This window comes from Chelonia mydas, chromosome 14, assembly GCF_015237465.2.
Source record: "Chelonia mydas isolate rCheMyd1 chromosome 14, rCheMyd1.pri.v2, whole genome shotgun sequence".
Lineage (NCBI taxonomy): Eukaryota > Metazoa > Chordata > Testudines > Cheloniidae > Chelonia > Chelonia mydas.
The window spans coordinates 40,086,460-40,228,096 of NC_051254.2; the positions used below are offsets into that span (position 1 = coordinate 40,086,460).

Genomic DNA, 141,637 nt, shown 5'->3' on the forward strand with positions numbered 1-141,637 from the left:
CTCCCCTGCTCCTACACCCCTCCCCCAGGTCAGAATCCCCTCCTGCACCCCAAACTGCCTCCCAGATCCCGCATCCCTCCCCTGCTCCTACACCCCTCCCCCAGGTCCGAATCCCCTCCTGCACCCCAACCGCCCTCCCAGATCCCGCATCCCTCCCCTGCTCCTCCACCCCTCCCCCAGGTCAGAATCCCCTCCTGCACCCAAACCGCCCTCCCAGATCCCGCATCCCTCCCCTGCTCCTCCACCCCTCCCCCAGGTCAGAATCCCCTCCTGCACCCCAACCGCCCTCCCAGATCCCGCATCCTTCCCCTGCTCCTACACCCCTCCCCCAGGTCAGAATCCCCTCCTGCACCCCAACCGCCCTCCCAGATCCCGCATCCCTCCCCTGCTCCTACACCCCTCCCCCAGGTCAGAATCCCCTCCTGCACCCCTACCTCCCTCCCAGATCCCGCATCCCTCCCCTGCTCCTACACCCCTCCCCCAGGTCAGAATCCCCTCCTCCACCCCAACCTCCCTCCCAGATCCCGCATCCCTCCCCTGCTCCTCCACCCCTCCCCCAGGTCAGAATCCCCTCCTCCACCCCAACCTCCCTCCCAGATCCCGCATCCCTCCCCTGCTCCTACACCCCTCCCCCAGGTCCGAATCCCCTCCTGCACCCCTACCTCCCTCCCAGATCCCGCATCCCTCCCCTGCTCCTACACCCCTCCCCCAGGTCAGAATCCCCTCCTGCACCCCAGACTCCCTCCCAGATCCCGCATCCCTCCCCTGCTCCTACACCCCTCCCCCAGGTCAGAATCCCCTCCTCCACCCCAACCGCCCTCCCAGATCCCGCATCCCTCCCCTGCTCCTACACCCCTCCCCCAGGTCAGGATCCCCTCCTGCACCCCAACCGCCCTCCCAGATCCCGCATCCCTCCCCTGCTCCTACACCCCTCCCCCAGGTCCGAATCCCCTCCTGCACCCCAGCCGCCCACCCAGATCCCGCATCCCTCCCCTGCTCCTCCACCCCTCCCCCAGGTCCGAATCCCCTCCTGCACCCCAACCGCCCTCCCAGAAAGAGCCTAATATAACAGCTGCTCTAAGGTAAGAAATAGGCTATTTTGAATTAAGACTGAAATACACCCACCGAACTGCTTTATGTTAATTAACGCTACACTCAGCCTGCCCTTTAATCGCCTTGATGCCACACTTGTGATCATTTTGTTTTAAAGTGGGAAAAAGACTTGTTGACAGGGGCCCCTACAAAATCTAATAGCCCCGGGCCCCCAGGCAAGTTAATCCTGCGGGAGGCGGGGGGCCAGTCGGAGCCGGGGGGGGGGGGGGTCCTGGGGGAGCAGCCGGGCCAGAGACCCCGGGGCTGAGGCTCCCGCCGCCCGGGGACACGAGAGTTCGCCTGAGAAGCCGCCGCTGCTCCCGGGGGGGGCGGGTGTGAGAGGCGCCGGCTCAGGGGGGGCCCGAGGGAATCAGGCTGATCCCGGCACCTGCCCGGACCGAAGCTGGAGAAGGCGGAAGCGCCCCCAGGGCAGGCTGGGAGATGTAGTTCCTGTCTCTCCCGCGAGCGGAAGTGACGTCGCACCGGGGAGACCGAGCCGGGCTCGAGCGGGGCCGTTGGCGCCTCTCCCAAGGCGGGGAAGCGTTTGGTGCCGCTCAAGCTCTGGGCATGCGCAGGTGCAGGAGGGCGAGGCGGGAGTCGCGCATGCGCAGAGGAAAAGCTCACCTGCTGCGGGACCGGGCTGAGCGGGAGGGTCTGTGCCGGGGCGACCTTCATTAACCCCCCCGCGCCCGGCCCGCGCCCTGCTCCCGCTGGGGCCGCCCCGGCCCTGCCCGCCCCGCTGCCGAGCTGCCGCCTCCAGGTACCGGAGCGAGCCCCGGGGGCGGTGACGCTGCCCCAGTGTCCGCGGGGACCCGGCATCGGGCGGCGCCGGGACCTGCTCCCGGGGGGGCCGCGCCCGGGGGGGCTCGGAGCTGCTGTCCCAGCAGGAGCCCAGCGCCCCCGGGGCGGTGTCTGGACGGGGCAGCGGGTTAATGGGCGAGGCTGGGAGACCCCGACACCGCGGGGCCGGGCTGGGGGGGCCGCTCTGTGCCGGCAACAGGGCCCGGGCAGGCCCGGGAGGGGACGGGGGGCAGCGAGCGGCCCCCCCGGAGGCGGCCCGGCCCCGGGCTGCGGCCAGGAGCTCGTTCCTCCGCGGGGCCGCTTCACGCGCCGCACCTGGGAGACGCCTCGGGGCTGCCCAGCCCCAGGGGAGCCGCAGCCAGGCCCTGCCCCGCGCCGCCGGGACCCGGGGGGCTCCTGTGGGGGGGGGGGGCCGGGGGGGGCTTGAACGGTCCCTGTGCAGCCTCAGGAAATCCCCGGGGGAGAAGGGGAGGGCGGGAGGTGAGTGAATTGGATCCTTTCCCCGCTCGTGCCGCTCACACCCTGATACAAATTCTCTCCAGTTCTTCCCCTTTTCTCTCTCATTATCTCACACCTGGCTATAAAATCCGGGTTGATTTCCCCCCCCACACTTTCCCCTCAAATTCTTGGGGCCCCAGGGCATGGCCACTAGTTAAGTCAAGGAGAGGGAAGACCATGAGGGTGGAGGAAGTCTCTTTGCTCTAGGCCCAGGGGCTTCTTTTCAAACCCCCCTTAAGGGCACTTAGGCCTGACTGGCCTGGAAAAAAAAGCCCTTTTGCTCTTAAAACAATGTTGCAGCTGCAGATAGTGCTGTCTAGTGTAGGGTTTTGCTGACGCCAAGCTAAGATAACAAAAGGAGGCAGCTTCAAGGCTATAACCGCCCATCTACACCATTAATCACAAGGCCAGGCAGGATGTGCTGGTTGTTTAAGTTGCGAGGAATGCTTGTTAGAGGTTGCAGGAAATAAACATTGTTGTAACCCATATAAGGAAGGCAAAGTATATGTGCAAAGCTTTGATTGGCTGATGTGTAGTGTAATAGCCTTAAACAATATAAAAGTATGTGTGATGACCTGGTCTGGTGTGCAGGATTTGAGATTCTCTCCCTGTACCTGGATTTGGAGCTCCAAATAAACTTTTCTACTTCTCCACCCCGTTGTGATTATTGGGTGACGCATACCGGGCAACAAACCCCTGCTGTTGCTTGCCTCAGGCACTCTGTGCCAGCGACAAAATGATCAGCTCTCTCCCGATTTCCCCCTGTTCTCGCCATAATTCTCAAATGTCCATTTAAAATCTCCTCCGATGTGGGGGATTTTCTCACCCATTTTACCTGCAGCGATTTGTCCTTGTTTAGGTGAGAAATTGTTCCCTGAGTCGGTCCCCAAAACATGTCTGCCCCTGGAGTCGGGATGGGATGAGATGCCTGTTCTCTGCCAGGGTGGGGAAAGGGAGGAGGAAGTGTACACCATGGAGACTGCCCAGACCCCGGTTTCCCAATCCCACTTGCTGGCCCCAAACTGCCAACACAGTTGCCCCCAGCTATCCGTTGACCCTCACCTGCCCATCCCCCACTGCTGTCCCCTTCCCTCACCCAGAAAGCCTTCCAGCTCCTCCTCCTCCTTTGCCCTCTTAAATCACCTCCTCAAAGGGCTCCTTGCTGCCCGTGTGAATGGTGGCATAGGGGGAATCATCACTTTCTGTTTATGTATTGCACAGGCATATAAAATCCAGTCAAACAGGCCCCCTTTTCCAACTAGTTATTTCATAGCAATATAAAATGCCCTCTGATCTTGGTGTTTTTCTCTCATGTTATCAATTACCTAGTTTGTGACACGTATTCTTAGCAAATCTCAAAGATTGTTATGAAATAACCTAACCATTTGCCTCACTTTTTCTCTAGTTGTCTATTTCTAATTGAATATGCCCTGAGATTTTCCCTGTCTCCCTTAATTATAAAATACTAAGAAAATCTCAGATTTACACTTTTTCCCAGATTCTTCAACATGGAAATAAAATGTTTGCAAATGTTCCCCATTTTCTCTCTTCATTTTTCAAATATTGATGTGAAATACACTCAGATTTTACCTCCTATCAACAACTGATATAAAATCCCTCTGATTTTCCACTTTCCTCTCTCTAATTTGCAAAATGGGAGGAGGGGGGTCCTAGGCAAAGGGCATGGCAGAGGCTCTGGGGGCTGCTATTAAATTTGTGCCTTGAGTCCTTCTCCTAGATCTGGGGGGTGAGGGAGGTGGGAAGGGGATTAGCGCTGCCACACAATGACCTCTTCCACACTCATCCTTTCTGAAATCTGGTTTCATTGAGACCATTGTTAATCCAGAGTCACTGTATGGAAAGACAAGGAGTGACGCCAGATGAACAGTGGGGCAAATGAGATTAGCAAGTCTCCCTGTGAGGAGGTGCTCTCATTAGCTGCTCTCCCCAGAGAGCTAAAGGAGGGAAGGCTGCTCAAAGGCTCTGTCCCTCTCTCCTAAGGATATTGGGGTTCAGCTTTCTGGGTCAGACGCTGCAGCCTCCATTGTGAACCGGGAGACCAGGTTTAGCAGCTGCTGCTACCCTAGCGGGACTTCTGTGCTGGGAAGTGACCTTAATTAAAGCTTCTTCTCTGCCCGGCCCAGGTGCTGACTTTCTCCAGCTGGTACTAGCCCCTTGGGGCAGACCTGGGCTCTGTTAATACAAATTCTGAGCCACAAACTTCAGGTAACTGAAAGACCTCAGGGAAAGTGCTGGGGACTGGCAAGAAAGTGACTCTGCACAAACAGCCCCTCCTCGTTTCTCCTCCCATTAGCAATTGTCAGGAGAAAATCCAGTGGTGGGATTGCAAAGAACCCAGGAATGGGACTTTCCCAGCCAGAGAAGCAGGGAGAGAGGACAGGGAAAGGAGAGACTGAAAGGGGCAGTGGTAGAAATGAGTGGGAAGAGAGATTTCCAGCTCTAGTTCACCCAGACACATGTGTTGCAGCATCCCTGGGCAGAATCACACTCCAGTGAACAAGAAAAGGATCAGACAGAGAAAAAGTCAGTTCCTGACTCCATATTCCCCCTGCTCGGGTGTGGCTGCCATGGGGTCCATGTCTGAGGGAATCCCCCAGAGTGACTCCTTTGGTTCTGCTCTTTTCTAGCATCGGGTTCAGAGACTTTGTTACGGGGTGGGGGGAGGGAGAAGGGAGGTTAAAAATGTCTCTGTGGGCTTAGCCTGGCAGCAGGGGCCAGGTCTACACTGAAATAAAGAGATCAAGCATTTTTCCAGCATGGCAGAATCTAGGATATTTGTCTGCAGGGAAAGGGCCTTGGGGGAATTCTGATGTGAAATTAACTAAAGCCTGTTCTGAAACCCCCACAATTATGATTCTCACCCTCCCAGGCTGCAGAACGACGTCCATGTTTCACGCCAGCTCCTCCCATCCTCCCATGGGACAGGGAAGAGAAATGGCTGCAGTGGAGCCAGCTCAGGTAGGGATTATTGGGGAGTTTTGGGTGGGTTCCTTCTGGAGGGAGAGGGACAGCAAATACACCAGAGATGGGAAGGTTTGCGCAGTCTGGTTTGGAGGTTGGGCCGGGACAGGAAATTCACAAGGTGGAAAAAGGGAGGAGGACGGGGGTGACAAACCTGCTGGGAGTTACTGAAAAAGTGGCCTAGATTCTGGTCCCAGACCCATGAGGTTGGGAGGTGGAAATGCTCTAATTTGTTGAACAGAAAATAACCCACCTATATGGGGCTAGGAAACCTAACCAGACTCATAGTGCGGCAGCCTGACCCGACTAAGCAGCGGGTGCCGTGAGATATGAAGGGGGCACCCACCAGTCAGGCTTAGTGGAGATTCCCCTCCCTTCATATCCAGCTCCTCACATTGAGGAGCATGTTGGACTTCCTACCAGGGAGCTCTCCCTGGACCCTCCTGGGGGTTCCATCTCCTGTATCAGTCTGTGGCTAGTAGGTGTGTGATGGATCTGCTGGGAGAGAGGAGGGGCTCTCTCTTAGTCCCCTCACCCTGGTGGTTCCAGGATGCTCTGAGCGAGGTGGGGGTGGGACTCTCACCGTGATCCACCCAAAGCTTCCATTTGATTGGCTCCTCTCCCACACAAAGAGAGGGGCAGCAGGTACTGAGTGTTGGAATTCTGCTCTCTCAGGGGCCGGTGACCTTCGAGGAGGTGGCTGTGTATTTCACCAGGGAAGAGTGGGCTCTGCTGCACCCTCCTCAGAGAGCTCTCTACAGAGATGTCATGCAGGAGAACTATAAGAATGTGACCTTGCTGGGTAAGGATTCCCATCCCCTCAGTTCTTGGAAGGGGAAATGAAGAGGTACGGTTCACGCCACCCCCCAGTGGCATCTCTGCTCTGTCCTGTTTCAGCATCACCCCAATATGCCAGTAACACACACACACACACACACACACACGACCAGAGACCTTCCCCTGCTGAAGAACACTTTGGGAACAGAGCACAGGAGCAGTATCGCACAGTGTCAGATATCTCTTTTTGCTCAAGTAAAACTGGGGCTTAGGTCCAGCATAACCAACAGAAGCTTCCTACCCCCGGCCTTCTCTGAAACCCTGAGCCTACTCCACCCGAACCAGAATGTGCTTGGGGTGTAACAAGCAGGCTGCTGGAGTCAGAGCTGCTGGTCCAGAGTTACTTATCACACAGACACCCAGTGTGTCCTTGAATGCTGGCTGGGGGTATCCAGACAGGGGAGCTCCAACAGCAGAACACTGAATCTCACCCAGGATTACAGATGACACAAATCCTCACTGGTCTGGATTGCACTGCAGCGTGTGAAAATGGCTTATGTTGGTAGTGAAACTTCCTGAGACATGGAGAGTCTTGCTTCTCCATCCGCACGTGTAATAGCCACAACCCCTGTTCCCTGCAGGCTCTTTGGATTTTTGATTACCTCATTGTCACATGACCCCGATTCTTATCTTTCACATTCTGCTTTTCTAGACTAATTAGCATCTGTTGCTCCTGAATTATAGCTTCTAATTTCCCAGTGTTCTCCACACCCAGGGATTTTCCTACTCCCTCCCATTACACTGGGCTCACTAGATTCCCTAGTACATAAGAGCGGCCACGCTGGGTCAGACCAAAGGTCCACGTAGCCCAGTGTCCTGTCTTTCGAGAGTGGCCATGATTTTATAGACTTCTCTCATATCCCCCTTTCGTCTCTTTTCTAAGCTGAAAAGGCCCAGTATTTTTCATCTCTCCTCATACGGAAGCTCTTCCATACCCCTAATCATATTTTTGCCCTTTTTTGAACCTCTTCCAATTCCAGTATATATTTTCTGAGATGTGGCAACCACATTTGCATGCAATATTCAAGATGTGGGCGTACCATGGATTTATAGAGAAGCAATATGATATTTTCTGTCTTCTTATCTATCCCTGTCTTAGTGATTCCCAAAGTTCTGTTTGCTTTTTGACTGCCTCTGCACCTTGAGTGAACGTTTTCAGAGAACTCTCCACAAGGACTCCAAGATCCCGTTCTTGAGTCGAAACAGCTAATTTAGACCCTATCATTTTCTATGTATTGTTGGGATTATGTTTTCCAATGGGCTGCAATACGTGCTATCCTGACATCTAGTACTGCTGAGCTCCTGCATTCAGTAATATCCCTGCCCTTCCTGTTCCCTTTCTCCACTGAACCCCACCAGCCCATGCTTACTGTTCCCAGCTTCCCCAGGACTGACTCATTGTCTCTGGACTTCTCTGTCAGCAAGAAGCAATGCCAGGGAGACTTGCCCTCTGTCTAGAGTCTTCGATTTCTGGGACAAGGATTTACTTTCTCTGTGTTTTTAGGAGACCATTTGAAATTGAGTGTCTGTGACATTAACCACAGTACAATCTGGACTGTTGAACAGCTGTTTCCCCTCAGTTCCCCAACCTGCGGTGCCTTTTACACTGCTTTACTGTGAGAACAGCCACTCCTGGGCGGTTAACACACAGTCTCCAGCACGTAACTCGCTCCCAGCTTCACAGTATTGACTGCTGCTAGTCAGTGACTCTCAAATTCCAGTACACCACAGGAGAACCTCAGAAAATTCTCTGCTCCCCCAGACTTTCCCCCAGAAATGTGTATCTTGCATTGTCCGGCACGCTGCTGAACAATGCAAACTCATACGAAGTCTGTCATTTCATCAGTGGAAAATGACATGCACCAGCCTTGTTATTCCAAATGGAGTTTCCAACACACTTTAATACAAACACACTGGTTACATAAAACAATAAAACAAAATTGTTCACTACCGAAAAAAAAGATTTTAAGTGACTAGAGGTAATGAGGCATAAAAGTCAGAATTGTTTACAAAAGAAATGCAAGATAAAACACAAACTAACATTAACTTAACAAGCTAAAACGGATTCAAAGGAAATGTTTCTCGCACCATATGCCGAGACAGGCTGGTGGCTGTCCTTTCAGCCAGGACTCCCCTAACCTGCCTCTGCTGCCCAAGTTCAGTTCTTCAGGAGTTGTCATGAACAGAGGAAAAGGGGGGAGAGAGAGAGAGTCTCAAGCATTTTCCTCACCTCTTTTTATAGTTCAGTCCTTTGTACTAGAAACAACTTCGGTTCTCAGCTGAGTGATGGTGACAGGCTGATGTAGGGTATATTTGTATTTCCAGACTTGTGTAGTGTTTCTGGGTGACACCCCCCAGACATATTGGCGTCAGCACTGCCTAGCCTGTTCGATGGCCCATCCAGGGTCATCAGCTGTACAATGAGCCCATGGAAAGGACCAAGGGGATACACCTATTGAGTCAGCAAGACATGCAGGGGTGCGCCTGTGTACTGAGAACTCCAAGGCTTTTCCATGCCATGTGCTGTGAAACTTGTGTTTGGGGCACAGGAAGTCTAAGCCACATGGCAAAAGGCAGATAAAGTGTAGCTGCATCATCTCCATTTTGTCTTCAATCCCTCTTCCCACCTCTGGAGCAACTTCTCTACAAACTGAAGCCTTGAACAAAGGACTGAATGACCCATCCAAGCTGTGGATGTGTTCCAGATGGACTCTCAAGCCACTAACTCACCAGTACTGCTAAGAACCTGATATACAGATTTCGGAATGAACCTGACTGCTTTCCCATTTCATTTCTTTCTGTCTTTCTTTTGTTTAAATCTTTAGTTTAGATGCTAAAGGATTGGCTGCCAGCATGGTATTTTGGGTAAGATCCAAACCTATCGTGACCTGGTACTGGTGCTAACCCTTTGGGATCAGAAGAACATTTTGTTTGTGAGCAGAGTTTTGAAATAACCTCTCACTGGAGTGGACCTAGGTGCTGATTGGGACTCAGAGAACTGGAATGCAATAAAGAGGGCTGTGTGATTTCTTTTTTCAGCTTCTCGGTAACCAGTGTGGGTGATGAGAAGCAGTTTGTGACTGGTCGGTGAGTTTAACTTCAGTGTTAACCACCAGTTTGGGGAGCATATGGTATCCCTTTTTCAGCCTGCCCTGACCTTTGCATTTTCAGTGAGGGACTGCCCCAGGCACACCAGCTCACACTAAGCACTGAAGTTAAATTAATAGAATGTTTGTTTTTTTATGATAAAGTCTTGTGACATCAACTGAAGTCCTTTGTTTTCTTTGATCGGAGCAGGGTTTCCAGTTTCCAAACCTGATGTGATCTCCCAGCTGGAACAAGGGGAAGAGCCATGGGTCCCAGAGGGAAGAGAGATCCTGAGAGCTCCCTGCACAGGTGAGGAAACATTAAACCAATTCAGAATCTATAAGTGCCTGAAGGAACCATCTGGGATGCCCTACAAAGTCTTGGGAGGTCTCTCAATTCATTATTGTCTCTAGCAGGGGTCGTATCCTCAGGGTAAATATAGCTCATGGCTTCCTATAGATCCTAGCAGACACCAGGCAGAAGTTTCCTCCCTTCCCCCTGTGAATTTGGATGGGATGTGAGGGCTAAATTGATCCCCCTCCTCTCTCCTATTTGGTGGAAGAGTTTGGGGGAGTTCAGTACCTGATTTTTATTTGATCCCTCTCCAACACTTGTTTTCGTTTGGTGTTCCCCTTTCCATCCCTGTTTGCAGTTTCTGTCTCTATCACAGCAGGTGATGCAATGCTCTGTGAGAAGGAGGAGCAGAATTCTCAGCAGGAAAATGTTGAGCAAGTGGATAAACACAGAGAATTATCGCAAAGATGGAAAAGAAATGTGTCCACGAGTCATGAGCAGGGAAAATCCTGTGCGATTCATCACAGACCAGAAAGAGAGCAGGGAAACCAGCCATTGGAGAAAATGGGTAAATTTATTTCCTGTCGGGGAACTCAGCAGGGCCTCAAGAAAACCACAACCCAGCAGGAAATCCTCATCAGAAAGAGGAAAAATACATGCAGTGAGTGTGGAAAAAGCTTCACCAACAGATCATCCCTTTCTAATCATCAGAGAATCCACACAGGGGAGAGGCCCTACGAATGCTGTGAGTGTGGGAAAAGCTTCATTCAAAGATCAGGCCTTTTTCAGCATCATAGAGTCCACACAGGGGAGAGGCCCTATGAATGCTGTGAGTGTGGGAAAAGCTTCACTTGCAGATCAGCCCTTTGTAATCATCAAAGAATCCACACAGGGGAGAGGCCTTATGAATGCCATGTGTGTGGAAAGTGCTTTAACAGGAGCTCAGACCTTTCTATACATCAGAGAATCCACACAGGGGAGAGGCCCTACGAATGCAGTGAGTGTGGGAAAAGCTTCAGTAAAAGATCAGCCCTTTTTCAGCATCAGAGAATCCACACAGGGGAGAAGCCCTATGAATGCAGTGAGTGTGGGAAAAGCTTCATTCAAAGATCAGGCCTTTTTCAGCATCATAGAATCCACACAGGGGAGAGGCCCTATGAATGCTGTGAGTGTGGGAAAAGCTTCACTTGCAGCTCAGCCCTTTCTACTCATCAGAGAATCCACACAGGGGAGAGGCCCTATGAATGCCATATGTGTGGAAAATGCTTTAACAGGAGCTCAGACCTTTCTATACATCAGAGAATCCACACAGGGGAGAGGCCCTATGAATGCCATGAGTGTGGGAAAACCTTCCTTTGGAACTCAGCCCTTTCTAATCATCAGAGAATCCACACAGGGGAGAGGCCCTATGAATGCAGTGAGTGTGGGAAAAGCTTCATTCAAAGATCACACCTTTTTCACCATCAGAGAATCCACACAGGGGAGAGGCCCTATGAATGCAGTGAGTGTGGGAAAAGCTTCACTGAAAGATCAGCCCTTTTTGAGCACCAGAGAATTCACACAGGGGAGAGGCCCTACAAATGCAGTGAGTGTGGGAAAAGCTTCAGTCAAAGATTAGGCCTTTTTCAGCATCAAAGAATCCACACAGGGGAGAGGCCCTATGAATGCAGTGAGTGTGGGAAAACCTTCATTAGGAGCTCAGCCCTTTCTAATCATCAGAGAATCCACACAGGGGAGAGGCCCTATGAATGCAGTGAATGTGGGAAAAGCTTCATTCGAACAACAGACCTTTTTCACCATCAGAGAATCCACACCGGGGAGAGGCCCTATGAGTGCAGTGAGTGTGGGAAAAGCTTCATTAGGAGCTCAGCCCTTTCTAATCATCAGAGAATCCACACAGGGGAGAGGCCCTACGAATGCAGTGAATGTGGGAAAAGCTTCATTCGAACAACAGACCTTTTTCAGCATCAGAGAATCCACACCGGGGAGAGGCCCTACAAATGCAGTGAGTGTAGGAAAACCTTCACTAGGAGCTCATCCCTTTATAAACATCAGAGAATCCACACAGGGGAAAAGCCCTGTCATAAATATAAAGGGAAGGGTAAACACCTTTAAAATCCCTCCTGGCCAGAGGAAAAACCCTTTCACCTGTAAAGGATTAAGAAGCTAGGATAACCTCGCTGGCACCTGACCAAAATGACCAATGAGGAGACAAGATACTTTCAAAGCTGGAGGGGGGAGAAACAAAGGCTCTCTCTGTCTGTGTGATGCTTTTGCCGGGAACAGAAAGGAATGGAGTCTTTGAACTTAGTAAGTAATCTAGCTAGATAGACGTTAGATTCTGTTTTGTTGAAATGGCTGATAAAATAAGCTGTGCTGAATGGAATGTAGATTCCTGTTTTTGTGTCTTTTTGTAACTTAAGGTTTTGCCTAGAGGGATTCTCTGTGTTTTGAATCTGATTACCCTGTAAGGTATTTACCATTCTGATTTTACAAAGGTGATTCTTTTACTTTTTTTCTTCAATTAAAATTCTTCTTTTAAGATCCTGATTGCTTTTTCATTGTTCTTAAGATCCAAAGGTTTGGGTCTGTGTTCACCTATGCAAATTGGTGAGGATTTTTATCAAGCCTTCCCCAGGAAAGGGGGTGTAGGGTTTGGGGAGGATTTTGGGGGGAAAGATGTTTCCAAGCGGGCTCTTTCCCTGTTATATATTTGTTAAATGCTTGGTGGTGGCAGCAATAAAGTCCAAGGGCAAAAGGTAAACTAGTTTGTACCTTGGGGAAGTTTTAACCTAAGCTGGTAAAAATAAGCTTTGGGGGTTTTCATGCAGGTCCCCACATCTGTACCCTAGAGTTCAGAGTGGGGAAGGAACCTTCACAGGCACTAGCAATGCCGTGAGTGTGGGAAAAGCTTGACTCAAAGATCAGAACTTTCTAATCATCAGAGAATCCACACAGGGGAAAGGCCGTACAAATGCAGTGAGTGTGGGAAAACCTTCTCTAGCAGCTCAGCCCTTTCTAGTCATCAGAGAATTCACACAAAGGAGAGGCCCTACTAACGCAGTGAGTGTGGGAATACCTTCTCTTGGCACTCAGCCCATGTTAGCCATCAGAGAATCTGCAAGGGAGATGAACACCATAAAAACCTCTAGGGCTATCAATACTTTACTTTTCCTGATTCCTACACAGTAACTTTGAATGCTGTTTGAACTGTTTGCAGCACCGTTATCCATTAGCTTGTCCAGATGAGTGCCCCATTTTTGCCTTTTGCAGTTCGCCCTCTTGAGGTGGACCTATTTGTCCTTTCTATTTTCCCATGAGTAATCTGTAACACTGGAAGGAGACGGAGTGACACTGAGATTTCCTCCTTCCCCATCACTGCAGAACTGTTAGCTTTTGTCTCAACCATGTCGAGTTTATCTCTGTAACATTCTATCCATCTACCTGGCAAAGTGTCATGTGACGAAGCATTCTCCGTTGTCTGTGCTTGGAGATCATGCTTTGACTTCTTTAATCCTATATCAGAGTCGCTATGACTGGAGATGAAAGTGTCAAAGACCTGGGAGGGGAATTCAAATGGATCCCAAACACAGTGTAATCATTTGGAGTTTAAATTCTAGGTTCCATCTATTGGCAAATCCACTTCTGGCAAAGTGGCTGTGTCTCCCCTCCCTCCCCCCATTATTTAGATCCTAGTATACTGAAAATGTTGAAAATAACATAACTGACTCTTGAGACAGTGCTGAGTGAAGTATGTTTGAATGGATCAGAGTAGAATGTGATGGGAGAATCTCTTGTCCTGATTCTGAATAATCAGATGTCACCTCTCTGGAATTTCACTTTCACTGTCATGTATTCTCTCTCTGTGATGTGGGTTTCTATCTGTCCTGAGGGCTGTTTCCTCACCCAATTGGATATTAGTTCAGTTTGATATGATGGAGCTCAGATCTACTGGAGAATTTCAGACAAATGACCATTTGCTAAAGTGGTCATTCCTCACTTCAGCTTTGCTTTTTCCCCATCCCTCCATGATGACATGGAGAAAGTTCAAGTGCAGTTCTGTCAACATGAGAGAACTCTCCAATTAACTGGACATGCTAACAAAGAAACAGCAGTGATTTTAAAATCTCCACTCGGAAATAGCGAACAACAGCAGAACCTCATCTAACTGAAGGAAGTACATATGATCACAGTGTAGTTGAATTGTTGAAGTCAATATTGTCTCAGATGATCTGGGGAGAGAATTCCACCATAAGGGATTTTGAACGAGGCAAAATGCCCATGTATTTGGTTCCCAAATCATGTGTAACCCAGGCCCTACAAAAGATCTCTCCTAGTTAATCCTATGTGATGAGGAATCCTGCCCTTCGTGACACAGATGTTGAGGAAATAGAAGTGGGTTTTTTGTTGAATTTATCCTTTGTATGTGCTAAAATGTGTATAAAATCAGTGTTGACAATCTAATAGCAGCAGAAAAATAGCTATTTTTGAATAGAATCTCCAGCTCTGGTCACTAACAGAGATTCTGATCCAGCCCTGTATCCAGTCCCTTGCCTGAAACTGTGCCACCAAATTAAAGAAAAGCTGGGCATGTTTTGGGGAGCCATTCCTCACTAACACTGCTGATATTTTGAATGGTTTTGTAAAGGATTCTACTTCAGAGAAGTGTAAATTTACCCTAACCAAGGCCAAGGATTTGGAAAGAACTGGGGTGAAAAGAGTACACACTCAGTTCTTGGTTTCTACTCCAGTAAAGGAAGCTATGGTGACCAGGAAAATTGTTTGTACAACCCCGCTTACTAGTTTAGTGTCACTGATTACCATTCCAAAGGATACCAGGGTTAGATTGAGAACTATCATCCTTCACCATTTTGATCCAAAGAGAGAGTGCTTCATAGGACGTCCCTTCTCCGTGGATCCCACACTGGCTACCTGATTGGGTAACAAGGACTTTGAGGCGGTGGGAATGATGAAAACCAATGAGGCAATGAATGTGTCGGGCTCCAGTTTCAGACTTCAGGACACACACATGTTGAGTCCTGAGTCTGTGGTTTTGTGCCTGACGCTATGACTGCACCATAGAGCTGATGCTGGCGCAGCTGCAGCACTGCTATTACAGATGCTCTAAGCCAATGGGAGAGCTCTCTCCTCTTGACTTTATTAGTCCAGCCCCGCAAGCAGCGGCGACTGTCTTGGCAGGGGAAACTCTCCTGTTGATGTAGCGCTATCTGCACAGGGGGCTGGGGCTTTGTAACTACGTTGCTCAGTGGTGTGGACTTTTCACACCCCTGAGCAATATAGTTCGACTCATAGACTTTAAGGTCAGAAGGGACCATTATGATCGTCTAGTCTGACCTCCTGCACAACGCAGGCCACAGAATGTCACCCACCCATTCCTGTAATAAACCTCTTACCTATTTCTGAGCTGTTGAAGTCCTCAAATCGTGGTTTAAAGACTTCAAGGTACGGAGAATCCTCCAGCAAGTTATACTTATAAATGTCTTTAGTGTAGACCAGACAGTTTTCTCTTCTGTTTTATGCATTTATATCACTTCTCCTCTACCTCCTACTACTTTGAAAGATTAAAAAGTGAGAAAAGAGGTATTTTTCCTCATGATACAAACCTTCCCACAAAGGAGACCTCTTCCACCAACACACATGGCAGAAGATCCTGAGATATATTAACTCCCAGAAGTGGTTGGGACCTACATTGGGACAAACCACAACTTGAGCCAAGGTTCAGTTGTTGGCAATGAGTTTTCTTTTAATCCCAACATATGACAAGAATTTGTAATCTTTGAATATGTTATTGTTACCAATGAAAATGAAATTATAGGTGACGTTATTGGTTAAAGAGTAAGAGACTAATTGTGTGATAATCTGAATTATTTTGGAATACTGAAAGCGGTCTTGTTTTTTTAGTTGTACAGGAAGTGATAGCCAATCTTGAAAAGTTAATTTGATTTAATTTACCCCCTGTAGTGTAAAAAGTTCTGGTAGAAAAGCTTGCTCCAAAGGTTGGGCTGGGAGAATGTGTGTGAGAGAGAGTGTATAAGAGAATATTGGACTAGTATATTTTTTAATTTTTTGTATTTCAAATAGAACTTATTTTGCTTAGCCTCAAAATCAATTTCTATTAAAAGGAAAACTACTTGAGACAAGTTGTGTAACTTTTTGCCCACTTACACTGTAAGGGTCACTAACTTCCCCACTTCTCTAATTTGCAACAGAGAGGCATCACATCTGTCATAGGACATGTCCAGGAGGTCGGAAAACCGCCATTGTCAACCATCAATATGAAGGAAAAGGCTGAACTCCATTGCCTTTCATATCAAAAAGCCATCTAAAGCTGGTCTACGCTGAACAGCTATGTTGACATAGCCCCATCCCTCAGGGGTGTGAAAAATCCACTCCTCTGAGAGAAGTAGTTAATGTGACCTGAGCCCCAGTGTAGACAGTGTTAGGTTGTCAGAAGAATACTTCCAGTGTTTGAAGTGTAGACATAGCCTTAGACAGATTGATCCCCTATGGGAAGCAAGTCATGACATCAATTCCAATTTTGACCCATCTTCCTGTATGTCGGAAAGCCACTTGTATGGAGGGCTGAGCCAGCTGTCTGATCGCTTGGTTCCTCAACTGTAGCTACAGCTCTTAGTACCCATCAATCCAAAGACTGAGAAAAATGGAGAGTTCCAACCATTGTCATTTTAGTATCTTATTGTTCCTTTCTCTATTTTTTGTGCTCGTCTTTCTGTTCTATCAGAGTGGGACGGTATAGCTCAGTGCATGCATGACAAAAGCTGATTGGTGCCAATTGGCAAAGGAGTAGCTGTTATTTACAAGCAACACCTGTCTCAGACCTGACAAACTCACCACACCGAATACACTGATTTTATGATATTTATCCAGGAAGCACAGCAGTGAGATCTCTAACGAAAGCTTGTAAATCATTGTCAGGGGATCTTCTGCTGTGGGTCGCTCTCCATCTCTCCTGTTGAAGGTGCTCCAGTTTGGTTAAATCATTGGAACAGGGAATTTGAACCCTGATCTCCCAGGTGGGTGCCCTGACCACCAGGTTGCAGCATCACTCTCCCGGGTGCAATTAATGTTTAATGATTTATGCAAAGTGGAACAGCGCCAGCAGGGGCAATTGAGACTGCCCCACCCAGGGCACCCAGCTGGGATGTAGGAGACCTGGGTGCCCATCGCTGCTCCTATCAGATAGAGATGGGTTTTGAAGTAGGGTCTCCCTCTTGCTGACTCAGTGCTCAAACCACTGAGCTCAGGCAGAGAAAAAGGGTTCCACCTCTGGTGGAGTTAGGTGAGCAGGGCTGACCAGGCTTAGGAGCCCAACTGACAGCAACCAACAGGAGGCATCTAAGTCCCTTTGTGGCAGAAGGCTTGGGCCACCCCTCTCCGTAGCTTTTCTGACTGGCTGGCTTCGGCAGCTCTCCATTCAGCACACTGGCTTTTGTGGATCCAGCCCCTCATAAGAAGGGCACCCAGGGCTCCCGCAGAAAAGCCGTAAGGGTGACGGTCTCTGAGCTCTCTTCACCCACTCCTGCAACCCAGTTCCTCACTGAGACACTAACCGGCACAAAGCAATGGTCAGTAGCAGCTTGGTGCCCAGGGATGCGGTCTCAGAGCTGGGATGTCCAAAGCCCAGCACAGGGTGTGACCAGTGTGAAATGAACTATTTCAGGACACAGAGAAAACACACCCCTGTAGCAGTGAGCAAATCATGTCGTAGGTCCCAGAAGCCAAACAGGAGGTGGAGGGTGGGGGTGAGAATCGGATATGGGGCCTTTCCCGTCTTGGGAGTGTTGACTCCAGTTCACCCTCAGGGTTGGGGGACTGGCTGGCCCAGAGGGTCAGGGAATGGATATGGGGCCTTTCTATAGAGAGCGTGCCAGCTCTGATCCGACTCCAGGGAAGGGGGCTGGCTGGCTGAGGGGTTCAGGAATGGGATAAGGGGCTTTACCCTACTGGGGCACTGGCTCCAGTCTAGCACCAGGATTGCAGGATAGCTGGCTCATGAAGGTGGGGAACAAGAAAAGTAAAAGTTTAGAATATTACTGGTATCCAGTGTGTTAGTTCTTTTACCCTCATGACCTGGGAAGTAATAGGGAAAGGTGGGAGTTTTTAACATAGTTATATTACACATACATTGCTCTCCTGGTGGTTCTTGCCAGAAAATCTCCTCTAATCCAATGGCACTGTAGCGAGGTGGAGACTCACCAACACAGCGCCTCCTAGGGAATTAGCTCTCCAGTGTACAGAGCACCTCCTACTGGCCAGTGTCTAGCCTGCCGCTGGCACCTGTGTCCCTGCCGGACCCCGGTGCCCTTTACCATGGGGTGCTGCCCCTGCAGTAACCCCTTATTCTGAGTTTCCCCGCCCAGGGGAACCCCCAACCCTCTAAACCGACTTTGCCTCAGTGGCTGCTGCCAGTCATCATCTAGCCCCCACTCACTGGGGCAGACCGCAGTGTAATAATTCTTGTTCAGAACACCACAAGGCCAGAGGTAGGGCCCTTCGCAGCTCTCAGGAACTGCTCGGGTAAGAATTCGCTGCCCGCAGCAGCGAGACGTCCAACCTTGCTTCTAAAAAGGCCCTCGGAGAGGCTGATTCCTACAGCTCGCAGTCTCACAAACCCACGGTGCAGCAGCGACAGACCCAAGGCTGCGAAAAAAGGTATTTCCAGCAGCCTCCTCACATGTAAAACCGACCTGATCGCTTTCTGGAACAGCGAACAAGCCCACAAGCGGCGGATGCGGCCTGTCTGGCCCCGAGTCCGGCTTTTGATGCGGCCTCCCGCGACCTTCTCACAAACGATGGACAGAAACCTCGGTGGCCAGAAGGACACATAAGGCGGGCGTCGGGAGTGGGGCTCTCCAGGGACCGGTGGTGGAGAGGTTTCCACTCAAGATCTTAAGGACTGAGAGACACCGGCCTCGAGCGCGCCCTGGGAGAGCGTGTGAAAATGGTAGGTCTGGAAAACAGGGAGCGAGGCGGGAAGGCGGGAAGGGGCCAACAGCGGCGTCTCACGCCCTGCCCGTGTCGGTCCCGGCCGGCGCGGGCGGGCCCGGGGAGCGGGTTCACCGAGCCGACACCGGTCGGGACGTGCTGCCCTCGGGAGCCCAGCAACAAGCCGCGCGCGCAGGGAGGTGGGGGGTGGGAGGGAAGTCGGGCCCGGGGGCTGAGGCTCCCCCCGCCCAGCGAGCAGCCCCGCCCCCCAGCCCGGGGACACGAGAGTTCGCCTGAGAAGGCGCCGCTGCTGCCAAGGTGGGGGCGGGTCTGAGAGGCGCCGGCTCAGTGTGGGGCTGGGCGGGGGGGGGGGGAGGGGTCTCTGTGGCGGAAGGGGATGAGGCGCCGGCGGGAGGAGGGAATCAGGCTGATCCCGGCACCTGCCCTTACCTGGGCTGGAGAGGGCGGAGCCGGCCCCGGGGCAGGCTGGGAGAGGTAGTTCCTGACTCTCCCGCGAGCGGAAGTGACGTCGCACCGGGGAGGACGAGCCGGGCTCGTGCGGGGCCGTTGGCGCCTCTCCCAGGGCAGGGAAGCGTTTGGTGCCGCTCGAGCTCTGGGCATGCGCAGGTGGAGGGGGGTGGGGCGGGAGTTATGCATTCGCAGAGGCAGAAATCACCGGCTGCTGCGGGACCGGGCTGAGCGGGAGGGTCTGTGCCGGGGCGACCTTCATTAACCCCCCCGCGCCCGGCCCGCGCCCTGCTCCCGCTGGGGCCGCCCCGGCCTTGCCCGTCCCGCTGCCGAGCTGCCGCCTCCAGGTACCGGAGCGAGCCCCGGGGGCGGTGACGCTGCCCCAGTGTCCGCGGGGACCCGGCATCGGGCGGCGCCGGGACCTGCTCCCGGGGGGGCCGCGCCCGGGGGGGCTCGGAGCTGCTGTCCCAGCAGGAGCCCAGCGCCCCCGGGGCGGTGTCTGGACGGGGCAGCGGGTAAATGGGCGAGGCTGGGAGACCCCGACACCGCGGGGCCGGGCTGGGGGGGCCGCTCTCTGCCGGCAACAGGGCCCGGGCAGGCCCGGGAGGGGACGGGGCAGCGAGCGGCCCCCCCGGAGGCGGCCCGGCCCCGGGCTGCGGCCAGGAGCTCGTTCCTCCGCGGGGCCGCTTCACGCGCCGCACCTGGGAGACGCCTCGGGGCTGCCCAGCCCCAGGGGAGCCGCAGCCAGGCCCTGCCCCGCGCCGCCGGGACCCGGGGGGCTCCTGTGGGGGGGGAGGCCGGGGGGGGCTTGAACGGTCCCTGTGCAGCCTCAGGAAATCCCCGGGGGAGAAGGGGAGGGCGGGAGGTGAGGGAATTGGATCCTTTCCCCGCTCGTGCCGCTCACACCCTGATACAAATTCTCTCCAGTTCTTCCCCTTTTCTCTCTCATTATCTCACACGTGGCTATAAAATCCGGGGTGATTCCTCCCCCCCGCCCCACTTTCCCCTCAAATGATCGGCTCTCTCCTGATTTCCCCCTTTTCTCGCCTTAATTCTCAAATGTCCATTTAAAATCTCTGGTGTGGGGGATTTTCTCACCCATTTTACCTGCAGCGCTTTGTCCTTGTTTAGATGAGAAATTGTTCCCTGAGTCGGTCCCCAAAACGTGGCTGCCCCTGGAGTGGGGATGGGATGAGACGCTTGTTCTCTGCCAGGGTGGGGGAAGGGCGGAGCAAGTGCCCCGGTGGAGACCGCCCAGACCCCGGTTTCCCAATCCCACTTGCTGGCCCCAAACTGCCAACACAGTTGCCCCCAGCTGTCCATTGAACCTCACCTGCCCATCCCCCACTGCTGTCCCCTTCTCTCACCCAGGAAGCCTTCCAGCTCCTCCTCCGCCCTCTTAAATCGCCTCCTCAAAGGGCTCCCTGCTGCCCCTGTGAATGGTGGCAGACGGGGAACTATCACTTTCTGTCTATGTATTGCACAGTATATAAAATCCAGTCAAACAGTCCCCCTTTTCCAACTAGTTATTTCATAGCAATATAAAATCGCCTCCGATCTTGGTGTTTTTTCTCTCATGTTGTCAATTACTTAGTTTGTGACAGGTATTCTTTGCAGATCTCAAAGATTGTTATGAAATACCCTAAACATTTGCCCCACTTTTTCTCTAGTTGTCCATTTCTAATTGAATATGCCCTGAGATTTTCCCTGTCTCCCTTAATTATAAAATACTAAGAAAATCTCAGATTTACACCTTTTCTCAGATTCTTCAACATGGAAATAAAATGTTTGCAACTGTTGCCATTTCCTCTGTATTCATTTTTCAAATATTGATGTGAAATACACTCAGATTTTACCTCCTATCAACAACTGGTATAAAATCCCTCTGATTTTCAGCTTTCCTCTCTATAATTTGCAAAATGGGAGGAAGGGGGGTCCCAGGCAAATGGAATAGCAGAGGCTTTGGGGGCTGCTACTAAATTTGTGCCCCGAGTCCTTCTCCTAGATGTGGGGGGTGAGGGTGGTGGGAAAGGGGTTAGCACTGCCACACAATGACCTCTTCCACGGCATTCTGGACTCGTCCTTTCTGAAATCTGATTATATTGAGACCATTGTTAATCCAGAGTCACTGTATGGAAAGACAAGGAGTGACTCCAGATGAACAGTGGGGCAAATGAGATTAGCAATTCTCCCTGTGAGGAGGTGCTCTCATTAGCTGCTCTCCCCAGAGAGCTAAAGGAGGGAAGGCTGCTCAAAGGCTCTGTCCCTCTCTCCTAAGGATATTGGGGTTCAGCTTCCTGGGTCAGATGCTGCAGCCTCCATTGTGATCTGGGGGACCAGGTTTAGCAGCTGCTGCTACCCTAGCGGGGCTTCTGTGCTGGGAAGTGACCTTAATTAAAGCTTCTTTTCTGCCCCGCCCAGGTGCTGACTTTCTCCAGCTGGTATTAGCCCCTTGGGGCAGAACTGGGCTCTGTTAATACAAATTCTGAGCCACAAACCTCAGGTAACTGAAAGACCTCAGGGAAAGTGCTGGGGACTGGCAAGGAAGTGACTCTGCACAAACAACCCCTCCTCATTTCTCCTCCCATTTGCAATTGCCAGGAGAAAATCCAGTGGTGGGATTGCAGAGAACCCAGGAATGGGACTTTCCCAGCCAGAGAGGCAGAGAGAGAGGACAGGGGAAGGGGAGACTGAAAGGGGCAGTGGTAGAAATGAGTGGGAAGAGAAATTTCCAGCTCTACTCCACCCAGACACATGTGTTGCAGCATCCCTGGCCAGAATCACTTTCCAGTGAACAAGAAAAGGATCAGACAGAGGAAAAGCCAGTTCCTGACTCTATATTCCCCCTGCTCGGTTGTGGCTGCCGAGGGGTCCATGTCTGAGGGAATCCCCCAGAGTGACTCCTTTGGTTCTGCTCTTTTCTAGCATTGTGTTGAGAGACTTTGTTACGGGGTGGGGGGAGGAGGGAGGGAGGGAGGAGGAAGAAGGGAGGTTAAAAATGTCTCTGTGGGCTTAGCCTGGCGGGAGGGGCCAGGACTACGCTGAAATAAAGAGATCAAGCATTTTGCCAGCAAGGCAAAATCTAGGACATCTGTCTGCAAGGAAAGGGCCCTGGGGGAATTCTGATGTGAAATTAACTGAAGCCTGTTCTGAAACCCCCACAATTACGCTTCTCACCCTCCCAGGCTGCAGAACGACGTCCATGTTTCACTCCAGCTCCTCCCATCCTCCCATGGGACAGAGAAGAGTAATGGCTGCAGTGGAGCCAGCTCAGGTAGGGGTTATTGGGGAGTTTTGGATGGGTTCCTTCTGGAGGGAGAGGGACAGCAAATACCTCAGAGATGGGAAGGTTTGCGCAGTCTGGTTTGGAGGTTGGACCGGGGCAGGAAGTTCACAAGGTGGAGAAAGGGAGGAGGAAAGGGGGTGGCAAACCTGCTGGGAGTTATTGAATAAGTGGCCTAGATTCTGGTCCCAGACCCATGAGGTTGGGAGGTGGAAATGCTCTAATTTGTTGAACAGAAAATAACCCACTTACATGGGGCTAGGAAAACTAACCAGACTCATAGTGCGGTAGCCTGACCTGACTAACCAGCTTGTGCTGTGAGATATGAAGGGGGCACCCACCAGTCAGGCTTAGTGGAGATTCCCCTCCCTTCATATCCAGCTCCTCGCACTGAGGAGCGTGTTGGACTTCCTACCAGAGAGCTCTCCCTGGAGCCTGCTGGGGGCTCCATCTCCTGTATCAGTCTCTAGCTAGTAGGTATGTGATGGATCTGCTGGGAGAGAGGAGGGGCTCTGTCTTCGTCCCCTCACCCTGGTGGTTCCAGGATGCTCTGAGCGAGGTGGGGGTGGGAGTCTGACCGTGATCCACCCAGAGCTTCCATTTGATTGGCTCCTCTCCCACACAAATAGTGGGGCAGCAGGTACTGAGTGTTGGACTTTTGCTCTGTCAGGGGCCGGTGACCTTCGCGGAGGTGGCTGTGTATTTCACCAGGGAAGAGTGGGCTCTGCTGCACCCTGCTCAGAGAGCTCTCTACAGAGATGTCATGCAGGAGAACTATAAGAATGTGACCTCACTGGGTAAGGATTCCCATCCCCTCAGTTCTTGGAAGGGGAAATGAAGAGATACGGTTCACGCCACCCCCCAGTGGCATCTCTGCTCTGTCCTGTTTCAGCATCACCCCAATATGCCAGTAACACACACGACCAGAGACCTTCCCCTGCTGAAGAACACTTTGGGAACAGAGCACAGGAGCAGTATCGCACAGTGTCAGATATCTCTTTTTGCTCAAGTAAAACTGGGGCTTAGGTCCAGCATATCCAACAGAAGCTTCCTACCCCCGGCCTTCTCTGAAACCCTGAGCCTACTCCACCCGAACCAGAATGTGCTTGGGGTGTAACAAGCAGGCTCCTGGAGTCAGAGCTGCTGGTCCAGGGCTACTTATCACACAGACACTCAGTGCGTCCTTGAATGCTGGCTGGGGGTATCCAGAGAGGGGAGCTCCAACAGCAGAACATTGAATCTCACCCAGGATTACAGATAACACAAGTCCTCACTGGTCTGGATTGCACTGCAGCGTGTGAAAATGGCTTATGTTGGTAGTGAAACTTCCTGAGACATGGAGAGTCTTGCTTCTCCATCCGCACATGTAATAGCCACCACCTCTCTTCTCTGCAGGCTCCTTGGATTTTTGATTACCTTATTGTCACATGACCCCGATTCTTATTTTTCACATTCTGCTTTTCTAGACTAATTAGCATCTGTTGCTCCTGAATTATAGCTTCTAATTTCCCAGTGTTCTCCACACCCAGGGATTTTCCTACTCCCTCCCATTACACTGGGCTCACTAGATTCCCTAGTACATAAGAGCAGCCACGCTGGGTCAGATCAAAGGTCCATGTAGCCCAGTGTCCTGTCCTTTGAGAGTGGCCATGATTTTATAGACCTCTCTCATATCCCCCTTTCGTCTCTTTTCTAAGCTGAAAAGGCCCAGTCTTTTTCATCTCTCCTCATATGGAAGCTCTTCCATACCCCCATCATATTTTTTTCCCTTTTCTGAACCTCTTCCAGTTCCAGTATATCTTTTTTGAGATGTGGCAGCCACATTTGCATGCGGTATTCAAGATGTGGGCGTACCTTGGATTTATAGAGAAGCAATATGATATTTTCTGTCGTCTTCCCTATCCCTTTCTGTTTGCTCTTTGACTGCCTCTGCACCTTGAGTGAATGTTTTCAGAGAGCTATCCACAAGGACTCCAAGATCCCGCTCTTGAGTGGAAACAGCTAATTTATACCCTATTATTTTATATGTATAGTTGGGATTATGTTTTCCAATGGGCTGCAATACGTGCTATCCTGACATCTAGTACTGCTGAGCTCCTGCATTCAGTAATATCCCTGCCCTTCCTGTTTCCTTTCTCCACTGAACCCCACCAGCCCATGCTTACTGTTCCCGGCTTCCCCAGGACTGACTCATTGTCTCTGGACTTCTCTGTCAGCAAAAAGCAATGCCAGGGAGACTTGCCCTCTGTCTGGAATCTTCGATTTTTGGGACAAGGATTTACTTTCTCTGTGTTTTTAGGAGACTCAGTTCCCCAAGCTGCAGTGCCTTTTACATGGCTTTACTGTGAGAACAGCCACTCCTGGGCGGTTAACACACAGTCTCCAGCATGTAACTCTCTCCCAGCTTCACAGTATTGACTGCTGCTAATCAGTGACTCTCAAGTTACAGTACACCACAGGCGAACCTCAGAAAATTCTCTGGTCCCAGACTTTCCCCCAGAAATGTGCATCTTGCATTGTCCAGCACACTGCTGAACAATGTAAACTGATACGAAGTCTGTCATTTCATCAGTGGAAAATGACATACACCAGCCTCGTTATTCCAAATGGAGTTTCCAACACACTTTAATCCAAACACACTGGTTACATAAAACAATAAAACAAAATTGTTAACTACCTAAAAAAAAGGATTTTAAGTGACTACAGGTAATGAGGCCTAAAAGTCAGAATTGTTTACAAAAGAAATGCAAGATAAAACAGAAACTAACATCTAACTTAACAAGCTAAAACGGATTCAAAGCAAATGTTTCTCTCACCATATGCCAAGACAGGCTGGTGGCTGTCCTTTCAGCCAGGACTCCCCTAACCCGCCCCTGCGCCCTAGTTGAGTTCTTCAGGAGTTGTCATGAACAGAGGAAAAGGGGGGGAGAGAGAGAGAGTCTCAAGCATTTTCCTCACCTCTTTTTATAGTTCAGTCCTTTGTAATAGAAACAAATTACGTTCTCAGCTGAGTGATGGTGACAGGCTGTCTGTTGTCGATATGAGTTTCAAGTGGTCCCTTTGAAGGAATGTAAATGTCTTCTTTACACCTTCCCACTGCCGGAGAATGGCTGTTTGACCAGCTGTTTGCCTTGCTGCCTCTGAGGGAACTGGTCTGTGGGTGTTCCCCAAAATTATAACTTTTCAGTAATATCATACAGTAAAATCTCATAACTTTACTTACAGTGTTGCTCCGCATTTTAACAGGAGGATAATATTCAGTAGATTATGTGATTTCAAATGATATCTCACAAGCCATACTATGTCCCAAATTGATCATAATTTTCCGGAAGAGTGAACATAGGGGTACAGACTGACACAATGTCTGTTTGTGTGTGTTCCCAGCCGATATGTGGGTATTTGGCATCTTAAAGGACCTGGGGAGCTGGTCCTGGGAATTCACTGGTTTACTAAGTGTGACACTATGTGGAATTGTGAGACTCTTTATATTATTATTTTATTATTAATACCAATATGATAAAATTGCAATGAATCCTGCTAGATGTGCCATGTAAGCTGTCAGTGAAAATGTTATGATTTTCCAAGTATGATGATTTTGTTTCTGTTTGTATCACCTTTGTATTGTGAGATATAGAGATGTAGGGTATATTTGTATTTCCAGACTTATGTAGTGTTTCTGGGTGACACCCCCAGACATATTGGCGTCAGCACTGCCTAGCCTGTTCGATGGCCCATCCAGGGACATCAGCTGTACAATGAGACCATGGAAAGGACCAAGGGGATACACCTATTGAGTCAGCGAGACAAGCAGGGGTGCGCCTGTGTACTGAGAACTCCAAGGCTTTTCCATGCCATCTGCTGTGAAACTTGTGTTTGGGGCACAGGAAGTACAAACCACATGGCAAAAGGAATATACAGAGGGTAGCTGCATCATCTCCATTTTGTCTTCAATCCCTCTTCCCACCTCTGGAGCAAATTGTTTACAATCTGAAGCCTTGAACAAAGGACTGAATGACCCATCCAAGCTGTGGATGTGTTCCAGATGGACTTTCAAACCACTAACTCACCAGTACTGCTAAGAACCTGATATACAGATTTCGGAATGTACCTGACTGCTTTCCCATTTCACTTCTTTCTGTCTTTCGTTTAAACCTTTAGTTTAGATACTAAAGGATTGGCTGGCAGCATGGTATTTTGGGTAAGATGCAAACCTATCGTAACCTGTACTGATGCTAAGCCCTTGGGATCAGAAGAACATTTTGTTTTTGAGCATAGTTTTTAAATAACCTCTCAATGTAGTGGACCTAGGTGCTGACTGGGAGTCAGAGAACTGGAATGCAATAAAGGGGGCTGTGTGATTTCTTTTTTCAGCTTCTCGGTAACCAGTGTGGGTGATGAGAAGCAGTTTGTGACTGGTCGGTGAGTTTAACTTCAGTGTTAACCACCAGTTTGGGGAGGATATGCTATCCCTTTTTCAGCCTGCCCTGACCTTGGCATTTTCAGTGAGGGACTGCCCCAGGCACACCAGCTCACACTAAGCACTGAAGTTAAATTAATAGAATGTTTATTTATGACAAAGTCTTCTGACATCAACTGAAGTCCTTTGTTTTCTTTCATCGGAGCAGGGTTTCCAGTTTCCAAACCTGATGTGATCTCCCAGCTGGAACAAGGGGAAGAGCCATGGGTCCCAGAGGAAAGAGAGATCCTGAGAGCTCCCTGTATAGGTGAGGAAACATTAAACCAACTCAGAATCTATAAGGGCCTGAAAGAAACATCTGGGATGCCCTACAAAGTCTTGGGAGGTCTCTCAGTTCATTATTGTCTCTAGCAGGGGTCGTATCCTCAGGGTAAATACAGCTCATGGCTTCCTATAGATCCTAGCAGACACCAGGCAGAAGTTTCCTCCCTTCCCCTGTGAATTTGGATGGGATGTGAAGGCTGAATTGATCCCCCTCCTCTCTCCTATTTGGTGGAAGAGTCTGGGGATGTTCAGTACCTGATTTTTATTTGACCCCTCTCCAGCACTTGTTTTCGTTTGGTCTTCCCCTTTCCATCCCTGTTTGTGGTTTCTATCTCTATCATAGCAGGTGATGCAATTCTTTGTGAGGAGGAGGAGCAGAATTCTCAGCAGGAAAATGTTGAACAAGTGGATAAACACGGAGAATTATCGCAAAGATGGAAAAGGAATGTGTCCAGGAGTCATGAGCAGGGAAAATCCTTTGCGATTCATCACAGACCAGAAAGAGAGCAGGGAAACCAGCCATTGGAGAAAATGGGTAAATATATTTCCTGTCGGGGAACTCAGCAGGGCCTCAAGGGAACCACAACTCAACAGGAAATCCTCAGGAGAAAGAGGAAAAATACATGCAGTGAGTGTGGGAAAAGCTTCACTCAAAGATCAGGCCTTTCTACTCATCAGAGAATCCACACAGGGGAAAGGCCCTACAAATGCACTGAGTGTGGGAAAAGCTTCATTCAAAAATCAGCCCTTTTTCAGCATCAAAGAATCCACACAGGGGAGAGGCCCTATGAATGCAGTGAGTGTGGGAAAAGCTTCATTGAAAAATCAGGCCTTTTTCGGCATTATAGAATCCACACAGGGGAGAGGCCCTATGAATGCAGTGAGTGTGGGAAAAGCTTCATTCAAGGATCAGCCCTTTTTCAGCATCAGAGAATCCACACAGGGGAGAGGCCCTATGAATGCAGTGAGTGTGGGAAAAGCTTCATGGAAAGATCAGCCCTTTTTCAGCATCAGAGAATCCATACAGGGGAGAGGCCCTACGAATGCACTGAGTGTGGGAAAAGCTTCATTCGAAAAGCAGACCTTTTTCACCATCAGAGAATCCACACCGGGGAGCGGCCCTATGAATGCAGTGAGTGTGGAAAAAGCTTTATTCGAAGATCAAGCCTTTTTAAACATCAGAAAATCCACACAAGGGAGAGGCCCTACAAATGGAGTGAGTCTCGGAAAAGCTTCACGAACAGCTCAGCCCTTTCTACTCATCAGAGAATCCACAAAGGGGAGAGGCCCTACAAATGCAGTGAGTGTGGGAAAAGCTTCAATAGCAGCTCAGCGCTTTCTAATCATCAGAGAATCCACACAGGGGAGAGGCCCTATGAATGCAGTGAGTGTGGGAAAAGCTTCTTTCAAAGATCACACCTTTTTCACCATCAGAGAATCCACACAGGGGAGAGGCCGTATGAAAGCAGTGAGTCTGGGAAAAGCTTCACTAGCAGCTCAGCCCTTTCTAATCATCAGAGAATCCACACAGGGGAGAGGCCCTACAAATGCAGTGAGTGTGGGAAAAGCTTCACTAGCAGCTCAGCCCTTTCTAATCATCAGAGAATCCACACAGGGGAGAGGCCCTACGAATGCTGTGTGTGTGGAAAATGCTTCACTAGGAGCTCAGACCGTTCTAAACATCAGAGAATCCACACAGGGGAGAGGCCGTATGAATGCAGTGAGTGTGGGAAAAGCTTCACTCAAAGATCAGACCTTTGTAATCATCAGAGAAGCCACACAGGTGAGAGGCCCTACGAATGCAGTGAGTGTGGGAAAACCTTCACTAGGAGCTCATCCCTTTATAAACATCAGAGAATCCACACAGGGGAGAGGCTCTGTCATAAATATAAAGGGAAGGGTAAACACCTTTAAAATCCCTCCTGGCCAGAGGAAAAACCCTTTCACCTGTAAAGGGTTAAGAAGCTAGGATAACCTTGCTGGCACGTGACCAAGATGACCAGTGAGGAGACTGTCTGTGTGATGCTTTTGCCGGGAAGAGAAAAGGAATGAAGTCTTAGAACTTAGTAAGTAATCTAGCTAGATATGCGTTAGATTCTGTTTTGTTGAAATGCCTGATGAAAGAAGTTGTGCTGAATGGAATGTAGATTCCTATTTTTGTGTCTTTTTGTAACTTAAGGTTTTGCTTAGAGGGATTCTCTATGTTTTGAATCTGAATACCCTGTAAGGTATTTACCATCCTGATTTTACAGAGGTGATTCTTCTACTTTTTTTCTTTAGTTAAAATTCTTCTTTTAAGAACCTGCTTGCTTTTTCATTGTTCTTAAGATCCAAGGGTTTGGGTCTGTGTTCACCTATGCAAATTGGTGAGGATTTTTATCAAGCCTTCCCCAGGAAAGGGGGTGTAGGGTTTGGGGAGGATTTTTGGGGGAAAGACGTTTCCAAGCGGGCTCTTTCCCTGTTATATATTTATTAGACGCTGGGTGGTGGCAGCAATAAAGTCCAAGGGCAAAAGGTAAACTAGTTTGTACCTTGGGGAAGTTTTAACCTAAGCTGGTAAAAATAAGCTTCGGGAGTTTTCATGCAGGTCCCCACATCTGTACCCTAGCGTTCAGAGTGGGGAAGGGACCTTGACACGCCCTAGGAATGCCATGAGTGTGGGAAAAGCTTGACTCAAAGATCAGATCTTTCTAATCATCAGAGAATCCACACAGGGGAAAGGCCCTACAAATGCAGTGAGTGTGGGAAAACCTTTTCTAGCAGCTCAGCCCTTTCTAGTCATCAGAGAATTCACACAAAGGAGAGGCCCTACGAATGCAATGAGTGTGGGAAAACCTTCTCTTGGCACTCAGGCCATGTTAGCCATCAGAGAATCTGCAAGGGAGATCAACACCATAAAAACCTCTAGGGCTATCAGTACTTTTTTTCTTTAATACTTTTCCTGATTCCTACACAGTAACTTTGAATGCTGTTTCAACTGTTTGCTGCACCGTTATCCCTCAGCTTATCCAGATGAGTGCCCCATTTTTGCCTTTTGCAGTTCGCCCTCTTGAGGTGGACCTATTTGTCCTTTCTATTTTCCCATGAGTAATTTGAGTGTGCGCTTCCTATCAGGAAGCGGGAAGCATCAGATTTCTACCATTCCTCCTATTGCAAAGTTATTGTTAGTCACCAATGATACAGATTGTATCATTGCCAGTTGTTCTCATGTTGCTCTGGGTTTTGCTGAAGAGCAGTTATATTGGGAACTTTTCAAACGATATGTAAATGAAGAGAAGCAGGGGCCAGAAAAAAAAAAGTGTAATTTCAGCCTCTGTGACACTGGAAGGAGATGGGGTGACTCAGAGATTTCCTCCTTCCCCATCATTGCAGAACTCTTGGCTTTTGTCTGAGCCATGTCGAGTTTATCTCTGTAACATTCTATCCATCTACCTGGGAAAGTGTCATGTAATGAAGCATTCTCCGTTGTCTGTGCTTGGAGATCATGCTTTGACTTCTTTAATCCTATATCAGAGTCGCTATGACTGGAGATGAAAGTGTCAAAGACCTGGGAGGGGAATTCAAATGGATCCCAAACACAGTGTGATCATTTGGATTTTAAATCCTAGGTTCCATCTATTGGCAAATCCACTTCTGGCAAAGTGGCTGTGTCTCCCCTCCCTCCCTCCCCCACCCCCCATTATTTAGATCCTAGTATACTGAAAATAACATAACTGACTCTTGAGACAGTGCTGAGTGAAGTATGTTTGAATGGATCAGAGGAGAATATGCTGGGAGAATCTCTTGTCCTGATTCTGAATAATCACGTCACCTGCTCTGGAATTTCACTTGACACTTTCACTGTCATGTATTCTCTCTCTGTGATGTGGGTTTCTATCTGTCCTGAGGGCTGTTTGCTCACCCAGTTGGATATTAGTTCAGTTTGATATGATGAAGCTCAGATCTATTGGAGAATTTAAGACAAATGACCGTTTCCTAAAGTCGTCATTCCTCACTTCAGCTTTGCTTTTTCCCCGATCATGTGTAACCCAGGCCCTACAAAAGATCTCTCCTAGTTAATCCTATGTGATTAAGGGAATCCTATGTGATTAAGGGAATCCTGCCCTTCGTGACACAGATGGTGAGGAAACAGAAGTGTTTTTTTTGTTGAATTTATCCTTTGTATGTGCTAAAATGTGTATAAAATCAGTGTTGGCAATGTAACAGCAGCAGAAAAATAGCTATTTTTGAATAGAATCTCCAGCTCTGGTCACTAACAGAGATTCTGATCCAGCCCTGTATCCAGTCCCTTGCCTGAAACTATGCCACCAAATTAAAGAAAAGCTGGGCATGTCTTGGGGAGCCATTCCTCACTAACACTGCTGATATTTTGAGTGGTTTTGAAAAGGATTCTACTTCAGAGAAGTGTAAATTTACCCTGGCCAAGGATTTGGAAAGAACTGGGGTGAAAAGAGTACACACTCAGTTCTTGGTTTCTACTCCAGTAAAGGAAGCTATGGTGACCAGGAAAATTGTTTGTACAACCCCACTTACTAGTTTAGTGTCACTGATTACCATTCCAAAGGATACCAGAGTTAGATTGAGAACTATCATCCTTCACCATTTTGATCCAAAGAGGGAGTGCTTCATAGGACGTCCCTTCTCCGTGGATCCCACTCTGGCTACCTGATTGGGTAACACGGACTTTGAGGCGGTGGGAATGATGATAACTAATGAGGCAATGAAAGATTAAAAAGTGAGAAAAGAGGTATTTTTCCTCATGATGCAAACCTTCCCACAAAGGAGACCTCTTCCACCAACACACATGGCAGAAGATCCTGAGATATATGAACTCCCAGAAGTGGTTGGGACCTACGTTGGGAGAAACCACAACTTGAGCCAAGGTTCAGTTGTTGGGAATGAGTTTTCTTTTAATCCCAACATATGACAAGAATTGGTGACCTTTGAATATGTTATTGTTACCAATGAAAATGAAATGATAGGTGACATTATTGGTTAAAGAGTAAGAGACTAATTGTGTGATAATCTGAATTATTTTGGAATACCGAGAGTCGTCTTGTTTTTTGTTTTTTTCAGTTGTACAGGAAGTGATGGCTAGTCTTGAAAAGTTAATTTGATTTAATTTACCCCCTGTAGTGTAAGAAGTTCTGGTAGAAAACCTTGCTCCAAAGGTTGGGCTGGGAGAATGTGTGTGAGAGAGAGTGTATAAGAGAATATTGGACTAGTATATTTTTTAATTTTTTGTATTTCAAATAGAACTTATTTTGCTTAGCCTCAAAATCAATTTCTATTAAAAGGAAAACTACTTGAGACAAGTTGTGTAACTTTTTGCCCACTTACACTGTAAGGGTCACTGACTTCCCCACTTCTCTAATTTGCAACAGAGAGGCATCGCATCTGTCATAGGACGTGTCCAGGAGGTCGGAAAACCGCCATTGTCAACCATCAATATGAAGGAAAAGGCTGAACTCCATTGCCTTTCATATCAAAAAGCCATCTAAAGCTGGTCTACGCTGAACAGCTATGTTGACATAGCCCCATCTCTCAGGGGTGTGAAAAATCCACTCCTCTGAGAGAAGTAGTTAATGTGACCTGAGCCCCAGTGTAGACAGTGTTAGGTTGTCAGAAGAATACTTCCCGTGTTTGAAGTGTAGACATAGCCTTAGACAGATTGATCCCCTATGGGAAGCAAGTCATGACATCAATTCCAATTTTGACCCATCTTCCTGTATGTCAGAAAGCTACTTGTATGGAGGGCTGAGCCAGCTGTCTGATCACCTGGTCCCTCAACTGTAGCTACAGCTCTTACCATCAATCCAAAGACTGAGAGACATGGAGACTTCCAACCATTGTCATTTTAGTATCTTATTGTTCCTTTCTCTATTTTTTGTGCTGGCCTTTCTGTTCTATCAGAGTGGGATGGTATAGCTCAGTGCATGCGTGACAAAAGCTCATTGGTGCGAGTCACTGTCATTTACAAGCAACTCCTGTCTCAGACCTGACAAACTCACCACACCGAATACACTGATTTTATAACATTTATTCAAGAAGCATAGCAGTGAGATCTCTACCGAAAGCTTGTAAATCATTGTCAGGGGATCTTCTGCTGTGGGTCGCTCTCCATCTCTCCTGTTGAAGCTGCTCCAGTTTGGTTAAATCATTGGAACTGGGAATTTGAACCCTGATCTCCCAGGTGGGTGCCCTGACCACCAGCCTGCAGCATCGCTCTCCTGGGTGCAATTAATGTTTAATGATTTATGCAAAGTGGAACAGCGCCAGCAGGGGCAATTGAGACTGCCCCATCCAGGGCACCCAACTGGGATGCAGGAGACCTGGGTGCCCCTCGCTAAAGATGGGATTTGAAGTAGGGTCTCCCACTTGCTGACTCAGTGCTCAAAACACTGAGCTTGGGCATAGAACAAGGGTTCCACCTCTGGTGGAGTTAGGTGAGCAAGGCTGACCAGGCTTAGGCGCCCAACTGATGACAACCAACAGGAGGCACCTAAGTCCCTTTGTGGCAGAAGGCTTGGGCCACCCCTGTCCTGAGCTGTTCCAACTGGCTGGTTCCAGCAGCTCTCCATTCACCACACTGGCTTTTGTGGATCCAGCCATTCATAAGAAAGGCACCCAGGGCTCCCCCAGAAAAGCTGTAAGGGTGACGGTCTCTGACCTCTCTTCACCCACTTCTGCACCCCAGTTCCTCACTGAGACACTAACCGGCACAAAGCAATGGTCAGTAGCAGCCTTTGTGCCCAGGGATGTGGTCTCAGAGCTGGGATGGCCAAAGCCCAGCACAGGGTGTGACCAGTGTGAAATGAACTATTTCAGGACACAGAGAAAACTCGCCCCTGTAGCAGTGAGCAAATCATGTCGTAGGTTCCAGAAGCCAAACAAAAGGTTGGTGTCGGGGGGGGAAATATGGATATGGGGCCTTTCCCGTCTCGGGAGTGTTGACTCCAATTCACCCTCAGGGTTGGGGGACTGGCTGGCCCAGAGGGGCGGGGAATGGATATGGGGCCTTTCCATAGAGAGCGTGCCAGCTCTGATCTGTCCCGAGGGAAGGGGGCTGGCTGGCTGGCTGAGGGGTTCAGAAATGGGATAAGGGGCTTTACCCTACTGGGGCACTGGCTCCAATCTAGCACCAGGGTTGCGGGCTAGCTGGCTCATGAAGGTGGGGAACAAGGTGTGGGGCCTTTTCTCTCTGGGCCAGGAAGGAAAGCGGTGTGTAAATGAATTTATCTCTCCCCCCTGCATCCCAGCCAAGGAGCATCCTAGCGTGTCTTTGCTTTACACTGGGTGTCTGTGAAGCTCCTCAAAGTATTTAGGGCTGAATTCTGCTCTCCCCCCAGTTTACAGATTCCCTTGGCTTCTATGGAGTCACTCCTGACTCTCACCAGTGCGAGAGGAGATTCATACCTTTAGCGTAGAGCAGGGGTTCTCAAACTTTTCTTTTCGCGGACCACTTGATAATTGCTGAGGGTCTCCGCCGACCACTTAATGATCTTTCCGAAAGTCATTTGTACCATTAGCTAACTATTGTAAAGCTAACCCTCTTGCATACATATTATCTGCACACATCGCGCAGTCTTAAGATGCTAAACAGATCTGTGAGTCAACTAGAAATAGTCCTGCTCTCCTTGTAAATATTAATACTGTCCTTTCCAATATCTGAAAAGATTGTAAGAGGCATTCACTCAGGCTTATACAATTTCTCTGCCATGTCCACTCTAAATTTGATTTATATTTTACACAAATAGAAGCATAACAATAAGTAATAAAGCGACACAAACGGCAAAACAAACCCACAAACAAGTGACAACACTGAGAATACGAAGGGAAGCGAAACATCCAGTGGTTGGTTTGGGGGATTTTAAATGAGTGTTGAGGACCCACGCAGTGCAAGTGCAACAGAGCCCTGGAGAAACAGGCAAAGTTCAAGTTCTCCTGGTTTCACATTGTGTGCATGTGTCACCAACTGAAAAACCATTTTTACAAGCCCTGGGGCACATTAACACATGGCTTGGAGTTTGCAGACAAATCCCTGCTTCAAAGAGCTTACAAATAAGGTCTTTATCCTACAAAACACCTGGCAGGACGCTAACCAAATTGAGAGCTGATGGCGACTCAAGAGTCAATGGAACTACTCTGAGGCTTAAAGCAGGGGTGGGCAAACTTTTTGGGCCGAGGGCCACATCTGGGTGGGGAAACTGTATGCATGGCTGGGGCAGGGGGCTGGGGTGCGGGAGGAAGTGTGGGGTGTGGGAGAGGATTAGGGGTGCAGGAACAGGCTCAGGGCAAGGGATTGGGGCAGAGGAAGTGTGTGGGGTGTATGAGGGTGCTCAGGGCAGGGGGTTGGGGTGCAGGAGGGATGTGGGTGCAGCAGGGGGCTCATAGCAGGGGACTGGGGTGCAGGAGGGGTGCGGAATGCAGGAGGAGGTTCAGGGCAGGGTTGCAGGAGGTGTGCGGACTGCGGGAGGCCACTCACGGTAGGGAGTTGGGGTGCAGGAGGGGTGCATCAGGGGGCTCAGGGCAGGGGGTTGGGGTACAGAGTGCAGGGGGGGCTCAGGACAGGGGTGCAGGAGGGGTGCAGTCTGTGGGAGGGAACTCAGGGCAGGGGGTTAGGGTGCATGAGGGTGCAGGGTGCAGCAGGGGGCTCATGGCAGGGAGTTGGGGTGCAGGAGGGGTTTGGGCTTCAGCCTGGCGCCACTTACATAAAGCGGCTCCGGGGTCGCAGTGGCGCGCACCGGGGCCAGGACAGGCTCCCTGCCAGCCTACCCTGGCCCCACGCCGCACCGCACCGCTCTGGGAAGTGGCCGGAACCGCGTCCCTGAGCGGCCCCTTGTGGGGGATGGAGGGGAGGGCACAGGGCTCCACATGCTGCCTTTGCCATGACTCCAGATACCTTGCCTGAAGCTGCCATTGGCCACGGTTCCCTGTTCCCGACCAATGGGAGCTGTGGGGGGCGGGGCCTGGAGGCAAGAGCAACCCATGGAGCTCCCCGCCCCGCCTATCAGCTGTTCCCCTGCAGCTGCTGAAGCTCCCAGCAGGCTCCCACCTCCCACTGCAGGCAGGTGTGAGGCCTTTTAATTTTCAGGGCAGAGGAAGCTGGGCCGGGGGGACACGCAGCCTGGTCACGGCAGCTTCTGGGCTGGCTGCGGAGGGGTGGGGCAGATGGGGTGGGCAGCGTCTTCGCAGGGAACTGGGGGGAGATGGGCAGGCAGCTTCTGGGCTGGCCCCAGGGGGTTGCTGGGGGGAGTACGGGCCGGGGGGGTTTTCAAGGACCGAGCCAGCCATCCTCAGCCCACCCTGGTGTCTCCCCCAGGACCTGTGCTCCCCCTCCAGCCGGGAGAAACCAGCTGCAGACCCCTTTAGTGCTGGGCAGAGGGACAATCAAAAGGATGTGGCTCCTTTAAGAAAAGTTTGCCCTTGTGTCTGATGAGTGAACTTGGGCTGGGGCCAGCAGCTCGCCCCCTCCCCGGGCTCTGTCCAGCCAGTCGGGTGCGCCAGGTGTAGTGTCGTAAATTGCTCTGCATAGAAATGTGCTACTTACCGGGTACTGAGCCGTACATCTGCTGAAGCCACGGCCATTCACCCTGCGCTTCCTAGCCGTAAGATTCTGCGGACGGCTTTTGACAGGGGTTAAAAAGTCGCCAAGGGGGCGAATCGGAAGAGGGGGGTGGCCAGGGTCTGAGCAGGGGGCGGAAATTGACTGGTCAGCGGGGTCAAGCAGCTGGAGGCAGCATTAGGAGAGCCGCCGGCTCGGGGAGGGCCCGAGGGAATCAGGCTGATCCCGGCACCTGCCCGGACCAAAGCTGGAGAAGGCGGAAGCGCCCCCGGGGCACGCTGGGAGATGTAGTTCCTGACTCTCCCATTAGCGGAAGTGACGTTCTATCGGGGAGAACGAGCTGGGCTCGTACAAGGCCGTTGTCGCCTCTCCAAAGGCGGGGAAGCGTTTTGTGCCGCTCGAGCTCTGGGCATGCGCAGATAGAGGGGGGCGGGAGTCGCGCATGCGCAGAGGAAAAGCTCACCTGCTGCAGCGGGACCGGGCTGAGCGGGAGGGTCTGTGCCGGGGCGACCTTCATTAACCCCCCCGCGCCCGGCCCGCGCCCTGCTCCCGCTGGGGCCGCCCCGGCCCTGCCCGCCCCGCTGCCGAGCTGCCGCCTCCAGGTACCGGAGCGAGCCCCGGGGGCGGTGACGCTGCCCCAGTGTCCGCGGGGACCCGGCATCGGGCGGCGCCGGGACCTGCTCCCGGGGGGGCCGCGCCCGGGGGGGCTCGGAGCTGCTGGCCCAGCAGGAGCCCAGCGCCCCCGGGCGGTGTCTGGACGGGGCAGCGGGTTAACGGGCGAGGCTGGGAGACCCCGACACCGCGGGGCCGGGCTGGGGGGGCCGCTCTCTGCCGGCAACAGGGCCCGGGCAGGCCCGGGAGGGGACGGGGGCAGCGAGCGGCCCCCCCGGAGGCGGCCCGGCCCCGGGCTGCGGCCAGGAGCTCGTTCCTCCGCGGGGCCGCTTCACGCGCCGCGCCTGGGAGACGCCTCGGGGCTGCCCAGCCCCAGGGGAGCCGCAGCCAGGCCCTGCCCCGCGCCGCCGGGACCCGGGGGGCTCCTGTGGGGGGAGGGGACCCGGGGGGGGCTTGAACGGTCCCTGTGCAGCCTCAGGAAATCCCCGGGGGAGAAGGGGAGGGCGGGAGGTGAGTGAATTGGATCCTTTCCCCGCTCGTGCCGCTCACACCCTGATACAAATTCTCTCCAGTTCTTCCCCTTTTCTCAAATGTCAATTTAACATCTCCGGTGTGGGGCATTTTCCCACCCATTTTATCTGCAGCGATTTCTCCTCCTTTAGGTGAGAAATTGTTCCCTGAGTCGGTCCCCAAAACATGGCTGCCCCTGGAGTGGGGATGGGATGAGACGCCTGTTCTCTGCCAGGGTGGGGGAAGGGAGGAGCAAGTGCCCCCGTGGAGACTGCCCAGACCCCGGTTTCCCAATCCCACTTGCTGGCCCCAAACTGCCAACACAGTTGCCCCCAGTTATCAGTTGACCCTCATCTGCCCATCCCCCATTGCTGCCCCCTTCCCTCACCCAGGAAGCCTTCCAGCTCCTCCTCCTCCTCCGCCCTCTTAAATCGCCTCCTCAAAGGGCTCCCTGCTGCCCCTGTGAATGGAGGCAGACGGGGAACCATCACTTTCTGTTTACGTATTGCACAGTCTTATAAAATCCAGTCAAACAGTCCCCCTTTTCCAACTAGTTATTTCATAGCAATATAAAATTCCCTCTGATCTTGGTGTTTTTTTTTTTCATGTTATCAATTACTTAGTTTGTGACACGTATTCTTTGCAGATCTCAAAGATTGTTATGAAATACCCTAAACATTTGCCCCACTTTTTCTCTAGTTGTCTACTTCTAATTGAATATGCCCTGAGATTTTCCGTCTCCCTTAATTATAAAATACTAAGAAAATCTCAGATTTACACCTTTTCTCCGATTCTTCAACATGGAAATAAAATGTTTGCAACTGTTGCCCATTTCCTCTCGATTCATTTTTCAAATATTGATGTGAAATACACTCAGATTTTACCTCCTATCAACAACTGATATAAAATCCCTCTGATTTTCCACTTTCCTCTCTCTAATTTGCAAAATGGGAGGAGGGGGGGTCCCAGGCAAACGGCATGGCAGAGGCTCTGGGGACTGCTACTAAATTTGTGCCCCGAGTCCTTCTCCTAGATCTGGGGGGTGAGGGAGGTGGGAAGGGGGTTAGCACTGCCACACAATGACCTCTTCCACAGCACTCTGGACTCATCCTTTTTGAAATCTGGTTTCATTGAGACCATTGTTAATCCAGAGTCACTGTATGGAAAGACAAGGAGTGACTCCAGATGAACAGTGGGGCAAATGAGATTAGCAAGTCTCCCTGTGAGGAGGTGCTCTCATTAGCTGCTCTCCCCAGAGAGCTAAAGGAGGGAAGGCTGCTCAAAGGCTCTGTCCCTCTCTCCTAAGGATACTGGGGTTCAGCTTCCTGGGTCAGACACTGCAGCCTCCATTGTGATCCAGGAGACCAGGTTTAGCAGCTGCTCCTACCCTAGCGGGGCTTCTGTGCTGGGAAGTGACCTTAATTAAAGCTTCTTCTCTGCCCGGCCCAGGTGCTGACTTTCTCCAGCTGGTACTAGCCCCTTGGGGCAGACCTGGGCTCTGTTAATACAAATTCTGAGCCACAAACTTCAGGTAACTGAAAGACCTCTCGGAAAGTGCTGGGGACTGGCAAGAAAGTGACTCTGCACAAACAACCCCTCCTCATTTCTACTCCCATTAGCAATTCCCAGGAGAAAATGCAGCCGTGGGATTGCAAAGAATCCAGGAATGGGACTTTCCTAGCCAGAGAGGCAGGGAGAGAGGACAGGCGAAGAAGAGACTGAAAGGGACAGTGGTAGAAATGAGTGGGAAGAGAGATTTCCAGCTCTAGTCCACCCAGACACATGTGTTGCAGCATCCCTGGGCAGAATCACTTTCCAGTGAACAAGAAAAGGATCAGACAGAGGAAAACCCACTTCCTGACTCCATATTCCCCCTGCTCGGTTGTGGCTGCCGTGAGATCCATGTCCGAGGGAATTCCCCAGAGTGACTCCTTTGGTTTTGCTCTTTTCTAGCATTGTGTTGAGAGACTTTGTTACGGGGTGGGGGGAGGGAGAAGGGAGGTTAAAAATGTCTCTGTGGGCTTAGCCTGGCAGGAGGGGCCAGGTCTACACTGAAATAAAGAGCTCAAGCATTTTTCCAGCACGGCAGAATCTAGGATATCTGTCTGCAGGGAAAGGGCTCTGGGGGAATTCTGATGTGAAATTAACTAAAGCCTGTTCTGAAACCCCCACAACTACGCTTCTCACCCTCCCAGGCTGCAGAACGACGTCCATCCTCCACCTCAGCTCCTCCCATCCTCCCATGGGACAGGGAAGAGAAATGGCTGCAGTGGAGCCAGCTCAGGTAGGGATTATTGGGGAGTTTTGGGTGGGTTCCTTCTGGAGGGAGGGCGACACCAAATACACCAGAGATGGGAAGGTTTGCGCAGTCTGGTTTGGAGGTTGGACCGGGGCTGGAAATTCACAAGGTGGAGAAAGGGAGGAGGAAAGGGGGTGGCAAACCTGCTGGGAGTTATTGAATAAGTGGCCTAGATTCTGGGACCAGACCCATGAGGTTGGGAGGTGGAAATGCTCTAATTTGTTGAACAGAAAATAACCCACCTACATGGGGCTAGGAAACCTAACCAGACTCATAGTGCGGGAGCCTGACCCGACTAAGCAGCGGGTGCCGTGAGATATGAAGGGGGCACCCACCAGTCAGGCTTAGGGGAGATTCCCCTCCCTTCATATCCAGCTCCTCGCACTGAGGAGTGTGTTGGACTTCCTACCAAGGAGCTGTCCCTGGACCCTGCTAGGGGCTCCATCTCCTGTATCAGTCTGTGGCTAGTAGATGTGTGATGGATCTGGTGGGAGAGAGGAGAGGCTCTCTCTTCATTCCCTCACCCTGGTGGTTCCAGGATGCTCTGAGCGAGGTGGGGGTGGGACTCTGACCGTGATCCACCCAGAGCTTACATTTGATTGGCTCCTCTCCCACACAAATAGTGGGGCAGCAGGTACTGAGTGTTGGACTTTTGCTCTCTCAGGGGCTCGTGACCTTCGAGGAGGTGGCTGTGTATTTCACCAGGGAAGAGTGGGCTCTGCTGCACCCTGCTCAGAGAGCTCTCTACAGAGATGTCATGCAGGAGAACTATAAGAATGTGACCTCACTGGGTAAGGATTCCCGTCCCCTCAGTTCTTGGAAGGGGAAATGAAGAGAGACGGTTCACGCCACCCCCCAATGGCATCTCTGCTCTGTCCTGTTTCAGCATCACCCCAATATGCCAGTAACACACACGACCAGAGACCTTCCCCTGCTGAAGAACACTTTGGGAACAGAGCACAGGAGCAGTATCGCACAGTGTCAGATATCTCTTTTTGCTCAAGTAAAACTGGGGCTTAGGTCCAGCATAACCAATGGAAGCTTCCTACCCCCGGCCTTCTCTGAAACCCTGAGCCTACTCCACCCGGACCAGAATGTGCTTGGGGTGTAACAAGCAGGCTGCTGGAGTCAGAGCTGCTGGTCCAGGGCTACTTATCACACCCAGTGCATCCTTGAATGCTGGCTGGGGGTATCCAGACAGGGGAGCTCCAACAGCAGAACATTGAATCTCACCCAGGATTACAGATGACACAAATCCTCACTGGTCTGGATTGCACTGCAGCGTGTGAAAATGGCTTATGTTGGTAGTAAAACTTCCTGAGACATGGAGAGTCTTGCTTCTCCATCCGCACGTGTGATAGCCACCACCTCTCTTCTCTGCAGGCTCCTTGGATTTTTGATGCCTGATTGTCATATAACCCCGATTCTTATTTTTCACATTCTGCTTTTCCAGACTAATTAGCATCTGTTGCTCCTGAATTATAGCTTCTAATTTCCCAGTGTTCTCCACACCCAGGGATTTTCCTACTCCCTCCTGTTACACTGGGCTCACTAGATTCCCTAGTATATAAGAGCGGCCACGCTGGGTCAGACCAAAGGTCCATGTAGCCCAGTGTCCCGTCTTTCGAGAGTGGCCATGATTTTATAGACCTCTCTCATATCCCCCTTTCGTCTCTTTTCTAAACTGAAAAGGCCCAGTCTTTTTCATCTCTCCTCATACGAAAGCTCTTCCATACCCCTAATCATATTTTTGCCCTTTTCTGAACCTCTTCCAATTCCAGTCTAGCTTTTTTGAGATGTGGCAACCACATTTGCATGCAGTATTCAAGATGTGGGCGTACCATGGATTTATAGAGAAGCAATATAATATTTTCTGTCTTCTTATCTATCCCTTTCTTAATGATTCCCAACATTCTGTTTGCTTTTTGACTGTCTCCTTACCTTGAGGGAACGTTTTCAGAGAACTCTCCACAGGGACTCCAAGATCCCGCTCTTGAGTGGAAACAGCTAATTTAGACCCTATCATTTTCTATGTATTGTTGGGATTGTGTTTTCCAATGGGCTGCAGTACGTGCTATCCTGACATCTAGTACTGCTGAGCTCCTGCATTCAGTAATATCCCTGCCCTTTCCCCCAGAAATGTGCATCTTGCATTGTCCAGCACACTGCTGAACAATGCAAACTCATACGAAGTCTGTCATTTCGTCCGTGGAAAATGACATGCACCGGCCTCGTTATTCCAAATGGAGTTTCCAACACACTTTAATCCAAACACACTGGTTAGATAAAATAATAAAACCAAATTCTTAACTACCGAAAAAAAAAGATTTTAAGTGACTACAGGTAATGAGGCCTAAAAGTCAGAATTGTTTACAAAAGAAATGCAAGATAAAACACAAACTAACATCTAACTTAAGAAGCTAAAACGGATTCAAAGCAAATGTTTCTCTCACCATATGTTGAGACAGGCTGGTGGCTGTCCTTTCAGCCAGGACTCCCCTAACCTGCCCCTGCCGCCCAACTTCACTTCTTCAGGAGTTGTCATGAACAGAGGGAAAAGGGGGAGAGAGAGAGAGTCTCAAGTATTTTGCTCACCTCTTTTTATAGTTCAGTCCTTTGTACTAGAAACAACTTCAGTTCTCAGCTGAGTGTTGCTGACAGGCTGTCTGTTGTCGATATGAGCTTCAAGTGGTCCCTTTGAAGGAATGTAAAAGTCTTCTTCACACCTTCCCACTGCCGGAGAATGGCTATTTGACCAGCTGTTTGCCTTGCGGCCTCTGAGGGAACAGGTCTATGGGTGTTCCCCAAAATTATAACTTTTCAGTAATATCATACAGTAAAATCTCATAACTTTACTTACAGTGTTGCTCCACATTTTAACAGCAGGATAATATTCAGTAGATTATGTGATTTCAAATGATATCTCACAAGCCATACTATGTCCCATATTGATCATAATTTTCCAGAAGAGTGAACAAAGGGGTACAGACTGACACAATGTCTGTCTGTGTGTGTTCCCAGCCGATATGTGGGTATTTGGCATCTTAAAGGACCTGGGGAGCTGGTCCTGGGAATTCACTGGTTTACTAAGTGTGACACTATGTGGAATTGTGAGACTCTTTATATTATTATTTTTATTTTATTATTAATACCAATATGATAAAATTGCAATTAATCCTGCTAGATGTGCCATGTAAGCTGTCAGTGAAAATGTTATGATTTTCCAAGTATGATCATTTTGTTTCTGTTTGTATCACCTTTGTATTGTGAGATATAGAGATGTAGGGTATATTTGTATTTCCAGACTTGTGTAGTGTTTCTGGGTGACACCCCCAGAAATATTGGCGTCAGCACTGCCTAGCCTGATTGATGGCCCATCCAGGGTCATCAGCTGTACAATGAGCCCATGGAAAGGACCAAGGGATTACACCTATTGAGTCAGCAAGACATGCAGGGGTGCGCCTGTGTACTGAGAACTCCAAGGCTTTTCCCTGCCATCTGCTGTAAAACTTGTGTTTGGGGCACAGGAAGTCTAAGCCACATGGCAAAAGGCATATAAAGGGTAGCTGCATCATCTCCATTTTGTCTTCAATCCCTCTTCCTACCTCTGGAGCAACTTCTCTACAAACTGAAGCCTTGAACAAAGGACTGAATGACCCATCCAAGCTGTGGATGTGTTCCAGATGGACTTTCAAGCCACTAACTCACCAGTACTGCTAAGAACCTGATATATAGATTTCAGAATGAACCTGACTGCTTTCCCCTTTCACTTCTTTCTGTCTTTCTTTTGTTTAAACCTTTAGTTTAGATGCTAAAGGATTGGCTGGCAGCATGGTATTTTGGGTAAGATCCAAACGTATCGTGACCTGGTACTGGTGCTAACCCTTTGGGATCAGAAGAACATTTTGTTTGTGAGCAGAGTTTTTAAATAACCTCTGACTGCAGTGGACCTAGGTGCTGATTGGGAGTCAGAGAACTGGAATGCAATAAAGGGGGCTGTGTGATTTCTTTTTTCAGCTTCTCGGTAACCAGTGTGGGTGAGGAGAAGCAGTTTGTGACTGGTCGGTGACTTTAACTTCAGTGTTCACCACCAGTTTGGGAAGCATATGCTATCCCTTTTTCAGCCTGCCCTGACCTTGGTGTTTTCAGTGAGGGACTGCCCCAGGCACACCAGCTCACACTAAGCACTGAAGTTAAATTAACAGAATATTTATTTTTGACAAAGTCTTGTGACATCAACTGAAGTCCTTTGTTTTCTTTCATCGGAGCAGGGTTTCCAGTTTCCAAACCTGATGTGATCTCCCAGCTGGAACAAGGGGAAGAGCCATGGGTCCCAGAGGAAAGAGAGATCCTGAGAGCTCCCTGCGCAGGTGAGGAAACATTAAACCAACTCAGAATCTATAAGGGCCTGAAAAAAACCTCTGGGATGCCCTACAAAGTCTTGGGAGGTCTCTCAGTTCATTATTGTCTCTAGCAGGGGTCGTATCCTCAGGGTAAATATAGCTCATGGCTTCCTATAGATCCTAGCAGACGTCAGGCAGAAGTTCCTCCCTTCCCCCTGTGAATTTGGGTGGGATGTGAAGGCTGAATTGATCCCCCTCCTCTCTCCTATTTGGTGGAAGAGTTTGGGGGAGTTCAATACCTGATTTTTATTTGACCCCTCTCCAGCACTTGTTTTCGTTTGGTCTTCCCCTTTCCATCCCTGTTTGAGGTTTCTCTCTCTATCACAGCAGGTGATGCAATTCTTTGTGAGAAGGAGGAGCAGAATTCTCAGCAGGAAAATGTTGAACAAGTGGATAAACACAGAGAATTATCGCAAAGATGGAAAAGGAATGTGTCCAGGAGTCATGAGCAGGGAAAATCCTTTGCGATTCATCACAGACCAGAAAGAGAGCAGGGAAACCAGCCATTGGAGAAAATGGGTAAATATATTTCCTGTCGGGGAACTCAGCAGGGCCTCAAGGAAACGACGACCCAGCAGGAAATCCTCAGGAGAAGGAGGAAAAATACATGCAGTGAGTGTGGGAAAAGCTTCAGTAAAAGATCACACCTTTCTAACCATCAGAGAATCCACACAGGGGAGAGGCCTTATGAATGCCGTGAGTGTGGGAAAACCTTCATTAGGAGCTCAGCCCTTTGTAGTCATCAGAGAATCCACACAGGGGAGAGGCCCTACGAATGCAGTGAGTGTGGGAAAAGCTTCATTCAAAGATCAGCACTTTTTCAGCATCAGAGAATCCACACAGGGGAGAGACCCTATGAATGCAGTCAGTGTGGGAAAAGCTTCATTCAAAGATCACACCTTTTAAACCATCAGAGAATCCACACAGGGGAGAGGCCCTATGAATGTAGTGAGTGTGGGAAAAGCTTCATTCGAAAAGGAGACCTTTCTCACCATCAGAGAATCCACACAGGGGAGAGGCCCTATGAATGTAGTGAGTGTGGGAAAAGCTTCATTCAAACCTCACACCTTTTTCAACATCAGAGAATCCACAGAGGGGAGAGGCCCTATGAATGCAATGAGTGTGGGAAAAGCTTAACTAGCAGCTTAGCCCTTTCTGAGCATCAGAGAATCCACACAGGGGAAAGGCCCTACAAATGCAGTGAGTGTGGGAAAAGCTTCAGTAAAAGATCAGGCCTTTTTCAGCATCAGAAAATCCACACAGGGGAGAGACCTTATGAATGCCGTGAGTGTGGGAAAAGCTTCACTCAAAGATCAGTACTTTTTCACCATCAGAGAATCCACACAGGGGAGAGGCCCTATGAATGTAGTGAGTGTGGGAAAAGCTTCATTCAAAGATCACACCTTTTTCACCATCAGAGAATCCACACAGGGGAGAGGCCCTATGAATGCAGTGAGTGTGGGAAAAGCTTCACTCAAAGATCAGGCCTTTCTGACCATCAGAGAATCCACACAGGGGAAAGGCCCTACAAATGCAGTGAGTGTGGGAAAAGCTTCAGTAAAAGATCAGTCCTTTTTCACCATCAGAGAATCCACACAGGGGAGAGGCCCTATGAATGTAGTGAGTGTGGGAAAAGCTTCATTCAAAGATCACACCTTTTTCAGCATCAGAGAATCCACACAGGGGAGAGGCCCTACGAATGCAGTGAGTGTGGGAAAAGCTTCATTCAAAGATCAGGCCTTTCTGAGCATCAGAGAATCCACACAGGGGAGAGACCCCATGAATGCAGTGAGTGTGGGAAAAGCTTCAGTAAAAGATCAGGCCTTTCTCAGCATCAGGGAATCCACACAGGGGAGAGACCCTATGAATGCAGTGAGTGTGGGAAAAGCTTCATTCAAAGATCAGACCTTTCTAACCATCAGAGAATCCACACAGGGGAGAGGCCCTACAAATGCAGTGAGTGTGGGAAAACCTTCATTGGGAGCTCAGCCCTTTCTAGTCATCAGACAATCCACTCAGGGGAGAGGCCCTACGAATGCAGTGAGTGTGGGAAAATCTTCACTCAAAAATCAGGCCTTTCTGAGCATCAGAGAATCCACAAAGGGGAGAGGCCCTACAAATGCAGTGAGTGTGGGAAAAGCTTCAGTAGAAGATCAGTACTTTTTCAGCATCAGAGAATCCACACAGGGGAGAGACCCTATGAATGCAGTGAGTGTGGGAAAAGCTTCATTCAAAGATCACACCTTTTTTACCATCAGAGAATCCACACAGGGGAGAGGCCCTATGAATGTAGTGAGTGTGGGAAAAGCTACATTCAAAGATCAGCCCTTTTTCAGCATCAGAGAATCCACACAGGGGAAAGGCCCTACAAATGCAGTGAGTGTGGGAAAACCTTCTCTAGGAGCTCAGCCCTTTCTAGTCATCAGAAAATCCACACAAAGGAGAGGCTCTACGAATGTAGTGAGTGTGGGAATACCTTCTCTTTGCACTCAGCCCATGTTAGCCATCAGAGAATCTGCAAGGGAGATCAACACCATAAAAACCTCTAGGGCTATCAGTACTTTTTTTCATTAATACTTTTCCTGATTCCTATATAATAACTTGGAATGCTGTTTGAACTGTTTGCTGCACCGTTATCCCTCAGCTTATCCAGATGAGTGCCCCATTTTTCCTTTTGCAGTTTGCCCTCTTGAGGTGGACCTATTTGTCCTTTTTATTGTCCCATGAGTAATTAGAGTGTGCACTTCCTATCAGGAACCAGGGAGCATCACATTTATACCATTCCTCCTATTGCAAAGTTATTGTTAGTCACCAATGATACAGATTGTATCATTGCCAGTTGTTCTCATGTTGCTCTGGGTTTTCCTGAAGAGCAGTTATATTGGGAACTTTTCAAATGATATGTAAATGAAGAGAAGCAGGGGCCAGAAAAAAAAAGTGTAATTTCAGCCTCTCTGACACTGGAAGGAGATGGGGTGACTCAGAGATTTCCTCCTTCCCCATCATTGCAGAACTGTTAGCTTTTGTCTGAGCCATGTCGAGTTTATCTCTGTAACATTCTATCCATCTACCTGGCAAAGTGTCATGTAATGAAGCATTCTCGTTGTCTGTGCTTGGAGATCATGCTTTGACTTCTTTAATCCTATATCAGAGTCGCTATGACTGGAGATGAGTGTCAAAGACCTGGGAGGGGAATTCAAATGGATCCCAAACACAGTGTGATCATTTGGAGTTAAATCCCAGGTTCCATCTATTGGCAAATCCACGTTGGGCAAAGTGGCTGTGTCCGTCCTCCCCCCCACCCCCTTATTATTTAGATCCTAGTATACTGAAAATGTTGAAAATAACATAACTGACTCTTGAGACAGCGCTGAGTGAAGTATGTTTGAATGGATCAGAGGAGAATGTGCTGGGAGAACCTCTTTCCTGATTCCGAATAATCACGTCACCTGCTCTGGAATTTCACTTGACACTTTCACTGTCATGTATTCTCTCTCTGTGATGTGGTTTCTGTCTGTCCTGAGGGCTGTTTGCTCACCCAATCGGATATTAGTTCAGTTTGATATGATGGAGCTCAGATCTAATGGAGAACTTAAGACAAATGACCGTTTCCTAAAGTCGTCATTCCTCACTTCAGCTTTGCTTTTTCCCAAATCATGTGTAACCCAGGCCCTACAAAAGATCTCTCCTAGTTAATCTCTCCTAGTTAATCCTATGTGATCCTATTTGAGTGGTTTTGTAAAGGATTCTACTTCAGAGAAGTGTAAATTTACCCTAACCAAGACCAAGGATTTGGAAAGAACTGGGGTGAAAAGAGTACACACTCAGTTCTTGGTTTCTACTCCAGTAAAGGAAGCTATGGTGACCAGGAAAATTGTTTGTACAACCCCACTTACTAGTTTAGTGTCACTGATTACCATTCCAAAGGATACCAGGGTTAGATTGAGAACTATCATCCTTCACCATTTTGATCCAAAGAGGGAGTGCTTCATAGGACGTCCCTTCTCCGTGGATCCCACACTGGCTACCTGATTGGGTAACAAGGACTTTGAGGCGGTGGGAATGATGATAACCAATGAGGCAATGAAAGATTAAAAAGTGAGAAAAGAGGTATTTTTCCTCATGATGCAAACCTTCCCACAAAGGAGACCTCTTCCACCAACACAAATGCAGAAGATCCTGAGATATATGAACTCCCAGAAGTGGTTGGGACCTACGTTGGGAGAAACCACAACTTGAGCCAAGGTTCAGTTGTTGGGAATGAGTTTTCTTTTAATCCCAACATATGACAAGAATTTGTAATCTTTGAATATGTTATTGTTACCAATGAAAATGAAATGATAGGTGACATTATTGGTTAAAGAGTAAGAGACTAATTGTGTGATAATCTGAATTATTTTGGAATACCGAGAGTCGTCTTGTTTTTTGTTTTTTTCAGTTGTACAGGAAGTGATGGCTAGTCTTGAAAAGTTAATTTGATTTAATTTACCCCCTGTAGTGTAAGAAGTTCTGGTAGAAAACCTTGCTCCAAAGGTTGGGCTGGGAGAATGTGTGTGAGAGAGAGTGTATAAGAGAATATTGGACTAGTATATTTTTTAATTTTTTGTATTTCAAATAGAACTTATTTTGCTTAGCCTCAAAATCAATTTCTATTAAAAGGAAAACTACTTGAGACAAGTTGTGTAACTTTTTGCCCACTTACACTGTAAGGGTCACTGACTTCCCCACTTCTCTAATTTGCAACAGAGAGGCATCACATCTGTCATAGGACGTGTCCAGGAGGTCGGAAAACCGCCATTGTCAACCATCAATATGAAGGAAAAGGCTGAACTCCATTGCCTTTCATATCAAAAAGCCATCTAAAGCTGGTCTACGCTGAACAGCTATGTTGACATAGCCCCATCTCTCAGGGGTGTGAAAAATCCACTCCTCTGAGAGAAGTAGTTAATGTGACCTGAGCCCCAGTGTAGACAGTGTTAGCCAGTGTTTGAAGTGTAGACATAGCCTTAGACAGATTGATCCCCTATGGAAAGCAAGTCATGACATCAATTCCAATTTTGACCCATCTTCCTGTATGTCAGAAAGCCACTTGTATGGAGGGCTGAGCCAGCTGTCTGATCGCCTGGTCCCTCAACTGTAGCGACAGCTCCTAGTACCCATCAATCCAAAGACTGAGAGACATGGAGACTTCCAACCATTGTCATTTTAGTATCTTATTGTTCCTTTCTCTATTTTTTGTGCTGGCCATTCTGTTCTATCAGAGTGGGATGGTATAGCTCAGTGCATGCGAGTCACTGTTATTTACAAGCAGCTCCTCTCTCAGACCTGACAAACTTACCACACCAAATACACTGATTTTATAACATTTATCCAGGAAGCATAGCAGTGAGATCTCTACCGAAAGCTTGTAAATCATTGTCAGGGGATCTTCTGCTGTGGGTCGCTCTCCATCTCTCCTCTTGAAGCTGCTCCAGTTTGGTTAAATCATTGGAACTGGGAATTTGAACCCTGATCTCCCAGGTTGGTGCCCTGACCACCAGCCTGCAGCATCGCTCTCCTGGGTGCAATTAATGTTTAATGATTTATGCAAAGTGGAACAGCGCCAGCAGGGGCAATTGAGACTGCCCCATCCAGGGCACCCAACTGGGATGTAGGAGACCTGGGTGCCCCTCGCTGCTCCTATCAGATAGAGATGGGATTTGAAGTAGGGTCTCCCACTTGCTGACTCAGTGCTCAAAACACTGAGCTTGGGCATAGAACAAGGGTTCCACCTCTGGTGGAGTTAGGTGAGCAAGGCTGACCAGGCTTAGGCGCCCAACTGACAACAACCAACAGGAAGCACCTAAGTCCCTTTGTGGCAGAAGGCTTGGGCCACCCCTGTCCTGAGCTGTTCCAACTGGCTGGTTCCAGCAGCTCTCCATCCAGCACACTGGCTTTTGTGGATCCAGCCCCTCATAAGAAAGGCACCCAGGGCTCCCCCAGAAAAGCCGTAAGGGTGACGGTCTCTGAGCTCTCTTCACCCACTTCTGCACCCCAATTCCTCACTGAGACACTAACTGGCACAAAGCAATGGTCAGTAGCAGCCTTGGTGCCCAGGGATGTGGTCTCAGAGCTGGGATGGCCAAAGCCCAGCACAGGGTGTGACCAGTGTGAAATGAGTTATTTCAGGACACAGAGAAAACTCGCCCCTGTAGCAGTCAGCATATCATGTCGTAGGTCCCAGAAGCCAAACAAAAGGTTGGTGTCGGGCGGGGAAATATGGATATGGGGCCTTTCCCTTCTCGGGAGTGTTGACTCCAATTCACCCTCAGGGTTGGGGGACTGGCTGGCCCAGAGGGGCGGGGAATGGATATGGGGCCTTTCCATAGAGAGCGTGCCAGCTCTGATCTGACCCGAGGGAAGGGGGCTGGCTGGCTGGCTGAGGGGTTCAGAAATGGGATAAGGGGCTTTACCCTACTGGGGCACTGGCTCCAATCTAGCACCAGGGTTGCGGGCTAGCTGGCTCATGAAGGTGGGGAACAAGGTGTGGGGCCTTGTGGTGTGTAAATGAATTTACCTCTCCCCCCTGCATCCCAGCCAAGGAGCATCCTAGCGTGTCTTTGCTTTACACTGGGTGTCTGTGAAGCTCCTCGAAGTATTTAGGGCTGAATTCTGCTCTCCCCCCAGTTTACAGATTCCCTTGGCTTCTATGGAGTCACTCCTGACTCTCACCAGTGCGAGAGGAGATTCATACCTTTAGCATAGAGCAGGGGTTCTCAAACTTTTCTTTTCGCGGACCACTTGATAATTGCTGAGGGTCTCCGCCGACCACTTAATGATCTTTCCAAAAGTCATTTGTACCATTAGCTAACTATTGTAAAGCTAACCCTCTTGCATACATATTATCTGCACACATCGCGCAGTCTTAAGATGCTAAACAGATCTGTGAGTCAACTAGAAATAGTCATGCTCTCCTTGTAAATATTAATACTGTCCTTTCCAATATCTGAAAAGATTGTAAGAGGCATTCACTCAGGCTTATACAATTTCTCTGCCATGTCCACTCTAAATTTGATTTATATTTTACACACATAGAATAGTAACAATAAGTAATAAAGTGACACAAACAGCAAAACAAACCCACAAACAAACAAGTGACAACACTGAGAATACGAAGGGAAGTGAAACATCCAGTGGTTGTTTTGGGGGATTTTAAATGAGTATTTAGGACCCACGCCGTGCAAGTGCAACAGAGCCCTGGAGAAACAGGCAAAGTTCAAGGTCTCCTGGTTTCACATTGTGCGCATGTGTCACCAACTGAAAAACCATTTTTACAAGCCCTGGGGCACATTAACACATGGCTTGGAGTTTGCAGACAGATCCCTGCTTCAAAGAGCTTGCAGATAAGGTCTTTATCCTACAAAACACCTGGCAGGACCCCAACCAAATCGAGTGCTGATGGCAACTCAAGAGTCAATGGAACTACTCTGAGGCTTAAAGCAGGGGTGGGCAAACTTTTTGGGCCGAGGGCCACATCTGGGTGGGGAAATTGTATGCATGGCTGGGGCAGGGGGCTGGGGTGCGGGAGGAAGTGTGGGGTGTGGAAGAGGATAAGGGGTGCAGGAACAGGCTTGGGGCAAGGGATTGGGGCAGACGAGGTGTGTGGGGTGTATGAGGGTGCTCAGGGAAGGGGGTTGGGGTGCAGGAAGGGTGCGGCAGGGGGCTCAGGGCAGGGAGTTGGGGTGCAGGAGGGATGTGGGTGAAGCAGGGGGCTCATAGCAGGGGATTGGGGTGCAGGAGGGGTGCGGAATGCAGGAGGAGGTTCAGGACAGGGTTGCAGGAGGTGTGCGGACTGCGGGAGGCCACTCACGGTAGGGAGTTGGGGTGCAGGAGGGGTGCAGCAGGGGGCTCAGGGTACAGAGTGCAGGGGGGGCTCAGGACAGGGGTGCAGGAGGGGTGCAGACTGTGGGAGGGAACTCAGGGCAAGGGGTTAGGGTGCATGAGGGTGCAGGGTGCAGCAGGGGGCTCATGGCAGGGAGTTGGGGTGCAGGGTGCAGGAGGGGTTTGGGCTTCAGCCTGGCGCCACTTACATAAAGCGACTCCGGGGTGGCAGCGGCGCGCACCGGGGCCAGGGCAGGCTCCCTGCCAGCCTACCCTGGCCCCACGCCGCGCCGCTCTGGGAAGTGGCCGGAACCGCGTCCCTGAGCGGCCCCTTGTGGGGGATGGAGGGGAGGGCACAGGGCTCCACATGCTGCCTTTGCCATGACTCCAGATACCTCGTCTGAAGCTCCCATTGGCCACGGTTCCCTGTTCCCAACCAATGGGAGCTGTGGGGGGCGGTGCCTGGAGGCAAGAGCAACCCACAGAGCTCCCTCCCGCCCCCGCCCCGCCTATCAGCTGTTCCCCTGCAGCTGCTGAAGCTCCCTACAGGCTCCCACCTCCCACTGCAGGCAGGTGTGAGGCCTTTTAATTTTCAGGGCAGAGGAAGCTGGGCCAGGGGGGACACGCAGCCTGGTCACGGCAGCTTCTGGGCTGGCTGCGGAGGGGTGGGGCAGATGGGGTGGGCAGCGTCTCCGCAGGGAACTGGGGGGAGATGGGCAGGCAGCTTCTGGGCTGGCCCCAGGGGGTTGCTGGGGGCAGTACGGGCCGGGGGTTTTTCAAGGACCGAGCCAAGCATCCTCAGCCCACCCTGGTGTCTCCCCCAGAACCTGTGCTCCCCCTCCAGCCGGGAGAAACCAGCTGCAGACCCCTTTAGTGCTGGCAGGGGGACAAACAAAAGGATGTGGCTCCTTTAAGAAAAGTTTGCCCTTGTGTCTGATGAGTGAACTTGGGCTGGGGCCAGCAGCTCGCCCCCTCCCCGAGCTCTGTCCAGCCAGTCGGGTGCGCCAGGTGTAGTGTAGTAAATTGCTCTGCGTAGAAATGTGCTACTTACTGGGTACTGAGCCGTACATCTGCTGAAGCCACGGCCATTCACCCTGCCCTTCCTAGCCGTAAGATTCTGCGGACGGCTTTTGACAGGGGTTAAAAAGTTGCCAAGGGGGCGAATCGGAAGAGGGGGGTGGCCAGGGTCTGAGCAGGGGGTGGAAACTGACTGGTCAGGGGGGTCAAGCAGCTCAAGGCAGCATAAGGAGAGGGGCTAAAGGGAAAATCAGGGATGAGGGGGAGGAGGCAGAGTTAAGCCCAGGAGCGAGGCGCTGGCAGAGGGTGTCAGAGGGCAAAACCCGGCACAGGCAGGGGCACAGGGGGAAGCAGTTACCCCAGTGGGACTGAGACACCAGGGCTTGCAAAATAGTTTCTTGGGGGGGGGCGAGAGGCTTTTTTATTTCCTCTCTCCCAGGCAGAACCTCTCAGCATCGGCTTCCCAGGACTGGGTTCTCAAAGGCACAGGGCTGGGTTCGTAAAGGCACAGGCATCCCAATGCCTAGTCAATACATCTCCTCTTTGAAATTTGGAGTGTAGACAGAGCCTCAGTAGGTTAGATCAGACAAAGCCCTGTCGCGGTTGCCAGTGCTCCTGGGAATCCACCTCGAAGAGGGGATTAGGTCCGAGCACTGGGAGCCGAGCCTGTCCACACTAGCGCTTTAAAGCACTCAAACGTGCTGTGCTCGGCGAGGGGGAGGGGGTGATTTTTCACGCCCCTGAGCCAGCAACTTAGAACTCTTTTACTTGCCAGTGTCGATAATCCCTGAGACTGAATTCAGTGAAACATGGTACAGATATCCCCTCAGAAACAAAGAATCCCTTATCACTGTGTCTGAATGCATCGAGTCTCATAGCAGTGTCCCAAGTTGTCTTATCTGCTGCTGGGATTCCCTGAATTTTTCATTCTAATTTTTTCTTCTCGTTTTTAGAGCAGATGTTTATTCTGTTGAATCATCTGACTTCCACTCTGACTGAATTTCTGGCCTAGTCTCAAAACTTTGTTTTGAGTCAATCCACCAGTGCTGTAAATATTGGTGGTCAGACCAATAGTCCACCTAATCTAGTATCGTGTCTTGTGACAGTGGCCAATGCCAGGTGCTTCTAAGGGAATGCTCAGACCAGTCAAGGACTCATTGAACCATCCCATTGTCTACTCCCAGCATCTGGCAGTCAAAGGACGGTTTAGGGACATGCAGAGAATGGACCTGCATCCCTGATTATCTTGGCTAATAGCCAATCGACTTATCCTGAGGGACTGATCGAACTCTTTGTTCAATCCATTCATAGTTTTGCCTTTCAAAATATAATGAACACACATCTACAACCCCAACATACCTTTCCAACCACAAGAATTCTAAAATCATGAGTTAGTCACCCTCGCATCAAGAAATTGTAAGGAATAAATTATCTTTTTTTGTGCCTCTTTGTTCCTGAGCCTGTAGGGTGCAGTAAGGCCAGTTCCAATGCCTTGAGCCTGAACACCTGAATCTTAGTCTACCCTCATCCTGCCAAACATTTCATATATCTAAGGCCATATCTACAGTTTCAGTGTGGGTTAACTCAAGTTATGTCACCATAGAGTCACTACGGTTACTATGTCACTTGTGTTCAGGCCTCCTGGACTCCCTGCCTCAGCAGTCAGGGTACTCACCAGAAGCACTTGTGTAGCTTCAGAGTGAGGTGCACCATGAATAGATATCCCACTGTCCACCCACTGTATTTTGGGAAGCTTTGGTTTGGCAGCATACGGTGGGTACCAAACAGGTCAGACAGGGGTGGTTGGGGCGATGGGTTCAAACTTCTTATAATGCATTGTTAACCATCCACTAATTTTATATGTATCCCATACATAAACGTATACATAATGTTTACACCTTTTATTCTAAACCCACTAACCTGCCTGGGCCTCCTCACTGTCTGCCATCTCACACAGAATCATGGAACTTGCATGGCTCTGCACTATCGTCATGAGCGTTTTCACCCAAAGGTGTGTGCTCCTTTAGTATTTGCAGATCAGCCATCATACATGTGGGGTATGACATTATACTCTACATTCTTTATGAAAATATGCTTATGATATGGATATAACATAGCTAATATATACCTTATGCAAGATTGATGTGGGGTATTATCGCAAAACTTAAGACCTATTGACTGTGTTTAGCCAACCTGTATGCATGTAATGTTTGTATCTGAGGCTAGAAATATTGAGCATGTCTCTGTATTTAAAATGTGCTCTGTTGAATGAGGCCAGACAATGTTAGCGCCTTACTGAAGGAATGCACAAACACATAAAGATTATCCCAGGAACTGTGCCTCTGAACAATGGGGACTACTTGACCAAGATCAGATACCTCTATACAGGGGGTGTTGTTTGATCCAAGTCACAGCAAAAGAGCCTTCCAGAAAGTGGGGGTAAGAAAGAAAAGGTGGACAATGAGAGCTGGAAACACCTCAGGTACAAAGACTGAACAGTGAGAAATGATTGACCCAGCAATCTGGATGATGGGAAGACAGACACCTCAGCTCAGCATACTGAGAATGAGAAGGATCTGACATTATCAACCAATGAAGAATAATCCAAGTGTGTCTAATATATCTTGTATCCCCATTATGCAGACATAGGCCTTTTTCTCACTGCTAATAAAAGTAATGAAAACAACATAAGTCCTGGAAATATAGGAATGTTGGCTTGGTTCTCTCTACTCCAAAAAATGTGTTCGGTATCAAGTGTTTGTCTAATGGGTATTTTGAGAATGGCGACTAAGCATCTTGTCATGCAGAGAAAGTGTCAATTCAGATTTCGTGGGTAATAAACGTGTAAATAAGGCTGCGATACTGGCCATAGACCATGGTGGATTTGATTTCAATCAAATTGATTTAAATCACTAGTCATGAAGGCTTGATGTAATCATGGTTTTCTAGATAAAAGTGCATTCCTGTTGGTTGTTACAGCCTTCGTACATATTCTTCACAACTCAGAGTTAGATCCAGTGGCGTGCTATAATTTGTTCGGCTTGTGCAGATACTCTTTCTATTTCAGATCCCTGATGTAAACTAGCCAAACTGCGTGTCTGAACCTGGGCCTGTGTGATTTCAGGCAGTTGGCTAATTGGGTTATTTTTCTTCATTAGTTTGTACAGATTTGTCCGACTGACCCACAAAGAAAAGTAAAAGTTTAGAATATTACTGGTATGCAGCGGGTTAGTTCTTTTACCCTCATGACCGGGGAAGCAATAGGGAAGGGGGGGTTAACATAGTTCTATTGCACACACATTGCTCTCCTGCTGGTTCTGGCCAGAAAATCTCCTCTGAGCCAGCGGCCCTGGAGCGAGGTGGAGACTCACCGGCGCAGCGGCTCCGAGGGAATCAGCTCTCCAGCGCACAGAGCGCCTCCTACTGGCCAGGGTCTCCCGGCCGCAGCGCCCCGGGCCGAGACCGGCTCCCCGCCGGCAGCGGCTCCCCGGGGAGCGATCTCACAGAGCCCGCCCGGCTCGACACCTGCCCCCGGGGGCACGTTCCGACGCGGGGCAGAATCCGCCCCTCGGCCTGCGGCGCCCCCGGGAGCCCCAGCAACGGGCCGCGGGGGGGCGGGTGTGAGAGGCGCCGGCTCGGGGGGGGCCCGAGGGAATCAGGCTGATCCCGGCACCTGCCCGGACCGAAGCTGGAGAAGGCGGAAGCGCCCCCGGGGCCGGCTGGGAGATGTAGTTCCTGACTCTCTTGCGAGAGGAAGTGACGCCCGATCGGAGAGAACGAGCCCGGCTCGCGCGGGGCCGTTGGCGCCTCTCCTAAGGAGGGGAATCGTTTTGTGCCACTCGAGCTCTGGGCATGCGCAGATGCAGGTGGGCGGAAGTCGCGCGTGCGCAGAGGCAGAGCTCACCGGCTGTGGGGGACCGGGCTGAGCGGGAAGGTGCTGGGGCGACCTTCATTAACCCCCCCGTGCCCGGCCCGCGCCCTGCTCCCGCTGGGGCCGCCCCGGCCCTGCCCGCCCCGCTGCCGAGCTGCCGCCTCCAGGTACCGGAGCGAGCCCCGGGGGCGGTGACGCTGCCCCAGTGTCCGCGGGGACCCGGCATCGGGCGGCGCCGGGACCTGCTCCCGGGGGGGCCGCGCCCGGGGGGGCTCGGAGCTGCTGTCCCAGCAGGAGCCCAGCGCCCCCGGGGCGGTGTCTGGACGGGGCAGCGGGTTAATGGGCGAGGCTGGGAGACCCCGACACCGCGGGGCCGGGCTGGGGGGGCCGCTCTCTGCCGGCAACAGGGCCCGGGCAGGCCCGGGAGGGGACGGGGGCAGCGAGCGGCCCCCCCGGAGGCGGCCCGGCCCCGGGCTGCGGCCAGGAGCTCGTTCCTCCGCGGGGCCGCTTCACGCGCCGCACCTGGGAGACGCCTCGGGGCTGCCGAGCCCCAGGGGAGCCGCAGCCAGGCCCTGCCCCGCGCCGCCGGGACCCGGGGGGCTCCTGTGGGGGGGGAGGCCGGGGGGGGCTTGAACGGTCCCTGTGCAGCCTCAGGAAATCCCCGGGGGAGAAGGGGAGGGCGGGAGGTGAGGGAATTGGATCCTTTCCCCGCTCGTGCCGCTCACACCCTGATACAAATTCTCTCCAGTTCTTCCCCTTCTCTCAAATGTCAATTTAACATCTCCGGTGTGGGGCATTTTCCCACCCATTTTATCTGCAGCGATTTGTCCTCCTTTAGGTGAGAGATTGTTCCCTGAGTCGATTCAAAACATGGCTGCCCCTGGAGTGGGGGTGGGATGAGACGCCTGTTTTCTGCCAGGGTGGGGGAAGGGCGGAGCAAGTGCCCCCCCCCGTGGAGACTGCCCAGACCCTGGTTTCCCAATCCCACTTGCTGGCCCCAAACTGCCAACACAGTTGCCCCCAGCTATCCGTTGACCCTCACCTGCCCATCCCCCACTGCGGCCCCCTTCCCTCACCCAGGAAGCCTTCCAGCTCCTCCTCTGCCCTCTTAAATCGCCTCCTCAAAGGGCTCCCTGCTGCCCCTGTGAATGAAGGCAGACGGGGAACCATCATTTTCTGTTTATGTATTGCACAGTCATATAAAATCCAGTCAAACAGTCCCCCTTTTCCAACTTGTTATTTCATAGCAATATAAAATTCCCTCTGATCTTGGTGTTTTTTTTATTCATGTTATCAATTACTTACTTTGTGACACATATTCTTTGCAGATCTCAAAGATTGTTATGAAATACCCTAAACATTTGCCCCACTTTTTCTCTAGTTGTCCATTTCTAATTGAATATGCCCTGAGATTTTCCCTGTCTCCCTTAATTATAAAATACTAAGAAAACCTCAGATTTACACCTTTTTCTCAGATTCTTCAACATGGAAATAAAATGTTTGAAACTGTTGCCCATTTCCTCTCCATTAATTTTTTCAAATATTGATGTGAAATACACTCAGATTTTACCTCCTATCAACAACTGATACAAAATCCCTCTGATTTTCTACTTTCCTCTCTCTAATTTGCAAAATGGGAGGAGGGGGGGTCCCAGGCAAACAGCATGGCAGAGGCTCTGGGGACTGCTACTAAATTTGTGCCCCGAGTCCTTCTCCTAGATCTGGGGGGTGAGGGAGGTGTGAAGGGGGTTAGCACTGCCACACAATGACCTCTTCCACAGCACTCTGGACTCATCCTTTTTGAAATCTGGTTTCATTGAGACCATTGTTAATCCAGAGTCACTGTATGGAAAGACAAGGAGTGACTCCAGATGAACAGTGGGGCAAATGAGATTAGCAAGTCTCCCTGTAAGGAGGTGCTCTCATTAGCTGCTCTCCCCAGAGAGCTAAAGGAGGGAAGGCTCCTCAAAGGCTCTGTCCCTCTCTCCTAAGGATATTGGGGTTCAGCTTCCTGGGTCAGACGCTGCAGCCTCCATTGTGATCCGGGAGACCAGGTTTAGCAGCTGCTGCTACCCTAGCGGGGCTTCTGTGCTGGGAAGTGACTTTAATTAAAGCTTCTTCTCTGCCCGGCCCAGGTGCTGACTTTCTCCAGCTGGTACTAGCCCCTTGGGGCAGACCTGGGCTCTGTTAATACAAATTCTGAGCCACAAACTTCAGGTAACTGAAAGACCTCAGGGAAAGTGCTGGGGACTGGCAAGAAAGTGACTCTGCACAAACAGCCCCTCCTCATTTCTCCTCCCATTAGCAATTGCCAGGAGAAAATGCAGCCGTGGGATTACAAAGAATCCAGGAATGGGACTTTCCTAGCCAGAGAGGCAGGGAGAGAGGACAGGCGAAGGAGAGACTGAAAGGGGCAGTGGTAGAAATGAGTGGGAAGAGAGATTTCCAGCTCTAGTTCACCCAGACATCTGTGTTGCAGCATCCCTGGGCAGAATTACTTTCCAGTGAACAAGAAAAGGATCAGACAGAGGAAAAGCCAGTTCCTGACTCCATATTCCCCCTGCTCGGGTGTGGCTGCCATGGGGTCCATGTCTAAGGGAATCCCGCAGAGTGACTCCTTTGGTTCTGCTCTTTTCTAGCATTGTGTTCAGAGACTTTGTTATGGGGTGGGGGGAGGGAGAAGGGAGGTTAAAAATGTCTCTGTGGGCGTAGCCTGGCAGGAGGGGCCAGGTCTACACTGTAATAAAGAGATCAAGCATTTTTCCAGCATGGCAGAATCTAGGATATCTGTCTGCAGGGAAAGGGCCCTGGGGGAATTCTGATGTGAAATTAACTAAAGCCTGTTCTGAAACCCCCACAACTACGCTTCTCACCCTCCCAGGCTGCAGAACGACGTCCATCCTCCACCTCAGCTCCTCCCATCCTCCCATGGAACAGGGAAGAGTAATGGCTGCAGTGGAGCCAGCTCAGGTAGGGATTATTGGGGAGTTTTGGGTGGGTTCCTTCTGGAGGGAGGGGGACAGCAAATACACCAGAGATGGGAAGGTTTGCGCAGTCTTGGGGTTGGATCGGGGCAGGAAATTCACAAGGTGGAGAAAGGGAAGAGGACAGGGGGTGGCAAACCTGCTGGGAGTTATTGAATAAGTGGCCTAGATTCTAGGACCAGACCCATGAGGTTGGGAGGTGGAAATGCCCTAATTTGTTGAACAGAAAATAACCCACCTACATAGGGCTAGGAAAATTAACCAGACTCATAGTGCGGGAGCCTGACCCGACTAAGCAGCGGGTGCCGTGAGATATGACGGGGGCACCCACCAGTCAGGCTTAGGGGAGATTCCCCTCCCTTCATATCCAGCTCCTCGCACTGAGGAGCGTGTTGGACTTCCTACCAGAGAGCTCTCCCTGGAGCCTGCTGGGGGCTCCATCTCCTGTATCACTCTGTGGCTAGTAGGTGTGTGAAGGATCTGGTGGGAGAGAGGAGAGGCTCTCTCTTCGTTCCCTCAGCCTGGTGGTTCCAGGATGCTCTGAGCGAGGTGGGGGTGGGAGTCTGACCGTGATCCACCCAGAGCTTCCATTTGATTGGCTCCTCTCCCACACAAATAGTGGGGCAGCAGGTACTGAGTGTTGGACTTTTGCTCTGTCAGGGGCTGGTGACCTTCGCGGAGGTGGCTGTGTATTTCACCAAGGAAGAGTGGGCTCTGCTGCGCCCTGCTCAGAGAGCTCTCTACAGAGATGTCATGCAGGAGAACTATAAGAATGTGACCTCACTGGGTAAGGATTCCCGTCCCCTCAGTTCTTGGAAGGGGAAATGAAGAGATACGGTTCACGCCACCCCCCAATGGCATCTCTGCTCTGTCCTGTTTCAGCATCACCCCAATATGCCAGTAACACACACGACCAGAGACCTTCACCTGCTGAAGAACACTTTGGGAACAGAGCACAGGAGCAGTATCGCACAGTGTCAGTTATGTCTTTTTGCTCAAGTAAAACTGGGGCTTAGGTCCAGCATAACCAATGGAAGCTTCCTACCCCCGGCCTTCTCTGAAACCCTGAGCCTCCTCCATCCGAACCAGAATGTGCTTGGGGTGTAACAAGCAGGCTGCTGGAGTCAGAGCTGCTGGTCCAGGGCTACTTATTACACAGACACCCAGTGCGTCCTTGAATGCTGGCTGGGGGTATCCAGACAGGGGAGCTCCAACAGCAGAACATTGAATCTCACCCAGGATTACAGATGACACAAATCCTCACTGGTCTGGATTGCACTGCAGCGTGTGAAAATGGCTTATGTTGGTAGTGAAACTTCCTGAGACATGGAGAGTCTTGCTTCTCCATCCGCACGTGTGATAGCCACCACCTCTCTTCTCTGCAGGCTCCTTGGATTTTTGATTACCTCATTGTCACATGACCCCGATTCTTATCTTTCACATTCTGCTTTTCTAGACTAATTAGCATCTGTTGCTCCTGAATTATAGCTTCTAATTTCCCAGTGTTCTCCACACCCAGGGATTTTCCTACTCCCTCCCGTTACACTGGGCTCACTAGATTCCCTAGTACATAAGAGCGGCCACGCTGGGTCAGACCAAAGGTCCATGTAGCCCAGTGTCCTGTCTTTCGAGAGTGGCCATGATTTTATAGACCTCGCTCATATCCCCCTTTCGTCTCTTTTCTAAGCTGAAAAGGCCCAGTCTTTTTCATCTCTCCTCATACGGAAGTTCTTCCATACTCCTAATCATATTTTTTCCCTTTTCTGAACCTCTTCCAATTGTTTTTTGAGATGTGGAACCACATTTGCATGCAGTATACAAGATGTGGGCGTACCATGGATTTATAGGGAAGAAATATGATATTTTCTGTCTTCTTATTGATCCCTTTCTTAATGATTCCCAACATTCTGTTTGCTTTTTGACTGCCTCTGCACCTTGAGTGAACGTTTTCAGAGAACTCTCCACAAGGACTCCAAGATCCCGCTCTTGAGTGGAAACAGCTAATTTAGACCCTATCGTTTTATATGTATAGTTGGGATTATGTTTTCCAATCGGCTACAATACGTGCTATCCTGACATCTAGTACTGCTGAGCTCCTGCATTCAGTAATATCCCTACCCTTCCTGTTCCCTTTCTGCACTGAACCCCACCAGCGCATGCTTACTGTTTCCGGCTTCACCGGGACTGACTCATTGTCTCTGGACTTTTCTGTCATCAAGAAGCAATGCCAGGGAGACTTGCCCTCTGTCTGGAGTCTTCTATTTCTGGAATATGGATTTACTTTCTCTGTGTTTTCGGAGACTCTTTGAAATTGAGTGTTTGTGACGTTAACCACAGTACAATCTGGACTGTTGAACAGCTGTTTCCCCTCAGTTCCCCAACCTGCGGTGCCTTTTACACTGCTTTACTGTGAGAACAGCCACTCCTGGGCGGTTAACACACAGTCTCCAGCATGTAACTCGCTCCCAGCTTCACAGTATTGACTGCTGCTAGTCAGCGACGCTCAAATTACAGTACACCACAGGAGAACCTCAGAAAATTCTCTGCTCCCAGACTTTCCCCCAGAAATGTGCATCTTGCATTGTCCAGCACACTGCTGAACAATGCAAACTCATACAAAGTCTGTCATTTCATCAGTGGAAAATGACATGCACCAGCCTCGTTATTCCAGATGGAGTTTCCAACCACTTTAATCCAAACACACTGGTTAGATAAAACAATAAAACCAAATTCTTAACTACTGAAAAAAAAATTTTAAGTGACTACAGGTAATGAGACCTAAAAGTCATAATTATTTAGAAAAGAAATGCAAGATAAAACACAAACTAACATCTAACTTAACAAGCTAAAACGGTTTCAAAGCAAATGTTTCTCTCACCATATGTTGAGACAGGCTGGTGGCTGTCCTTTCAGCCAGCCTGCCCTGACCTTGGCATTTTCAGTGAGGGACTGCCCCAGGCACACCAGCTCACACTAAGCACTGAAGTTAAATTAATAGAATGTTTATTTATGACAAAGTCTTGTCACATGAACTGAAGTCCTTTGTTTTCTTTCATCGGAGCAGGGTTTCCAGTTTCCAAACCTGATGTGATCTTCCAGCTGGAACAAGGGGAAGAGCCATGGGTCCCAGAGGAAAGAGAGATCCTCAGAGCTCCCTGCACAGGTGAGGAAACATTAAACCAACTCAGAATCTATAAGTGCCTGAAGGAAACCTCTGGGATACCATACAAAGCCTTGGGAGGTCTCTCAGTTCATTATTGTCTCTAGCAGGGGTCGTATCCTCAGGGTAAATATAGCTCATGGCTTCCTATAGATCCTAGCAGACGCCAGGCAGAAGTTTCCTCCCTTCCCCCTGTGAATTTGGATGGGATGTGAAGGCTGAATTGATCCCCCTCCTCTCTCCTATTTGGTGGAAGAGTTTGGGGGAGTTCAGTACCCGATTTTTATTTGACCCCTCTCCAGCACTTGTTTTCGTTTGGTCTTCCCCTTTCCATCCCTGTTTGCGGTTTCTATCTCTATCATAGCAGGTGATGCAATTCTTTGTGAGAAGGAGGAGCAGAATTCTCAGCAGGAAAATGTTGAACAAGTGGATAAACACAGAGAATTATCGGAAAGATGGAAAAGAAGCGTGTCCAGGAGTCATGAGCAGGGAAAATCCTTTGTATTTCATCACAGACCAGAAAGAGAGCAGGGAAACCAGCCATTGGAGAAAATGGGTAAACTTATTTCCTGTCGGGGAACTCAGCAGGGCCTCAAGGAAACCACAACCCAGCAGGAAATCCTCAGGAGAAGGAGGAAAAATACATGCAGTGAGTGTGGGAAAAGCTTCACTTGCAGCTCAGCCCTTTCTAATCAACAGAGAATCCACAACGGGGAGAGGCCTAATGAATGCAGTGAGTGTAGGAAAAGCTTCAGTAGCAGCTCAGCCCTTTCTACTCATCAGAGAATACACACAGGGGAGAGGCCCTATGAATGCCGTGAGTGTGGGAAAAGCTTCACTCAAAGATCAGCCCTTTCAAATCATCAGAGAATCCACATAGGTGAGAGACGCTACGAATGCCATGAGTGTGGAGAATGCTTCACCAGGAGCTCAGACCGTTCTGTACATCAGAGAATCCACACAGGGGAGAGGCCCTATGAATGCCATGAGTGTGGGAAAAGCTTCACTAGGAGCTCAGACCTTTGTACTCATCAGAGAATCCACACAGGGGAAAGGCCCTACAAATGCAGTGAGTGTGAGAAAACCTTCATTTGGAGCTCAGCCCTTTCTAATCATCAGAGAATCCACACAGGGGAGAGGCCCTACAAATGCAATGAGTGTGGGAAAAGCTTCATTCAAAGACCAGGCCTTTCTAAACATCAGAGAATCCACACAGGGGAGAGGCCCTATGAATGCAGTGAGTGTGGGAAAAGATTCATTGAAAGATCAGGCCTTTTTCAGCATCAGAGAATCCACACCGGGGAGAGGCCCTACGAATGCAGTGAGTGTGGGAAAAGCTTCACTCAAAGATCAGCCCTTTTTCAGCATCAGAAAATCCACACCGGGGAGAGGCCCTACGAATGCAGTGAGTGTGGGAAAAGCTTCATTCAAAGATCAGCCCTTTTTCAGCATCAGAAAATCCACACCGGGGACAGGCCCTACGAATGCAGTGAGTGTGGGAAAAGCTTCATTCAAAGATCACACCTTTTTCAGCATCAGAGAATCCACACAGGGGAGAGGCCCTACGAATGCAGTGAATGTGGAAAAACCTTCATTCAAAGATCAACCCTTTTTCACCATCAGAGAATCCACACAGGGGAGAGGCCCTATGAATGCAGTGAGTGTGGGAAAAGCTTTACTAGCAGTTTAGCCCTTTCTAAGCATCAGAGAATCCACACAGGAGAAAGGCCCTACAAATGCGGTGAGTGTGGGAAAACCTTCTCTAGCAGCTCAGCCCTTTCTAGTCATCGGAAAATCCACACAAAGGAGAGGCCCTACGAATGCAGTGAGTGTGGGAATACCTTCTCTTGGCACTCAGCCCATGTTAGCCATCAGCGAATCTGCAAGGCAGATCAACACCATAAAAACCTCTAGGGCTATCAGTACTTTTTTTCTTTAATACTTTTCCTGATTCCTGCATAGTAACTTGGAATGCTGTTTGAACTGTTTGCTGCACCGTTATACCTCAGCTTATCCAGATGAGTGCCCCATTTTTGCCTTTTGCAGTTCGCCTTCTGGAGGTGGACCTATTTGTCCTTTTTATTGTCCCATGAGTAATTTGAGTGTGTGCTTCCTATCACGAAGCGGGGAGCATCACATTTCTACCATTCCTCCTATTGCAAAGTTATTTTTAATCACCAATGATACAGATTGTATCATTGCCAGTTGTTCTCATGTTGCTCTGGGTTTTGCTGAAGAGCAGTTATGTTGGGAACTTTTCAAATGATATGTAAATGAAGAGAAGCAGGGGCGGAACAAAAAGTGTCATTTCGCGCCCCCCCCCCCCTTGTTTAGATCCTAGTATACTGAAAATGTTGAAAATAACATAACTGACGCTTGAGACAGCGCTGAGTGAAGTGTTTTTGAATGGATCACAGGAGAATGTGCTGGGAGAATCTCTTGTCCTGATTCTGAATAATCAGATGTCACCTGCTCTGGAATTTCACTTCACTGGCTGGCCCAGAGGGGCGGGGAATGGATATGGGGCCTTTCCATAGAGAGGGTGCCAGCTCTGATCCGACCCCAGGGAAGGGGGCTGGCTGTCTGGCTCAGGGGTTCAGGAATGGGATAAGGGGTTTTACCCTACTGGGGCACTGGCTCCAATCTAGCACCAGGTTTGCGGGCTAGCTGGCTCATGAAGGTGGGGAACAAGGTATGGGGCCTTTTCTCTCTGGGCCAGGAAGGAAAGGAGAGTGTGAATGAATTTACCTCTTCCCCCTGCATCCCAGCCAAGGAGCATCCTAGTGTGTCTTTGCTTTACACTGGGTGTCTGTGAAGCTCCTCGAAGTATTTAGGGCTGAATTCTGCTCTCCCCCCAGTTTACAGATTCCCTTGGCTTCTATGGAGTCACTCCTGACTCTCACCAGTGCGAGAGGAGATTCATACCTTTAGCGTAGAGCAGGGGTTCTCAAACTTTTCTTTCCGCGGACCACTTGAAAATTGCTGAGGGACTCAGCCGACCACTTAATGATCTTTCCAAAAGTCATTTGTACCATTAGCTAACTATTGTAAAGCTAACCCTCTTGCTTACATATTATCTGCACATATCGCGCAGTCTTAAGATGCTAAACAGATCTGTGAGTCAACTAGAAATAGTCATGCTCTCCTTGTAAATATTAATACTGTCCTTTCCGGTATCTGAAAAGATTGTAAGAGGCATTCCCTCAGGCTTATACAATTTCTCTGCCATGTCTACTCTAAATTTGACTGATGTTTTACACACATAGAAGAGTAACAATAAGTAATAAAGCGACACAAACGGCAAAACAAACCCACAAACAAACAAGTGACCACACTGAGAATACGAAGGGAAGCGAAACATCCAGTGGTTGGTTTGGGGGATTTTAAATGTGTGTTTAGGACCCACGCGGTGCAAATATAACAGAGCCCTGGAGAAACAGGCAAAGTTCAAGTTCTCCTGGTTTCACATTGTGCGCGTGTGTCACCAACTCAAAAACCATTTTTACAAGCCCTGGGGCACATTAACACATGGCTTGGAGTTTGCAGACCGATTCCTGCTTCAAAGAGCTTGCAAATAAGGTCTTTATCCTACAAAACACCTGGCAGGACTCCAACCAAATCGAGTGCTGATGGCGACTCAAGAGTCAATGGAAGTACTCCGAGGCTCAAAGCAGGGGTGGGCAAACTTTTTGGGCTGAGGGCCACATCTGGGTGGGGAAATTCTGTGCGGGGCAGGGGGCTGGGGTGCGGGAGGAAGTGTGGGGTGTGGGAGAGGATTAAGGATGCAGGAACAGACTCGGGGCAAGGGATTGGGGCAGAGGAGGTGTGTGGGGTGTATGAGGGTGCTCAGGGAAGGGGCTTGGGGTGCAGGAGGGGTGCAGCAGCGGGCTTAGGGCAGGGAGTTGGGGTGCAGGATGCAGGAGGGGTTTGGGCTTCGGCCCGGCACCACTTACCTAAAGCGGCTCCGGGGTGGCAGTGGCGTGCACTGGGGCCAGGGCAGGCTCCCTGCCAGCCTGCCCTGGCCTTGTACCGCGGCGCTCCGGGCAAGGAGGGGGGGGAGATGGGGTGGGCAGCCTCTTGGCAGAGGGCTGGGGGGAGATGGGCAGGCAGCTTCTGGGCTAGCCCCAGGGGGCTGCTGGGAGGAGTATGGGCCGGGGGGTTTCTCAAGGACCGAGCTAGCCATCCTCAGCCCACCCCGGTGTCTCCCCCAGGACCTGTGCTCCCCCTACAGCCGGGAGAAACCAGCCGCAGACCCCTTTAGTGCTGGGCAGAGGGACAATCAAAAGGATGTGGCTCCTTTAAGAAAAGTTTGCCCTTGTGTCTGATGAGTGAACTTTGGCTGCGGCCAGCAGCTCGCCCCCTCCCTGGGCTCTGTCCAGCGAGTCGGGTGCGCCAGGTGTAGTGTCTTAAATTGCTCTGCATAGAAATGTGCTACTTACCGGGTACTGAGCCGTACATCTGCTGAAGCCACTGCCCTTCACCCTGCTCTTCTTAGCCGTAAGATTCTGCGGACGGCTTTTGACAGGGGTTAAAAAGTTACCAAGGGGGCGAATCAGAAGAGGGGAGTGGCCAGGGTCTGAGCAGGGGTCAGAAATTGACTGGTCAGGGGGGTCAAGTAGCTGGAGGCAGCATTAGGAGAGGGGCTAAAGGGAAAATCAGGGATGGAGGGGAGGAGGCAGAGATAAGCCCGGGAGCGAGGCGCTGGCAGAGGGTGTCATAGGGCAAAACCCGGCACAGGCAGGGGCACAGGGGGCAGCAGTTACCCCAGTGGGACTGAGACACCAGAGCTTGCAAAATAGTTTCTTGGGGGGGCGAGAGGCTTTTTTATTTCCCCTCTCCCAGGCAGACCTCTCAGCATCGGCTTCCCAGGACTGGGTTCTCAAAGGCACAGGCATCCCCATGCCTAGTCAATACATCTCCTCTTTGTCTGATGTAACCTACTGAGGCTCTATCTACACTCCAAATTTCAAAGGGCTGTCGCAGGTGCCAGTGCTCCTGCTAATCCACCTCGACGAGGGGACTAGGTCCGAGCATTGGGAGCCGAGCCTGTCCACGCTAGCGCTTTAAAGCACTCAAACGTGCTGCGCTCGGCGAGGGGGAGGGAGTGATTTTTCATGCCCCTGAGCCAGCAACTTAGCTCTTTAACTTGCCAGTGTAGATAATCCCTGAGACTGAATTCAGTGAAACATGGTACAGATATCCCCTCAGAAACACAGAATCCCTTATCACTGTATCTGAATGCATCGAGTCTCATAGCAGTGTCCCAAGTTGTCTTATCTGCTGCTGGGATTCCCTGAATTTTTCATTCTAATTTTTTCTTCTCATTTTTAGAGCAGATGTTTATTCTGTTGAATCATCTGACTTCCACTCTGACTGAATTTCTGGCCTAGTGTCAAAACTTTGTTTTGAGTCAATCCACCAGTGCTGTAAATATTGGTGGTCAGACCAATAGTCCACCTAATCTAGTATCCTGTCTTGTGTCAGCGGCCAATGCCAGGTGCTTCTAAGGGAATGATCAGACCAGTCAAGGACTCACTGAACCATCTCATTGTCCACTCCCAGCATCTGGCAGTCAATGGACGGTTTAGGGACATGCAGAGCATGGGCCTGCATCCCTGATTGGCTATTAGCCAAGATAATCTACCTATCCTGAGAGACTGATCAAATTCTTTGCTAATATATACCTTATGCTAGATGGTTGATGTGCGGTATCATTGCAAAACTTAAGACCTATTGACTGTGTTTAGCCAACCTGTGTGACTATCGTCATGAGTGTTTTCACCCAAAAGTGCATGCTCCTTTAGTATTTGCAGATCAGCAAACATACATGTGGGGTATGACATTATACTCTACATTCTTTATGAAAATATAGATATAACATAGCTAATATATACCTTATGCAAGATGGTTGATGTGGGGTATCATTGCAAAACTTAAGACCTACTGACTGCGTTTAGCCAACCTGTATGCATGTAACATTTGTATCTGAGGCTAGAAATATTGAGCATGTCTCTGTATTTAAAATGTGCTCTGTTGGATGGGGCCAGACAATGTTAGCGCCTTACTGAAGGAATGCACAAACACATAAAGATTATCCCAGGAACTGTGCCTCTGAACGATAGTGCTATACAATGGGGACTACTTGACTAAGATCAGATCTCTCTGTACAGTGGGTGCTGTTTGACCCAGGTCACAGCAAAAGAGCCTTCCAGAAAGTTGGGGGAAGAAAGAAAAAGTGGACAATGAGAGCCTACAAGAAGAACCGGAAACACCTGAGGTACAAAGACTGAACAGTGAGAAATGATTGACCCAGCAATCTGGATGATGGGAAGACAGACACCTCAGTTCACCATACTGAGAATGAGAAGGATTCTTCATTATCAACCAATGAAGAATAATCCAGGTGTGTCTAAAATATCTTGTGTTCCCATTATGCAGACATAGGCCTTTTTCTCACTGCTAATAAAACGAATGAAAACAACACAAGACAAGTTTTAACAGTGATGACAAAGGCTGAAGAAAATGTCTCAAAAATTAAGTGAGAGAGCAATGAGGTGACAGGGGAGTACCAGAGTTTTGAGTGTAATTTTGGTGGTGATGTCTTTGAGCTCCTTGTGTGTATATAAGAGTGACAAAAGTGGAAGTGTTAATAACAGCTAATAACTGGTGTTCAGAACACCACAAGGCCAGCAGGTAGGGCCCTTTGCAGCTCTCAACGGTGCAGCAGCGACAGACCCAAGGCTGCGAAAAAAGGTATTTCCAGCAGCCTCCTCACATGTAAAACCGACCTGATCGCTTTCTGGAACAGCGAACAAGCCCACAAGCGGCGGATGGGGCCTGTCTGGCCCCGAGTCCGGCTTTTGACTCGGTCTCCCTCGACCGTCTCACAAACAAGGGAGGGAAAGGACAGCTCGGCGGGCAGGGCGAGCAGTGAGACGGGCCCAGCGAGCGGGGCTCCCCGGGGCCGGCGGGGGAGAGGGCTCCGCTCGGAACCGCAGCGACTGCGAGCGCGGCCCGGAGGCCACGGGCAGAGGGGGAGCCGGAAGGTCCGGACGGCAGCAGCGACGGGGGCAGAGGGGCGGAGGGCACCAGCGCCCGAGCAGCGACCAATCCGGCAGCAGCGTGGGACAAAAGCGGCTCCCGACAATCCGCCCCGGTCCGTCGCGCCGGCCGCGAGCCCGTTTCTGCGCCGAGCCCTGCCGCAGCGCCCCGGGCCGAGACCGGCTCCCCGCCGGCAGCGGCTCCCCGGGGAGCGATCTCACAGAGCCCGCCCGGCTCGACACCTGCCCCCGGGGGCACGTTCCGACGCGGGGCAGAATCCGCCCCTCGGCCTGCGGCGCCCCCGGGAGCCCCAGCACCGGGCCGCGGGGGGGCGGGTGTGAGAGGCGCCGGCTCAGGGGGGGCCCGAGGGAATCAGGCTGATCCCGGCACCTGCCCGGACCGAAGCTGGAGAAGGCGGAAGCGCCCCCGGGGCACGCTGGGAGATGTAGTTCCTGACTCTCCCGCGAGCGCTTTTTGCCGCTCGAGCTCTGGGCATGCGCAGATGCCGGTGGGCGGAAGTCGCGCGTGCGCAGAGGCAGAGCTCACCCGCTGCTGCGGGACCGGGCTGAGCGGGAGGGTCTGTGCCGGGGAGACCTTCATTAACCCCCCCGCGCCCGGCCCGCGCCCTGCTCCCGCTGGGGCCGCCCCGGCCCTGCCCGCCCCGCTGCCGAGCTGCCGCCTCCAGGTACCGGAGCGAGCCCCGGGGGCGGTGACGCTGCCCCAGTGTCCGCGGGGACCCGGCATCGGGCGGCGCCGGGACCTGCTCCCGGGGGGGCCGCGCCCGGGGGGGCTCGGAGCTGCTGTCCCAGCAGGAGCCCAGCGCCCCCGGGGCGGTGTCTGGACGGGGCAGCGGGTTAATGGGCGAGGCTGGGAGACCCCGACGCCGCGGGGCCGGGCTGGGGGGGCCGCTCTCTGCCGGCAACAGGGCCCGGGCAGGCCCGGGAGGGGACGGGGGCAGCGAGCGGCCCCCCCGGAGGCGGCCCGGCCCCGGGCTGCGGCCAGGAGCTCGTTCCTCCGCGGGGCCGCTTCACGCGCCGCACCTGGGAGACGCCTCGGGGCTGCCCAGCCCCAGGGGAGCCGCAGCCAGGCCCTGCCCCGCGCCGCCGGGACCCGGGGGGCTCCTGTGGGGGGGGGAGGCCGGGGGGGGCTTGAACGGTCCCTGTGCAGCCTCAGGAAATCCCCGGGGAGAAGGGGAGGGCGGGAGGTGAGGGAATTGGATCCTTTCCCCGCTCGTGCCGCTCACACCCTGATACAAATTCTCTCCAGTTCTTCCCCTTTTCTCAAATGTCACTTTAACATCTCCGGTGTGGGGCATTTTCCCACCCATTTTATCTGCAGCGATTTGTCCTCCTTTAGCTCAGAAATTGTTCCCTGAGTCGATTCCCAAAACGTGACTGCCCCTGGAGTGGGGATGGGATGAGACGCCTCTTCTCTGCCAGGGTGGGGGAAGGGCGGAGCAAGTGTCCCCCGTGGAGACTGCCCAGACCCCAGTTTCCCAACCCCTCTTGCTGGCCGCAAACTGCCAACACAGTTGCCCCCAGTTATCAGTTGACCGCCACCTGCCCCTTCCCCACTGCGGCCCCCTTCCCTCACCCAGGAAGCCTTCCAGCTCCTCCTCCGCCCTCTTAAATCGCCTCCTCAAAGGGCTCCCTGCTGCCTGTGTGAATGGTGGCAGACGGGGAACCATCACCTTCTGTTTATGTATTGCACAGTCATATAAAATTCAGTCAAACAGTCCCCCTTTTCCAACTAGTTATTTCATAGCAATGTAACCCTTCTGCCCGTCAGAGTTGGCAGCAACAAGGGCCGGGTTCAATATCTAGGGGATCCATTCCAATAACACTGCAAACCGGCTTGAGCCCCCACCCAGTGACCTGGGACAAATATATACCACCCCCGCTGGGCGCCTCCAAGAGGCAATACTTCCCCTCTCGCAAGCACATAGTCTGAGTGTAGCAAAAAGCCTTTTAATAACAGAGAGAAACAATGTGGCATTATGTTGGGGATACACCACCAACAGGATTCATAACACAACCCATGAGCAAAAAACCCACCCCAAGCAAATTGGGGCATGCCCTTTCCCTTTGGTTCTTGAGTCCAGCAACCCCAAATCACCCAAAGTCCCAAAAGTCCAATGACCCAAAAGTCTCTGTCCCTGGTCAGGACAGCCCCAGAGTTCAAAAGTTTATCTGCAGAGCTTTTACCTCCCAACCTGGGTGGAGATGGGGGTGGAGGTAAGAGGCACCTTACATGATCTGAAGCTGAGCGCTCCACAGCTCCATAGGCCTTCGCTCCGCTCCACCAGCCGCCCCACGAACTGCTTCGCTCATCTCCGCTCTGCGGCCCACACACAGCTCCGCCATCCCCGAACTGCTCCACCAGCAGATCCACGAACTGCTCCGCGTCCCACCAGCCGCTCCCGCCGTCCCACAAACTGCTCCACCAGCCGATCCACGAATTGCTCCACGTCCCACCAGCCACTCCCGCCGTCCTATGAACTGCTCCACCAGCCTGTCCACAAGGCACTCCAGCCGTCCCGCAAACTGCTCCACAATATATCTTCACACTCCCCCACTACTTAACACAACGCTCAGTGATTTCAGTTCTTAGTCAGTTCAGCTCTTTGGTGAATTCAGCTTGTAGTAGGGGAGCCTCAGTGCCCCAAGTGAGCTCAGCAGCCTGTAACTAGATTTCTAATGAAATCAAAATTACCTTTGATATTCCACAGTGGAGAGAGGAGGAAGTGCAATTAGTATGTAAAGCCCTCACCAAGGGGCCCATACCACCAAGTATTAATGCTTATCCCCAGCCTCTCTTCAGTCTCAGAGTTTTGGAACCCATGACCCTTGCCTAGCGAGTGCTCCTTAGTTGATGGTGAGTCCCTCCATCATAACAAAACGCCAAGTACAGTTCCAAGCACAGTTCCCATAATCAGGGTAATAACAATTTATTCTTCCTGCCCCAATAACAGAGACACCGGGGATCCCGCAGCAGCCAAAGTGACCATTTGGGCAGCTATGGCGTCATTCTAGGCGGGGTGGATGTGCCTATGCAAATGAGATCGGCCCCTGAAGTTCTTTTCCACAACTTGCCACACCTCACCACCAGATGTCAGGGTGGAGCTCATCCTGACACTGCTTACATCCTCCCCCCAGCCAAGAATTTGTCATCCCGACAAATCACACTCCTTTTATACCAACTCATTGGTTTCCTCCAAAGGGCCTCAGGAAGCCTACTTTAGCTTCCACAAGCCTGTGTGCTAAATGTATTGGCTCCTCACTAGTCACCCCACGTGCATCATAAGTTAACCGTTTTACTGGTCTTATCACCCTGTCTCGTCTATTAAGAATCTCTGTTGCCGAGGTAGGGGGAACATCCTCTTGAGTGACGGATGGAGAGGCTTCCTTTGAGGGTCCCTTGGCTACTGGCGTAGGCCCCTGCACTCCTAGTTCTAACGCTGGAGGGTCCAAGGTGCCCAGGACATCCTCTACCTGTGTGTCTCCATTGTCCAATAACCTGTGTGTGTCATCACACGGGGGTCTCATCAGTGGCACAGGGGTGTCAGAAATGGACCTAAATAATTCCGCCATGGGGTTTAGGGCGGAAGAGGGAAAACTCTTGTTTGGTTCAGCTGATCGAGACTGAAATCTTGTCTCCATCCCAGGATACACCAGGGTTGTGTCTTCCTCCTCAGACTCACTCTCAGATATGCAGAATAGGGGTAAGTTAGCTGCACGGGGCCCGCTGTCTGTGTTGGATGGCGGCTTTGGTCTAGCACCTCTGTTCTGCCCAGCTGCTCTGTCGTGGCCCATCTCATAAGGTGTGCTTACCAATTCCCCCACAGGGAGCAAAAGGTTTCTATGCACCATCTTTATTTGCCCTGGACCGTCTTCAGGTTTGATCTTGTAGACCGGCAGATCTCTCAGCTTTTCCATCACCAGGTAAGGTATTGCCTTCCATCTGTCAGCTATCTTGTGTTTGCCAGCAATACCCAAATTTCGCAACAGGACTCTGTCCCCCGGCTGGAGCTCCTGCGAACGCACTCTAGCATCATATCGATGTTGCGGTCTGCGTTCTTCCGAGCCGCAGCGGTAGCTAAGTGATAAGCATCCCGCAGCTTTTCTCTTAGTCGGGATACATATTGCAGATGAGTTCCATAGCTATCTCCATCCTCTGATACACCAAAGCACAAGTCTATGGGTAATCTTGGTTCTTGCCCAAACATCAAGAGATATGGGGTGACTCCAGTAGCATCGTTCTTTGTGGCATTGTTGGCATGCACCAGAAATGCAACATGCTGGCTCCACGTTGCCTTCTGCTCTGGTTGCAAAGTTCCCAGCATATCTAATAGGGTTCGGTTGAACCTCTCTGGCTGAGGATCACCTTGGGGGTGATAAGGCGTTGTCCTAGACTTCTTAATTCCTGCTATCTTCAGCACCTCCTTCAGGAGGTGACTCTCAAAATCCAGCCCCTGATCAGAGTGTATCCGAGCCGGGAATCCATAGACTGAGAAATATTTGTCCCACAGTACTCGAGCGATGGTGGTGGCCCTCTGATCACGTGTGGGATATGCCTGTGCATACCGTGTAAAATGGTCAGTCAGTACTAGAATGTTCCCAACATTCCTCTTGTCTACCTCTACAGACAAGAAATCAATGCATACCAATTCCAAAGGTTTGTTGCTGGTGATGTTCTTGAGATATGCAGCCCTCGTGGGCAGAGTTTTCCTTTGAACACATCGAGCGCAAGTCTCACATTTCCTGCGAACATCTTCAGCCATTCGGGGCCAATAGAACCTACTACGAATAAGTTCCAGGGTCCTCTCCATCCCTAAATGCCCAAAATCATCATGCAGGGCCCTCATGGCCAGGGCTCTGTACTTTTTTGGCAGTACTAGTTGTGCTCGTTGTTTTTGTAAAGGGTCGGTGGTCATTCGGTGTAGCACTCCCTGAATCAGTTTTAGTTTGGTCCATTCTCTCAATAGTAGTTTACCCTCCAGGTTAGGTGGGACAACCGCAGCTGGGCTTCGCCCCTCCCTTTTGGCAAGTAGTGTATCACAAATGTCAATATCTTGCTGCTGGGCTTCTTGCCAGTCAGCCACATTGAGCATGGGCAAAGGAGATTGGTCCAATGCAATATAGTTCACTGAAGCAGAAGGCATGCATTCAGGGGGCAGGCCCAAAGCTTCTGCAACACATCCCTGAAGGCTCTCACGGGCCTCTGGCTCTCGGCGACTCACACTGCAAATAGCTCTCACTCCATTTGTGGGTATCACAACAACTTCTGGAGCCTGCGGACGCCTGGACAATGCATCTGCATCTACATTGCTTCTCCCTGATCGGTACTGAATGCTGAACTCATAGCTACCCAAGGCGGCCACCCATCTCTGCCCTGTAGCATCCAGCTTAGCACTTGTTAACACATAAGTCAGTGGATTGTTGTCTGTCCACACCTGGAACTGAGCACCATACAAGTAGTCTCGAAATTTCTCAGTGATGGCCCATTTCAAGGCCAAGAATTCCAGCTTGTGGGTGGGATAGCGAGTTTCACTATCAGACAGTCCTCGGCTGGCAAAGGCTACAGGTTTACGTTTGCCTTCCGCTTCCTGGTACAGGACTGCTCTCAGACCCTCCAAACTGGCATCAGTATGCAGGATAAATGGTTTGCTTGGGTCAGCAAAAACTAGGACTGGAGCATGAGTTAGGCAAGTAATGATTTCTCGAAAAGTCCTTTCACATCTCTCATCCCACCGTGCCCCAAATGGTTCAAAGGGGCCATAGTGTCTCTGCACAGGAGGCTTTGGGGACCTCGCCTTATTCTTGGTCTTAGATTTGTTCTTGCTGGACTAATAACAGAGACACTGGGGATCCCACAGCAGCCAAAGTAACCATTTGGGCAGCTATGGCCTCATTCTAGGCGGGGTGGGTGTGCCTATGCAAATGAGATCAGCCCCTGAAGTTCTTTTCCACAACTTGCCACACCTCACCACCAGATGTCAGGATGGAGCTCATCCTGACACTGCTTACAGCAATATAAAATTCCCTCTGATCTTGGTGCTTTTCTCTCATGTTATCAATTACTTAGTTTATGACACGTATTCTCTGCAGATCTCAAAGATTGTTATGAAATACCCTAAACATTTGCCCCACTTTTTCTCTAGTTGCCCATTTCTAATTGAATATGCCCTGAGATTTTCCCTGTCTCCCTTAATTATAAAATACTAAGAAAATCTCAGATTTACACCTTTTTTCAGATTCTTCAAAATAGAAATAAAATGTTTGCAACTGTTGCCCATTTCCTCTGTATTCATTTTTCAAATATTGATGTGAAATACACTCAGATTTTACCCCCTATCAACAACTGATATAAAATCCCTCTGATTTTCCACTTTCCTCTCTCTAATTTGCAAAATGGCAAAATGGGAGGAGGGGGGTCCCAGGCAAAGGGCATGGCAGAGGCTCTGGGGGCTGCTGCTAAATTTGTGCCCTGAGTCCTTCTCCTAGATCTGGGGGGTGAGGGAGCTGGGAAGGGGGTTAGCACTGCCACACAATGACCTCTTCCACAGCACTCTGGACTCATCCTTTCTGAAATCTGGTTTCATTGAGACCATTGTTAATCCGGAGTCACTGTATGGAAAGACAAGGAGTGACTCCAGATGAACAGTGGGGCAAATGAGATTAGCAGTTCTCCCTGTGAGGAGGTGCTCTCATTAGCTGCTCTCCCCAGAGAGCTAAAGGAGGGAAGGCTGCTCAAAGGCTCTGTCCCTCTCTCCTAAGGATATTGGGGTTCAGCTTCCTGGGTCAGACGCTGCAGTGTCCATTGTGATCCGGGAGACCAGGTTTAGCAGCTGCTGCTACCCTAGCGGGGCTTCTGTGCTGGGAAGTGACCTTAATTAAAGCTTCTTCTCTGCCCGGCCCAGGTGCTGACTTTCTCCAGCTGGTACTAGCCCCTTGGGGCAGACCTGGGCTCTGTTAATACAAATTCTGAGCCACAAACTTCAGGTAACTGAAAGACGTCAGGGAAAGTGCTGGGGACTGGCAAGAAAGTGACTCTGCACAAACAGCCCCTCCTCATTTCTCCTCCCATTAGCAATTGTCAGGAGAAAATCCAGCGGTGGGATTGCAAAGTTACAGGGTGGGGTGAGGGAGAAGGGAGGTTAAAAATGTCTCTGTGGGCTTAGCCTGGCGGGAGGGGCCAGGTCTACACTGAAATAAAGAGATCAAGCATTTTTCCAGCATGGCAGAATCTAGGATATCTGTCTGCAGGGAAAGGGCCCTGGGGGAATTCTGATGTGAAATTAACTAAAGCCTGTTCTGAAACCCCCACAACTACGCTTCTCACCCTCCCAGGCTGCAGAACGACGTCCATGTTTCACTCCAGCTCCTCCGATCCTCCCATGAGACAGAGAAGAGTAATGGCTGCAGTGGAGCCAGCTCAGGTAGGGATTATTGGGGAGTTTTGGGTGGGTTCCTTCTGGAGGGAGAGGAACAGCAAATACACCAGAGACGGGAAGGTTTGTGCAGTATGATTTGGAGGTTGGTCTGGGGCAGGAAATCCACAAGGTGGAGAAAGGGAAGAGGACAGGGGGTGGCAAACCTGCTGGGAGTTATTTAATAAGTGGCCTAGATTCTGGGACCAGACCCATGAGGTTGGGAGGTGGAAATGCTCTAATTTGTTGAACAGAAAATAACCCACCTACATGGGGCTAGGAAAACTAACCAGACTCATAGTGCGGGAGCCTTACCTGACTAAGCAGCGGGTGCCTTGAGATATGAAGGGGACACCCACCAGTCAGGCTTAGGGGAGATTCCCCTCCCTTCATATCCAGTTCCTCGCATTGAGGAGCGTGTTGGACATCCTACCAGGGACCTCTCCCTGGACCCTGCTGGGGGCTCCATCTCCTGTATCAGTCTGTGGCTAGTAGGTGTGTGATGGATCTGGTGGGAGAGAGGAGAGGCTCTCTCTTCGTCCCCTCAGCCTGGTGGTTCCAGGATGCTCTGAGCGAGGTGGGGGTGGGAGTCTGACCGTGATCCACCCAGAGCTTCCATTTGATTGGCTCCTCTCCCACACAAATAGTGGGGCAACAGGTACTGAGTGTTGGACTTTTGCTCTCTCAGGGGCCGGTGACCTTCGAGGAGGTGGCTGTGTATTTCACCAGGGAAGAGTGGGCTCTGCTGCACCCTGCTCAGAGAGCTCTCTACAGAGATGTCATGCAGGAGAACTATAAGAATGTGACCTTGCTGGGTAAGGATTCCCGTCCCCTCAGTTCTTGGAAGGGGAAATGAAGAGATACGGTTCACGTCACCCCCCAATGGCATCTCTGCTCTGTCCTGTTTCAGCATCACCCCAATATGCCAGTAACACACACAACCAGAGATCTTCACCTGCTGAAGAACACTTTGGGAACAGAGCACAGGAGCAGTATCGCAGAGTGTCAGATATCTCTTTTTGCTCAAGTAAAACTGGGGCTTAGGTCCAGCATATCCAACAGAAGCTTCCTACCCCCGGCCTTCTCTGAAACCCTGAGCCTCCTCCACCCGAACCAGAATGTGCTTGGGGTGTAACAAGCAGGCTGCTGGAGTCAGAGCTGCTGGTCCAGGGCTACTTATCACAGACACTCAGTGCGTCCTTGAATGCTGGCTGGCGGTATCCAGACAGGGGAGCTCCAACAGCAGAACATTGAATCTCACCCAGGATTACAGATGACACAAGTCCTCACTGGTCTGGATTGCACTGCAGCGTGTTTAAATGGCTTATGTTGGTAGTGAAACTTCCTGAGACATGGAGATTCTTGCTTCTCCATCCGCACGTCTGATAGCCACCACCTCTCTTCTCTGCAGGCTCCTTGGATTTTTGATTACCTCATTGTCACATGACCCCGATTCTTATTTTTCACATTCTGCTTTTCTAGACTAATTAGCATCTGTTGCTCCTGAATTATAGCTTCTAATTTCCCAGTGTTCTCCACACACAGGGATTAGATTCCCTAGTACATAAGAGCAGCCATGCTGGGTCAGACCAAAGGTCCATGTAGCCCAGTGTCCTGTCTTTCGAGAGTGGCCATGATTTTATAGACCTCTCTCATATCCCCCTTTCGTCTCTTTTCTAAACTGAAAAGGCCCAGTCTTTTTCATCTCTCCTCATACGAAAGCTCTTCCATACCCCTAATCATATTTTTGCCCTTTTCTGAACCTCTTCCAATTCCAGTCTATCTTTTTTGAGATGTGGAACCACATTTGCATGCAGTATTCAAGATGTGGGCGTACCATGGATTTATAGGGAAGCAATATGATATTTTCTGTCTTCTTATTGATCCCTTTCTTAATGATTCCCAACATTGTGTTTGCTTTTTGACTGCCTCTGCACCTTGAGTGAACGTTTTCAGAGAACTCTCCACAAGGACTCCAAGATCCCGCTCTTGAGTGGAAACAGCTAATTTAGACCCTATCATTTTCTATGTATTGTTGGGATTATGTTTTCCAATGGGCTGGAATACGTGCTATCCTGACATCTAGTACTGCTGAGCTCCTGCATTCAGTAATATCCCTGCCCTTTCCCCCAGAAATGTGCATCTTGCATTGTCCAGCACACTGCTGAACAATGCAAACTCATACGAAGTCTGTCATTTCATCAGTGGAAAATGACATGCACCAGCCTCGTTATTCCAGATGGAGTTTCCAACACACTTTAATCCAAACACACTGGTTACATAAAACAATAAAACCAAATTCTTAACTACCGAAAAAAAAAGATTTTAAGTGACTACAGGTAATGAGGCCTAAAAGTCAGAATTGTTTACAAAAGAAATGCAAGATAAAACACAAACTAACATCTAACTTAACAAGCTAAAACGGATTCAAAGTTTCTCTCACCATATGTTGAGACAGGCTGGTGGCTGTCCTTTCAGCCAGGACTCCCCTAACCCGCCCCTGCCGCCCAAGTTCACTTCTTCAGGAGTTGTCATGAACAGAGGGAAAGGGGGGAGAGAGAGAGAGTCTCAAGTATTTTCCTCACCTCTTTTTATAGTTCAGTCCTTTGTACTAGAAACAACTTCAGTTCTCAGCTGAGTGTTGCTGACAGGCTGTCTGTTGTCGATATGAGCTTCAAGTGGTCCCTTTGAAGGAATGTAAATCTCTTCTTCACACCTTCCCACTGCCGGAGAATGGCTGTTTGACCAGCTGTTTGCCTTGAGGCCTCTGAGGGCAGAGGTCTGTGGGTGTTCCCCAAAATTATAACTTTTCAGTAATATCATACAGTAAAATCTCATAACTTTACTTACAGTGTTCCTCCACATTTTAACAGGAGGATAATATCAAGTAGATTATGTGATTTCAAATGATATCTCACAAGCCATACTATGTCCCAAATTGATCAAAATTATCCGGAAGAGTGAACATAGGGGTACAGACTGACCCAATGTCTGTCTGTGTGTGTTCCCAGCCGATATGTGGGCATTTGGCATCTTAAAGGACCTGGGGAGCTGGTCCTGGGAATTCACTGGTTTACTAAGTGTGACACTATGTGGAATTGTGAGACTCTTAATAATAAAATAAAAATAATAATATAAATACCAATATGATAAAATTGCAATGAATCCTGCTAGATGTGCCATGTAAGCTGTCAGTGAAAATATTATGATTTTCCAAGTATGATGATTTTGTTTCTCTTTGTATCACCTTTGTATTGTGAGATATAGAGATGTAGGGTATATTTGTATTTCCAGACTTGTGTAGTGTTTCTGGGTTACACCCCCAAACATATTGGCGTCAGCACTGCCTGGCCTGTTCGATGGCCCATCCAGGGTCATCAGCTGTACAATGAGCCCATGGAAAGGACCAAGGGGATACACCTATTGAGTCAGCGAGACATGCAGGGGTGAGCCTGTGTACTGAGAACTCCAAGGCTTTTCCATGCCATCTGCTGTGAAACTTGTGTTTGGGGCACAGGAAGTCTAAGCCACATGGCAAAAGGCATATAAAGGGTAGCTGCATCATCTCCCTTTTGTCTTCAGTCCCTCTTCCTACATCTGGAGCAACTTCTCTACAAACTGAAGCCTTGAACAAAGGACTGAATGACCCATCCAAGCTGTGGATGTGTTCCAGATGGACTTTCAAGCCACTAACTCACCAGTACTGCTAAGAACCTGATATATAGATTTCAGAATGAACCTGACTGCTTTCCCATTTCACTTCTTTCTGTCTTTCTCTTGTTTAAACCTTTAGTTTAGATGCTAAAGGACTGGCTGGCAGCATGGTATTTTGGGTCAGATCCAAACGTATCGTGACCTGGTACTGGTGCTGACCCTTTGGGATAAGAAGAACATTTTGTTTGTGAGCAGAGTTTTTAAATAACCTCTGACTGCAGTGGACCTAGGTGCTGACTGGGAGTCAGAGAACTGGAATGCAATAAAGGGGGCTGTGTGATTTCTTTTTTCAGCTTCTCGGTAACCAGTGTGGGTGATGAGAAGCAGTTTGTGACTGGTCGGTGAGTTTAACTTCAGTGTTAACCACCAGTTTGGGGAGCATATGCTATCCCTTTTTCAGCCTGCCCTGACCTTGGCCTTTTCAGTGAGGGACTGCCCCAGGCACACCAGCTCACACTAAGCACTGAAGTTAAATTAATAGAATGTTTGTTTTTTTATGACAAAGTCTTGTGACATCAACTGAAGTCCTTTGTTTTGTTTCATCTGAGCAGGGTTTCCAATTTCCAAACCTGATGTGATCTCCCAGCTGGAACAAGGGGAAGAGCCATGGGTCCCAGAGGAAAGAGAGCTCCTCAGAGCTCCCTGCACAGGTGAGGAAACATTAAGCCAACTCAGAATCTATAAGTGCCTGAAGGAACCATCTGGGATGCCCTACAAAGTCTTGGGAGGTCTCTCAGTTCATTATTGTCTCTAGCAGGGGTCGTATCCTCAGGGTAAATATAGCTCATGGCTTCCTATAGATCCTAGCAGACACCAGGCAGAAGTTTCCTCCCTTCCCCCTGTGAATTTGGATGGGATATGAAGGCTGAATTGATCCCCCTCCTCTCTCCTATTTGGTGGAAGAGTTTGGGGGAGTTCAGTACCTGATTTTTATTTGACCCCTCTCCAGCACTTGTTTTCGTTTGGTCTTCCCCTTTCCATCCCTGTTTGCGGTTTCTCTCTCTATCACAGCAGGTGATGCAATTCTTTGTGAGAAGGAGGTGCAGAATTCTCAGCAGGAAAATGTTGAACAAGTGGATAAACACAGGGAATTATCACAAAGATGGAAAAGGAACGTGTCCAGGAGTCATGAGCAGGGAAAATCCTTTGCGATTCATCACAGACCAGAAAGAGAGCAGGGAAACCAGCCATTGGAGAAAATGGGTAAATTTATTTCCTGTCGGGGAACTCAGCAGGGCCTCAAGGAAACCACAACCCAGCAGGAAATCCTCAGGAGAAGGAGGAAAAATACATGCAGTGAGTGTGGGAAAAGCTTCACTCAAAGAGCACGCCTTTCTGAGCATCAGAGAATCCACACAGGGGAGAGGCCCTATGAATGCAGTGAGTGTGGGAAAAGCTTCATTCAAAGAGCACACCTTTTTCACCATGAGAGAATCCACACAGGGGAGAGGCCCTATGAATGCAGTGAGTGTGGGAAAAGCTTCATTCAAAGAGCACACCTTTTTCACCATGAGAGAATCCACACAGGGGAGAGGCCCTATGAATGCAGTGAGTGTGGGAAAAGCTTCATTCAAAGATCACACCTTTTTCAACATCAGAGAACCCACACAGGGGAGAGGCCCTATGAATGCAGTGAATGTGGGAAAAGGTTCACTGGAAGCTCAGCCCTTTCTAAGCATAAGAGAATTCACACAGGGGAGAGGCCCTATGAATGCCGTGAGTGTGGGAAAACCTTCAGTAGGAGCTCAGCCCTTTCTAATCATCAGAGAATCCACACAGGGGAAAGGCCCTACAAATGCAGTGAGTGTGGGAAAAGCTTCATTGAAAGATCTGCCCTTTTTCTCCATCAGAGAAACCACACCGGGGAGAGGCCCTATGAATGCAGTGAGTGTGGGAAAAGCTTCATTCAAAGATCAGGCCTTGTTGATCATCACAGAATCCACACAGGGGAGAGGCCCTACGAATGCAGTGAGTGTGGGAAAAGCTTCATTAGGAGCTCAGCCCTTTCTAATCATCAGAGAATCCACACAGGGGAAAGGCCCTACGAATGTAGTGAGTGTGGGAAAAGCTTCACTCAAAGATCAGGCCTTTTGTACCATCAGAGAATGCACACAGGGGAAAGGCACTACGAATGCAGTGAGTGTGGGAAAAGCTTCTCTCAAAGATCAGGCCTTTTCCAGCATCAGAGAATGCACACAGGGGAGAAGCCCTGTCATAAATATAAAGGGAAGTGTAAACACCTTTAAAATGCCTCCCTGCCAGAGGAAAAACCCTTTCACCTGTAAAGGGTTAAGAAGCTAGGATAACCTTGCTTCGACCTGACCAGAATGAGCAATGAGGAGACAAGATACTTTCAAAGCTGCAGCGGGGGAGAAACAAAGGCTCTGTTTATGTCATGCTTTTGCCGGGAACAGAAAGGAATGGAGTCTTAGAACTTAGTAAGTAAGCTAACTAGATATGCCGAAGATTCTGTTTTGTTGAAATGGCTGATAAAATAAGCTGTGCTGAATGGAATGTAGATTCCTGTTTTTGTGTCTTTTTGTAACTTAAGGTTTTACCTGGAGGGATTCTCTATGTTTTGAATCTGATTACCCTGTAAGGTATTTACCATCCTGATTTTACAGAGGTGATTCTTTTACTTTTTTCCTTCAATTAAAATTCTTCTTTTAAGAACCTAATTGCTTTTTCATTGTTCTTAAGATCCAAGGGTTTGGGTCTGTGTTCACCTTTGCAAATTGGTTAGGATTTTTATCAAGCCTTCCCCAGGGAAGGGGGTGTAGGGTTTGGGGAGGACTTTTGGGGGAAAGACGTTTCCAAGCGGGCTCTTTCCCTGTTATATATTTGTTAAATGCTTGGTGGTGGCAGCAATAAAGTCCTAGGGCAAAAGGTAAACTAGTTTGTACCTTGGGGAAGTTTTAACCTAAGCTGGTAAAAATAAGCTTCGGGGGTTTTCATGCAGGTACCCACATCTGTACCCTAGCGTTCAGAGTGGGGAAGGAACCTTGACAGGCCCTAGGAATGCCGTGAGTGTGGGAAAAGCTTGACTCAAAGATCAGAACTTTCTAATCATCAGAGAATCCACACAGGGGAAAGGCCCTACAAATGCAGTGAGTGTGGGAAAACCTTCTCTAGCAGCTCAGCCTTTTCTAGTCATCGGAAAATCCACACAAAGGAGAGGCCCTACGAATGCAGTGAGTGTGGGAAAACCTTCTCTTGGCACTCAGCCCATGTTAGCCATCAGAGAATCTGCAAGGGAGATCAACACCATAAAAACCTCTAGGGCTATCAGTACTTTTTTTCTTTAATACTTTTCCTGATTCCTACATAGTAACTTGGAATGCTGTTTGAACTGTTTGCTGCACCGTTATCCCTCAGCTTATCCAGATGTGTGCCCGATTTTTGACTTTTGCAGTTCGCCCTCTTGAGGTGGACCTATTTGTCCTTTTTATTGTCCCATGAGTAATTTGAGTGTGCGCTTCCTATCAGGAAGCGGGGAGCATCACATTTCTACCATTCCTCCTATTGCAAAGTTATTGTTAGTCATCAATGATACAGATTGTATCATTGCCAGTTGTTCTCATGTTGCTCTGGGTTTTGCTGAAGAGCAGTTATGTTGGGAACTTTTCAAATGATATGTAAATGAAGAGAAGCAGGGGCCGGAACAAAAAGTGTCATTTCGCGCCTCCCCCCCCCCCTTATTTAGATCCTAGTATACTGAAAACGTTGAAAATAACATAACTGACGCTTGAGACAGCGCTGAGTGAAGTGTGTTTGAATGGATCACAGGAGAATGTGCTGGGAGAATCTCTTGTCCTGATTCTGAATAATCAGATGTCACCTGCTCTGGAGTTTCACTTGACACTTTCACTGTCGTGTATTCTCTCTCTGTGATGTGGTTTCTGTCTGTCCTGAGGGCTGTTTGCTCACCCAGTTGGATATTAGTTCAGTTTGATATGATGAAGCTCAGATCTACTGGAGAATTTCAGACAAATGACCATTTGCTAAAGTGGTCATTCCTCACTTCAGCTTTGCTTTTTCCCCATCCCTCCATGATGACATGGAGAAAGTTCAAGTGCAGTTCTGTCAACATGAGAGAACTCTCCAATTTACTGGACATCCTAACAAAGAAACAGCAGTGATTTTAAAATCTCCACTCGGAAATAGTAAACAACAGCAGAATCTCATCTAACTGAAGGAAGTACATATGATCACAGTGTAGTTCAATTGTTGAAATCAACATTGTCTCAGACGATCTGGGGAGAGAATTCCACCGTAAGTGATTTTGAACTAGGCAAAATGTCCATGTATTTGGTTCCCAAATCATGTGTAACCCAGGCCCTACAAAAGATCTCTCCTAGTTAACCCTATGTGATGAGGAATCCTGCCCTTCGTGACACAGATGTTGAAGAAATAGAAGTGGGTTTTTTGTTGAATTTATCCTTTGTGTGTGCTAAAATGTGTATAAAATCAGTGTTGACAATCTAATAGCAGCAGAAAAATAGCTATTTTTGAATAGAATCTCCAGCTCTGGTCACTAACAGAGATTCTGATCCTGCCCTGGATCCAGTCCCTTGCCTGAAACTGTGCCACCAAATTAAAGAAAAGCTGGGCATGTTTTGGGGAGCCATTCCTCACTAACACTGTTGATATTTTGAGTGGTTTTGTAAAGGATTCTACTTCAGAGAAGTGTAAATTTACCCTAACCAAGGCCAAAGATTTGGAAAGAACTGGGGTGAAAAGAGTACACACTCAGGTCTTGGTTTCTACTCCAGAAAAGGAATGACCATTGTTATTTTAGTATCTTATTGTTCCTTTCTCTATTTTTTGTGCTCGCCTTTCTGTTCTATCAGAGTGGGACTGTAGAGCTCAGTGCGTGCGTGACAAAAGCTCATTGGTGCCAGTTGGCAAAGGAGTCACTGTTATTTACAAGCAACTCCTGTCTCAGACCTTACAAACTCACCACACCAAATACACTGATTTTATGACATTTATCCAGGAAGCATAGCAGTGAGATCTCTACTGAAAGCTTGTAAATCATTGTCAGGGGATCTTCTGCTGTGGGTCTCTCTCCATCTCTCCTCTTGAAGCTGCTCCAGTTTGGTTAAATCATTGGAACTGGGAATTTGAACCCTGATCTCCCAGGTGGGTGCCCTGACCACCAGCCTGCAGCATCACGCTCCCGGGTGCAATTAATGTTTAATGATTTATGCAAAGTGGATCAGCGCCAGCAGGGGCAATTGAGACTGCCCCACCCAGGGCACCCAACTGGGATGTAGGAGACCTGGGTGCCCCTCACTGCTCCTATCAGATAGAGATGGGATTTGAAGTCAGGTCTTCCACTTGCTGACTCAGTGCTCAAACCACTGAACTCGGGCATAGAACAAGGGTTCCACCTCTGGTGGAGTTAGGTGAGCAGGGCTGACCAGGCTTAGGCGCCCAACTGACAACAACCAACAGGAGGCACCTAAGTCCCTTTGTGGCAGAAGGCTTGGGCCACCCCTGTCCTTAGCTGTTCTGACTGGCTGGCTCCGGCAGCTCTCCATCCAGCACACTGGCTTTTGTGGATCCAGCCCCTCATAAGAAAGGCACCCAGGGCTCCCCCAGAAAAGCCGTAAGGGGTTGCACTAACTGACCATTTCTCTGCATTTAAACCCCCTCCCTGAATGAGCAGGTCCCTTGACTCACCTGCGAAAGCCAAGAGAAGTAGCAATTTTATCATTTCTAGATACCGTGCGACTCTCAGCTGCAAGCCCTGCTTCTGGTAATGTCAAACACCAATTCCTCTCCGGCATCCTCTTCCCGTGAAGAGTGAGATTTTATGTGAAGATTGGCTTGGTTTCGTTAGGGTGACTGTCTCTGAGCTCTCTTCGCCCACTCCTGCACCCCAGTTCCTCACTGAGACACTAACCGGCACAAAGCAATGGTCAGTAGCAGCCTTGGTGCCCAGGGATGTGGTCTCAGAGCTGGGATGGCCAAAGCCTAGTACAGGGTGTGACCAGTGTGAAATGAGTTATTTCAGGACACAGAGAAAACTCGCCCCTGTAGCAGTCAGGGAATCATGTTGTAGGTCCCAGAAGCCAAACAAGAGGTGGGGGGGCGGGGAAATCGGATATGGGGCCTTTCCATAGAGAGCGTGCTGGCTCTGATCCGACCCCAGAGAAGGGGGCTGGTTGGCTGGCTCAGGGATTCAGGAATGGGATAAGGGGCTTTACCTTACTGGGACACTGGCTCCAATCGAGCACCAGGGTTGCAGGCTAGCTGGCTCATGAAGGTGGGGGACAAGGTATGGGGCCTTTTCTCTCTGGGCCAGGAAGGAAAGGAGAGTGTGAATGAATTTACCTCTTCCCCCTGCATCCCAGCCAAGGAGCATCCTAGTGTGTCTTTGCTTTACACTGGGTGTCTGTGAAGCTCCTTGAAGTATTTAGGGCTGAATTCTGCTCTCCCCCCAGTTTATAGATTCCCTTGGCTTCTATGGAGTCACTCCTGACTCTCACCAGTGCGAGAGGAGATTCATATCTTTAGCGTAGAGCAGGGGTTCTCAAACTTTTCTTTCCGTGGACCACTTGAAAATTGCTGAGGGTCTCAGGCGACCATTTAATGATCTTTCCAAAAGTCATTTGTACCATTAGCTAACTATTGTAAAGCTAACCCTCTTGCTTACATATTATCTGCACACATTGCGCAGTCTTAAGATGCTAAACAAATCTGTGAGTCAACTAGAAATAGCCCTGCTCTCCTTGTAAATATAAATACTATCCTTTCCAGTATCTGAAAAGATTGTAAGAGGCATTCACTCAGGCTTATACAATTTCTCTGCCATGTCCACTCTAAATTTGATGAATATTTTACACACATAGAAGAGTAACAATAAGTAATAAAGCGACACAAACAGCAAAACAAACCCACAAACAAACAAGTGACCACACTGAGAATACGAAGGGAAGCGAAACATCCAGTGGTTGGTTTGGGGGATTTTAAATGAGTGTTTAGGACCCACGCGGTGCAAGTGCAACAGAGCCCTGGAGAAACAGGCAAAGTTCAAGGTCTCCTGGTTTCACATTGTGCGCATGTGTCACCAACTGAAAAACCATTTTTACAAGCCCTGGGGCACATTAACACATGGCTTGGAGTTTGCAGACAGATCCCTGCTTCAAAGAGCTTGCAAATAAGGTCTTTATCCTACAAAACACCTGGCAGGACCCCAACCAAATCGAGTGCTGATGGCGACTCAAGAGTCAATGGAAGTACTCCGAGGCTCAAAGCAGGGGTGGGAAAACTTTTTGGGCGAAAGGCCACATCTGGGTGGGGAAATTCTATGCAGGGCAGGAGGCTGGGGTGCGGGAGGGAGTGTGGGGTGTGGGAGAGGATTAGGGGTGCAGGAACAGGCTAGGGGCAAGGGATTGGGGCAGAGGAGCTGTGTGGGGTGTATGAGGGTGCTCAGGGAAGGGGGTTGGGGTGCAGGAGGGGTGCGGCAGTGGGCTCAGGGTAGGGAGCTGGGGTGCAGGGTGCAGGAGGGGTTTAGGCTTCGGCCCAGCACCACTTACCTAAAGCGGCTCCAGGGTGGCAGCAGCGCGCACTGGGGCCAGGGCAGGCTCCCTGTCAGCCTGCCCTGGCCTCGCACCGCAGCGCATCGCTCTGGGCGAGGAGAGGTGGGGAGATGGGGTGGGCAGCCTCTTGGCAGGGAGCTGGGGGGAGATGGGCAGACAGCTTCTGGGCTGGCTCCAGGGGGCTGCTGGCGGGAGTACGGGCTGGGGGGTTTCTCAAGGACCGAGCCAGCCATCCTCAGTCCACCATGGGTTCTCCCCAGGACCTGTGCTCCCCCTCCAGCCAAGAGAAACCAGCTGCAGACCCCTTTAGTGCTGGGCAGAGGGACAAACAAAAGGATGTGGCTCCTTTAAGAAAAGTTTGCCCTTGTGTCTGATGAGTGAACTTGGGCTGGGGCCAGCAGCTCGCCCCCTCCTCGAGCTCTGTCCAGCCAGTCGGGTGCTCCAGGTGTAGTGTAGTAAATTGCTCTGCGTAGAAATGTGCTACTTACCGGGTACTGAGCCGTACACCTGCTGAAGCCACCGCCCTTCACACTGCCCTTCCTAGCCGTAAGATTCTGCGGACGGCTTTTGACAGGGGTTAAAAAGTTGCCAAGGGGGCGAATCGGAGCAGGGGGGTGGCCAGGGTCTGAGCAGGGGGTGGAAACTGACTGGTCAGGGGGGTCAAGCAGCTGGAGGCAGCATTAGGAGAAGGGCTAAAGAGAAAATCAGGGATGGGGGGAGGAGGCAGAGTTAAGACCAGGAGCGAGGCGCTGGCAGAGGGTGTCAGAGGGCAAAACCCGGCACAGGCAGGGGCACAGGGGGCAGCAGTTACCCCAGTGGGACTGAGACACCAGGGCTTGCAAAATAGTTTCTTGCGGGGGCGAGAGGCTTTTTTATTTCCCCTCTCCCAGGCAGAACCTCTCAGCATCAGCTTCCCAGGACTGGGTTCTCAAAGGCACAGGGCTGGGTTTGTAAAGGCACAGGCATCCCCATGCCTAGTCAATACATCTCCTTTTTGTCTGATCTAACCTACTGAGGCTCTATCTACACTCCAAATTTCAAAGGGCTGTCGTGGGTGCCAGTGCTCCTGGTAATCCACCTCGACGAGGGGATTAGGTCCGAGCACTGGGAGCCGAGCCTGTCCACACTAGCGCTTTAAAGCACTCAAACGTGCTGCGCTCGGCGAGGGGGAGGGGGTGATTTTTCACGCCCGTGAGCCAGCAACTTAGAGCTCTTTAACTTGCCAGTGTAGATAATCCCTGAGACTGAATTCAGTGAAACATGGTACAGATATCCCGTCAGAAACACAGAATCCCTTATCACTGTATCTGAATGCATCGAGTCTCATAGCAGTGTCCCAAGTTGTCTTATCTGCTGCTGGGATTCCCTGAATTTTTCATTCTAATTTTTTCTTCTCATTTTTAGAGCAGATGTTTATTCTGTTGAATCATCTGACTTCCACTCTGACTGAATTTCTGGCCTAGTGTGAAAACTTTGTTTTGAGTCAATCCACCAGTGCTGTAAATATTGGTGGTCAGACCAATAGTCCACCTAATCTAGTATCCTGTCTTGTGTCAGCGGCCAATGCCAGGTGCTTCTAAGGGAATGATCAGACCAGTCAAGGACTCACTGAACCATCCCATTGTCCACTCCCAGCATCTGGCAGTCAAAGGACGGTTTAGGGACATGCAGAGCATGGGCCTGCATCCCTGATTATCTTGGCTAATAGCCAATCTACCTGTCCTGAGAGACTGATCAAATTCTTTGCTAATATATACCTTATGCCAGATGGCTGATGTGCGGTATCATTGCAAAACTTAAGACCTATTGACTGTGTTTAGCCAACCTGTATGCATGTAACATTTGTATCTGAGGCTAGAAATATTGAGCACGTCTCTGTATTTAAAATGTGCTCTGTTGGATGAGGCCAGACAATGTTAGCGCCTTACTGAAGGAATGCACAAACACATAAAGATTATCCCAGGAACTGTGCCTCTGAACGATAGTGCTATACAATGGGGACTATTTGACCAAGATCAGATCTCTCTGTACAGTGGGTGCTGTTTGACCCAGGTCACAGCAAAAGAGCCTTCCAGAAAGTGGGGGGAAGAAAGAAAAGGTGGACAATGAGAGCCTACAAGAAGAACCGGAAACACCTCAGGTACAAAGACTGAACAGTGAGAAATGATTGACCCAGCAACCTGGATGATGGGAAGAGAGACACCTCAGCTCAGCACACTGAGAATGAGAAGGATCTGACATTATCAACCAAAGAAGAATAATCCAGGTGTGTCTAATATATCTTGTGTGTCCATTATGCAGACATAGGCCTTTTTCTCACAGCTAATAAAACTAATGAAAACAACACAAGACAAGTTTTAACAGTGATGACAAAGGCTGAAGAAAATGTCTCAAAAATTAAGTGAGAGAGCAATGAGGTGACAGGGGAGTACCACAGTTCTGAGTGTAATTTTGGTGGTGATACCTCTTAGCTCCTTGTGTGTGTATAACAGTGACAAAAGTGGAAGTCTCTATAAAGCACAGTGATAATACCAGCTAATAACTGGTGTTGAGAACACCACAAGGCCAGCAGGTAGGGCGCTTCGCAGCTCTCAGGAACTGCTCGGGTAAGAATTCGCTGCCCGCAGCGGCGAGAGGTCCAACCTTGCTTCTAAGAAGGCCGTCGGATGAGGCTGATTCCTACAGCTCGCAGTCTCACAAACCAACGGTGCAGCAGCGACAGACCCAAGGCTGCGAAAAAAGGTATTTCCAGCAGCCTCCTCACATGTAAAACCGACCTGATCGCTTTCTGGAACAGCGAACAAGCCCACAAGCGGCGGATGGGGCCTGTCTGGCCCCGAGTCCGGCTTTTGACTCGGTCTCCCTCGACCGTCTCACAAACAAGCGAGGGAAAGGACAGCTCGGCGGGCAGGGCGAGCAGTGAGACGGGCCCAGCGAGCGGGGCTCCCCGGGGCCGGCGGGGGAGAGGGCTCCGCTCGGAACCGCAGCGGCTGCGAGCGCGGCCCGGAGGCCACGGGCAGAGGGGGAGCCGGAAGGTCCGGACCGCAGGAGCGACGGGGGCAGAGGGGCGGAGGGCACCAGCGCCCGAGCAGCGACCAATCCGGCAGCAGCGTGGGACAAAAGCGGCTCCCGACAATCCGCCCCGGTCCGTCGCGCCGGCCGCGAGCCCGTTTCTGCGCCGAGCCCTGCCGCAGCGCCCCGGGCCGAGACCGGCTCCCCGCCGGCAGCGGCTCCCCGGGCAGCGATCTCACAGAGCCCGCCCGGCTCGACACCTGCCCCCGGGGGCACGTTCCGACGCGGGGCAGAATCCGCCCCTCGGCCTGCGGCGCCCCCGGGAGCCCCAGCAACGGGCCGCGGAGGGGCAGGTGTGAGAGGCGCCGGCTCGGGGAGGGCCCGAGGGAATCAGGCTGATCCCGGGACCTGCCCGGACCGAAGCTGGAGAAGGCGGAAGCGGCCCCGGGGCACGCTGGGAGATATAGTTCCTGACTCTCCCACTAGCGGAAGTGACGTTCGATCGGGGAGGACGAGCTGGGCTCCTACGGGGCCGTTGGCGCCTCTCCCAAGGGGGGGAAACGTTTTGTGCCGCTCGAGCTCTGGGCATGCGCAGATGCCGGTGGGCGGAAGTCGCGCGTGCGCAGAGGCAGAACTCACCGGCTGTGCGGGACCGGGCTGAGCGGGAGGGTCTGTGCCGGGGCGACCTTCATTAACCCCCCCGTGCCCGGCCCGCGCCCTGCTCCCGCTGGGGCCGCCCCGGCCCTGCCCGCCCCGCTGCCGAGCTGCCGCCTCCAGGTACCGGAGCGAGCCCCGGGGGCGGTGACGCTGCCCCAGTGTCCGCGGGGACCCGGCATCGGGCGGCGCCGGGACCTGCTCCCGGGGGGGGCCGCGCCCGGGGGGGCTCGGAGCTGCTGTCCCAGCAGGAGCCCAGCGCCCCCGGGCGGTGTCTGGACGGGGCAGCGGGTTAACGGGCGAGGCTGGGAGACCCCGACACCGCGGGGCCGGGCTGGGGGGGCCGCTCTCTGCCGGCAACAGGGCCCGGGCAGGCCCGGGAGGGGACGGGGCAGCGAGCGGCCCCCCCGGAGGCGGCCCGGCCCCGGGCTGCGGCCAGGAGCTCGTTCCTCCGCGGGGCCGCTTCACGCGCCGCGCCTGGGAGACGCCTCGGGGCTGCCCAGCCCCAGGGGAGCCGCAGCCAGGCCCTGCCCCGCGCCGCCGGGACCCGGGGGGCTCCTGTGGGGGGGGGGGGGAGGCCGGGGGGGGCTTGAACGGTCCCTGTGCAGCCCCAGGAAATCCCCGGGGGAGAAGGGGAGGGCGGGAGGTGAGTGAATTGGATCCTTTCCCCGCTCGTGGCGCTCACACCCTGATACAAATTCTCTCCAGTTCTTCCCCTTTTCTCAAATGTCAATTTAACATCTCCGGTGTGGGGCATTTTCCCACCCATTTTATCTGCAGCGATTTGTCCTTGTTTAGGTGAGAGATTGTTCCCTGAGTCGATTCTCAAAACATGGCTGCCCCTGGAGTGGGGATGGGATGAGATGCCTGTTGTCTGCCAGGGTGGGGGAAGGGCGGAGCAAGTGTCCCCCGTGGAGACTGCCCAGACCCCGGTTTCCCAATCCCACTTGCTGGCCCCAAACTGCCAACACAGTTGCCCCCAGCTATCCGTTGACCCTCACCTGCCCCTCCCCCACTGCTGCCCCCTTCTCTCACCCAGGAAGCCTTCCAGCTCCTCCTCCTCCTCCGCCCTCTTAAATCGCCTCCTCAAAGGGCTCCCTGCTGCCTGTGTGAATGGTGGCAGACGGGGAACCATCACTTTCTGTTTATGTATTGCACAGTCATATAAAATCCAGTCAAACAGTCCCCCTTTTCCAACTAGTTATTTCATAGCAATATAAAATTCCCTCTGATCTTGGTCTTTTTCTCTCATGTTATCAATTACTTAGTTTGTGATACCTATTCTTTGCAGATCTCAAAGATTGTTATGAAATACCCTAAATGTTTGCCCCACTTTTTCTTTAGTTGTCTATTTCTAATTGAATATACCCTGAGATTTTCCCTGTCTCTCTTAATTATAAAATACTAAGAACATCTCAGATTTACACCTTTTCTCAGATTCTTGAACATGAAAATAAATGGCAAACGGCATGGCAGAGGCTCTGGGGGCTGCTACTAAGCATGCTCCTTCTCTCTGATCAGCTTGTGCCAGAATCCTGGCTCCAAGCGCTGCCCAGCATTCCCGAGCCACATGCCCAGTCACTGTGATAACTTTCTATCCACTCATCAAACACTGTGAGGTTAAATCACAGATTTTGCTTTTCTCCCCTCTTGAAAACTGCAGGACCTTCCGGTTCTGTCAGGAAAATTTGTGCCCCGAATCCTTCTAGATCTGGGGGGTGAGGGAGGTGAGAAGCGGGTTAGCACTGCCACACAATGGCCTCTTCCACAGCATTCTGGACTCATCCTTTCTGAAATCTGGTTTCATTGAGACCATTGTTAATCCGGAGTCACTGTATGGAAAGACAAGGAGTGACTCCAGATGAACAGTGGGGCAAATCAGATTAGCAATTCTCCCTGTGAGGAGGTGCTCTCATTAGCTGCTCTCCCCAGAGAGCTAAAGGAGGGAAGGCTGCTCAAAAGCTCTGTCCCTCTCTCCTAAGGATATTGGGGTTCAGCTTCCTGGGTCAGATGCTGCAGCCTCCATATTGATCCGGGAGACCAGGTTTAGCAGCTGCTGCTACCCTAGCGGGGCTTCTGTGCTGGGAAGTGACCTTAATTAAAGCTTCTTGTCTGCCTGGCCCAGGTACTGACTTTCTCCAGCTGGTACTAGCCCCTTGGAGTAGACCTGGGCTCTGTTAAGACAAAATCTGAGCCACAAACTTCATGTAACTGAAAGACCTCAGGGAAAGTGCTGGGGACTGGCAAGAAAGTGACTCTGCACAAACAGCGCCTCCTCATTTCTCCTTCCATTAGCAATTGCCGGGAGAAAATCCAGCGGTGGGATTCCAAAGAACCCAGGAATGGGACTTTCCCAGCCAGAGAGGCAGGGACGGGGAAGGAGAGACTGAAAGCGGCAGTGGTAGAAATGAGTGAGAAGAGAGATTTCCAGATCTAGTCCACCCAGACACCTGTGTTGCAGCATCCTTGGGCAGAATCACTTTCCAGTGAACGAGAAAAGGATCAGACAGAGGAAAAGCCAGTTCGTGACTCTGTATTCCCCCTGCTCGGTTGTAGTTGCTGTGGGGTCAGTCTCTGAGGGAATCCCCCAGAGTGACTCCTTTGGTTCTGCTCTTTTCTAGCATTGTGTTGAGAGACTTTGTTACGGGGTGGGGGGAGGGAGAAGGGAGGTTAAAAATGTCACTGTGGGCTTAGCCTGGCAGGAGGGGCCAGGTCTACACTGAAATAAAGAGATCAAGCACTTTTGCAGCACGGCAGAATCTAGGATATCTGTCTGCAGGGAACGGGCCCTGGGGGAATTCTGATGTGAAATTAACTAAGGCCTGTTCTGAAACCCCCACAATTACGCTTCTCACCCTCCCAGGCTGCAGAACGACGTCCATGCTTCACTCCAGCTCCTCCCATGGGACAGGGAAGAGTAATGGCTGCAGTGGAGCCAGCTCAGGTAGGGATTATTGGGTAGTTTTGGTGGGTTCCTTCTGGAGGGAGAGGTACAGCAAATACACCAGAGATGGGAAGGTTTGCACTGTCTGGTTTGGAGGTTGGTCAGGGGCAGGAAATTCACAAAGTGGAGAAAGGGAGGAGGACAGGGGGTGGCAAACCTGCTGGGAGTTATTTAATAAGTGTCCTAGATTCTGGGACCAGACCCATGAGGTTGGGAGGTGGAAACGCTCTAATTTGTTGAACAAAAAATAACCCACCTACATGGGGCTAGGAAAACTAACCAGACTCATAGTGCGGGAGCCTGACCCGACTAACCAGCGGGTGCCGTTAGATGTGAAGGGGACACCCACCAGTCAGGCTTAGGGGAGATTCCCCTCCCTTCATATCCAGCTCGTCGCATTGAGGAGCATGTTGGACTTCCTACCAAGGAGCTGTCCCTGGACCCTGCTAGGGGCTCCATCTCCTGTATCAGTCTGTGGCTAGTAGGTATGTGATGGATCTGGTGGGAGAGAGGAGGGGCTCTGTCTTCGTCCCCTCACCCTGGTGGTTCCAGGATGCTCTGAGCGAGGTGGGGGTGGGACTCTGACCGTGATCCACCCAGAGCTTCCATTGGATTGGCTCCTCTCCCACACAAATAGTGGGGCAGCAGGTACTGAGTGTTGGACTTTTGCTCTCTCAGGGTCCGGTAATCTTTGAGGAGGTGGCTGTGTATTTCACCAGGGAAGAGTGGGCTCTGCTGCACCCTGCTCAGAGAGCTCTCTACAGAGATGTCATGCAGGAGAACTATAAGAATGTGACCTCACTGGGTAAGGATTCCCATCCCCTCAGTTCTTGGAAGGGGAAATGAAGAGGTACGGTTCACGCCACCCCCCAGTGGCATCTCTGCTCTGTCCTGTTTCAGCACCACCCCAATATGCCAGTAGCACACACGACCAGAGACCTTCCCCTGCTGAAGAACACTTTGGGAACAGAGCACAGGAGCAGTATCGCACAGTGTCAGATATCTCTTTTTGCTCAAGTAAAACTGGGGCTTAGGTCCAGCATAACCAACAGAAGCTTCCTACCCCCGGCCTTCTCTGAAACCCTGAACCTACTCCACCCGAACCAGAATGTGCTTGGGGTGTAACAAGCAGGCTGCTGGAATCAGAGCTGCTGGTCCAGGGCTACTTATCACACAGACACTCAGTACGTCCTTGAATGCTGGCTGGGGGTATCCAGACAGGGGAGCTCCAACAGCAGAACATTGAATCTCACCCAGGATTACAGATGACACAAATCCTCACTGGTCTGGATTGCACTGCAGCGTGTGAAAATGGCTTATGTTGGTAGTGAAACTTCCTGAGACATGGAGAGTCTTGCTTCTCCATCCGCACGTGTGATAGCCACCACCTCTCTTCTCTGCAGGCTCCTTGGATTTTTGATGCCTGATTGTCATATAACCCCGATTCTTATTTTTCACATTCTGCTTTTCCAGACTAATTAGCATCTGTTGCTCCTGAATTATAGCTTCTAATTTCCCAGTGTTCTCCACACCCAGGGATTTTCCTACTCCCTCCCGTTACACTGGGCTCACTAGATTCCCTAGTACATAAGAGCGGCCACGTTGGGTCAGACCAGAGGTCCATGTGGCCCAGTGTCCTGTCTTTCGAGAGTGGCCATGATTTTATAGACCTCTCTCATACCCCCTTTCGTCTCTTTTCTAAGCTGAAAAGGCCCAGTCTTTTTCATTTCTCCTCATACGGAAGCTCTTCCATACCCCTAATCATATTTTTTTCCCTTTTCTGAACCTCTTCCAATTCCAGTATATCTTTTTTGAGATGTGGCAACCACATTTGCATGCGGTATTCAAGATGTGGGCGTACTATGGATTTATTTATTTATATGGGTGTACCATGGATTTATAGAGAAGCAATATGGTATTTTCTGTCGTCTTATCTATCCCTTTCTGTTTGCTTTTTGACTGCCTCTGCAACTTGAGTGAACGTTTTCAGAGAACTATCCACAAGGACTCCAAGATCCCGCTCTTGAGTGGAAACAGCTAATTTAGACCCTATCATTTTATATGTATAGTTGAGATTATATTTTCCAATGGGCTGCAATACGTGCTATCCTGACATCTAGTACTGCTGAGCTCCTGCATTCAGTAATATCCCTACCCTTCCTGTTCCCTTTCTCCACTGAACCCCACCAGCCCATGCTTACTGTTCCCGGCTTCTCCAGGACTGACTCATTGTCTCTGGACTTCCCTGTCGGCAAGAAATCATGGCAGGGAGACTTGCCCTCTGTCTGGAGTCTTCGATTTCTGGAAAATGGATTTACTTTCTCTGTGTTTTTAGGAGACCATTTGAAATTGAGCGTCTGCGACATTAACCACAGTACAATCTGGACTGTTGAACAGCTGTTTCCCCTCAGTTCCCCAACCTGTGGTGCCTTTTACACTGCTTTACTGTGAGAACAGCCACTCCTGGGTGGTTAACACACAGTCTCCAGCATGTAACTCACTCCCAGCTTCACAGTATTGACTGCTGCTAGTCAGCGACTCTCAAATTACAGTACACCACAGGAGAACCTCAGAAAATTCTCTGGTGCCAGACTTTCCGTCAGAAATGTGCATCTTGCATTGTCCAGCACACTGCTGAACAATGCAAACTCATACGAAGTCTGTCATTTCATCAGTGGAAAATGACATGCACCAGCCTCGTTATTCCAGATGGAGTTTCCAACACACTTTAATCCAAACACACTGGTTACATAAAACAATAAAACCAAATTGTTAACTACCGGAAAAAAAAGATTTTAAGTGACTACAGGTAATGAGGCCTAAAAGTCAGAATTGTTTACAAAAGAAATGCAAGATAAAATACAAACTAACATCTAACTTAACAAGCTAAAACGGATTCAGAGCAAATGTTTCTCTCACCATATATTGACACAGGCTGGTTGCTGTCCTTTCAGCCAGGACTCCCCTAACTTGCCCCTGCCACCCAAGTTAACTTCTTCAGGAGTTGTCATGAACAGAGGGAAAGGGGGGAGAGAGAGAGAGTCTCAAGCATTTTCCTCACCTCTTTTTATAGTTCAGTCCTTTGTACTAGAAACAACTTCAGTTCTCAGCTGAGTGATGGTGACAGGCTGTCTGTTGACGATATGAGCTTCAAGTGGTCCCTTTGAAGGAATTTAAATGTCTTCTTCACACCTTCCCACTGCCGGAGAATGGCTGTTTGACCAGCTGTTTGCCTTGAGGCCTCTGAGGGCAGAGGTCTGTGGGTGTTCCCCAAAATTATAACTTTTCAGTAATATCATACAGTAAAATCTCATAACTTTACTTACAGTGTTGCTCCGCGTTTTAACAGGAGGATAATATTCAGTAGATTATGTGATTTCAAATGATATCTCACAAACCATACTAGGTCCCAAATTGATCATAATTTTCCAGAAGAGTGAACATAGGGGTACAGACTGACACAATGTCTGTCTGTGTGTGTTCCCAGCCGATATGTGGGTATTTGGCATCTTAAAGGACCTGGGGAGCTGGTCCTGGGAATTCACTGGTTTACTAAGTGTGACACTATGTGGAATTGTGAGACTCTTTATATTATTATTATTTTATTATTAATACCAATATGATAAAATTGTAATGAATCATGCTAGATGTGCCATGTAAGCTGTCAGTGAAAATGTTATGATTTTCCAAGTATGATGATTTTGTTTCTGTTTGTATCACCTTGTTTGTATTGTGAGATATAGAGATGTAGGGTATATTTGTATTTCCAGACTTGTGTAGTGTTTCTGGGTGACACCCCCAGACACATTGGTGTCAGCATTGCATAGCTTGTTCGATGGCCCATCCAGGGTCATCAGCTGTACAATGAGCCCATGGAAAGGACCAAGGGGATACACCTATTGAGTCAGCAAGACATGCAGGGGTGCGCCTATCTACTGAGAACTCCAAGGCTTTTCCATGCCATCTGCTGCAAAACTTGTGTTTGGGGCACAAGAAGTCTAAGCCACATGGAAAAGGCATATAAAGGGTAGCTGCATCATCTCCATTTTGTCTTCAATCCCTCTTCCTACCTCTGGAGCAACTTCTCTACAAACTGAAGCCTTGAACAAAGGACTGAATGACCCATCCAAGCTGTGGCTGTGTTCCAGATGGACTTTCAAGCCACTAACTCACCAGTACTGCTAAGAACCTGACATATAGATTTCAGAATGAACCTGACTGCTTTCCCCTTTCACTTCTTTCTGTCTTTCTTTTGTTTAAACCTTTAGTTTAGATGCCAAAGGATTGGCTGCCAGCATGGTATTTTGGGTAAGACCCAAATCTATCGTGACCTGATACTGGTGCTAACCCTTTGGGATCAGAAGAACATTTTGTTTGTGAGCAAAGTTTTTAAATAACCTCTGACTGCAGTGGACCTAGGTGCTGACTGGGAGTCAGAGAACTGGAATGCAATAAAGGGGGCTGTGTAATTTCTTTTTTCAGCTTCTCGGTAACCAGTGTGGGTGATGAGAAGCAGTTTGTGACTGGTCGGTGAGTTTAACTTCAGTGTTAACCACCAGTTTGGGGAGCATATGCTATCCCTTTTTCAGCCTGCCCTGACCTTGGCCTTTTCAGTGAGGGACTGCCCCAGGCACACCAGCTCACACTAAGCACTGAAGTTAAATTAATAGAATGTTTGTTTTTTTATGACAAAGTCTTGTGACATCAACTGAAGTCCTTTGTTTTGTTTCATCTGAGCAGGGTTTCCAATTTCGAAACCTGATGTGATCTCCCAGCTGGAACAAGGGGAAGAGCCATGGGTCCCAGAGGAAAGAGAGCTCCTCAGAGCTCCCTGCACAGGTGAGGAAACATTAAACCAACTCAGAATCTATAAGTGCCTGAAGGAACCATCTGGGATGCCCTACAAAGTCTTGGGAGGTCTCTCAGTTCATTATTGTCTCTAGCAGGGGTCGTATCCTCAGGGTAAATATAGCACATGGCTTCCTGTAGATCCTAGCAGAGACCAGGCAGAAGTTTCCTCCGTTCCCCCTGTGAATTTGGATGGGATGTGAAGGCAGAATTGATCCCCCTCCTCTCTCCTATTTGGTGGAAGAGTTTGGGGGAGTTCAGGACCTGATTTTTATTTGACCCCTCTCCAGCACTTGTTTTCGTTTGGTCTTCCCCTTTCCATCTCTGTTTGAGGTTTCTCTCTCTATCACAGCAGGTGATGCAATGCTTTGTGAGAAAGAGGAGCAGAATTCTCAGCAGGAAAATGCTGAGCAAGTGGATAAACACAGAGAATTATCACAAAGATGGAAAAGGAATGTGTCCAGGAGTCATGAGCAGGGAAAATCCTGTGCTATGCATCACAGACCAGAAAGAGAGCAGGGAAACAAGCCATTGGAGAAAATGGGTAAATTTATTTCCTGTCGGGGAACTCAGCAGGGCCTCAAAGAAACCACAACCCAGCAGGAAATCCTTAGGAGAAAGAGGAAAAATACATGCAGTGAGTGTGGGAAAAACTTCACTCAAAGATCAGCCCTTTCTAATCATCAGAGAATCCACACAGGGGAGAGGCCCTATGAATGCAGTGAGTGTGGAAAATGCTTCACCAGGAGCTCAGACCGTTCTGTACATCAGAGAATCCACACAGGGGAGAGGCCCTATGAATGCCATGAGTGTGGGAAAAGCTTCACTAGGAGCTCAGCCCTTTCTACTCATCAGAGAATCCACACAGGGGAAAGGCCCTACGAATGCAGTGAGTGTGGGAAAACCTTCATTAGGAGCTCAGCCCTTTCTAATCATCAGAGAATCCACACAGGGGAGAGGCCCTACAAATGCAGTGAGTGTGGGAAAAGCTTCATTCAAAGACCAGGCCTTTCTAAACATCAGAGAATCCACACAGGGGATAGGCCCTATGAATGCAGTGAGTGTGGGAAAAGCTTCACTCAAAGATCAGGCCTTTTTCTCCATCAGAGAATCCACACAGGGGAGAGGCCCTATGAATGCAGCGAGTGTGGGAAAAGCTTCATTCAAAGATCAGCCCTTTTTCTCCATCAGAGAAGCCACACTGGGGAGAGGCCCTATGAATGCAGTGAGTGTGGGAAAAGATTCATTCAAAGATCAGCCCTTTTTCAGCATCAGAGAATCCACACAGGGGAGAGGCCCTATGAATGCAGTGAGTGTGGGAAAAGCTTCAGTAAAAGATCAGGCCTTTTTGAGCATCAGAGAATCCACACAGGGGAGAGGCCCTACGAATGCAGTGAGTGTGGGAAAAGCTTCATTCAAAGATCAGGCCTTTTTCACCATCAGAGAATCCACACAGGGGAGAGGCCCTACGAATGCAGTGAGTGTGGGAAAAGCTTCATTCAAAGATCAGGCCTTTTTCAGCATCAGAGAATCCACACAGGGGAGAGGCCCTGCGAATGCAGTGAGTGTGGGAAAAGGTTCACTAGTAACTCAGCCCTTTCTAATCATCAGAGAATCCACACAGGGGAGAGGCCCTACGAATGCATTGAGTGTGGGAAAAGCTTCTTTCAAAGATCACACCTTTTTCACCATCAGAGAATCCACAGAGGGGAGAGGCCCTATGAATGCAGTGAGTCTGGGAAAAGCTTCACGAACAGCTCAGCCCTTTCTAATCATCAGAAAATCCACACAGGGGAGAGGTCCTGTGAATGGAGTGAGTGTGGGAAAAGCTTCACTAGCAGCTCAGCCCTTTCTAATCATCAGAGAATCCACACAGGGGAGAGGCCCTACGAATGCAGTGAATGTGGAAAATGCTTCACTAGGAGCTCAGACCGTTCTAAACATCATAGAATCCACACAGGGGAGAGGCCCTATGAATGCAGTGAGTGTGGGAAAAGCTTCATTCAAAGATCAGACCTTTGTAATCATCAGAGAATCCACACAGGTGAGAGGCCCTACGAATGCAGTGAGTGTGGGAAAACCTTCACTAGGAGCTCATCCCTTTATAAACATCAGAGAATCCACACAGGGGAGAGGCCATTTCATAAATATGAAGGGAAGGGTAAACACCTTTAAAATCCTTCCTGGCCAGAGGAAAAACCCTTTCACCTGTAAAGGGTTAAGCAGCTAGGATAACCTCGCTGGCATCTGACCAAAATGACTAATGAGGAGACAAGATACTTTCAAAGGCTCTCTCTGTCTGTGTGATGCTTTTGCCTGGTACAGAAAGGAATCGAGTCTTAGAACTTAGTAAGTAATCTAGCTAGATATGCGTTAGATTCTGTTTTGTTGAAATGGCTGATAAAATAAGCTGTGCTGAATGTCATGTGATGTCAAAGTGTCATGTGATGAAGCATTCTCTGTTGTCTGTGCTTGGAGATCATGGTTTGACTTTTTTAATCCTATATGAGAGTCGCTGTGACTGGAGATGAAAGTGTCAAAAACCTGGGAGGGGAATTCAAATGGATCCCAAACACAGTGTTATCATTTGGAGTTTAAATCCCAGGTTCCATGTATTGGCAAATCCACTTCTGGCAAAGTGGCTGTGTGTCCCGTCCCCCATTATTTACATCCTAGTATACTGAAAATGTTGAAAATAACATAACTGACTCTTGAGACAGCGCTGAGTGAAGTATGTATGAATGGATGAGAGTAGAATGTGATGGGAGAATCTCTTGTCCTGATTCTGAATAATCAGATGTCACCTGCTCTGGAGTTTCACTTGACACTCACTTGACACTCACTTGACACTCACTGTCGTGTATTCTCTCTCTGTGATGTGGGTTTCTATCTGTCCTGAGTGCTGTTGGCTCACCCAGTTGGATATTAGTTCAGTTTGATATGATGGAGCTCAGATCTATTGGAGAATTTCAGGTAAATGACCGTTTGCTAAAGTGGTCATTCCTCACTTTAGCTTTGCTTTTTCCCCATCCCTCCATGAAGACATGGAGAAAGTTCAAGTGCAGTTCTGTCAACATGAGAACTCTCCAATTTTCTGTACATCCTAACAAAGAAACAGCAGTGATTTTAAAATCTCCACTCGGAAATAGTGAACAACAGCAGAACCCCGTCTAACTGAAGGAAGTACATATGATCACAGTGTAGTTGAATTGTTGAAGTCAATATTGTCTCAGATGATCTGGGTAGAGAATTCCACCGTAAGTGATTTTGAACTAGGCAAAATGTCCATGTATTTGGTTCCCAAATCATGTGTAACCCAGGCCCTACAAAAGATCTCTCCTAGTTAACCCTATGTGATGAGGAATCCTGCCCTTCGTGACACAGATGTTGAGGAAATAGAAGTGGGTTTTTTGTTGAATTTATCCTTTGTATGTGCTAAAATGTGTATAAAATCAGTGTTGGCAATCTAATAGCTGCAGAAAAATGGCTATTTTTGAATAGAATCTCCAGTTCTGGTCACTAACAGAGATTCTGATCCTGCCCTGTATCCAGTCCCTTGCCTGAAACTGTGCCACCAAATTAAAGAAAAGCTGGGCATGTCTTGGGGAGCCATTCCTCACTAACACTGTTGATATTTTGAGTGGTTTTGTAAAGGATTCTACTTCAGAGAAGTGTAAATTTACCCTAACCAAGGCCAAGGATTTGGAAAGAACTGGGGTGAAAAGAGTACACACTCAGTTCTTGGTTTCTACTCCAGTAAAGGAAGCTATGGTGACCAGGAAAATTGTTTGTACAGCCCCACTTACTAGTTTAGTGTCACTGATTACCATTCCAAAGGATACCAGGGTTAGATTGAGAACTATCATCCTTCACCATTTTGATCTGAAGAGGGAGTGCTTCATAGGACGTCCCTTCTCCGTGGATCCCACACTGGCTACCTGATTGGGTAACAAGGACTTTGAGGCGGTGGGAATGATGATAACCAATGAGGCAATGAATGTGTCGGGCTCCAGTTTCAGACTTCAGGACACACACATGTTGAGTCCTGAGTCTGTGGTTTTGTGCCTGACGCTATGACTGCACCATAGAGCTGATGCTGGCGCAGCTGCAGCACTGCTATTACAGATGCTCTAAGCCAATGGGAGAGCTCTCTCCTCTTGACTTTATTAGTCCAGCCCCGCAAGCGGCGGCGACGGTCTTGGCAGGAGAAACTCTCCTGTTGATGTAGCGCTATCTGCACAGGGGGCTGGGGCTTTGTAACTACGTTGCTCAGTGGTGGGGACTTTTCACACCCCTGAGCAATATAGTTCGACTCATAGACTTTAAGGTCAGAAGGGACCATTATGATCATGTAGTGTGACCTCCTGCACAACGCAGGCCACAGAATCTCACCCACCCATTCCTGTAATAAACCTCTTACCTATTTCTGAGCTGTTGAAGTCCTCAAATCGTGGTTTAAAGACTTCAAGGTACGGAGAATCCTCCAGCAAGATATACCGATAAATGTCTTTAGTGTAGACCAGACAGTTTTCTCTTGTGTTTTATGCATTTGCATCACTTCTCCTCTACCTCCTCCTACTTTGAAAGACTAAAAAGTGAGAAAAGAGGTATTTTTCCTCATGATGCAAACCTTCCCACAAAGGAGACCTCTTCCACCAACACAAATGCAGAAGATCCTGAGATATATGAACTGCCAGAAGTTGTTGGGACCTACGTTGGGAGAAACCACAACTTGAGCCAAGGTTCAGTTGTTGGCAATGAGTTTTCTTTTAATCCCAACATACGACAAGAATTGGTGATCTTTGAATATGTTATTGTTACCAATGAAAATGAAATTATAGGTGACGTTATTGGTTAAAGAGTGAGAGACTAATTGTGTGATAATCTGAATGATTTTGGAATACTGGGAGTCGTCTTGTTTTTTGTTTTTTTTAGTTGTACAGGAAGTGATGGCTAATCTTGAAAAGTTAATTTGATTTAATTTACCCCCTGTAGTGTAAGAAGTTATGGTAGAAAAGCTGGCTCCAAAGGTTGGGCTGGGAGAATGTGTGTGAGAGAGTGTATAAGAGAATATTGGACTAGTATAGATTTTAATTTTTTGTATTTCAAATAGAACTTATTTTGCTTAGCCTCAAAATCAATTTCTATTAAAAGGCAAACTACTCGAGACAAGTTGTGTAACTTTTTGCCCACTTACACTGTAAGGGTCACTGACTTCCCCACTTCTCTAATTTGCAACAGAGAGGCACCACATCTGTCATAGGACGTGTCCAGCAGGTAGGAAAACTGGCATCATCAACCATCAATATGAAGGAAAAGGCTGAACTCCATTGCCTTTCATATCAAAAAGCCATCTAAAGCTGGTCTACGCTGAAAAGCTGTGTTGCCATAGCCCCATCTCTCAGGGGTGTGAAAAATCCACTCCACTGAGAGAAGTAGTTAATGTGACCTGAGCCCCAGTGTAGACAGTGTTAGGTTGTCAGAAGAATACTTCCAGTGTTTGAAGTGTAGAGATAGCGTTAGACAGATTGATCCCCTATGGGAAGCAAGTCATGACATCAATTCCAATTTTGACCCATCTCCCTGTATGTGAGAAAGCTGCTTGTATGGAGGGCTGAGCCAGCTGTCTGATCGCCTGGTCCCTCAACTGTAGCGACAGCTCTTACCATCAATCCAAAGACTGAGAGACATGGAGACTTCCAACCATTGTCATTTTAGTATCTTATTGTTCCTTTCTCTATTTTTTGTGCTGGCCTTTCTGTTCTATCAGAGTGGGACGGTATAGCTCTGCATGCGTGACAAAAGCTCATTGGTACCAATTGGCAAAGGAGTCACTGTTATTTACAAGCAACTCCTGTCTCAGACCTGACAAACTCACCACACCGAATACACTGATTTTATGATATTTATCCAGGAAACATAGCAGTGAGATCTCTATTGAAAGCTTGTAAATCATTGGTTTCAGCGTAACAGCCGTGTTAGTCTGCATTCGCAAAAAGAAAAGGAGTACTTGTGGCACCTTAGAGACTAACCAATTTATTTGAGCATAAGCTTTCGTGAGCTACAGATGAAGTGAGCTGTAGCTCATGAAAGCTTATGCTCAAATAAATCGGTTAGTCTCTAAGGTGCCACAAGTACTCCTTTTCTTTTTGTAAATCATTGTTACTCCTAATCACTGCGAGAGGTGTGTATAAGTCATATTTAAGGAGTAATGTAAGTTCATGGAAAATTATGCCCATATGGTATTTTCATGAAAGTGAATCACCCCAATCATAGGTCTTGGTGGGGATGGCCCTTTCCAGTGGGAGGGAATTGTCACCCACCCCTTGCTAACCAGTTATGTGATGTATTGCTACATTGTCAACTATTGCATCAACCCAGAAAAGCTAATGGAAAACTATCAAAGACGAACTATAGACATCAAAACCCTGTGGAAGTGAAAAGGACAATATGAAAATGGGGAGACAGTCCTTTCTGTGAATAAAGACAAAAGACGGATTCCGTTTATGACAGGGTGGAGAAAAACATTCTGGGTCCATTCCCTAAGGAGATCCCTAACGACCAGTGGTGCTTCATGAAAGGCAGGGCCCTGGCTCCTAGGGACTAGCGATCACTGCAGTAGACTGAAGTGTGAGGTGAGGATCTACTTAGATAGGAAAGGTAACTATTAAAAAGTGTAAGTCGCATTTGGTGATTTTGTTGTGTTTGTAACTTTTTTCCATCACTCACATTTGTTTTGTTTAAATCTCTCTCCCTTGTTAAATACATTTCCATTTGCTCGATAACTTTACTCAAGTGCTGTGTGTGATACAGGATCAGTGGTCAACAGTAAAACTGGTAACCTGGGGTATACCATTGCTTCTGGAGGAGAGATTCAGAGAAATCCCAGATCATCTGGTGATCGGGGCTGGACCCCAGAGGGAGACATACTGAAGGAACTCGGGTTAGGGTGCCTCTATTGTCAACTGGCAGGGCTGCTGTAGCTCCGAGGAGGGTGCTTGAGTGGCTGATAGGCTGGGTGAGTTCAGTCATGAACATCCAAGCTGCCAAATGCAAAAGTCCCTCGTCCTAGTGGCAGGTGGCAACAAGGAGACTCACAGCCCTCAGCTCCCTGAGAAGGTGTCACGGAGTCCCTGGGCGATGCTCTGGAACTGCTCCCCATGAAGCCAGTCAGGACTCTGGGGCAGTCGCCTTTCTGTGAGCAGCCTGTCTTCAGGACACACAGCTCCCACCTTCCTGGGTCTGACCTCGGAGCATTCAGCATCCTCTGCCCCTCCATGCGCTTCCCCCAGCGAGTCCGCCCAGGCGGGGCTCCTGGGGAAGCCAGAGGGTCCTGCACCCCAACTTCGCAGTCAGACGTGACTCTCAGCCAGCCAGTAAAACAGAAGGTTTATTAGACGACAGGAACATGGTCTAAAACAGAGCTTGCAGGTGCAGAGAACAGGACCCCTCAGCTGGGTCCATTTTGGGGGGCAGTGAGCCAGACAACCACGTCTGCACTCCAAGTCCCAGCCAGCCCCAAAACTGAAACTCCCTCCAGCCCCTCCTCCTCTGGGCTTTCTTCCTTTCCCGGGCCAGGAGGTCACCTGATTCCTTTGTTCTCCAACCCTTTACCTCTCACCTTGCAGGGGGGAAGGGCCTAGGCCATCAGTTGCCAGGAAACAGGGTGTCGGCCATTCTCTGTGTCCAGACCCCTGCACACACCTGCCCTCTAGGGCTCTGCAGTGATCATACACTCTTGTCCCCCCACCTAGATACTTAAGAACTGCACAGGGGAAACTGAGGCACCCCCACACGATTCAGAGGAAACATTATGAACAGTCCCACTTCGTCACAGGAGGGTCACAATGTGCATCTCTGTTGCTCCACCTGTCAAATTCAAACAGGGAAAGCACACTATAGCATAGTTCCCTGACTCAAAATAGCCCTAAAACTCTTCTATGAAACCATGGAACATGTGCTCTTCGCTCTGTGAAAGCATGTAAAGACTCCAAGCACTGGAAGGTAAGTGACCTAGAGAAATTGGAATACTGGGCCGAAAGAAATCTAATGAGGTTAAACAAGTGCAGAGTCCTGCACTTAGGATGGAAAAATCCTATGCACCGCTTTTCCAGCCCCTGCTTCTCTTCATTTACATATAATTTGAAAAGTTCCTATTATAACTGCTCTTCAGCAAAACCCAGAGCAACGTGAGAACAACTGGCAATGATACAATCTGTATCATTGGTGACTAACAATAACTTTGCAATAGGAGGAATGGTAGAAATGTGATGCTCCCTTGTTCCTCATGGGACAATAAAAAGGACAAATAGGTCCATCTCAAGAGGGCGAACTGCAAAAGGCAAAAATGGGGCACTCATCTGGATAAGCTGAGGGATAATGGTGCAGCAAACAGTTCAAACAGCATTCCAAGTTACTATGTAGGAATCAGGAAAAGTATTAAAGAAAAAAAGTATTGATAGCCCTAGAGGTTTTTACGGTGTTGATCTCCCTTGCAGATTCTCTGATGGCTAACATGGGCTGAGTGCCAAGAGAAGGTATTCCCACACTCACTGCATTCGTAGGGCCTCTCCTTTGTGTGGATTTTCTTATGACTAGAAAGGGCTGAGCTGCTAGAGAAGGTTTTCCCACACTCACTGCATTTGTAGGGCCTTTCCCCTGTGTGGATTCTCTGATGATTAGAAAGTTCTGATCTTTGAGTCAAGCTTTTCCCACACTCACGGCATTCCTAGGGCCTGTCAAGGTTCCTTCCCCACTCTGAACTCTAGGGTACAGATGTGGGGACCTGCATGAAAACCCCCAAAGCTTATTTTTACCAACTTAGGTTAAAACTTCCCCAAGGTACAAACTAGTTTACCTTTTGCCCTTGGACTTTATTGCTGCCACCACCAAGCGTCTAACGAATATATAACAGGGAAAGAGCTCGCTTGGAAACGTCTTTCCCCCAAAAATCCTCCCCAAACCCTACACCCCCTTTCCTGGGGAAGGCTTGATAAAAATACTCACCAATTCGCATAAGTGAACACAGATCCAAAACGCTTGGATGTTAAGAACAATGAAAAAGCAAGCAGGTTCTTAAAAGAATTTTAATTGAAGAAAAAAAGTAAAAGAATCACCTCTGTAAAATCAGGATGGTAAATACCTTACAGGGTAATCAGATTCAAAACATAGAGAATCCCTCTAGGCAAAACCTTAAGTTACAAAAAGACACAAAAACAGGAATCTATATTCCATTCAGCACAGCTTATTTTATCAACCATTTCAATAAAACAGAATCTAACGCATATCTAGCTAGATTACTTACTAAGTTCAAAGACTCCATTCCTTTCTGGTCCTGGCAAAAGCATCACACAGACAGAGAGAGCCTTTGTTTCTCCCCCCACTCCAGCTTTGAAAGTATCTTGTCTCCTCATTGGTCATTTTGGTCAGGTGCCAGCGAGGTTATCCTAGCTTCTTAACCCTTTACAGGTGAAAGGGTTTTTCCTCTGGCCAGGAGGGATTTTAAAGATGTTTACCCTTCCCTTTATATTTATGACAGATACAATCTGTATCACTGGTGACTAACAATAACTTTGCAATAAGAGGAATGGTATAAATGTGATACTCCCTGGTTCCTGATAGGAAGCGCACAGTCGAATTACTCATGGGACAAGAGAAAAGGACAAATAGCTCCTCCTCAAGAGGGCAAACTGCAAAAGGCAAAAATGGGGCACTCATCTGGACAAGCTGAGGGATAACGGTGCTGCAAACAGTTCAAACAGCTTTAAAAGCTACTATGTGGGAATCAGGAAAAGTATTAAAGAAAAAAAGTATTGATAGCCCTAGAGGTTTTTATGGTGTTGATCTCCGCTGCAGATTCTCTGATGGCTAACATAGGCTGAATGCCAAGAGAAGGTATTCCCACATTCACTGCATTCGTAGGGCCTGTCCCCTATGTGGATTTTCTGATGTTTAGAAAGGGCTGAGCTGCTCGTGAAGCTATTCCCAGACTCACTGAATTCATAGGGCCTCTCCCCTGTGTGGATTCTCTGATGTTTAGAAAGGCCTGAGCTGCTAGTGAAGCTTTTGGCACACTCATTGCATTCGTAGGGCCTCTCCCCTGTGTGGATTCTCTGATGCTGAAAAAGTCCTGATCTTTGAATGAAGCTTTTCCCACACTCACTGCATTCGTAGGGCCTCTCCCCTGTGTGTATTCTCTGATGGTAAAAAAGGCCTGATGTTTGAACGAAGCTTTTCCCACACTCACTACATTCGTAGGGCCTCTCCCCTGTGTGGATTCTCTGATGCTGAAGAAGGCCTGATCTTTGACTAAAGCTTTTCCCACACTCACTACATTCATAAGGCCTCTCCCCTGTGTGGATTCTCTGATGATTAGAAAGGGCTGAGCTGCTAGTGAGGCTTTTCCCACACTCACTGCATTCGTAGGGCCTCTCCCCTGTGTGGATTCTCTGATGTTTAGAAAGGGCTGAGCTGCTAGTGAGGCTTTTCCCACATAAACTGCATTCGTAGGGACTCTCCCCGCTGTGGATTCTCTGATGCTGAAAAAGGCTTGATCTTTGAATGAAGCTTTTCCCACACTCACTGCATTCATAGGGCCTCTCCCCGGTGTGGATTCTCTGATGGTAAAAAAGGCCTGATGTTTGAATGAAGGTTTTTCCACATTCACTGCATTCATAGGGCCTCTCCCCTGTGTGGATTCTCTGATGCTGAAAAAGGGCTGATCTTTGAGTGAAGCTTTTCCCACACTCACTGCATTCGTAGGGCCTGTCCCCGGTGTGGATTTTCTGATGCTGAAAAAGGGCTGATCTTTGAATGAAGCTTTTCCCACACTCACTGCATTCGTAGGGCCTATCCCCGGTGTGGATTTTCTGATGCTGAAAAAGGGCTGATCTTTGAGTGAAGCTTTTCCCACAGTCACTGCATTCGTAGGGCCTCTCCCCTGTGTGGATTCTCTGATGCTGAAAAAGGCCTGATCTTTGAATGAATCTTTTCCCACACTCACTGCATTCATAGGGCCTATCCTCTGTGTGGATTCTCTGATGTTTAGAAAGGCCTGGTCTTTGAATGAAAGTTTTCCCACACTCACTGCATTTGTAGGGCCTCTCCCCTGTGTGGATTCTCTGATGATTAGAAAGGGCTGAGCTCCTAATGAAGGTTTTCCCACACTCATTGCATTTGTAGGGCCTCTCACCTGTGTGGATTCTCTGATGAGTAGAAAGGGCTGAGCTCCTAGTGAAGCTTTTCCCACACTCATGGCATTCATAGGGCCTCTCCCCTGTGTGGATTCTCTGATGTACAGAACAGTCTGAGCTCCTGATGAAGCATTTTCCACACTCACTGCATTCGTAGGGCCTCTCCCCTGTGTGGATTTTCTGATGATTAGAAAGGACTGATCTTTGAGTGAAGCTTTTCCCACACTCACTGCATGTATTTTTCCTCTTTCTCCTGAGGATTTCCTGCTGGGTTGTGGTTTCCTTGAGGCCCTTCTGAGTTCCCCGACAGGAAATAAATTTACCCATTTTCTCCAATGGCTGGTTTCCTTGCTCTCTTTCTGGTCTGTGATGCATAGCACAGGGTTTTCCCTGCTCATGACTCCTGGACACATTCCTTTTCCATCTTTGCGATAATTCTCTGTGTTTATCCACTTGCTCAACATTTTCCTGCTGAGAATTCTGCTCCTCTTTCTCACAAAGCATTGCATCACCTGCTGTGATAGAGATAGAAACCTCAAACAGGGATGGAAAGGGGAAGACCAAATGAAAACAAGTGCTGGAGAGGGGTCAAATAAAAATCAGGTCCTGAACTCCCCCAAACTCTTCCACCAAATAGGAGAGAGGAGAGGGATCAATTCAGCCTTCACATCCCATCCAAATTCACAGGGGGAAGGGAGGAAACTTCTGCCTGGTGTCTGCTAGGATCTATAGGAAGCCATGAGCTATATTTACCCTGAGGATACGTCCCCTGCTAGAGACAATAATGAACTGAGAGACCTCCCAAGACTTTGTAAGGCCTCCCAGAGGTTTCCCTCAGGCACTTATAGATTCTGAGTTGGTTTAATGTTTCCTCACCTGTGCAGGGAGCTCTGAGGATCTCTGTTTCCTCTGGGACCCATGGTTCTTCCCCTTGTTCCAGCTGGGAGATCACATCAGGTTTGGAAACTGGAAACCCTGCTCAGATGAAAGAAAACAAAGGACTTCAGTTGATGTCACAAGACTTTGTCATAAAAAAACAAACATTCTATTAATTTAACTGCAGTGCTTAGTGTGAGCTGGTGTGCCTGGGGCAGTCCCTCACTGAAAAGGCCAAGGTCAGGATAGGCTGAAAAAGGGATAGCATATGCTTCCCAAACTGGTGGTTAACACTGAAGTTAAACTCACCGACCAGTCACAAACTGCTTCTCCTCACCCACACTGGTTACCGAGAAGCTGAAAAAAGAAATCACACAGCCCCCTTTATTGCATTCCAGTTCTCTGACTCCCAGTCAGCACCTAGGTCCACTGCAGTCAGAGGTTATTTAAAAACTCTGCTCACAAACAAAATGTCCTTCTGATCCCAAAGGGTCAGCACCAGTACCAGGTCATGATAGGTTTGGATCTTACCCAAAATACCATGCTGCCAGCCAATCCTTTAGCATCTAAACTAAAGGTTTAAACAAGAGAAAGACAGAAAGAAGTGAAATGGGAAAGCAGTCAGGTTCATTCTGAAATCTATATATCAGGTTCTTAGCAGTACTGGTGAGTTAGTGGCTTGAAAGTCCATCTGGAACACATCCACAGCTTGGATGGGTCATTCAGTCCTTTGTTCAAGGCTTCAGTTTGTAGAGAAGTTGCTCCAGAGGTGGGAGGAGGGATTGAAGACTAAAGGGAGATGATGCAGCTACCCTTTATATGCCTTTTGCCATGTGGCTTAGACTTCCTGTGCCCCAAACAGAAGTTTCACAGTAGATGGCATGGAAAAGCCTTGGAGTTCTCAGTACGCAGGCGCACCCCTGCATGTCTCGCTGACTCAATAGGTGTATCCCCTTGGTCCTTTCCATGGGCTCATTGTACAGCTGATGACCCTGGATGGGCCATCGAACAGGCTAGGCAGTGCTGACGCCAATATGTCTGGGGGTGTCACCTAGAAACACTACACAAGTCTGGAAATACAAATATACCCTACATCTCTATATCTCACAATACAAAGGTGATACACACAGAAACAAAACGATCATACTTGGAAAATCATAACATTTTCACTGACAGCTTACATGGCACATCTAGCATGATTCATTACAATTTTATCATATTGGTATTAATAATAAAATAATAATAATATAAAGAGTCTCACAATTCCACATAGTGTCACACTTAGTAAACCAGTGAATTCCCAGGACCAGCTCCCCAGGTCCTTTAAGATACCAAATACCCACATATCGGCTGGGAACACACACAGACAGACATTGTGTCAGTCTGTACCCCTATGTTCACTCTTCTGGAAAATTATGATCAATTTGGGACATAGTATGGTTTGTGAGATATCATTTGAAATCACATAATCTACTGAATATTATCCTCCTGTTAAAATGTGGAGCAACACTGTAAGTAAAGTTATGAGATTTTACTGTATGATATTACTGAAAACACCCACAGACCTCTTCCCTCAGAGGCCGCAAGGCAAACAGCTGGTCAAATAGCCATTCTCCGGCAGTGGGAAGGTGTGAAGAAGAGATTTACATTCCTTCAAAGGGACCACTTGAAGCTCATATCGACCACAGACAGCCTGTCACCATCACTCAGCTGAGAACTGAAGTTGTTTCTAGTACAAAGGACTGAACTATAAAAAGAGGTGAGAAAAATGCTTGAGACTCTCTCTCTCTCCCCCCTTTCCCTCTGTTCACGACAACTCCTGAAGAAGTTAACTTGGGCGGCAGGGGCGGGTTAGGGGAGTCCTGGCTGAAAGGACAGCCACCAGCCTGTTTCAATGTATGGTGAGAGAAACATTTGCTTTGAATCCGTTTTAGCTTGTTAAGTTAGATGTTAGTTTGTGTTTTATCTTGCATTTCTTTTGTAAACAATTCTGACTTTTAGGCCTCACTACCTGTAGTCACTTAAAATCTTTTTTTTTCGGTAGTTAAGAATTTGGTTTTATTGTTTTATTTAACCAGTCTGTTTGGATTAAAGTGTGTTGGAAACTCCATCTGGAATAACGAGGCTGGTGCATGTCATTTTCCACTGACGAAATGACAGACTTCGTATGAGTTTGCATTGTTCAGCAGTGTGCTGGACAATGCAAGATGCACATTTCTGGGGGAAAGTCTGGGGGAGCAGAGAATTTTCTGAGGTTCTCCTGTGGTGTACTGTAATTTGATCGTCGCTGACTAGCAGCAGTCAATACTGTGAAGCTGGGAGCGAGTTACATGCTGGAGACTGTGTGTTAACCGCCCAGGAGTGGCTGTTCTCACAGTAAAGCAGTGTAAAAGGCACCGCAGGTTGGGGAACTGAGTGGAAACAGCTGTTCAACAGTCCAGATTGTAGTGTGGTTAACGTCACAGACACTCAATTTCAAAGAGTCTCCGAAAAAACAAAGAAAGTAAATCCATGTTCCAGAAATAGAAGACTCCAGACAGAGGGCAAGTTTCCCTGGTATTGCTTCTTGCTGACAGAAAAAGTCCAGAGACAATGAGTCAGTCCTGGGGAAGCCGGGAACAGTAAGCATGGGCTGGTGGGGTTCAGTGGAGAAAGGAAACAGGAAGGGTAGAGATATTACTGAATGCAGGAGCTCAGCAGTACTAGATGTCAGGATAGCACGTATTGCAGCCCATTGGAAAACATAATCCCAACTATACATATAAATTAGCTATTTCCACTCAAGAGCGGGATCTTGGAGTCCTTGTGGAGAGTTCTCTGAAAACGTTCACTCAAGGTAAGGAGACAGTCAAAAAGCAAACAGAATGTTGGGAATCATTAAGAAAGGGATCAATAAGAAGACAGAAAATATCATATTGCTTCTCTATAAATCCATGGTACGCCCACATCTTGAATACTGCATGCAAATGTGGTTGCCACATCTCAAAAAAGCTAGACTGGAATTGGAAGAGGTTCAGAAAAGGGCAAAAATATGATTAGGGGTATGGAAGAGCTTTCGTATGAGGAGAGATGAAAAAGACTGGGCCTTTTCAGTTTAGAAAAGAGACGAAAGGGGGATATGAGAGAAGTCTATAAAATCATGGCCTCTCTCGAAAGACAGGACACTGGGCTACATGGACCTTTGGTCTGACCCAGCGTGGCCGCTCTTATATACTAGGGAATCTAGTGAGCCCAGTGTAACGGGAGGGAGTAGGAAAATCCCTGGGTGTGGAGAACACTGGGAAATTAGAAGCTATAATTCAGGAGCAAAAGATGCTAATTAGTCTAGAAAAGCAGAATGTGAAAAATAAGAATCGGGGTCATGTGACAATGAGGTAATCAAAAATCCAAGGAGCCTGCAGAGAAGAGAGGTGGTGGCAATCACACATGCGGATGGAGAAGCAAGACTCTCCATGTCTCAGGAAGTTTCACTACCAACATAAGCCATTTTCACACGCTGCAGTGCAATCCAGACCAGTGAGGATTGTGTCATCTGTAATCCTGGGTGAGATTCAATGTTCTGCTGTTGGAGCTCCCCTGTCTGGATACCCCCAGCCAGCATTCAAGGACGCACTGAGTGTCTGTGTGATAAGTAGCCCTGGACCAGCAGCTCTGACTCCAGCAGCCTGCTTGTTACACCCCAAGCACATTCTGGTCCGGGTGGAGTAGGCTAAGGGTTTCAGAGAAGGCCGGGGGTAGGAAGCTTCTGTTGGATATGCTGGACCTAAGCCCCAGTTTTACTTGAGCAAAAAGAGATATCTGACACTGTGCGATACTGCTCCTGTGCTCTGTTCCCAAAGTGTTCTTCAGCAGGGGAAGGTCTCTGGTCGTGTGTGTTACTGGCATATTGGGGTGATGCTGAAACAGGACAGAGCAGAGATGCCATTGGGGGGTGGCGTGAACCGTATCTCTTCATTTCCCCTTCCAAGAACTGAGGGGACGGGAATCCTTACCCAGTGAGGTCACATTCTTATAGTTCTCCTGCATGACATCTCTGTAGAGAGCTCTCTGAGCAGGGTGCAGCAGAGCCCACTCTTCCCTGGTGAAATACACAGCCACCTCCGCGAAGGTCACTGGCCCCTGAGAAAGCAAAAATCCAACACTCAGTACCTGCTGCCCCACTATTTGTGTGGGAGAGGAGCCAATCCAATGGAAGCTCTGGGTGGATCACGGTCAGAGTCCCACCCCCACCTCGCTCAGAGCATCCTGGAACCACCAGGGTGAGGGGACGAAAAGAGAGCCCCTCCTCTCTCCCACCAGATCCATCACATACCTACTAGCCACAGACTGATACAGGAAATGGAGCCCCTAGCAGGGTCCAGGGACAGCTCCCTGGTAGGAAGTCCAAAACGCTCCTCAGTGCGAGGAGCTGGATATGAAAGGAGGGGAATCTCCCCTAAGCCTGACTGGCACGGCACCCGCTGGTTAGTCGGGTCAGGCTCCCGCACTATGAGTCTGGTTAGTTTTCCTAGTCCCATGTAGGTGGGTTATTTTCTGTTCAACAAATTAGAGCATTTCCACCTCCCAACCTCATGGGTCTGTTCCCAGAACCGAGGCCACTTATTAAATAACTCCCAGCAGGTTTGCCATCCCCTGTCCTCCTCCCTTTCTCCACTTTGTGAATTTCGTGCCCCGGACCAACCTCCAAACCAGACTGCGCAAACCTTCCCGTCTCTGGTGTATTTGCTGTCCCTCTCCCTGCAGAAGGAACCCACCCAAAACTCCCCAATAATCCCTACCTGAGCTGGCTCCACTGCAGCCATTTCTCTTCCCTGTCCCATGGGAGGATGGGACGAGCTGGAGTGAAACATGGACGTCGTTCTGCAGCCTGGGAGGGTGAGAAGCGTAACTGTGGGGGTTTCAGAACAGGCTTTAACTAATTTCACATCAGAATTCCCCCAGGGCCCTTTCCCTGCAGACAAATATCCTAGATTCTGCCATGCTGCAAAAATGCTTGATCTCTTTATTTCAGTGTAGACCTGGCCCCTCCTGGCAGGCTAAGCCCACAGAGACATTTTTAACCTCCCTTCTCCCTCCCCCCACCCCGTAACAAAGTCTCTGAACACAATGCTTGAAAAGAGCAGAAGCAGAGGAATCACACTGGGGGATTCCCTCGGACATGGACCCCACGGCAGCAACAACCGAGCAAGGGGAATATGGAGTCAGGAACTGGCTTTTCCTCTGTCTGATCCTTTTCTTGTTCACTGGAAAGTGATTCTGTCCAGCGATGCTGCAACACATGTGTCTGGGTGGAGTAGAGCTGGAAATCTCTCTTCCCACTCATTTCTACCACTGCCCCTTTCAGTCTCTCCTTCCCCTGTGCTCTCTCTCTGCCTCTCTGGCTGGGAAAGTTCTATTCCTGGGTTCTTTGCAATCCCACTGCTGGATTTTCTCCTGGCAATTGCTAATGGGAGGAGAATAGAGGAGGGGTTGTTTGTGCAGAGTCACTTTCTTGCCAGTCCCCAGCACTTTCCGAGAGGTCTTTCAGTTACCTGAAGTTTGTGGCTCAGAATTTGTATTAACAGAGCCCAGGTCTGCCCCAAGGGGCTAGTACCAGCTGGAGAAAGTCAGCACCTCGGCCGGGCAGAGAAGAAGCTTTAATTAAGGTCACTTCCCAGCACAGAAGCCCCGCTAGGGTAGCAGCAGCTGCTAAACCTGGTCTCCCGCGTCACAATGGAGGCCGCAGCGTCTGACCCAGGAAGCTGAACCCCAATATCCTTAGGAGAGAGGGACAGAGCCTTTGAGCAGCCTTCCCTCCTTTAGCTCTCTGGGGAGAGCAGCTAATGAGAGCACCTCCTCACAGGGAGACTTGCTAATCTCATTTGCCCCACTGTTCATCTGGAGTCACTCCTTGTCTTTCTATACAGTGAGTCTGAATTAACAATGGTCTCAATGAAACCAGATTTCAGAAAGGATGAGTCCAGAATGCTGTGGAAGAGGTCATTGTGTGGCAGTGCTAACCCCCTTCCCACCACCCTCACCCCCATATCTAGGAGAAGGACTCGGGGCACAAATTTAGTAGCAGCCCCCAGAGCCTCTGCCATGCCCTTTGCCTGGGAGCCCCCTCCTCCCATTTTTAAATGAGAGAGAGGAAAGTGGAAAATCAGAGGGATTTTATATCAGTTGTTGATAGGAGGTAAAATCTGAGTGTATTTCACATCAATATTTGAAAAATGAATCGAGAGGAAATGGGCAACAGTTGCAAACATTTTATTTCCATGTGGAAGAATCTGAGAAAAGGTGTAAATCTGAGATTTTATTAGTATTTTATAATTAAGAGAGACAGGGAAAATCTCAGGGCACATTCAATTAGAAATGGACAACTAGAGAAAAAGTGGGGCAAATGGTTAGGATATTTCATAACAATCTTTGAGATCTGCAAAGAATAGGTATCACAAGGTAAGTAATTGATAACATGAAAAAACACACCAAGATCAGAGGGAATTTTATATTGCTATGAAATAACTAGTTGGAAAAGGGGGACTGTTTGACTGGATTTTATATGACTGTGCAATACAGAAACAGAAAGTGATGGTTCCCCATCTGCCTCCATTCACAGGGGCAGCAGGGAGCCCTTTGAGGAGGCGATTTAAGAGGGCAGAGGAGGAGCTGGAAGGCTTCCTGGGTGAGGGAAGGGGGCAGCAATGGGGGATGGGCAGGTGAGGGTCAACTGATAACTGGGGGCAACTGCGTTGGCAGTTTGGGGCCAGCAAGTGGGATTGGGAAATCGGGGTCTGGGCAGTCTCCACGGGGGCACTTGCTCCTCCCTTCCCCCACCCTGGCAGAGAACAGGCGTCTCATCCCATCCCCACTCCAGGGGCAGCCATGTTTTGGGGACCGACTCAGGGAACAATTTCTCACCTAAAGGAGGACAAATCGCTGCAGATAAAATGGGTGGGAAAATGCCCCACACCGGAGATGTTAAAGTGACATTTGAGAAAAGGGGAAGAACCGGAGAGAATTTGTATCAGGGTGTGAGCGGCACGAGCGGGGAAAGGATCCAATTCACTCACCTCCCGCCCTCCCCTTCTCCCCCGGGGATTTCCTGAGGCTGCACAGGGACCGTTCAAGCCCCCCCCGGCCTCCCCCCCCACAGGAGCCCCCCGGGTCCGGCGGCGCGGGGCAGGGCCTGGCTGCGGCTCCCCTGGGGCTGGGCAGCCCCGAGGCGTCTCCCAGGTGCGGCGCGTGAAGCGGCCCCGCGGAGGAACGAGCTCCTGGCCGCAGCCCGGGGCCGGGCCGCCTCCGGGGGGGCCGCTCGCTGCCCCCGTCCCCTCCCGGGCCTGCCCGGGCCCTGTTGCCGGCACAGAGCGGCCCCCCCAGCCCGGCCCCGCGGTGTCGGGGTCTCCCAGCCTCGCCCATTAACCCGCTGCCCCGTCCAGACACCGCCCCGGGGGCGCTGGGCTCCTGCTGGGACAGCAGCTCCGAGCCCCCCCGGGCGCGGCCCCCCCGGGAGCAGGTCCCGGCGCCGCCCGATGCCGGGTCCCCGCGGACACTGGGGCAGCGTCACCGCCCCCGGGGCTCGCTCCGGTACCTGGAGGCGGCAGCTCGGCAGCGGGGCGGGCAGGGCCGGGGCGGCCCCAGCGGGAGCAGGGCGCGGGCCGGGCACGGGGGGGTTAATGAAGGTCGCCCCAGCACCTTCCCGCTCAGCCCGGTCCCCCACAGCCGGTGAGCTCTGCCTCTGCGCACGCGCGACTTCCGCCCACCTGCATCTGCGCATGCCCAGAGCTCGAGTGGCACAAAACGATTCCCCTCCTTAGGAGAGGCGCCAACGGCCCCGCGCGAGCCGGGCTCGTTCTCTCCGATCGGGCGTCACTTCCTCTCGCAAGAGAGTCAGGAACTACATCTCCCAGCCGGCCCCGGGGGCGCTTCCGCCTTCTCCAGCTTCGGTCCGGGCAGGTGCCGGGATCAGCCTGATTCCCTCGGGCCCCCCCCGAGCCGGCGCCTCTCACACCCGCCCCCCCGCGGCCCGTTGCTGGGGCTCCCGGGGGCGCCGCAGGCCGAGGGGCGGATTCTGCCCCGCGTCGGAACGTGCCCCCGGGGGCAGGTGTCGAGCCGGGCGGGCTCTGTGAGATCGCTCCCCGGGGAGCCGCTGCCGGCGGGGAGCCGGTCTCGGCCCGGGGCGCTGCGGCCGGGAGACCCTGGCCAGTAGGAGGCGCTCTGTGCGCTGGAGAGCTGATTCCCTCGGAGCCGCTGCGCCGGTGAGTCTCCACCTCGCTCCAGGGCCGCTGGCTCAGAGGAGATTTTCTGGCCAGAACCAGCAGGAGAGCAATGTGTGTGCAATAGAACTATGTTAACCCCCCCTTCCCTATTGCTTCCCCGGTCATGAGGGTAAAAGAACTAACCCGCTGGATACCAGTAATATTCTAAACTTTTACTTTTCTTTGTGGGTCAGTTGGACAAATCTGTACAAACTAATGAAGAAAAATAACCCAATTAGCCAACTGACTGAAATCACACAGGCCCAGGTTCAGACACGCAGTTTGGCTAGTTTACATCAGGGATCTGAAATAGAAAGAGTATCTGCACAAGCCGAACAAATTATAGCACGCCACTGGATCTAACTCTGAGTTGTGAAGAATATGTACGAAGGCTGTAACAACCAACAGGAATGCACTTTTATCTAGAAAACCATGATTACATCAAGCCTTCATGACTAGTGATTTAAATCAATTTGATTGAAATCAAATCCACCATGGTCTATGGCCAGTATCGCAGCCTTATTTACACGTTTATTACCCACAAAATCTGAATTGACACTTTCTCTGCATGACAAGATGCTTAGTCGCCATTCTCAAAATACCCATTAGACAAACACTTGATACCGAACACATTTTTTGGAGTAGATAGAACCAAGCCAACATTCCTATATTTCCTATATTTTCAGGACTTGTGTTGTTTTCATTACTTTTATTAGCAGTGAGAAAAAGGCCTATGTCTGCATAATGGGGATACAAGATATATTAGACACACCTGGATTAATCTTCATTGGTTGATAATGTCCGATCCTTCTCATTCTCAGTATGCTGAGCTGAGGCGTCTGTCTTCCCATCATCCAGATTGCTGGGTCAATCATTTCTCAATGTTCAGTCTTTGTACCTGAGGTGTTTCCGGTTCTTCTTGTAGGCTCTCATTGTCCACCTTTTCTTTCTTCCCCCAACTTTCTGGAAGGCTCTTTTGCTGTGACCTGGGTCAAACAGCACCCACTGTATAGAGGTATCTGATCTTGGTCAAGTAGTCCCCATTGTTCAGAGGCACAGTTCCTGGGATAATCTTTATGTGTTTGTGCATTCCTTCAGTAAGCCGCTAACATTGTCTGGCCTCATCCAACAGAGCACATGTTAAATACAGAGACATGCTCAATATTTCTAGCCTCAGATACAAACATTACATGCATACAGGTTGGCTAAACACAGTCAGTAGGTCTTAAGTTTTGCAATAATACCCCACATCAATCTTGCATAAGGTATATATTAGCTATGTTATATCCATATCATAAGCATATTTTCATAAAGAATGTAGAGTATAATGTCATACCCCACATGTATGTTTGCTGATCTGCAAATACTAAAGGAGCGCACACCTTTGGGTGAAAACGCTCATGACAATAGTGCAGAGCCATGCAAGTTCCATGATTTGGTGTGAGATGGCAGACAGTGAGGTGGGCCAGGCAGGTTAGTGGGTTTAGAAAAAAAGGTGTAAACATTATGTATACGTTTATGTATGGGATACATATAAAATTAGTGGATGGTTAACAATGCATTATAAGAAGTTTGAACCCATCGCCACAACCACCCCTGTCTGACCTGTTTGGTACCGACCGTATGCTGCCAAACGAAAGCTTCCCAAAATACAGTGGGTGGACAGTGGGATATCTATTCATGGTGCACCTCACTCTGAAGCTACACAAGTGCTTCTGGTGAGTACCCTGACTGCTGAGGCAGGGAGTCCAGGAGGCCTGAACACAAGTGACATAGTAACCATAGTGACTCTATGGTGACATAACTTGAGTTAACCCACACTGAAACTGTAGATATGGCCTTAGATATATGAAATGTTTGGCAGGATGAGGGTAGACTAAGATTCAGGTGTTCAGGCTCAAGGCATTGGAACTGGTCTTACTGCACCCTACAGGCTCAGGAACAAAGAGGCACAAAAAAAGATCATTTATTCCTTAAAATTTCTTGACGCGAGCGTGATTAACTCATGATTTTAGAATTCTTGTGGTTGTAAAGGTATGTTGGGGTTGAAGATGTGTGTTCATTATATTTTGAAAGGAAAAGCTATGAATGGGTTGAACAAAGAGTTCGATCAGTCCCTCAGGATAAGTCGATTGGCTACTAGCCAAGATAATCAGGGATGCAGGTCCATTCTCTGCATGTCCCTAAACCGTCCTTTGACTAGCAGATGCTGGGAGTGGACAATGGGATGGTTCAATGAGTCCTTGACTGGTCTGAGCATTCCCTTAGAAGCACCTGGCATTGGCCACTGTCACAAGACACGATACTAGATTAGGTGGACTATTGGTCTGACCACCAATATTTACAGCACTGGTGCACTGACTCAAAACAAAGTTTTGAGACTAGGCCAGAAATTCAGTCAGAGTTGAAGTCAGATGATACAACAGAATAAACATCTGCTCTAAAAATGAGGAAAAATATTCCCACACTCACTGCATTCGTAGGGCCTCTCCTTTGTGTGAATTCTCTGATGACTAGAAAGGGCTGAACTGCTAGAGAAGGTTTTCCCACACTCACTGCATTTGTAGGGCCTTTCCCCTGTGTGGATTCTCTGATGATTAGAAAGTTCTGATCTTTGAGTCAAGCTTTTCCCACACTCACGACATTGCTAGGGCCTGTCAAGGTTCCTTCCCCACTCTGAACTTTAGGGTACAGATGTGGGGACCTGCATGAAAACCCCCAAAGCTTATTCTTACCAGCTTAGGTTACAACTTCCCCAAGGTACAAACTAGTTTACCTTTTGCCCTTGGACTTCATTGCTGCCACCACCAAGCATTTAACAAATATATAACAGGGAAAGAGCCCGCTTGGAAACGTCTTTCCCCCAAAAATCCTCCCCAAATCCTTCACCCCCTTTCCTGGGGAAGGCTTGATAAAAATCCTCACCAATTTGCATAGGTGAACACAGACCCAAACCCTTGGATCTTAAAAGCAATGAAAAAGCAAGCAGGTTCTTAAAAGAATTTTAATTGAAGGAAAAAAGTAAAAGAATCACCTCTGTAAAATCAGGATGGTAAATACCTTACAGGGTAATCAGATTCAAAACACAGAGAACCCCTCTAGGCAAAAACTTAAGTTACAAAAAGACACAAAAACAGGAATCTACATTCCATTCAGCACAACTTCTTTTATCTGCCATTTCAACAAAACAGAATCTAACGCATATCTAGCTAGATTACTTACTAAGTTCTAAGACTCCATTCCTTTTCTGTTCCCGGCAAAAGCATCACACAGACAGAGCCTTTGTTTCTCCCCCCATGCAGCTTAGAAAGTATCTTGTCTCCTCATTGGTCATTTTGGTCAGGTGCCAGCGAGGTTATCCTACCTTCTTAACCCTTTACACGTGAAAGGGTTTTTCCTCCGGCAGGGAGGCATTTTAAAAGTGTTTACCCTTCCCTTTATATTTATGGCAGAGCCTCTCCCGTGTGTGGATTCTCTGATGCTGGAAAAGGTGTGATCTTTGAGTGAAGCTTTTCCCACACTCACTGCATTCGTAGGGCCTATCCCCTGTGTGGATTCTCTGATGGCGAAAAAGGCGTGATCTCTGAATGAAGCTTTTCCCACACTCACTGCATTCGTAGGGCCTTTCCCCTGTGTGGATTCTCTGATGATTAGAAAGGGCTGAGCTCCAAATGAAGCTTTTCCCACACTCACTGCATTTGTAGGGCCTCTCCCCTGTGTGGATTCGCTGATGATTAGAAAGGGCTGATCTTCTACTGAAGCTATTCCCACACTCACTGCATTCGTAGGGCCTCTCCCCTGTGTGGATTCTCTGATGATGGAAAAGGTGTGATCTTTGAGTGAAGCTTTTCCCACACTCACTGCATTCGTAGGGCCTTTCCCCTGTGTGGATTCTCTGATGATTAGAAAGGACTGATTTTTGAGTGAAGCTTTTCCCACACTCACTGCATTTATAGGGCCTATCCCCTGGGTGGATTTTCTGATGTTTAGAAAGGGCTGAGCTCCTAATGAAGGTTTTCCCACACTCACGGCATTCATAAGGCAACTCCCCTGTATGGATTCTCTGATGATTAGAAAGGGCTGAGATCCTAATGAAGGTTTTCCCACACTCACTGCATTCATAGGGCCTCTCCCCTCTGTGGATTCTCTGATGGTGAAAAAGGTGTGATCTTTGAATGAAGCTTTTCCTACACTCACTGCATTCGTAGGACCTCTCCCCTGTGGGGATTCTCTGATGATTAGAAAGCGCTGAGCTGCTAGTGAAGCTTTTCCCACACTCACTGCATTTGTAGGGCCTCTCCCCTGTGTGGATTCTCTGATGGTGAAAAAGGTGTGATCTTTGAATGAAGCTTTTCCCACACTCACTGCATTCATAGGGCCTCTCACCTGTGTGGATTCTCTGATGGTGAAAAAGGTGTGATCTTTGAATGAAGCTTTTCCCACACTCACTGCATTCATAGGGCCTCTCCCCTGTGTGGATCCTCTGATGCTGAAAAAGGGCTGATCTTTGAATGAACGATTTCCCACACTCACTGCATTCGTAGGGCCTTTCCCCTGTGTGGATTCTCTGATGAGTAGAAAGGGCTGAGCTGCTACTGAAGTTTTTCCCACACTCACTGCATTCATTGGGCCTCTCTCCGGTGTGGATTCTCTGATGATTAGAAAGGGCTGAGCTGGAAGTGAAGCTTTTCCCAGACTCACTGCATTCGTCGGGCCTCTCCCCTGTGTGGATTCTCTGATGAGTAGAAAGGCCTGATCTTTGAGTGAAGCTTTTCCCACACTCACTGCATGTATTTTTCCTCTTTCTCCTGAGGATTTCCTGCTGGATTGTGGTTTCCTTGAGGCCCTGCTGAGTTCCCCGACAGGAAATAAATTTACCCATTTTCTCCAATGGCTGGTTTCCCTGCTCTCTTTCTGGTCTGTGATGAATCGCAAAGGATTTTCCCTGCTCATGATTCCTGGACACACTCCTTTTCCATCTTTGCTTTAATTCTCTGTGTTTATCCACTTGTTCAACATTTTCCTGCTGAGAATTCTGCTCCTCTTTCTCACAAAGCATTGCATCACCTGCTGTGATAGAGAGAGAAACCTCAAACAGGGATGGAAAGGGGAAGACCAAACGAAAACAAGTGCTGGAGAGGGGTCAAATAAAAATCAGGTACTGAACTCCCTCAAACTCTTCCACCAAATAGGAGAGAGGAGGGGGATCAATTCAGCCTTCACATCCCATCCAAATTCACAGGGGGAAGGGAGGAAACTTCTGCCTGATGTCTGCTTGGATCTATAGGAAGCCATGAGCTATATTTACCCTGAGGATACAACCCCTGCTAGAGACAATAATGAACTGAGAGACCTCCCAAGACTTTGTAGGGTATCCCAGATGGTTCCTTCAGGCACTTATAGATTCTGAGTTGGCTTAATGTTTCCTCACCTGTGCAGGGAGCTCTGAGGATCTCTCTTTCCTCTGGGACCCATGGCTCTTCCCCTTGTTCCAGCTGGGAGATCACATCAGGTTTGGAAATTGGAAACCCTGCTCAGATGAAAGAAAACAAAGGACTTCGGTTGATGTCACAAGACTTTGTCATAAAAAAATTTTCTGTTCATTTAAACTTCTGTGCTTAGTGTGAGCTGGTGTGCCTGGGGCAGTCCCTCACTGAAAAGGCCAAGGTCAGGGCAGGCTGAAAAAGGGATAGCATATCCTCCCCAAACTGGTGGTTAACACTGAAGTTAAACTCACCGACCAGTCACAAACTGCTTCTCATCACCCACACTGGTTACCGAGAAGCTGAAAAAAGAAATCACACAGCCCCCTTTATTGCATTCCAGTTCTCTGACTCCTAGTCAGCACCTAGGTCCACTGCAGTCAGAGGTTATTTAAAAACTCTGCTCACAAACAAAATGTTCTTCTGATCCCAAAGGGTTAGCACCAGTACCAGGTCACGATACATTTGGCTCTTACCCAAAATACCAGCCAATCCTTTAGCATCTAAACTAAAGGTTTAAACAAAAGAAAGACAGAAAGAAGTGAAATGGAAAAGCAGTCAGGTTCATTCTGAAATCTATATATCAGGTTCTTAGCAGTACTGGTGAGTTAGTGGCTTGAAAGTCCATCTGGAACACAGCCACAGCTTGGATGGGTCATTCAGTCCTTTGTTCAAGGCTTCAGTTTGTAGAGAAGTTGCTCCAGATGTAGGAAGAGGGACTGAAGACAAAAGGGAGATGATGCAGCTACCCTTTATATGCCTTTTGCCATGTGGCTTAGACTTCCTGTGCCCCAAACACAAGTTTCACAGCAGATGGCATGGAAAAGCCTTGGAGTTCTCAGTACACAGACGCACCCCTGCATGTCTCGCTGACTCAATAGGTGTATCCCCTTGGTCCTTTCCATGGGCTCATTGTACAGCTGATGACCCTGGATGGGCCATCGAACAGGCTAGGCAGTGCTGACGCCAATATGTCTGGGGGTGTCACCCAAAAACACTACACAAGTATGATGACAGGTTTCAGAGTAACAGCCGTGTTAGTCTGTATTCGCAAAAAGAAAAGGAGGACTTGTGGCACCTTAGAGACTAACCAATTTATGTGAGCATGAGCTTTCGTGAGCTACAGCTCACTTCATCGGATGCATACTGTGGAAATTGCAGAAGACATTATATACACAGACACCATGAAACAATACCTCCTCCCACCCCACTCTCCTGCTGGTAATAGCTTATCTAAAGTGATCATCAAGTTGGGCCATTTCCAGCACAAATCCAGGTTTTCTCACCCTCCGCCCCCCCACAGACAAACTCACTCTCTTGTTGGTAATAGCCCATCCAAAGTGACCACAGTCTTCACAATGTGTATGATAATCAAGGTGGGCCATTTCCTGCAGAAATCCAGGTTCTCTCACCCCCTCACGCCCCTCCAAAAACCACACACACAAACTCACTCTCCTGCTGGTAATAGCCTATCCAAAGTGACCACTCTCCTTACAACCTGCATGAAAATCAAAGTGGGCCATTTCCAGCACAAATCCAGGTTTTCTCACCCCCCCCCCCCCCACACACACAAACTCACTCTCCTGCTGGCAATAGCTCATCCAAACTGACCACTCTCCCCACACTGTGCATGACAATCAAGGTGGGCCACTTCCAGCATAAATCCAAGTTTAACCAGAACGTCGGGGGGCGGGGGGGGGGGGGGGGGGGGGGGGGGGGGGGGGGACAAGGGGAAATAGGCTACCTTGCATAATGACTTAGCCACTCCCAGTCTCTATTTAAGCCTAAATTAATGGTATCCAATTTGCAAATGAATTCCAATTCAGCAGTTTCTCGCTGGACTCTGGATTTGAAGTTTTTTTGTTGTAAGATAGCGACCTTCATGTCTCTGCGTGACCAGAGAGATTGAAGTGTTCTCCGACTGGTTTATGAATGTTATAATTCTTGACATCTGATTTGTGTCCATTTATTCTTTTACGTAGAGACTGTCCAGTTTGACCAATGTACATGGCAGAGGGGCATTGCTAGCACATGATGGCATATATCACATTGGTGGATGTGCAGGTGAACGAGCCTCTGATAGTGTGGCTGATGTTATTAGGCCCTGTGATGGTGTCCCCTGAATAGATACGTGGGCACAGTTGGCAACGGGCTTTGTGGCAAGGATAGGTTCCTGGGTTAGTGGTTCTGTTGTGTGGTATGTGGTTGCTGGTGAGTATTTGCTTCAGGTTGGGGGGCTGTCTGTAGGCAAGGACTGGCCTGTCTCCCAACATTTGTGAGAGTGTTGGGTCATCCTTCAGGATAGGTTGTAGATCCTTAATAATGCGTTGGAGGGGTTTTAGTTGGGGCCGTCACCTTCAGCCCCCAACTAAAACCCCTCCAACGCATTATTAAGGATCTACAACCTATCCTGAAGGATGACCCAACACTCTCACAAATCTTGGGAGATAGGCCAGTCCTTGCCTACAGACAGCCCCCCAACCTGAAGCAAATAGATAGATAGACTGGAATTGGAAGAGGTTCAGAAAAGGGAAAAAATATGATTAGGAGTATGGAAGAACTTCCATATGAGGAGAGATGAAAAAGACTGGGCCTTTTCAGCTTAGAAAAGAGACGAAAGGGGGATATGAGAGAAATCTATAAAATCATGGCCACTCTCGAAAGACAGGACACTGGGCTACATGGACCTTTGGTCTGACCCAGCGTGGCCGCTCTTATGTACTAGGGAATCTAGTGAGCCCAGTGTAACGGGAGGGAGTAGGAAAATCCCTGGGTGTGGAGAACACTGGGAAATTAGAAGCTATAATTCAGGAGCAACAGATGCTAATTAGTCTAGAAAAGCAGAATGTGAAAGATAAGAATCGGGGTCATGTGACAATGAGGTAATCAAAAATCCAAGGAGCCTGCAGAGAAGAGAGGTGGTGGCTATCACACGTGCGGATGGAGAAGCAAGACTCTCCATGTCTCAGGAAGTTTCACTACCAACATAAGCCATTTTCACACGCTGCAGTGCAATCTAGACCAGTGAGGATTTGTGTCATCTGTAATCCTGGGTGAGATTCAATGTTCTGCTGTTGGAGCTCCCCTGTCTGGATACCCCCAGCCAGCATTCAAGGATGCACTGGGTGTGATAAGTAGCCCTGGACCAGCAGCTCTGACTCCAGCAGCCTGCTTGTTACACCCCAAGCACATTCTGATTCGGGTGGAGTAGGCTCAGGGTTTCAGAGAAGGCCGGGGGTAGGAAGCTTCCATTGGTTATGCTGGACCTAAGCCCCAGTTTTACTTGAGCAAGAAGAGATATCTGACACTGTGCGATACTGCTCCTGTGCTCTGTTCCCAAGTGTTCTTCAGCAGGGGAAGGTCTCTGGTCGTGTGTGTGTGTGTGTTACTGGCATATTGGGGTGCTGCTGAAACAGGACAGAGCAGAAATGCCATTGGGGGGTGGCGTGAACCGTCTCTCTTCATTTCCCCTTCCAAGAACTGAGGGGACGGGAATCCTTACCCAGCGAGGTCACATTCTTATAGTTCTCCTGAATGACATCTCCGTAGAGAGCTCTCTGAGCAGGGTGCAACAGAGCCCACTCTTCCCTGGTGAAATACACAGCCACCTCCTCGAAGGTCACCGGACCCTAAGAGAGCAAAAGTCCAACACTCAGTACCTGCTGCCCCACTATTTGTGTGGGAGAGGAGCCAATCAATGGAAGTCTGGGTGGATCACGGTCAGAGTCCCACCCCCACCTCGCTCAGAGCATCCTGGAACCACCAGGGTGAGGGGACGAAGACAGAGCCCCTCCTCTCTCCCACCAGATCCATCACACACCTACTAGCCACAGACTGATACAGGAAATGGAGCCCCTAGCAGGGTCCAGGGAGAGCTCTCTGGTAGGAAGTCCAACGCGCTCCTCAGTGCGAGGAGCTGGATATGAAGGGAGAGGAATCTCCCCTAAGCCTGACTGGTGGGTGCCCCCATCATATCTCACGGCACCCGCTGCTTAGTCGGGTCAGGCTCCCGCACTATGAGTCTGGTTAGTTTTCTTAGCCCCATGTAGGTGGGTTATTTTCTGTTCAACAAATTAGAGCATTTCCACCTCCCAACCTCATGGGTCTGGTCCCAGAATCTAGGCCACTTATTAAATAACTCCCAGCAGATTTGCCACCCCGTGTCCTCCTCCCTTTCTCCACCTTGTGGATTTCCTGCCCCGGACCAACCTCCAAACCAGACTGCGCAAAGCTTCCCGTCTCTGGTGTATTTGCTGTCCCTCTCCCTCCAGAAGGAACCCACCCAAAACTCCCCAATAATCCCTACCTGAGCTGGCTCCACTGCAGCCATTACTCTTCTCTGTCCCATGGGAGGATGGGAGGAGCTGGAGTGAAAAATGGACGTCGTTCTGCAGCCTGGGAGGGTGAGAAGCGTAATTGTGGGGGTTTCAGAACAGGCTTTAGTTAACTTCACATCAGAATTCCCCCAGGGCCCTTTCCCTGCAGACAGATATCCTAGATTCTGCCATACTGGAAAAATGCTTGATCTCTTTATTTCAGTGTAGACCCGGCCCCTCCTGCCAGGCTAAGCCCACAGAGACATTTTTAACCTCCCTTCTCCCTCCCCCCACCCCGTAACAAAGTCTCTCAACACAATGCTGGAAAAGAGCAGAACCAAAGGAGTCACTGTGGGGGATTCCCTCGGACACGGACCTCATGGCAGCCACAACCGAGCAGGGGGAATATGGAGTCAGGAACTGGCTTTTCCTCGGTCTAATCCTTTTCTTGTTCACTGGAAAGTGATTCTGCCCAGGGATGCTGCAACACATTTGTCTGGGTGGACTAGAGCTGGAAATCTTTCTTCCCACTCATTTCTACCTCTGCCCCTTTCAGTCTCTCCTTCCCCTGTCCTTTCTCCCTGCCTCTCTGGCTGGGAAAGTCCTATTCCTGGGTTCTTTACAATCCCATCGCTGGATTTTCTCCTGGCAATTGCTAATGGGAGGAGAAATGAGGAAGGGCTGTTTGTGCAGAGTCACTTTCTTGCCAGTCCCCAGCACTTTCCCTGACGTCTTTCAGTTACCTGAAGTTTGTGGCTCAGAATTTGTATTAACAGAGCCCAGGTCTGCCCCAAGGGGCTAGTACCAGCTGGAGAAAGTCAGCACCTGGGCCGGGCAGAGAAGAAGCTTTAATTAAGGTCACTTCCCAGCACAGAAGCCCCGCAAAGGTAGCAGCAGCTACTAAACCTGGTCTCCCGGATCACAATGGACACTGCAGCGTCTGACCCAGGAAGCTGAACCCCAGTATCCTTAGGAGAGAGGGACAGAGCCTTTGAGCAGCCTTCCCTCCTTTAGCTCTCTGGGGAGAGCAGCTAATGAGAGCACCTCCTCACAGGAGACTTGCTAATCTCATTTGCCTTACTGTTCATCTGGAGTCACTCCTTGTCTTTCCATACAGTGAGTCTGGATTAACAGTGGTCTCAATGAAACCAGATTTCAGAAAGGATGGGTCCAGAATGCTGTGGAAGAGGTCATTGTGTAGCAGTGCTAACCCCCTTCCCACCTCCCTCACCCCCCAGATCTAGGAGAAGGACTCGGGGCACAAATTTAGTAGCAGCCCCCAGAGCCTCTGCCATGCCCTTTCCTGGGACCCCCCTCCTCCCATTTTGCAGATTAGAGAGAGGAAAGTGGAAAATCAGAGGGATTTTATATCAGTTGTTGATAGGAGGTAAAATCTGAGCATATTTCACATCAATATTTGAAAAATGAATACAGAGGAAATGGGCAACAGTTGCAAACATTTTATTTCCATGTTGAAGAATCTGATAAAAAGGTGTAAATCTGAGGTTTTCTTAGTATTTTATAATTAAGGGAGACAGGGAAAATCTCAGGGCATATTCAATTAGAAATGGACAACTAGAGAAAAAGTGGGGCAAATGTTTAGGGTATTTCATAACAATCTTTGAGATCTGCAGAGAATACGTGTCACAAAGTCAGTAATTGATAATATGAGAAAAAAGATCCGAGGGAATTTTATATTGCTATGAAATAACTAGTTGGAAAAGGGGGACTGTTTGACTGGATTTTATATGACTGTGCAATACATAAACAGAAAGTGATGGTTCCCCATCTGCCACCATTCACACACGATTTAAGAGGGCGGAGGAGGAGCTGGAAGGCTTCCTGGGTGAGGGAAGGGGGCAGCAGTGGGGGATGGGCAGGTGAGCGTCAACGGATAGCTGGGGGCAACTGTGTTGGCAGTTTGCGGCCAGCAAGAGGGGTTGGGAAATCGGGGTCTGGGCAGTCTCCACGGGGGGCACTTGCTCCGCCCTTCCCCCACCCTGGCAGAGACCAGGCGTCTCATCCCATCCCCACTCCAGGGGCAGCCATGTTTTGGGGACCGACTCAGGGAACAATTTCTCCTCTAAACAAGGACAAATCGCTGCAGATAAAATGGGTGGGAAAATGCCCCACACCGGAGATGTTAAATTGACATTTGAGAAAAGGGGAAGAACTGGAGAGAATTTGTATCAGGGTGTGAGCGGCACGAGCGGGGAAAGGATCCAATTCCCTCACCTCCCGCCCTCCCCTTCTCCCCCGGGGATTTCCTGAGGCTGCACAGGGACCGTTCAAGCCCCCCCCGGCCTCCCCCCCCACAGGAGCCCCCCGGGTCCGGCGGCGCGGGGCAGGGCCTGGCTGCGGCTCCCCTGGGGCTGGGCAGCCCCGAGGCGTCTCCCAGGTGCGGCGCGTGAAGCGGCCCCGCGGAGGAACGAGCTCCTGGCCGCAGCCCGGGGCCGGGCCGCCTCCGGGGGGGCCGCTCGCTGCCCCCGTCCCCTCCCGGGCCTGCCCGGGCCCTGTTGCCGGCAGAGAGCGGCCCCCCCAGCCCGGCCCCGCGGTGTCGGGGTCTCCCAGCCTCGCCCTAACCCGCTGCCCCGTCCAGACACCGCCCGGGGGCGCTGGGCTCCTGCTGGGACAGCAGCTCCGAGCCCCCCCGGGCGCGGCCCCCCCGGGAGCAGGTCCCGGCGCCGCCCGATGCCGGGTCCCCGCGGACACTGGGGCAGCGTCACCGCCCCCGGGGCTCGCTCCGGTACCTGGAGGCGGCAGCTCGGCAGCGGGGCGGGCAAGGCCAGGGCGGCCCCAGCGGGAGCAGGGCGCGGGCCGGGCGCGGGGGGGTTAATGAAGGTCGCCCCGGCACAGACCCTCCCGCTCAGCCCGGTCCCGCAGCAGCAGGTGAACTCTGCCTCTGCGCACGCGCGACTCCCGTCCCCTTCCATCAGCGCATGCCCAGAGCTCGAGCGGCAGATAGCGCTTCCCCCCCTTGGGAGAGGCGCCAACGACTCAACACAGGAACTACTTCTCCCAGCGTGCCCCGCGGGCGCTTCCGCCTTCTCCAGCTTCAGTCAGGGCAGGTGCCGGGATCAGCCTGAATCCTTCGGGCCCCCCCTGAGCCGGCGCCTCTCACACCCGCCCCCCCCCGCGGCCCGTTGCTGGGGCTCCCGGGGGCCCCGCAGGCATCACCACCAAAATTACACTCAGAACTGTGGTACTCCCCTGTCACCTCATTGCTCTCTCACTTAATTTTTGAGACATTTTCTTCAGCCTTTGTCATCACTGTTAAAACTTGTCTTGTGTTGTTTTCATTAGTTTTATTAGCAGTGAGAAAAAGGCCTATGTCTGCATAATGGGGACACAAGATATATTAGACACACCTGGATTATTCTTCATTGGTTGATAATGTCAGATCCTTCTGATTCTCAGTATGCTGAGCTGAGGTGTCTCTCTTCCCATCATCCAGATTGCTGGGTCAATCATTTCTCACTGTTCAGTCTTTGTACCTCAGGTGTTTCTGGTTGTTCTTGTAGGCTCTCATTGTCCACCTTTTCTTTCTTCCCCCCACTTTCTGGAAGGCTCTTTTGCTGTGACCTGGGTCAAACAGCACCCACTGTATAGAGGTATCTCTATCATTCAGAGGCACAGTGCCTGGGATAATCTTTACGAGTTTGTGCATTCCTTCAGTAAGGCGCTAACATTGTCTGGCCCCATCCAACAGAGCACATTTTAAATACAGAGACATGCTCAATATTTCTAGCCTCACATACAAACGTTACATGCATTCAGGTTGGCTAAACGCAGTCAGTAGGTCTTAAATTTTGCAATGATACCCCAGATCAACCATCTGGCATAAGGTATATATTAGCAAAGAATTCGATCAGTGCCTCAGGATAAGTAGATTGGCTATTAGCCAAGATAATCAGGGATGCAGGCCCATGCTCTGCATGTCCCTAAACTGTCCTTTGACTGCCAGATGCTGGGAGTGGACAATGGGATGGTTCAATGAGTCCTTGACTGGTCTGATCATTCCTTTAGAAGCACCTGGCATTGGCCACTGTCACAAGACACGATACTAGATTAGGTGGACTATTGGTCTGACCACCAATATTTACAGCACTGGTGGTTTGACTCAAAACAAAGTTTTGACACTAGGCCAGAAATTCAGTCAGAGTGGAAGTCAGATGATTCAACAGAATAAACATCTGCTCTAAAAATGAGGAAAAAAAGTTAGAATGAAAAATTCAGGGAATCCCAGCAGCAGATAAGACAACTTGGGACGCTGCTATGAGACTCAATGCATTCATACAGTGATATGGGATTCTTTGTTTCTCAGGGGATATCTGTACCATGTTTCACTGAATTCAGTCTCAGGGATTATCTACACTGGCAAGTTAAAGAGCTCTAAGTTGCTGGCTCAGGGGCGTGAAAAATCACTCCCTCCCCCTCGCCGAGCACAGCACGTTTGAATGCTTTAAAGCGCTAGTGTGGACAGGCTCGGCTCCCACTGCTCGGACCTAATCCCCTTGTCGAGGTGGATTACCAGGAGCACTGGCACCCGCGACAGTCCTTTGAAATTTGCAGTGTAGACAGAACCTCAGTAGGTTAGATCAGACAAAAAGGAGATGTATTGACTAGGTATTGGGATGCCTCTGTCTTTACGAACCCAGCCCTGTGCCTTTGAGAACCCAGTCCTGGGAAGCCGATGCTAAGAGCTTCTGCCTGGGAGAGGGGAAATAAAAACCCTCTCGCCCCCCCAAGAAACTATTTTGCAAGCCCTGGTGTCTCAGTCCCACTGGGGTAACTGCTGCCCCCTGTGCCCCTGCCTGTGCCGGGTTTTGCCCTCTGACACCCTCTGCCAGCGCCTCGCTCCTGGGCTTAACTCTGCCTCCTCCCCCCATCCTGATTTTCCCTTTAGCCCCTCTCCTAATGCTGCCTCCAGCTGCTTGACCCCCCTGACCAGTCAGTTTCCACCCCCTGCTCAGACCCTGGCCACCCCCGTGTTCCGATTCACCCCCTTGGCAACTTTTTAACCCCTGTCAAAAGCCGTCCGCAGAATCTTACGGCTAAGAAGGGCAGGGTGAAGGGCAGTGGCTTCAGCAGATGTACGGCTCAGTACCCGGTAAGTAGCACATTTCTACGCAGAGCAATTTACTACACTACACCTGGCGCACCCGACTGGCTGGACAGAGCCCCGGGAGGGGACGAGCTGCTGGCCCCAGCCCAAGTTCACTCATCAGACTCAAGGGCAAACTTTTCTTAAAAGAGCCACATCCTTTTGTTTGACCCCCTGCCCAGCACTAAAGGGGTCTGCAGCTGGTTTCTCCTGGCTAGAGGAGGAGCACAGGTCCTGGGGAGAACCCACGGTGGGCTGAGGATGGCTGGCTCGGTCCTTGAGAAACCCCCCGGCCCGTACTCCCCCCAGCAGCTCCCTGGGGCCAGCCCAGAAGCTGTCTGCCCCTCTCCCCCCAGCTCCCTGCCGAGAGGCTCCCCACCCCATCTCCCCATCCCTCCTTGTCCTGAGCGGTGCGGTGCGAGGCCAGGGAAGGCTCCCTGCCGCTGCCACCCCGGAGCCGCTTTAGGTAAGTGGTGCCGGGCCGAAGCCCAAACCCCTCCTGCACCCCAACCCCCTGCCCTAAGCCCGCTGCCGCACCCCTCCTGCACCCCAACCCCCTGCCCTGAGTCCCCTGCCGCACCCTTCCTGCACCCCAACCCCCTTCCCTGAGCACCCTCATACACCCCACACACCTCCTCTGCCCCAATCCCTTGCCCCGAGCCTGTTCCTGCATCCCTAATCCTCTCCCATACCCCACACTTCCTTCTGTACCCCAGCCTCCTGCCCCGCATAGAATTTCCCCACCCAGATGTGGCCCTCAGCCCAAAAAGTTTGCCCACCCCTGCTTTAAGACTCAGAGTACTTCCATTGACTCTTGAGTCGCCGTCAGCACTCGATTTGGTTGGGGTCCTGCCAGGTGTTTATTTGCAAGCTCTTTGAAGCAGGGATCTGTCTGCAAACTCCAAGCCATGTGTTTATCTGCCCCAGGGCTTGTAAAAATGGTTTTTGAATTGGTTGCACACTCTTACAATGTGAAACTAGGAGAACTTGAACTTTGCCTGTTTCTCCGGGGCTCTGTTGCACTTGCACCACGTGGGTCCTAAACACTCATTTAAAATCCCCCAAACCAACCACTGGTTGTTTCGCTTCCCTTCGTATTCTCAGTGTGGTCACTTGTTTGTTTGTGGGTTTGTTTTGCCGTTTGTGTCGCTTTATTACTTATTGTTACTCTTCTATGTGTGTAAAACATTAGTCAAATTTAGAGTGGACATGGCAGAGAAATTGTATAAGCCTGAGTGAATGCCTCTTACAATCTTTGCAGATACTGGAAAGGACAGTATTAATATTTACAAGGAGAGCATGACTATTTCTAGTTGACTCACAGATTTGTTTAGCATCTTAAGACTGCGCGATCTGTGCAGATAATATTAATGCAAGAGGGTTAGCTTTACAATAGTTAGCTAATGGTACAAATGACTTTTGGAAAGATCATTAAGTGGTCGGCTGAGACCCTCAGCAATTTTCAAGTGGTCCGCGGAAAGAAAAGTTTGAGAACCCCTGCTCTACGCTAAAGGTATGAATCTCCTCTCGCGTTGGTGAGAGTCAGGAGTGACTCCATAGAAGCCAAGGGAATCTGTAAATTGAGGGGAGAGCAGAATTCAGCCCTAAATACTTCGAGGAGCTTCACAGACATCCAGTGTAAAGCAAAGACACACTAGGATGCTCCTTGGCTGGGATGCAGGGGGAAGAGGTAAATTCATTCACATCTCCTTTCCTTCCTGGCCCAGAGAGAAAAGGCCCCATACCTTGTTCCCCACCTTCATGAGCCAGCTAGCCCGCAACCCTGGTGCTAGATTGGAGCCAGTGTCCCAGTAGGGTAAAGCCCCTTATCCCATTCCTGAACCCCTGAGCCAGCCAGCCAGCCCCCTTCCCTGGGGTCGGATCAGAGCCGGCACGCTCTCTATGGAAAGGCCGCAAATCCATTCCCCGCCCCTGTGGGCCAGGCAGTCCCCCAACCCTGAGGGTCAATTGGAGTCAACACTCCCGAGACAGGAAAGGCCCCATATCCGATTTCCCCCCCGCCCCACCATCCTCTTGTTTGACTTCTGGGACCTACAACATGATTCCCTGACTGCTACAGGGGTGTGTTTTCTCTGTGTCCTGAAATAACTCATTTCACACTGGTCACACCCTGTGCTGGGCTTTGGCCATCCCAGCTCTGAGACAACATCCCTGGGCACCAAGGCTGCCACTGATCATTGCTCTGTGCCGGTTAGTGTCTCAGTGAGGAACTGGGGTGCAGGAGTGGGTGAAGAGAGCTCAGAGACAGTGACCCTAACGAAACCAAGCCAATCTTCACATAAAACCTCACACTTCATGGGAAGAGGATGCCGGAGAGGAATTGGTGTTTGACATTACCGGGAGAAGCAGGGTTTGCAGCTGACACTCGCACGGTGTCTAGAAATGATAAAATTGCTACTTCTCTTGGCTTTCGCAGGTGAGTCAAGGGACCTGCTCGTTCAAGGAGGGGGGTTAAATGCAGAGAAATGGTCAGTTTGTGCAACCCCTTACGGCTTTTCTGGGGGAGCCCTGGGTGCCTTACTTATGAGGGGCTGGATCCACAAAAGCCAGTGTGCTGGATGGAGAGCTGCCGGAGCCAGCCAGTCGGAACAGCTAAGGACAGGGGTGGCCCAAGCCTTCTGCCACAAAGGGACTTAGATGCCTCCTGTTGGTTGCTGTCAGTTGGGACCTAAGCCTGGTCAGCCCTGCTCACCTAACTCCACCAGAGGTGGAACCCTTGTTCTATGCCCGAGTTCAGTGGTTTGAGCACTGAGTCAGCAAGTGGAAGACCTGACTTCAAATCCCATCTCTATCTGATAGGAGCAGCAAGGGGCACCCAGGTCTCCTACATCCCAGTTGGGTGCCCTGGGTGGGGCAGTCTCAATTGCCCCTGCTGGCGCTGTTCCACTTTGCATAAATCATTAAACATTAATTGCACCCGGGAGAGTGATGCTGCAGGCTGGTGGTCAGGGCACCCACCTGGGAGATCAGGGTTCAAATTCCCAGTTCCAATGATTAAACCAAACTGGAGCAGCTTCAACAGGAGAGATGGAGAGCGACCCACAGCAGAAGATCCCCTGACAATGATTTACAAGCTTTCAGTAGAGATCTCACTGCTATGCTTCCTGGATAAATGTCATAAAATCAGTGTATTCGGTGTGGTGAGTTTGTCAGGTCTGAGACAGGAGTTGCTTGTAAACAACAGTGACTCCTTTGCCAATTGGCACCAATGAGCTTTTGTCACGCACGCACTGAGCTCTACGGTCCCACTCTGATAGAACAGAAAGGCGAGCACAAAAAATAGAGAAAGGAACAATAAGATACTAAAATAACAGTGGTCATTCCTTTTCTGGAGTAGAAACCAAGAACTGAGTGTGTACTCTTTTCACCCCAGTTCTTTCCAAATCCTTGGCCTTGGTTAGGGTAAATTTACACATCTCTGAAGTAGAATCCTTTACAAAACCACTCAAAATATCAACAGTGTTAGTGAGGAATGGCTCCCCAAAACATGCCCAGCTTTTCTTTAATTTGGTGGCACAGTTTCAGGCAAGGGACTGGATACAGGGCTGGATCAGAATCTCCGTTAGTTACCAGAGCTGGAGATTCTATTCAAAAATAGCCATTTTTCTGCAGCTATTAGATTGCCAATACTGATTTTATACACATTTTAGCACATACAAAGGATAAATTCAACAAAAAACCCACTTCTATTTCCTCAACATCTGCGTCACGAAGGGCAGGATTCCTCATCACATAGGGTTAACTAGGAGAGATCTTTTGTAGGGCCTGGGTTACACATGATTTGGGAACCAAATACATGGGCATTCTGCCTAGTTCAAAATCACTTACGATGGAATTTTCTCCCCAGATCATGAGAGACAATGTTGACTTCAACAATTCAACTACACTGTGATCATATGTACTTCCTTCAGTTAGACGGGGTTCTGCTGTTGTTTACTATTTCCAAGTGGAAATTTTAAAATCACTGCTGTTTCTTTGTTAGCGTGTCCAGTAAATTGGAGAGTTCTCTCATGTTGACAGAAATGCACTTGAACTTTCTCCATGTCATCATGGAGGGATGGGGAAAAAGCAAAGCTGAAGTGAGGAATGACCACTTTAGCAAACGGTCATTTGTCTGAAATTCTCCAATAGATCTGAGCTCCATCATATCAAACTGAACTAATATCCAACTGGGTGAGCCAACAGCCCTCAGGACAGACAGAAACCACATCACAGAGAGAGAATACATGACAGTGAAAGTGTCAAGTGAAATTCCAGAGCAGGTGACATCTGATTATTCAGAATCAGGACAAGAGATTCTCCCAGCACATTCTCCTGTAATCCATTCAAACACACTTCACTCAGCGCTGTCTCAAGAGTCAGTTATGTTATTTTCAACATTTTCAGTATACTAGGATCTAAATGGGGGGAAGGGGGGCGCGCGCGCGAAATGACACTTTTTGTTCTGTCCCCTACTTCTCTTCATTTACATATCATTTGAAAAGTTCCCAACATAACTGCTCTTCAGCAAAACCCAGAGCAACATGAGAACAACTGGCAATGATACAATCTGTATCACTGGTGACTAACAATAACTTTGCAATAGGAGGAATGGTAGAAATGTGATGCTCCCTGCTTCCTGATAGGAAGCGCACACTCAAATTACTCATGGGACAATAAAAAGGACAAATAGGTCCACCTCAAGAGGGCGAACTGCAAAAGGCAAAATTGGGGCACTCATCGGGATAAGCTGAGGGATAATGGTGCAGCAAACAGTTCAAACAGCATTCCAAGTTACTATGCAGGAATCAGGAAAAGTATTAAAGAAAAAAAGTACTGATAGCCCTAAAGGTTTTTATGGTGTTGATCTCCCTTGCAGATTCTCTGATGGCTAACATGGGCTGAGTGCCAAGAGAAGGTTTCCCACACTCACTTCATTTCTAGGGCCTTTCCCCTGTGTGGATTCTCTGATGATTAGAAAGTTCTGATCTTTGAGTCAAGCTTTTCCCACACTCACGGCATTCCCAGGTTCCTTCCCCACTCTGAACTCTAGGGTACAGATGTGGGGACCTGCATGAAAACCTCCGAAGCTTATTTTTACCAGCTTAGGTTAAAACTTCCCCAAGGTACAAACTAGTTTACCTTTTGCCCTTGGACTTCATTGCTGCCACCACCAAGCATTTAACAAATATATAACAGGGAAAGAGCCCGCTTGGAAACGTCTTTCCCCCAAAAGTCCTCCCCAAACCCTACACCCCCTTTCCTGGAGAAGGCTTGATAAAAATCCTAACCAATCTGCAAAGGTGAACACAGACCCAAACCCTTGGATCTTAAGAACAATGAAAAAGCAATCAGGTTCTTAAAAGAAGAATTTAATTGAAGGAAAAAAGTAAAAGAATCACCTCTGTAAAATCAGGATGGTAAATACCTTACAGGGTAATCAGATTCAACAACAAAACCTTAAGTTACAAAAAGACACAAAAACAGGAATCTACATTCCATTCAGCACAGCTTATTTTATCAGCCATTTCAACAAAAGAGAATCTAACGCATATCTAGTTAGCTTACTTACTAAGTTCTAAGACTCCATTCCTTTTCTGTTCCCGGCAAAAGCATCACACAGACAGAGCCTTGGTTTCTCCCCCCACTCCAGCTTTGAAAGTATCCTGTCTCCTCATTGATCATTTTGGTCAGGTGCCAGCGAGGTTATCCTAGCTTCTTAACCCTTTGCAGGTGAAAGGGTTTTTCCTCTGGCAGGGAGGCATTTTAAAGGTGTTTACCCTTCCCTTTATATTTATGACAGGGCCTCTCCCCTGTGTGGATTCTCTGATGGTGAAAAAGGTGTGATCTTCGAGTGAAGCTTTTCCCACACTCACTGCATTCATAGGGCCTTTCCCCTGTGTGGATTC

The 141,637-nt window shown here is 49.6% G+C and overlaps 3 protein-coding genes and 2 long non-coding RNA genes across 48 annotated transcripts in view; 2 read left to right on the forward strand and 3 right to left on the reverse strand.

Annotated features, from left to right (window-relative positions):
* The first annotated feature begins 1,605 nt into the window (after nt 1-1,605).
* LOC102943399 (zinc finger protein 850-like) lies at nt 1,606-84,183 on the forward strand. Of its 44 annotated transcripts, none has more exons than XM_043527962.1 (10): nt 1,618-1,852; nt 5,282-5,370; nt 6,049-6,175; nt 9,508-9,606; nt 9,950-10,742; nt 10,995-11,666; nt 27,749-28,084; nt 28,421-28,504; nt 28,757-28,924; nt 29,772-32,360. In XM_043527962.1, the coding sequence occupies exons 2-10, from the start codon at nt 5,299-5,301 to the stop codon at nt 29,956-29,958; spliced, it is 2,538 nt and encodes an 845-aa protein (XP_043383897.1). In that variant the 5' UTR covers nt 1,618-1,852; nt 5,282-5,298; the 3' UTR covers nt 29,959-32,360. The 44 variants fall into 44 exon arrangements, with proteins under 44 accessions (XP_043383886.1, XP_043383897.1, XP_043383896.1 ...); XM_043527961.1 differs by having other exon boundaries at nt 1,621-1,852; nt 28,421-28,647; nt 28,900-28,924; XM_043527960.1 differs by having other exon boundaries at nt 1,621-1,852; nt 27,749-28,000; nt 28,589-28,924.
* On the reverse strand, nt 16,469-19,202 carry LOC122462885. The gene is made up of 2 exons (XR_006285766.1): nt 19,009-19,202; nt 16,469-18,273 (listed from the first exon to the last, which is right to left on the reverse strand). It is a non-coding gene; the product is annotated as an uncharacterized LOC122462885 (long non-coding RNA).
* Nucleotides 84,184-92,584: 8,401 nt separating the features above from the next.
* LOC119567777 (zinc finger protein 436-like) lies at nt 92,585-105,378 on the forward strand. Its single transcript, XM_043528534.1, has 10 exons — nt 92,585-92,792; nt 92,838-92,851; nt 95,592-95,672; nt 96,351-96,477; nt 100,413-100,511; nt 100,873-101,610; nt 101,779-101,862; nt 102,115-102,565; nt 103,439-103,493; nt 105,163-105,378. The coding sequence occupies exons 3-10, from the start codon at nt 95,631-95,633 to the stop codon at nt 105,376-105,378; spliced, it is 1,812 nt and encodes a 603-aa protein (XP_043384469.1). The 5' UTR covers nt 92,585-92,792; nt 92,838-92,851; nt 95,592-95,630.
* A 4,568-nt stretch (nt 105,379-109,946) lies between these two features.
* Nucleotides 109,947-141,637, reverse strand: part of LOC114018901 (zinc finger protein 2) — a 59,760-nt gene continuing 28,069 nt past the window's right edge. The window contains exons 5-11 of the mRNA XM_043528126.1: nt 130,615-130,703; nt 129,811-129,937; nt 126,257-126,355; nt 125,346-125,895; nt 125,017-125,177; nt 110,890-111,012; nt 109,947-110,553 (exon numbers count right to left, since the gene is read on the reverse strand). Of these exons, the coding sequence (XP_043384061.1) occupies nt 110,342-110,553; nt 110,890-111,012; nt 125,017-125,177; nt 125,346-125,895; nt 126,257-126,355; nt 129,811-129,937; nt 130,615-130,703 (1,361 nt within the window). The 3' untranslated portion in view covers nt 109,947-110,341. The remainder of the gene's footprint in view (nt 110,554-110,889; nt 111,013-125,016; nt 125,178-125,345; nt 125,896-126,256; nt 126,356-129,810; nt 129,938-130,614; nt 130,704-141,637) is intronic.
* On the reverse strand, nt 139,210-140,240 carry LOC122462866. Its single transcript, XR_006285743.1, has 2 exons — nt 139,958-140,240; nt 139,210-139,918 (listed from the first exon to the last, which is right to left on the reverse strand). It is a non-coding gene; the product is annotated as an uncharacterized LOC122462866 (long non-coding RNA).

What these genes read in the sequence shown, in the direction of transcription:
- LOC102943399 (XM_043527947.1), top strand. Translation starts at nt 5,299, where the DNA reads ATGTTTCACGCCAGCTCCTCCCATCCTCCCATGGGACAGGGAAGAGAA. An exon ending in TAAGAATGTGACCTTGCTGG is followed by an intron (nt 6,176 to 9,507) that starts GTAAGGATTCCC and finishes TGATCGGAGCAG; the next exon opens with GGTTTCCAGTTTCCAAACCT. An exon ending in AGAATCCACACAGGGGAAAA is followed by an intron (nt 11,667 to 27,748) that starts GCCCTGTCATAA and finishes CACAGGGGAAAG; the next exon opens with GCCCTACAAATGCACTGAGT.
- LOC119567777 (XM_043528534.1), top strand. Translation starts at nt 95,631, where the DNA reads ATGGGACAGGGAAGAGTAATGGCTGCAGTGGAGCCAGCTCAG. An exon ending in CTGCAGTGGAGCCAGCTCAG is followed by an intron (nt 95,673 to 96,350) that starts GTAGGGATTATT and finishes TTGCTCTCTCAG; the next exon opens with GGTCCGGTAATCTTTGAGGA. An exon ending in CATCAGAGAATCCACACAGG is followed by an intron (nt 102,566 to 103,438) that starts TGAGAGGCCCTA and finishes TGGCTCACCCAG; the next exon opens with TTGGATATTAGTTCAGTTTG.